This window comes from Leucopleurus acutus (assembly GCF_964270905.1).
Source record: "Leucopleurus acutus genome assembly, chromosome: 8".
NCBI lineage: Eukaryota > Metazoa > Chordata > Mammalia > Artiodactyla > Delphinidae > Leucopleurus > Leucopleurus acutus.
Genome location: NC_139151.1, coordinates 78,777,625 through 78,921,803, shown reverse-complemented (window position 1 = coordinate 78,921,803; position 144,179 = coordinate 78,777,625). Strand labels below are relative to the sequence as shown.

The 144,179-nt window shown below is 38.3% G+C and overlaps 1 protein-coding gene across 1 annotated transcript; it reads right to left on the bottom strand.

Annotated features, from left to right (window-relative positions):
• Nucleotides 1-33,970: 33,970 nt before the first annotated feature.
• On the bottom strand, nucleotides 33,971-111,417 carry BBOX1 (gamma-butyrobetaine hydroxylase 1). Its single transcript, XM_082845274.1, has 8 exons — nucleotides 111,010-111,417; nucleotides 104,568-104,824; nucleotides 103,238-103,352; nucleotides 85,013-85,211; nucleotides 58,963-59,068; nucleotides 53,771-53,967; nucleotides 36,218-36,384; nucleotides 33,971-34,492 (listed from the first exon to the last, which is right to left on the bottom strand). The coding sequence occupies exons 2-8, from the start codon at nucleotides 104,784-104,786 to the stop codon at nucleotides 34,332-34,334; spliced, it is 1,164 nt and encodes a 387-aa protein (XP_082701400.1). The 5' UTR covers nucleotides 104,787-104,824; nucleotides 111,010-111,417; the 3' UTR covers nucleotides 33,971-34,331.
• Between the last annotated feature and the right edge of the window lie 32,762 nt (nucleotides 111,418-144,179).

Genomic DNA, 144,179 nt, shown 5'->3' with positions numbered 1-144,179 from the left:
GAAAACTGCACCAGTGCTAAGAATTGTCATGGGCGTATTATTTACAGAAGAGTGAACCTAGATATCTGGGATGGTTTGGGGGGCATCCTGAAACCATCAAAATTGTGTACCAAATTTTATACACACACACACACACACACACACACACACACACATAGAAGAAGAGGGTCCATAGCACTTGGAACCTGATAGAATGTCAGAAGCTCAGTCAGAGAAGGACGTGATCACAGTCACATGCAGGTAGGAGGGGGGCGGCTCTGGAAACCTGAGGTCACTTGTTCAGGGCTTTGAATCACATACATCCAATACGGTCGCATTTTGGCCACACTCTGCTTCGCAGTCCTGTGAGGCACCATGCTGTCCCTACCCTGAGTGTTTGTGTATCTACTTGTATCTCATTGCCCATTCATTCATTCTCATTCATTCCTTCTCCTGTCTTCCTTACTGATCTGTATCCTACATCCCCACCTTTAGCAATTGCCATAGCCCACTCTGTTCCGCAACTGAACTTGTCCTCGGCACACCCCAACCCAACACACACACACACACACACACACACACACTACATACTACAAACACAATACACACTCTCACAGCTTTGCTCCTCTAGGTCGTTAGAAATCACTTTTCTTCTATGTGCAAAGAGGTAAACTGGATGACATCGCCATGCATGGACAGGGTATGACAAAATCGAGAGGTTAAGAAATCTTCATTTCTTGGGGATGGAGGGACAGCGTCCAGTGGGTTCAAGGGGAACCCTTCCAGGCAACAAGAGAGAAATCTATTTTTCTATTTTCAACAAGTTTGTGCAAGGAAATTGTGTGTGTGTGTGTGTGTGTGTGTGTGTTTGGGTGTGTGTGAGATCAAGGCTGTGGGACAATTTCCAGGGCAAACCACTAGATGGAGGTCCTGCCTAAAGAACACACTCGAAGGCCCAGGCACTGCAATCTGCAAGCTTCCTCCTCTAGATGGAAACGTGAGTTGGGGGCACCGGGTGAAACCCTAGTCTACCCAAAGGGCCCTGTGATCTTGTTTCATCATGGAACACACTTCCTCTCAATCTGCTTCAGCAAGTCTCCATTTTCTTACTCAGAAATTGCTCCAAATATGGGTCATTTGGTGCCGCATGGTTCATTACACTTAGACAACCATCAGGATGTTTACTTTCTCCATGCTTTATTCCTCTGAATGTCAGAAAGGCCAGTTTTGTCTTTTATTCTCCATTTTATGAGCTTTAAGTGCCGCCTGTGTAGCGTTCTTTGTTCCCTGAAAGGAAACCTTGCAAACAGAGGTAATTCTCTCAATATGAGAATTTTGAGTGCAAGCAAGGCAGTAAATGAACTCAGATAAATCTGAAGGTAGCTAACCTCTCTTTCTGGGGTTGAGTTGAGTTTTCATGACTGACGCCAATTACCCCATAGCTAAGGAACTCGGGACAGACTTTATTTTTATTGCGAGGATTACTAGAAGCAAGTGCACATTTATTCTGCAAATAAAAACTCCATGAATTTAAACATACTATAGATCGATTTAATGAGCTATAAATTCAGAAATATTTGACACTTTTTCCAACAAAAAGCTTCACACTTGAGATTTATGAGTGAACTGACAATTCACAGGGTCTGCCTGTTTCCCTTTTGTGTGTCAGGAGGTGACAACTTTGCACTTGACAAAGAGTGATTTGTTTTCTTGCTTAGCCTGATGGAGAACTAGGCTACATTAATGTTAGCCTGGGGAAATATTAGACCAAATGGCCTCTGAATCCCTCCTTGCTGGGCTGACCAAGGTCAAGGTGGCTGAAAGACAACTGCGGGCTGAAGATGTTTCTTTCCAATGTCCTCGGTGCTCAGGTAGGGTCCCTGCCACTGTTTTGTCTCTCTTTATCTCGTTACTTCCTGCAGGTCAGCAGCAGGGGACCTGGTTGTCAGTTGCATGCTCACCCCATTCCCTGTCCGAGACTGGGAAGAGGGCAGAAGTATCCTACCATCCCAGCCAACTAGACCAGGGCAATACCACCAGGATCTACCAGGATAACTTAAGCTACTCGGAGTTCATATTTAAGACATAGGAAACAATGCACGTAATTGGTTACACAAGTGATGAAAGAGCTATGATGCCTAAGAGGGCAATAAGGCAACCCAGAGATCAACAATAACAAGAAGTCATTACTATCCCCAGGCTGGAAGGGACAAAGAGAGAAGGTGGTACCCGAGCCCAAGGGCTAGGATCACCATTCAGAACCTGGAGCCAGAGATGGCTGACAACAGGAGCCTGAGCCGTGGGGAAGAGGCGTACCCCATCTGAGATGATACCCAAGGCAGAGCAGGATGGAGAAATACCCTGGCTTTTTCCTTCATTGGCTCTTCAGTCTCCCAGTAATGCCTCCCATGGGCTGAACTCACCATACACCAGAAGTTGGCAAACATTTTCTGTAAAGGTCTGATAGTAAACATATTTGGCTTTGTGGGTCTTCTATCTGTACAGAGGTCTTCTACCCCTGTAAGCTCGTAGACAATTTTATGAAAAAATTCATACTAAGATTATGCAAAACGAAGTGTTCAGTAGCCTATTGTGTGACACAGGATTAGACACAGGTGCATATTCTTAGAATAGTCTGTTCATTTTTTTTTTAAGTTTCACATTATCAGTTTAAAGATTTAACAATTGTTGCATGTACACGTAGGGTTAATTTATTTACTTCTTTAGATATTTTCTCTCCTCCTCTCACCCCCCGCCCCCGCAAAAAAGATTTGCATCACGTGTGATAAGGAAATGTGTGTCTGCTCTGCTACATAGTTGTAGGCTCTCGGAGGACATGGCACCTGTGACAGGGCTCGTTTTCTGGTCCCTCCATCTGTCCACTGACTCTGCCTCTGGACCTAGTCTCACTGAGGATTTGATATGCTATAAACACTTCTGGCTCCTTGCATGACCCTAAATATTAGTGTTTCCTTGAGTTCTCTACTAGCTCACCTTCTTTTTCTCTTCCCCATCTCCTGACACAGGGTCAGTGTTCAGTAATACTTGTAGAATAAAGAGGGGACAATAGAATCCTCTTGTTTTTAGAACCTGAAATTCTTGTTGCCTTCCTAAAGGTGAGCAGCTATGGGGTCATGGAAATAGTCTTGGACCTGGAGTCTGGAGATCCAAGTTTTTATTCCCATTCTACTGCTTATCAGCTGCGTGATCTAGGCAAGTAGTTATATCATTTTGGATCTCAAGTTCCTCATCTGTTGTAGGGTGTTGATAACTGGAGCTGTTGTGAGGACTAGTTGAGGGACTGCTCCTAGCATAGTGGCAGCTGACCTTGAAAAGACTCTTCTCTTTTCAAGAGTACTGCTCTTCTGTTAAAAAAGCCTCGGTGTTACTTGAACAGGCCTCGTGCTCTCATGGGGCCTCTAGAAGTCTCAGTGCTCAGACCCATATACCTAAGCTGTAATAGGATATACTCCTCCAGTACTGTGTGCTTTCCTGTCTCACCACCTGTGCTTAAGCACTTCCCTTGTCTTCAATCTCGCTGATCAGAAATGCATGCCTTTATCCCAGATCTAAGTCCATTTCTTTTAGGCTGTGTTGGGTTTGCTTACAACAGACCAACTCCCTACAGAAAAATACTAGAAAGGGTGGAAGATGTTTTAAAAATCTGTTTTAAGGGGGCTTCCCTGGTGGCACAGTGGTTGAGAGTCCGCCTGCCGATGCAGGGGACACAGGTTCATGACCCGGTCCAGGAAGATCCCACATGCAGCGGAGCGACTGGGCCCGTGAGCCATGGCTGCTGAGCCTGCGCGTCCGGAGCCTGTGCTCCGCAACGGGAGAGGCCACAGCAGTGAGAGGCCTGTGTACCGCCAAAAAATAAAAAATAAATAAATAAAAATAAAAATCTGTTTTAAGGGATCAGATTGTTACTAAAGCAGTCAGGACTCAAACAGCCAAGATCCCAGAGAGAAGGGAAGCCCATGGAGGTGGTGAAGCATTCTAAATTGCCTTTCCCCTGGAGGTCTTCACTGATTTCTAAGTGGCCAGATAGAGAGGCAGAGAAGGCAAGAGAAACATGCATCTAAGGGGATGAGGGGAGAAGCAACAGCTGTTGGCAATCTTACAGTGCTGGTGCTGGGGAGATAAAAATTAGAAACAGAGTTTGCCATGGACTAAATGCTCCAAATAAAAGACAAAATCATAGGAGAAACTGAATGGTGCTTGGTAATATCTTGACTTTGGGAAGAATATTTTTGAAGGAGATTCTAAATTTTAATGGGGTATGTTTGTATTCTGTTCCAGAATAGAGTAAAAACAAGAAGGCCTATAAGTTTGTAGAATCTAAATTTGGTGACACATTCAAAAGAATCAGAGACAAGCTTTTTGATAACGGTTGCCTTATAATAAAATATTTATCAAATAAAGATGATTTAAATAGAGGCAAAAATAAAGTGCCTTTTGTCACATTTGGGCTGAACTTTTATACATTTAATAAAAAATAAAATGTTGACGTTCTCTGTTTAGTAGATTTTGCCCTGAGTTTGCTAAGAACCTTAGCACCTGTAGAAAAAAAGTATTTTCAAATTAAATATATAACGACCTCCTGAGAAGAGTCAGTTAAAGCTGTTATCAATTTAATAACCATAAAATGCTACTTTGAAGTTTTCGGACAATTTTATGAAAAAATTCAAACTAAGATTATGCAAAACAAAGTGTTCAGTAGCATATTGTGTGACACAGGATTAGACCCAGGTGCATATTCTTAGAATATTCTGTTCGTTTTTTTTTAAGTTTCACATTATCAGTTTAAAGATTTAACAATTGTTGCATGCACACAGACGAATGTCATGTTAACTTTTTAAAATGAATTTAAATATAGTTTTAAAATTAATCTATTTTATAGATCCAGTCATGCAATAAAACCAATTTGTTGATCAATCAATAAGTATTAAAAAATAATCAGACTCACTTTTCCCAAGAAGGCCTTTGTGGCAGTCAGGCTGAGAAGTGCGCTTTGTTGACTCTGAGCTCCTGACAGCACCGGCAGGGGAAGGTCATAGTCTCTCATCTCATTGTCCCCTTAATTCTAACCACTTATGGACAGTTAATCTCCACAGGAAGGGGATTCAAGCTCCTGGTTCTCAGAGAGAGACTCTGTATTGCACTTTATTTTAGTTTTCCACACTGAGAGCAGACAGCTAGTAATTCTTACTAACATCTCAGAAATTACCCACAGAACAAATTGGCAGGTCCCTGGAGGAGAAAATAGATTCCACTTTTCTTGCTTGGACTATGGGTTATTCCTGCAGATGTTAGTCTTATGCTTTCCAATTATGTAACTTAGAAAACCAGAAAGGATAAAACACAAAATAAATTGACTAGAAAACCAAAAAGAATACATTAAAATTACGATGAAAACAGACAGGAGAAAAGAATAAAATAACATTGAATCATGATAAGGTCTTAAAAAGAATGAAGATAAGGAAGCAGTATAAATAATAATAAAAACACAAAGTAGACCAAGGACAATGGAAACACAGTAAAGAGTTAAAATGAAAGGAATAAAAGAGTCAAAGACTAAAGCAAGCTAAGCAGAGATAAAAGCAAGGACAGGTTTAGGTTTATAAAAAAGAAATCAGTTTAAGATTAGATGTGGACTTGGCACCATAGGAGTTCTTTTTCTAGCCCTGCCATGTGAAAACAACCTTGGCCTTACTGGCTAAGCCAGACCTGTAAACTCGAGAGGCCTTGAAGGACTCCTTGGAAAGAACTGTAGGGCAGAGGGCCCTCAGGGCTGTGAGGTGGATACTGGAATGCAGCTTCAGTCTACTAAGGAAACCCTTCTCTTCAAACCTAATTGACTGTGTAGGTCACAGATCGTGGTGTGGTAGATGGTTCCTAAGAAAACACATCTAGTCCAATCACCTGTCTATAGAGCTGTGCACTAAGGCCTATATTGAAGAAAGAGGTGTAATTCCAGGGATGGGGCTGACTAGGTGGAGGTGTAGGGAACATTTCTTGGCCACACCATTTGGTTACAAGTCCTGTCCAACTAAAGATCGTACTCTCAGCACCTTCCTAAATGACCCTTTTCCTTGTACCTGAAATTTAGGAATTGACACAGCTTGTTTGATGTTCCTGGTGGATTGGTTGTAGCGAGTGGAGCTGCACAGCTGAGATGGGTCCAGGAACAGGATTTTCTCATCAAGGACACAGGAAGCCCTGCTGGCCTGGTGATGGGGAGGTGAGGAGTGGGAAGGATAGTCCTGCAGAAGCCTTGGCTGGGCTGGGTTTGCTGGAGCAGATGGAGAACGTTCCCAAAGGGGAAGAAAGGTGCAGAGCACAGCACGATCCTGGGCTGGCCCCCGCTTCGCCCAGCCTCTCTGGTGGTGCCTGGGCATCTCTGCATAGCTGCCTCCGGAGCAGGGGCCACAAGCACAGAGCTGGCGTGGTGGGTCCGGTCATCTACGGTAAGACCCAAAGGACCTGCAGGCGTCTTCAGAGTTGTGCCAGCTCTGGCGTGAGGGACCGTATTCATTTCCTATTACTGCTATAACACATTGCCACAGGCTTAAAACAACACAGATTTATTATTTCACAGGTCTGAAGGTCAGAAGTCTGAAATGAATCTTATGGGGCTAAGATCAAGGTGTAGGGAGGGTGAGTTTCCTCTGGAGGTTCTGCGGGAGAATAACTTCCTTGTCTTTTCTAGCTTCTAGGGACTATCTATGCTCCTTGGCTCCTGGCCCCTTACTCCATCTTCAAGGCCAACAACATAACATCTTCAAATCTCCCTCCTGACCTTTCACCCCCTCCCCTTTTCTCTCTCCTACCTCTGCTCCCTACTTTGACCCTCTGGAACCCCTCTTAGAAGGGCCCTTATGATTAGATTGGGCCCACTTGGATCATCCAGGATAATCTCCCCATCTCAAAATCCTTCATTTAATCACATCTGCAAAGTTCACAGGTTCAGGGGATTAAGACCTGGATAAATTTGGGGGTCTTTATCCAGCTTACCATAAAAACATTTATCCCTTGTCATTTCAGCAGGTGGCACAGTGTTCTGGAGAATCACCCACACTGAGGATGGCTGTCCTCCAGCCCCCGATCCTCACGACTCTCTTGGTGGGGGCTGAAGGCAGGTACTGCCTTGTGGCTTCATTAAATGATGAGTGATTGAGCCAGCTGCTTTAGGGCCAGCTTGGGGATCCACTTCCTGTTAGAATTCTCAGCAGCTTAGGCCCCTGGCTGCTTAGGGATGGGGGCACTGAGGGTCGAGTGTAAACTTCCTAGTACCAAACGTGTTCATTGCATAAAAGTATTCTCAGTCCTTATGGGTGCTGAATGCTAGGCCAGGAAGCTGAACCTCACTGGTCAACAAGACTGATTGCTCTCAGATTTTATTGATTTTTGCTTATTTACTCTCTCCCCATGTGTTAGAATCTAGGCTGCATTAGAGCACAGATTTTATCTTATTCACTACGAAACCCCGATGCTCAGCTTTTCAGGGATATTGATGGTAAATTCTCAATAAATTTTTGCTGAATTAGAAAAAGATACCATCTTTGACTTCAGTGAACTAATAGTTTAATATGCTGAACTGGGCGGGGCGGGGCGGGGGGTGGGGAGGTTGGAAAAATCGCCCTGGGCCAAACCTGGCTCACCACTTTTTGTCGTAAGTAAAGTTCTGTTGGAACAGGGTTACACCCATTATTTATTTATATTGTCTTTGGCTGTTTCATGCAACGTTAGTAGAATTGAGTGGCTGCAACAGACTGCATAGATTGTGATTTGGGGCTAAAATATTTACTATTCGGCGCTTTACAAAGAAAGGTTGCCATCCACTGGCTGACAAATAAATAGTAACTGCATTGAGAGTAAAAACAGTGAAAGGAAATATACTGTAGGATGCCTTAGGAGGGCGTAAGAGAGGCAACACTTTAGATATTCTTGAAGCATCCCATGTTTGCAGGGTCATGCCATTAGTGAGGCCTCTTAGGGTGTCGGTCATCTGTCCACAGTGGTTGTCATGGAGAACCCATTGCTTCAGCCTTCATCGTTCCTGCGCGTATGCTGCTTTCCCGTCACCCAGGAGAATCTTTGTTGAGGTGGGAACTCTAGTGTCTAGGATCCGGACTCCCAGATTAAGCCGTTCTACTTTCCTTCCACTTTCTTGCTTTACTGTTGAGGTGTAGGGCTTGGATCCCTACGGTTCATAAACTTCTCTCCTTCCCCCCCAGTGTCCTACAATTGTTTCCTGTGACTTTATCACTTCTCTCTTCCCCTAACCTTCCAGGCAGTCTAACATAATCTAATTTCTTTAAAAGGTTTAGACATTTACAAAACACTTCAGCTTCTAATTTTCTTCCTTGGGAATTCCCAAAGCAAGAAATTACAAAGCTTGGTTACCTGTTTGGAACAAGCATTAGGTGGAAATGGCAATGACAAACAACAAATTGATATTTTAGGAAATTATCTTGCCTTATTTGTATTGCTGAGCAGTTTGGACTATATCCTGAAGGCAATAAATCTTAGATAAGAGAATGGTTTTAAGGCAGAGAGTGATAGGATTATCAATCAGGCTGATAGTCAGTATTTAACAACCGGTGAAATGCAATGACCACTCAGTCTTAAAGAACTGTTATGACAATACGGCTACATAATAGCTAAGGATGAGCTGGATTTGTGTGTTGTAAGTTGACCTAGCTGTTAAGGGCAGAATAGTTGGGAGGCATCCCTACAAGATTCAAGGGAGGCTGGGGAGGAGAGTATTAGACTAGGAAAGAGATGATGGAACCTCTACTTGGGAAGTGACAAGGGGAATGTAGGAGAGTGTGCAGAGTTTAACTCCATTTTAAATGTAGAATCAAAGGGGTTTAGGTGAGTGATTGGATGCTGAGACTGAGGGAGAGCGAGAGCCATGGATTGATTGCTCCCAGGGCTTGGGCAATGGGATGGATGATGGAGTTCTTCACTGAGTTAGGAGACAGGGTAAAGAAGCAGGTATGAAGTATGCAGGGAAGATGTAGAATTAACTTGGCTGGGGTATTAGACCTTCTGGCAACCTCTGGGGGTCTTTCCTTTAATGGCTTAGTGAATAACTTAGGTACTCAAGGAAAGGGAAAAACCCTTATGCAGGAATGGAAAAGATCTCTGCATCAAGGGTACCATTTTGTGCAAGCCCAGCTTAGGGGGCTTGTAATTGTGCCTACTGTGATGGGGACATAACTGTTGACTAAGTCCCTTTTTGCTAGCCTGTCAGCACTTCTGTATGTAGGTTTTGTTTTATTAAATTTGGAGCCCTCTAGTCTAATCTCTTTCTCCTTTGTATTAGGTCCAGATAGTTCTTAGATCACTTTTAAAAAAACTTTTCCATTATGATTCTATTAAGAGTTACATTTTCTTTATTTTTTTCCTTCAAAATAAGTTTTTATAAACCCTATTAAATACAACATATGCTGGTTTCATTTGCTGTGATTCTACAGAGAGATTTCGTGACAGTACAACACAGATAAGGCACCTGGCAAAATTGGAATTTGACCTATATTTTTTCTAAACCCAAATATTATGAAAAAGCCCTTTTCCATAAGGACAGGATCTGACAATAGTAAAATGGTTATTTTTAGGCTATCAAATTATAATCTGTTGTAGAAGCCAAGGGCAAAGTTATAAATAGAGAGTACTTTTTTTTTTTTTTTCCAGTACGCGGGCCTCTCCTGTTGCGGAGCACAGGCTCCGGACACGCAGACTCAGCGGCCATGGCCCCACGGGCCCACGGGCTCAGCCGCTCCGCGGCATGTGGGATCCTCCCAGACCGGGACACGAACCCGCGTCCCTGAATCGGCAGGCGGACTCTCAACCACTGCGCCACCTGGGAAGCCCTAAAAAAAAGAGAGTACTTAAAACTACATTTTCCTTCTTTCTCTCCTTCCCTCCCTTCCCCACCCCGTCCTTCTCTTCCTCCCCGTCTTCTTTCTTCCTATATCAGTAGGCACTGATGACCATACAGTAGCCTAAACACCTTCTCTACCTAGAATTCCCCAAATAGAAAATCAGGGAGTGGTTAAGGGATGCATTTATAAAGAGTCAAATGATGGAAACTGTTCAAAACTTTTCCAAATAAAATTTAGTTTCTGATTCAGTCCAGATTCTTCTTCATTTAAGTGGTTGGTTCAAAGTTAGGACCTCTTTAAATAAAATATTAAAAAGCAAAATCTTGGGAATTTAACAATACTAGAGCCTGCTGTTTTTGTATTTCCATTAGACCCATAGCTAGAGGAGGACAGATGTATTGAACATGTAAATGTGCTTTTAGAGTTTATGTTTATTTATTATTTTTTAAATTAGTAAACAATTTTTAAGAGTTCTAAGCTCACAGCACAATGGAGTGGGAAGGACAGATCATTCCTCCTCACCCACAGCCTCCTGCACCGCAGAGTGCATTTGTAATAATTGATGAACTAACATGGACTTGTCATTGTCACCCAAAGCCCATAGTTTACATTAGGGTTCACTCTTGGTGTTTTACATTCTATGGGTTTTGACAAACATATAATGACATGTATCCACCCCTATAGTATCATACAGAAAACTTCCACTGTCCTAAAAATTCCAGAAACACCTTCACAGACTCACTCAGAGATATTGTCTTACCAGTTACCTGACATCTCATAGCCCAGTCAAGTTGACACAAAAAATTAAGTATCACAAGAATATTTGCCTTAAGTATTTATATGTATTTGGAGGACATTAAGAAAGAAAACTTGGATTTTAATTTACTCAGTTTTTACGATTTTGGATGCTTTTTGCTCATTCTTAAAGAACTGTGTTTTCCTATGCCATCAAATCTGTTTAGTCTGAAGAAGTTATTGTAGTACCTCTTTCACTGTAGATTTGCGAGCAATCAATTCTCTTAGTTAATGTTATAAAAAAGTGGCTTTTTTTCACTTTCATTCTTGAAAAATGTGTTCATTGGCTATAGAATTCTAGATTGACAGTTTTATTTCAGCAATTTAAAGATGTTGTTCTACTAGTTTCTGGTCCCCATAATTTTTGATAAGAAGTTCATGATTATTTGCATCCTTGTTTCCCTTTATGAAATATATTTTTCTCTGGTTGCTTTTGATTTTTTTCTCTTTATCTTTGGCTTCAGGTGTTTGACTATTATATGCCTAGATGTGATTTTATTCATACTTATCCTGTTTAGTGTTTGCTGAGGTTCTTGAAACTGTGGATCAGTACATATATCCTCAACTATGTTTGGGAATTTTTCAGTATTCTTTCTTCAAATAGGTTTTTCTTCTCTATTCTCTCTTTTCTTCATTTGGATTAAAATTATCCACATGCTAGGACATTTTGAGTTTTTCCTACAAGTTCCTAAAGCTCTGTGCATTTTTTTTTTTTTTTTTTTTTTGCGGTACGTGGGCCTCTCACTGTTGTGGCCTCTCCCGTTGCGGAGCACAGACTCTGGACACGCAGGCTCAGCGGCCATGGCTCACGGGCCCAGCCGCTCTGCGGCATGTGGGATCTTCCCGGACCGGGGCACGAACCCGCGTCCCCTGCATCGGCAGGCGGACTCTCAACAACTGCGCCACCAGGGAAGCCCTCTGTGAATTTTTTGCCAATCTTTTTTTTCTCTCTTCTTCAGCTGGCATAATTTCTATTAATTTATCTTTAAGTTTAATGAGTATTTTCTTTGTTATTACCATTATGATCATAAGCACATTCAGCTAACTTTATTTCAGATGTTGTATATTTTGGTTCTAAAATTTCAGTCTATACCACTTAAAATTTTTCTATTTCTCTGATGAGATTTCCTCCTTTTCTTTTTTTTTGCAAGAATAAAGATTTTTTTTTACTGAAGTACAGAAGTTTTTTTTTTTTTACTGAAGTACAGAAGTATAGTTGCTGTACACTATTATATGTTATACAATATAGTGATTCAAAAATTTTATAGGTTATACTTCATTTATAGTTATTATAAAATATTGGCTCTATTCCCCATGTTGTACAATATATCCTTGTAGCTTATTTTATACCTAGTAGTTTGTACCTCTTACTCCCCTACCCCTATATTTCCCCTCCCCGCTTCCATCTCTCCCCGGTAACCATTAGTTTGTTCTCTATATCTGTGACTCTTTGTTTTTTCTTATATTCAGTAGTTTGTTGTAGTTTTTAGATTCCACATATAAGTGACATGATACAGTATTTGTCTTTCTCTGTCTGACTTATTTCACTCAGTGTAATGACCTCCAAGTCCATCCATGTTGCTGCAAATGGCATTTTTTCTTTTTTATGGTTGAGTAGTATTCCATTGCATGTATATACCACGTCTTCTTTATCCATTCATCTATTGATGGACACAGGTTGTGTCCATATCTTGAGATTTCCTCATTTTTGATTTATTAAGGCATATTTTCTTTTATCTCTTGAGCATAGTCATAATCGCTTTTTGAAAATCATTGTTTGATAATCCCTGAATCTAGGTCATTTTGGGGTTGAGTTTTTTTTCTTACAATTTTATTGAGATATAGTTGACAAACAGCACTGTATAAGTTTTAGATGTACAGCATAATGATCTGACTTATATTCATCATGAAATGATTACCACAATAAGGTTAATAAACATCCATCATCTCATATAGACATAAAGTAAAAGAAAAAAAATTTCCTTGTGATGAGAACTCTTAGGATTTACTCTCTTAACAACTTTCATATATAACACACAGTAATGTTAATTATATTTATCATGTTGTACATTACATCCCTAGTACTTACGAAAGTATTTACTAAATCATGTAGCAAGTTCTGGGAACACCAAGAGGTACAAGGCCAAGGAGTTGAAATCTGGACTTTAGAGTAGAAAGACTGGGTTTCTCTAGCAACTCTCCACCTGAGTCACCCAACGACCATGGGCAAGCTACTTAGCATCTGTTTCCTTACCTGTTAAGGATAATTTAAAAACATAATGTGGAATGCTAAGCAGTGTTTTTCACATTAGATGTACTCAGTATATGCTCGTTTCTCTCACTTTGTATGGCTCCACCAATAAGGGGGATTACATATATCAGGTAAAATGAAATAGATTTTAACAAAGGGTTATACAGAGGAGCCATGAAGAAGGACTATCTTCCACAGTATGGAAAGAAATGGGAGCACTTCTTGGAGAAGATATGTCCAAGCTGAGGCTTAGAGGATGAGAAAGAAGGACAGACTCAAAAGCACAGAGGTTCCAAAGCATATGACATATCTGGGAGATTGGAAATTGTTATACGTAGAGTATAGGGGTCATAGGTGGTAGGGGAAGCAATAGAAAATGTGGCTTGGATGTTTATTCAGGATTTTAGACTTCATCTTGAATGTAATGAAAAATCAGAAAATTTTAAAATAGGGAGTTGACGTAACTGTTATTTTGGAAAGGAAATTTTGTCATAGTGAGACTAGATGGTGGTGAGATTAGAGGTAGGGAGGTCAGTTAGGAATTTCTTATAGTAAAAATAGCTACCATATACTGAGCATTAAGTATGGTATATTAATATAAGTATTAAGTATTTGTACTATCATAAGTATTCAGTGTTAAACATTTATATTAAGCATAAGGATTGAGACACTGGGCTAATTTTCAAACATAATGTCATTTGTTTCTTGCATAATATCTAATCTGCACAATAATATCTAGAGGTAAATATAACAATATTAACCTCCGTTTACAAGTGAGGAAATTTAGGCTCAGAAAAGCTAAGTAACTTGCCCAATATCACACAACCAATAAGAAACCAGGGTAAAGAACTGAGTCAAGTTCCGACTGATTCCAACAGTTCAGGTGAGAAATGATGAGGGCATGAGTTAGGATGGAATCTTTCCTTCTTTGTTATTTGAATAAGATATGGTTTTGTTAGCCTCAGAATCATTCTTCCTTCTTTCTTTCAATTCATTATATGCCACAGAATTAAACTGCTGCTCTTTAGTAACAATTGCTTAAGAACCACTGTTGAAAGAGATGTACCATTTATGAGAATTCCCACCTTCCCACTTCCTTCTCCAGAGGAAACCTCTGGCAACAATTTAGTTGTATCTTTTTAGTATATGTATATATTCATACACATATAATACATATATTGTTTATACATATGTATACAATGGTTACTAAGCATAACTCGTAGATAATCATAGAGCAATTTTATTTGTATTCCCACTGGTCCTTATCTGGGGAGCTAGTTCTTCCCCTGCCCTGGATGAGAGCACATTTAGGTCTTGTGCCTTCTCTAGTCAATTCAAGTCACAAAATACCATCTCAGTGCACTAATTACCATGCTAAATTCCAAGTCATAATACAAAAATCTGGCTTTGATTTAAAGTTGAGGCTTCATCCCTATTTCATCTTGGCCTTGCTTCAGGAAAGGAGGCGTGGTTGTTTTTATTCATCTTTCCTCATCTAGAACTTCTGCTTGTCCTCCCACATCTCACCAGCCTTGTCTTTCTGACTCCTTTGGATAAGAGTATCCTTTTCCTCACTTCTGACTCATTATTTAATGTTAGTCTTTTAAAAATATTCTGCCAATCTGATAGATACAAATATCTCACTGTTGTTTAATTTATAATTTCCCAATTACTAGTGAGATAGAGTATCGTTTATATATTTATTGGCCAATCACATTTCTTCTTCTGTGAGCTGCTTGTTCATGTCTTTTTTACCATTTCCTTATTAGTAACTTTTAAGAAATGATTTGCAATTTTTTATATTTTTCCTATAATGTCATTTGTTAAATATTTTGCAAATATTTGCTTTCAGTCCGTCATCTGATTTTTGTCTTTTTGTATGATGATGTTTCTTGTATAGAAGTTTTACATTTTGGGGAGGTCCAATCTTTTCCTTTATTTTCCAGGTTGTCTTGTCAAGGAAGGTCTTTCCTCCTCCATGGTTATAAAATATTCTCCTATAGTTCTTATTATATGTTCATATTTTGTGCATTTATCTTAACCCCATAATGTATCTGGAGTTTAGTTTTGTATATAGAGTGAGGTGGGGGGGGTGTCTAAATTTAATGCTTTCAAAGTGGATGGCCAATAGTTTTTGATGCTACTTATTGAAAAGAGCATATTTTCCCCATTGATATGAAATGTCACCTTTATCACAAATAAAATTATAGATATGTTTCTGGAATCTATCTTATACCATGAAAGAGCCTTCTTTTCTTGTGTCAATACCATTGTTTTTGTCAATACAACACAGTTTGCTTTGATATCTGGTAGGGAAGAATCCCCTTTCCTCCCCTTATACTATTTTTAATGTTCTTGGCTATACTTACACATTTTATCTTTACATAAATTTTAGAATTAACTTGTCACAGTTTATAGATGATCCAGTTGGAATTATGGTTCTAATTGCATTTTATTATGAATTTATTAACTGGAACAGAACTGACATTTTTATAATATTGAACTTTTATATCCAGGACCATGGTATCTCTACAGTGTTCAGGTCTTTAAAGCACTTTAGTGAAGTTAACATTGCTTTTTATCTAAATCTTTCATGTTTGTTGCTAGATTTATTTATTCCTATATAGTCTAGTTTCCTTTTAAATTGTCTTCTCTAAATGGTACTGCCAGTCTTGTTTCAGCAAGATTTGACTCACCTCAGAGGAATTAATTTGTTTGAGTTATATAATATTCTGTCATGCTGAACAATATGGTAACATTAATTCTAAGTAGAAGAAAACATGCTAGATTTAGAGTCATGAAACATGAGATTGCACCCACCATTTATTATATGTAAATCATTTACATATAATATGTAATCATAAGGGTTTTTTTGGTTAGATTCTTATCTGTAAAATGGGAGCAATAATTTTAACTACACACAGGGTCATTATGAATATCCAGTGAGATGGTATTTGGGAATATGCATTATATAAATGTAAAGGACTGTCAGTAGAAATCTTTTCACTAAAACATTTGGGAAAATGGTGAGTGAGTACACATTTTTATGGACTTAATAAGCTCTGGAAGATTCCTATAACTCAAATATCCCTGTATGTTACAATATCCTTTTAAGTTAAAGAGAAGTAAACTTGTCAGAAACCTTTTTCAAAAGTCCATTAGAACCACTGCATAGGTATATTATGAGAGCTTCAGGCTGTAAAATAGCTGTCATTTATTGAGCATCTTCTAGATTCTAGTCACAGCACAAAACACTTTACACATATTACTTAAATCTACAAGGTAGATATTATTATCTTCATTTCAAAGATTCCTTCCTTCTTTCCTTTCTCCTTTCAAATTTACTGAAAAGTTGCAAGAACAGTAAAAAGGAAATCTGTATGAAGTTTATAGCAATACAATCTTAGCTCAAGGAACAATAAAAATCTCAAATAAACAATCTAACACTACACCTAAAGGAGCTAGAGAAAGAAGAACAAACGAAACCCAACTTTAGTAGAAGTAAAGAAATCATTAAGATCAGAGCAGAGATAAATGAAATAGAAACAAAGAAAACAACAGCAAAGATCAATAAAACTAAAAGCTGGTTCCTTGAGAAGATAAACAAAATTGAGAAACCTTTAGCCAGACTCATTAAGAAAAAGAGGGAGAGGACTCAAATCAATAAAATTAGAAATGAAAAAGGAGAAGTTATAACGGACACCACAGAAATACAAAGCATCATTAAGAGACTACTACAAGCAACTCTATGCCAATAAAATGGACTACCTAGAAGAATGGACAAATTCTTAGAAAAGTATGACCTTCCAAGACTGAACCAGGAAGAAATAGAAAATAGGATCAGACCATCACAAGTAATGAAATTGAAAATGTGATTAAAAATCTTCCAACATGGGGCTTTCCTGGTGGCGCAGTGGTTGAGAGTCTGCCTGCTGATGCAGGGGACACGGGTTCATGCCCCAGTCCAGGAAGATCCCACATGCCACGGAGCAGCTGGGCCCATGAGCCATGGCCACTGAGCCTGCGTGTCCAGAGCCTGTGCTCGGCAATGGGAGAGGCCACAACAGTGAGAGGCCTGCATACCGCAAAAAAAAAGAAAAAAAAATCTTCCAACATGGTGAAGGGTAAGATGGGATGAAGTGAGAGAGTGGCTCTCACTTATGGACTTATATATACTACTAAATGTACGGACTTTAGTATGGGATGAAGTGAGAGAGTGGCTCATTTATGGATTTATATATGGATGTATATATGGACTTATATATACTACTAAATGTAAAATAGATAGCTAGTGGGAAGGAGCCGCATAGCACAGGGAGATCAGCTTGGTGCTTTGTGACCACCTAGAGTGGTGGGATAGGGAGGGTGGGAGGGAGATGCAAGAGGGTGGAGATATGGGGATATATGTATATGTATAGCTGATTCACTTTGTTATAAAGCAGAAACTAACACACCATTGTAAAGCAATTATACTACAATAAAGATGTTAAAAAATAAAAAATCCAACAAACAAAACCCTGGACCAGATGGCTTCACAAGTGAATTCTATCAAACATTTAGAGAAGAGCTAACCCCCATGCTTCTCAAACTCTTCCAAAAAATTGCAGAGGAAGGAACACTCCCAAATTCATTCTATGAGGCCACCATCACCCTGATACCAAAGCCAGGCAAAGATACTACAAAGAAAGAAAATTACAGACCAACATCACTCATAAATATACATGCAAAAATCCTCAGCAAAATACTAGCAAACAAAGTCCAACAACACATTAAAAGAATCATACACCATGACCAAGTGGGATTTATCCCAGGGATGAAAGGATTCTTCAATATACACAAATCAATCAATGTGATACACCATATTAACAACTTGAAGAATGAAAACCATATGATCATCTCAATAGATGCAGAAAAAGCTTTTGACAAAATTCAACATCCATTTATGTTAAAAACTCTCCAGAAAGTGTCCATAGAGGGAACCTGCCTCAACATAATAAAGGCCATATATGACAAATCCACAGCAAACATCTTTCTCAATGGTGAAAAACTGAAAGCATTTCCTCTAAGATCAGGAACAAGACAAGGATGTCCACTCTTGTCACTTTATTCAACATAGTTTTGGAAGTCCAAGCCATAGCAATCAGAGAAGAAAAAGAAATAAAAGGAATACAAACTGGAAAAGAAGAAGTAAAAGTGTCACTATTTGCAGGTGACATGATACTATACATAGATAATCCTAAAGATGCCAGCAGAAAACTATTAGAGCTAATCAATGAAACTGGTAAAGTTGCAGGATACAAACTTAATGCACAGAAATCTCTTGCATTCCTATACACTAACAATGAAAGATCAGAAAGAGAAATTAAGGAAACAATAAATTACCTAGTAATAAACCTACCTATGAAGGTAATAAAAGACCTGTACTCAGAAAACTGTAAGACACTGATGAAAGAAATCAAAGATGACACAAATTGATGGAGAGATATACCATGTTCTTGGATTGGAAAAATCAATATTGTGAAATGATTATACTACCCAAAGCAATCTACAGACTCAATGCAATCCCTATCAAATTACCAATGGCATTTTTTACAGAACTAGAACAAAAAATCTTAAAATTTGTATATAGACACAAAAGACCCCAAAAGGCCAAAGAAGTCTTTAGGGAAATAAACGGAGCTGGAGGAATCAGACTCCTTGACTTCAGACTACACTACAAAGCTACAGTAATCAAGACAATATGGTACTGGCACAAAAAGAGAAATATTGATCAATGGAACAAGATAGAAAGCTCAGAGATAAACCTACTCACCTATGGTCAACTAATCTATGACAAAGGAGGCAAGGATATACAATGGAGAAAAGACAGTCTCTTCAATAGGTGGTGCTGGGAAAAATGGACAGATACATGTAAAAGAATGAAATTGGAACACTCCCTAACACCATACACAGAAATAAACTCAAAATGGATTAGAAACCTAAATGTAAGACTGGACACTACAAAACTCTTAGAGAGAAACATAGGGAGAACACACTTTTACATAAATCACAGCAAGATCTTTTTTGACCCACCCACTAGAGTAATGGAATTTAAAAAACCAAACAAATGGGACCTAATGAAACTGAAAAGATTTTGAATAGCAAAGGAAACTGTAAACACGATGAAAAGACAATGCTCAGAATGGGAAAAATATTTGCAAATGAATCAATGGACAAAGGATTAATTTCCTAAATATGTAAACAGCTCATACAGCTCAATATTAAAAAAACAAACAAGCCAATCAAAAAATGGGCAGAAGACCTAAATACACACTTCTTCAAAGAACACATACAGATGGCCAAGAGGCACTTGAAAAGCTGCTCAACATCACTAATTATTAGAGAAATGCAAATCAAAAGTACAGTGAGGTAGTACCTCACACCAGTTAGAATGGGCATCATCAGAAAATCTACAAACAACAAATGCTGTAGAGGGTGTGCAGAAAAGGGAACCCTGTTGCACTGTTTGTGGGAAAGTAAATTGGTACAGCCACTATGGAGAGAAGAATGGAGGTTCTTTAAAAAACTAAAAATAGAATTACCATATGACCCAGAAATCTCACTACTGGGCATATACCCTGAGAAAACCATAATTCAAAGAGATACATGCACCCCAATGTTCACTGCAGCACTATTTACAATAGCCAGCTCATGAAAGCAATCTAAATGTCCATCGACAAATGAATGGATAAAGAAGTTGTGGTACATATACACAATGGAATATTACTCAGCCATAAAAGAACAAAATTCGGTCATTTGTAGGGATGTGGATGGACCTAGAGACTGTCATACAGAGTGAAGCAAGTCAGAAAGAGAAAATCAAATATTGTATATTAACACATATATGTGGAAGGCAGAAATGAAACACAGATGCAGAGAACAAACGTATAGAAACCAAGAGGGGAAAGTGGGGTGGTGGGGTGGTTGTGGTGGGATGAATTGGGAGAGTGGGATTGACATGTATACATGTATACACTAATGTATACATGTATACACTAATATGTATAAAATAGGTAACTAACAAGAACCTGCTTTACAAAATAATAATATAAAATTCAAAAATTTAAATAAATTCCCACTTGATAGTCCCTTTCTTTTAATTTGTGAGCTTAATCCATTTTTTGTTTATTCTAATTGCAGTTAAATTGGGACTGATTTTTGTCATTCTATTTCATTTAAAAATTTTACTATATTGTCTTTTTATTTCTATTTAATTGAATTGTCCTAATGATGAATTCCCTAGTTATTTTTGACTGAATTCATCCTGCTGTTTGTCTCATATATTATGCTCTCAATTTTAAGTACTGTGTTTATTCATATCTGTTATTTTTCTTAATATCTTTTTATGAATATTATTATTACTCATATTACTACTATCTTTCCTTATCTCCCTAAATATATATTTTCATGTTTATTTTAAATTATTAGCCATTTGTTCTGGCTGTTTCTTTAGTGCTCCCTTTCTTTTATAATGGCCATATCTTCATGTGACTTATTATTTTATCTTGTGAGATCAATTGACCTAGGGGTAACAATTACACTGGAAATGAATATTAATGAAGGGCCACCAGTCAGGCCCTAGTCTGTGTCCACCTCAGTGAGTTTGAGGAGAGGGGAAGAAAGAGGGCTTACAACATAGCACCATAAGATCGTTCTTGTTTAGTGCCACTCTACCAGGTAATTTCTCTTTTAACTCTTAGGAAAAAATAGCATGGTGAGGTTGTCAACACTGTAGGTGGTAATATTGCCAATCCTGGGGTTTTTAGAGTGGAAGGATAGAATCTGGCAACTGTACCCATTTTCAATAACTCTTCATCTCATTACGGCTACTGAGCTGCCATAAAATCAAGATTTTACCTAGCTGACCCCTGTGGTTGTGCTATTGCTGTAGATTTGGGTGTTGAAGGGACAGGCCATGATTTTTTCAAAGTAACAGCCTGAGAACAAGAAGAGAACTTTAAAGATTTTCTCCAATTTGTCTTCTCACTGCTTTTCAGACCACCTTTGGTCCCAGGCTGCATTGATCTGTTTCTTATACAATCGGGTCAAGACAGTCATCATGCTCGCCAGGGTTTCTCACGTTTTCTTGATGATTCTGGGAATCCATATTTCCTTCTTATGTCTATGGTTCTATCAAGTTTGACATTTGGCAAGAAGCCAGCAACAACACCTGCTGGTTTTCTATTCAGACAAAAAACTTGTAAAAATTTTTCTACATAGTCAAATGGCTATAATTTCTATTTTATAACTTCTGGGTTTTCAATGCAGATTGTGCATGCAGTTTCCTAGGTTTATTTTCAAGATTTTATTCTTTTTAAAAAGTTAAAGTCATTTATCCATCTATAATTTATTTTTGTGGATGATGTAAGATTAGAATAAGGATGACTCTATTTTATTTTTCCAGAAAGACAGTCAGTTGTTTTATCATCACTTAATAAGGTACTGATCCTTTTATTTCTGTTTGGCTATTTCAGTAGTAATACCATAATAAATAAAGTGGCTTTGTTATTAAGCTCTTGAATCAGTAGTAAATTAGCTGCAGTTACTCTCAGGACAGTCCTATCACCAAGGATGGGACTCATATCCAGCATCACTAATGCTGGCTATGGCTCCCGATTTTAATTGGATATACTTACTGAATCATTTTTTATATGCCAAAATATTTAAAATAAAATTTGCCAAAAATTAGCTTTTGATGTAAGGGTCATCTAGTTTGGTTGGCTTATTGATAAGCAAATCATACCTTTTTCTGTTTTTTTTTTTAAATATCACATTGTTTTTTAAAGTTAATTTAAAAAGCTACATTATTAGTGGTTGCTGCTAAGGGAAAGCAAATGGTATCTTTGATTGTCTTATTTAAGAGGCTTTCCAGTTGGATCCTGGTTCTTCAGGAGATAATCCCAGTGGGGAACACCTTGGTGATGGCTTCAGATGTGGACTTCTGTAAACTTGATATCAGGTGTTCCTTTGGTTCCTGGGAAAGAAGGTACATTATTTATCACCACCAATAGTTTCAGTGGTATCCAAGAAAGAGTGCAGGACTTTCCAGAAATCATTAAATGATAGCTTTCACAAGGGTTTCATTTTAATGCTGGTTGAATCCCACATTTCAAAGACACTGCCTAAAATTTGAAAGCAAATTGTATGGGGGAAAAGCAAACCACTAAATACGGTTTCTTTTCATGTGCATATTTATATTCATTGCATCCTGTTTCCATCTGACCCTGACCCACCACTGGTCCAAGAATTAAATCTCTCTATGTATGTCTTAACTCAAAACAACTAGGACTGCAATTTTGCCCAAGCGTATTAAAAAGGAAATGCTTGATTTATGTCTTAAAATGAAAACATATCTATATGAATTGCATCTTCTGTACCCTGCTTCCTCACTACCTAGCTCCTTACGATGATTTAGGTTTCTCTGAATATGACTTAACCTAGAAAATCTCAGATGGTAAGATCTTTAATTTTGCATAAATGTATTAAAAGGGAAACCTTGTGATTTGTATTTTTAAATACATAATGAACACCAAGCAGCTGGGTCAGCACACTGCTATTTCCTGGAGAGAAACCATAGCAATATTTGGGCTCATCAAGCATCATAAACAGTGATATTTTCCATATGGTCTCCAGGGAATGTAAAGCTTAGCTCAGTGCCGCTGCTTATATCATACATAAACAAGCCAAAACACCATTTTTGCATGCATGGTAAATGTTTTTTCATTATATTGATTTCAACAATTTGAGAATGTTTATAACCAGTATCTTCCAGGCCATATCACAGTATGACATTTGGAAATGTCACTTTCTCCAAAAATAAAAGGAAGGGAAAATTTTCCTCTCTTCTACCTACAAAGTGTGAAATTTGGATCATTTTCAAAAGTTTGTATCCCAAAGTGATACTCTGCTTGTTTATTCAGCAACCCTTCATTGAGTGTCTCCTGGGTGCCATGTATACTGTGTATTATGAGTATAACAATGTCCAGGGAGAAAAATAAACCCAAATAATTAGTTATTCAGAAAACCGTTGTATTGCAGCTATGGTAAATGCTTCCAAGGAAATGTTCAGTTTATAAAGAAAATGTGTGGTAGACAAGAGGCTGAGGAAGAAATATGACTTCTTGGGGCTGACAGACAGATGTAGTTGCTGACCTCTACTAACATAGAATAGGGTAAGGAGACTCTCTGTGACACTTCTTTTGCTACTGGTATACCAAAGGAAAATAAGAGAAATCTTTGAGAGAGGACAGTGAAACAAGTGCAGACGATGTGTGGCTATTCAAAGTCCCAGAGGCCTTTTCAGTCAGGGTTGCAATACTTCCTTTGGGCCATGTGTTCAGAACAGTGTTTCTTAAAGTGTGATCCATGGACCACCTACAGCCAGTTCCCTGGTATGCTTGTTAAATATCAAGACTCCAAGACCTAGGTCCACTGAATTCAAATGGGGATGTATCGGGAGTCAGCATTTTACACAAGCTTCCCAGTGATTTTTATGTACTCCATAATTTGAGAATTTTGCACTGATTTAGATTCTCATGTTTATTAGACCCTCAAATGACCTTTGTGCCCTTTCACTTTTGTCTGTGAATCAATTCTGGGATTACTTCACAGGGAAAGTAAAGTGAAGCCATTGGTCAGAAATCTGGAAGCAGCAAGGAGCCAGCCTAATTCCACGTGAAACTGAAATCCTCACAATGTGAGAAAGAAAGAAACCTGAACGGGAAACCAAAATATGTGTTTGAATTCTGGCTCTGTCACTCACTATGTATAACCATGGAAAGTAATTTCTCCTCTCTCTTTCTGTTTGTTTGTTCATAAGATGATCCACATTTTCCCAACTTCAGTCAGTGGAGTATCACCTTGAAAATAGATCACCTGTGCTATTAGAAATATTTTTCTTGGGCTTTCCTGGTGGCGCAGTGGTTAAAAATCCACCTGCAAATGCAGGAGCCATGGGTTCGAGCCCTGGTCTGGGAAGATCCCACATGCCGCAGAGCAACTAAGCCCGTGAGCCACAACTACTGAGCCTGCGTGCCACAACTACTGAAGCCCGCGAGCCTAGAGCCTGTGCTCTGCAACAAGAGAAGCCACTGCAATGAGAAGCCTGTGCACCACAATGAAGAGTAGCTCCTGCTTGCTGCAACCAGAGAAAAGCCTGCATGCAGGAACGAAGACGCAATGCAGCCAAAAATAACCTAAGTAAAATTTATAAAAAGAAAACACAAAAAAACGAAATCCCAATCCCAGTAACTTAAAAAAAAAGAAAAGAATTATTTTTCTTTTAATTGTTACTTAAGTTTAATTTGAAAAAGGAACTTCATATCATTACCATAAATGGAAAACCAATCATCACAATAATTAGAAAGTCATAAGTATAAAATATATAACAACTAAAAATTTAAAAAGTCTATCCCTGAAGTGCTAAAATAATCAAATCTACTTTTAATATTATTATTACCATACTTGGGGAAACAGCTAATTAATTTAAGACCATTTTCTGTTTTATAAATCTAAGGACTTATTGGAGTGTCATGCCAATTATTTCATTATTTCTGGGAGAAAAAAAAGTTTAAACTTGAGAAACAGTTTCTGAAAAATCAACGTTGGGTGATTATCAGGAAAAAGTATCATAAAAAAAGCTATGAAAAAAATGACTTTTTTTCCTCAAAATAAATGGCATTTAATGTTACTCTAATATTTAATTAAATGCTTATATTAAGTATACAGTATTTAAGCAAGAAATATTTTTCTTAATAACATCTTTTAACTGCATCTGTTTCTTTTTTCAAATGATTAAAACTAGAACAGAATTAGAAAAAAAATTACAGTTTTAACATAAATGAAATTTGAAATCTGTTCACAGTATAATTATTGTGCATCATTTTTTCAGCTTTATTGAGATATAATGGACATATTGTGTAAGTTTGAGGTGTACAACATATTGATTTGATACACTTATATATTGCAATATGATTACACCATAGTGTTATCTAATGCTTCCATCACATCACATAATTAACATTTCTTTTTGTAATGAGAACATCTATGATCTAATCTTTTAACAACTTTCAAGTAAATATTAATAATACAGTATTGTTATCTATAATCACAATGCTGTGCATTAGATGTGGTCTCTCTCTATATATAGACCACATCTTTTTTATCCATTCATCTGTTGATGGACACTTAGGATGCTTCCATATCTTGGCTATTATAAATAATGTTGCTATGAACTTTGGGGTGCATGTATCTTTTCAAATTAGTGTTTTCATTTTCTTCAGATATATACCCAGGAGTGGAATTGCTGGGTCATATGGTAGTTCTACTTTTAGTTTTTTGAGGAACCTTCATAACGTTTTCCACAGTAGATGCACCAATTTACAACCCACCAATAGGGTATGAGGGTTACCTTTTCTCCACATCTTCCCCAACATCTGTTATTTGTGGTCTTTTTGATGATAGCCATTCTGAGAGGCATGAGGTGATATCTTATTGTTGTTTTGATTTGCATTTCTCTAATAATTAGCAATATTGAATATCTTTTCATGTGCCTATTAGCCATTTGTATGTCTTCTTTGGAAAAATGCCCATTTTTTGATTGGGTTGTTTATTTTTTTGATATTGAGGTGTATGAGCTGTTTATATATTTTGGATATTAACATCTTATTTGTTAGATCATTTGCAAATGCTTTCTCCCATTCAATAGCTTGCTTTTTCGTTTTGTCGATGGTTTTCTTTGCTGTGCAAAAGTTTTGAAGTTTAGTTAGGTGTTTATTCTTGCTTTTGTTTCCTTTGCCTTAGGAGACAGATCCCAAAAAATTGCTACAATTTATGTCAAAGAGTTCTGCCTATGTTTTTTTCTAGGAGTTTTATGGTTTCAGGTTTTACATTTAGGTATTTAATCCATTTTGATTTTATTTTTGTATATGGTATGAGAAAATTTTTTCTTTTACATGTAGCTGTCCAGTTTGAAGAAACTATCTTTTCTCCATTGTATATTCTTGCCTCTTTTGTCATAGACTAATTGAGCATAAGTGTGTGGGTTTATTTCTGGGCTCTGTACTGTTCCATTGATCTATGTGTCTGTTTTTGTGCCAGTACCATAATGTTTTGATTACTATAGATTTGTAGTACAGTCTGAAGTCAGGAAGCATGATTCCTCCAGCTTCATTCTTCTTTCTCAAGATTGTTTTGGCTACTCAGAGTCTTTTGTGTTTCCATACAGATTTTAAAATTATTTGTTCTAGTTCTGTGAAAAATGCCATTGGTATTGTGATAGGGATTGCACTGACTCTGTAGATTGCTTTGGGTAATATGGTCATTTTAACAATATTAATTCTTTCAGTCCAAGAACATGGTATATCATTCCATCTGTTTGTGTTGTGTTCAGTTTCTTTCATCAGAGTCTTATAGTTTTCCGAGTATAGGTCTTTTATATCCTTCATCAAAGGAATTCATTTTGGTTTTGTAATAATAAAACAATAACATAATAATTGGTTTCTTTAGTAAAAATAAAAAAGATAGTCAAAACTGCCTATGGTAAAGACTAACAACTCTCTATGGGACTGATTTTTTTTTTCTGTTAACTGGTAGTATTGAAAAAGTAAAGATGAACACAAACTCATCTCATTTGGATGTAGTGTTATACTAAATAAGATGAGAAGGCTGTATTATCTACTGGGAAAAAGGTAGAACAGTTTCTGCTTTTTTCAGAGAGCTGTTGGGGGGATAAGATAATAGATTGAAAGTGTTTTCAAAAGTTGTAAAAGACTAATAGCCTAAGAGATTATATATTTTTTTCTTATAAGGACATAATGAGAATTTATAAGAATAGTTTCTTAATTTTTACAAGGGATCTAAGTGATCTATGAAAATCTGATAAAATTATGATCCTTTGACTCAGAAAAATGTGCACACATACTACACACATAAATACACCCAGACTTTTACATATACTTTCAGGGTATTCATGTAATTCTCAAAGTCAAATCACTGGACCTAGAAGTCCATGAAAGAGATCGTAAGATTCTTTGGTTTTACAATATAATGACTAGAGTCTGATATCAACAGGCTAATACTTTAGCCCTGTATCAACATTATCAATATGGAAAGCACTCAGTACTATCTACTTATATTAGATTCAAGAAAAATGTTTTGTGAGAAGATGATTGGATCAAATTGTTTCAGGTCCTGACTAAAAGAATCTAGTAAAAAGTGGACTCTCATCAGAGACAGAGGCTGAGGGATTAATTTAACCAAATACTTGAGGACCTACCTGTTGCTTCAGGTGCTGGAATATTTTATTTGACCTTCACTTATCCATTCTCCAATGCTCTTCCTTTATTTCTGTAAAGCTGAGTGTCTGACATCATTCTCCTTCTCTCTGGAGAACTTCTTAACATTCCTTGCAAGGCAGACTACTTGCAGCAAATCCCCTCAAATTTTGTTTGTCTGAGAAAGTCTTTATTTCTCCTTAATTTTTGAAAGAAAATTTTGCATTCTGTAGAATTATAGTGTTTTTTTTTCTTTTCAACCCCTTAAATATTTCACCCTAATCTCTTGCTTTCATGGGTTCTGAGGAGTAGTTACATGTAATTCTTATCCTTACTGTTCTATACGTAAGTTGTTTCCTTCCTCTGGCTTCTTTCAAGATTTTTTCTTTTTCTGTGATTTTTCTGAAGTTTGAATATGATATGACTGTGTGTAGTTTTTTGATATTTATCCTGCTTGGTGTTCTTTGAGCTTCCTGGATTTGTGGTTTGATGTCCGACATTAATTTGGGAAAAATTTTTAGTCATTATTGCTTTAAATATTGTTTCTATTCCTTTCTCTCTTTCTTCTCCTATTTCCATTACATATATGTTATATCTTTTGTAGTTGTATCACAGTTTTGGGATATTCTGTTCTCTTTTTATTCATTCCTTTTATTCTTTGATTAATACTCTTGGAAATTTCTATTTTCATATCCTCAAGCTCAGATTCTTTCCTCAGCTGTGGCCCCTCTACTAATGGGCCCATCAAAGATATTATTCATTTCCATTATAGTGTTTTTTTATCTCTAGTATTTATTTTTGATTGTTTCTTAGAATTTCCATCTCTGTGCTTATATTATCCATCTGTTCTTGCAAGTTTTCTCCTTTTTTCATTAAAGGCCTTAGCATATTAATCATAACTTTAAAAAATTCCTGGTCTGATAATTCCAACTGCCGTATCTGACTCTGGTTCTGATACTTGATCAGTCCCTTAAAACTGTGTTTTTGTCTTTTAGTATACCTTGTAACTTTCTGTTGAAATGTGGTCATGATACACTAGGTAAAAGAAACTAGTAACTAGGCCTTTAATAATGTAGTGGTAAGATGGTGAGTGAGGAAAGGGTTCCTTAGTCTTATGATTAGGTCTCAGTCTTTTGGTGAACTTATGCCCCTGGACTGTGAACTTCACCAGTACATCTCAGTTTCACTCTCTTAGGTGAGACAGGGTGACTGGAGGGGTCTGGAGCTCTGTGTTTCCCTTCCCTCAGGTAGGTTAGGCTCTGATATAGCACCAACAGATTAGGCTCTGGTAACATAGTTTCCCCTGAGGGAAGGCCTTGTTAAGAACAGAATGATCTGGCACATTTTAAAATGGTTCCTTTTCCCTCCCCCTGCTGGAAGAGCAGGGGATTTTTCTCTGATATTCACTATGAGAACTTGTAGAGCTCCTGAAGATAAAACTCACAAAAATGTGAAGGCCTCCCTATGACTGGGGTCCCCTAGAGATTTTCCTTCTTAGATATGTCTTCTCTGAGCCTCCAGCAATTTGTCAATTATAAATTAGGGTTTCCTACCCTGGTACTGGTCCTGTGGAAGTTTCTGCTCTGATAAGTTGTGATTTTCTGTATTTGCTTTTTTGTCTGTAGAGTTTGTCACAGCAGTTTACCCTGTGACCTCACTTGTTTGATGGATCTAGGAAGTGTTGTTGATTTTTCAGTTTGTTTTACTTTTTACTTGTTGTAAAGAGAGCAAGGGCTTTGAAGTTCCTTGCATACTGGTCTGAAAACTGAAAGTTCCCTGCTGGGTTGTTTTAAATTGGTGAATGGACTGATCCTTGTAGAGAATGAAAAACTTCTGAGGCTAAAATTGGGTATATGCATAGATAAAATGTGTTATACAAGTGGAAGAGGGAAAAGAAATGAGGTCCCACCTGACACAAAAACTGAGGTTTTTCTAGATGACTGAGGTTCTGGGGTTGTGACCTAGGATGTAAAATGGAGAGTACTAGTATGCCCTAGCTTCAATCATTTATTCCACATACTTAGGCACTGGGGATATACTAATGAAAATATCTCTGTTTAAAGAGTGTATAATCTATTGGACACTGTTGGTTGGCTACTCAGCTTCTAGACTCATGGCGTTCATCTATTTCTTCAGAGGTACCATATTGCCTTCCATATCAGAGCACTTACTCTTTTTGGTCTGCCTGCTATGCTCTCCTTGCCTGCTTTTCTCCTTCACCTAGACAAGTCTCTCCTATCTAGAGCAGACACTGGTGGTTGCCTACACATCATCTAACCTTAATCTTCATCCTGATGTTTTAATTATTTGCTCTTCTCCACACAACCACCTGCACCAGTGATAGAGACTACCTCCCCTGTCCAAGGGCAGATCCTGATTCATCTAAGTTAAACATGGAAATCTCATTTTCTTTTTCAGTCACTAGCTTAGGAGAGTGTATTTGACACAATTGTGGTTGAGAAGGCATGAGAGGAAGCCTGTAGGAGGGGTTCTAGGAAAAGTTTCTCTGCTTCCAAGAAAGAGAGCTTTCTAGGAATGTTTCTCTGCTTCCAAGAAAAATATCAGACTTTTTATTCCTTTTCACACAGCCGTGTCTTGATGTGATGCCTGGAACTTCTGTAGCCATTTTACCAACTTGAGGATGAAGCACACATATGAAGTAAGGCAGAAGCAAGAGAGATACAGAGGAGTGGGACTGACGAAATGTGATGTGGGGAGATTGCCTCATTCCTGGACTTCAAGTTTTGTGAGATAAAAATTTTCTTTATTGTTAGATTAAGAGTTTCTGTTGATGTCAAAAGTACCATTATATATATCATTCTTCATCAAACAACTCAAAAGTCAATTCCTCAAGGAAGGCTGAGCCCCACTCCCTTCAAATTAGTCCTATTCTCTTATTTTATGCTTTTGTAACTTCTTAGACTTTTCATCTATAGCATTTACTACAATTTGTAATTAATTACTTCTGTGATTACTTGATCAATGCCTGATATTACCACTAGACCATTAGCTCTACGAGGGCCCTTATGTTTGTCTTGCTCACCACTGTGTTACCAATGCCTTGAATAGTGTCTGGCACATAGTAGGTGCTAATGAATATTGATAGAATAAATAGATGAATATACAAACATTTATTTAAAGCTCACTAGGAGCCAGAGGAAAGGGTGCTTAAGCCTGACTTGGAGAATCAGGGAAGGATTCACAAGAGAGGTGGAAGGAGGAAGACGAGTTTTCCTGGCATAAAAGGTGGTAGGGAAGAATAGTCCAGACAGTTGGAAAAGTATGTGCAGCGACACAGAGGTATGTTCTAAGCCATTTAGTCTGAACAGATCACATTTTCATTGCAAGAACTTTTGGTTCAAATCTATCCTCAAAATGATATTTAACATAAAAGGGTATTTTTGTTCATAAATTGTCTCCTGTTTCTTAGCTTAAATTCTGAACAGAGAAATTACCCTCAGTGTCACTCAGCTTTTCCATGGATTTCCTTCTTTTGCATAAATTCCCTCTAATGAAACTCATTTATTTACCTTTTAATGGTCCATTAGGGGGAGAAATAGAGAACAACAAAGATACCTTGTGACATGTCATTCTGGTGACCTGTGAAGTTATTCTGATTAACCAGCCAAGAAGCTAATATTCTGCAATTCAAATTGGAGAAATAGAACAGACAGTAAGAGTCCGCGCTGCCAAATAGGGGTAAATTCTAATCCAAGTTGCATCAGATCTATTATGAGTTTGGAGGAAAGTCAAATCTTTAGACTATTATATCCAGGAAACCTAATCATCTTCAGTCAGCACCAGCTGTCGTAGCCCATAATATGTCATGTCCTATATAATACTTCAGAAATTGTTGCAATGGCATCCAATCCTTTTGTCCCTTCTTTCCAGGGCAGAAATAATTTTTCAACAGAGAAGGAAGCAGCCAGTCCATGGGGCGCTGGTTTGGAATGTTGTCATCTAGTGACTAAATATGATATGTAAGAGGTCTAGCTGATTTTGAATGTAAGCCACCGCTGATATGTTCAGGGTGTAACTGATTCCACAAACTAGGCCAATATCATTAGTTTATCATCATATCATGAGGCTTGTAATCTTGATCATGATCACTAAATGTCTCCAGGAAAACAAGTAATGATTTCATCCATCATTTATATACTTTCCACATGCAGATCTCCAATCCAGGTCTCTGTCCTGAGCTGTAGGTATATACAGAGCCAACTGCCAAATGGACTAGTCCAAGGACAATTCAAGTTCAGTCTGTTCAAAACTGGATTCGTTGTCTTGCCCACAAGCTTTCTTCTGCTCTTGTGGCTTCTCTTCCTAAGCATGGAATCACTGTTAATCCATTTTTCTTAACTAGAAATACAGCAGGCATCCTGGACATCTCATTCATTCTCTACATGCCGAGAGGCACCAAGTTTTCTAGATTCAGCCTTCTAATTATCTCTCTGTTCCCTCTCCCAGCATTCTGATTCAATCTTTCTTAATCTCTCATCTGGCTTCCTACAGTAAGTAGATTTATAACCTCATAAGTGGATGTACAGCTTCTAGCCTTGCTCATTTACAATTTCCTCCACAATGTAGCCAGGCGGATCTTTAAAAAAATGAATATCTGACCAAGGCACTTTATTGTTTAAAAACCTTTAAATGGCTCCTCATTGCTTTCAAGATAACATGTCAGCTCTTTAGTGCAACATACATTTTGACGTTTCATGACTTGGTCCCTATCTCCGTCTCCGGCATCATATATCTCTTTCCATCCTTATCTACCCTCTCCCACTACAACCTCTGTTATTATAACTAATTATAGTTAACATCTACTGAGTGCTTACCCTCAGCTAAGAGCCATGCTAAATGCTTTACATTAATATTTTCCAAACTTCTCTGTTGATGCCTATCACCTGGGATCTTTGCTCAAAATACAGTTCCTAGTTCTTAGCCCAGATCTACTGAGTCCTAGTCTTCAGGGACTGAGTCTGGGAAGTTGTATTAAACACACACACACACACATACACACACACATGACTCATCATCTGAGAAGTTTGGGAAAACACTGCTGTACATGAACTTTTACTTAATCCACATAAAAATATAATGAGATAAGAACTATTATTAGTCTCATTTATAGACAGAAATCTGAGGCTTAAGGGAAGAAGTCATTTGTCCAAAGGCACATAGTTAACTGATTATTATTATTACAATTTGAACCTAGGCATCCAGTCCCAGGATTTACAGCCCTGCTATGCTCTACTCTCTCAGTGCCTGCATTGTGATCACTTTCAATTCTCTGTGCTTCTTCTGCCCTTTGACTTGGAAAGTCATTTTCCCATCTTTGCCAGGAAAACTACTGTTAACACTCATTCAATTTACACTGAAGCTTTCATTAACCTCCCCAGTATTGGTTGTCTTCCTATGAACCGTTCTGTTAACATAACACATCGTCATCTACATCCTTATCTGTTCCTCTACCAGACTATAAGCAGGCACATCCCAAGTCCTTCTATGTCCTTAGTCTAGCACTGTGCCTGATATATACCAGGTATGTGATTAAATATCTGTCAAATGAATAAAAGTCTAACAAGTCACTTTAGTGTTGCAAGTGCTTGTGGTTTAGATGCTGTAAATGGATGGAGCTAGGGTTAGTCCAGAAACTTATTTGTTTTCAGGTATTGAATGCAGCCTCTTCAAATCAAGCCATGCCCCCATTGAACTTACCTGTTTTCATTCTAGGAGTCTCTTAGAAGAGGTGAGACTGAGAACCCAACCCATTTCATTTGAAGTATAGCGGAATCAAACATGTGTGGTGTACTATAGTAGCCCCAGGCAAGACCAGATGATGGGAAAGGACAAAGAAGGCCCCAGAAAGGGGCAGTGTTCCAAGAGAAAGAGGAGCCTGGACAGGCAACGTGGACTTACTACCAGAGCTCAGAAAATAGAGGGGTGTGCTGACATAGGCCTAAGACACTTTTGATCCAGACTCCCAGTGCCTGGGGCACACTATGAGTGTGAAACAAAAGTTAAAGCATGGATGGAAGTAGTGTTTTCACTCGGTCTTAAGGTGACAGGTAGAGCTCTACAGTGGTGGCAGTGATTAAGACTTTTGAAATAGGAGGTTTGGTTAGGTCCCAAAATGTATGGACTAAAAATCTATGTACTACCAGGATTTCAGCAAATGGAAATGCTGAGACTCCCCTTTTTGGCAGAGGTAGGGAAGGGACTGGGCACAACCGGAGTGGAACTTTCATGGCTGGTGGTGACACCTGTTTTCCATCACTGTAAGCAAGGCACTGGCCATATAAGAAGCCAAGACCAGCAAGTCAAGCTGTCCAGAGGTTAACAAACATCATGTCCACTTATGAGTGTTGCATGCATCTTGGTTCTACCTTTTCTAGTTATTAGTTAAAGGCAAGGAGTGAGGAGAACTGATCCACGGACAGGGGTAAGCTATGCTGGCAGTCCTTGGGAGTATTTCTTTGGGGCAAGAGCAACTTGGTGGGGGGTGGAACTAGATTTTCTTTTCATTTGGCATATTCTTGGGTTTGGTATCATAATTTAGGTATTAAAAGAAATGCTGAGATCACCAAGTTGGTGAGGTCTGGAAATTGGGGCCACGTAATTCTGTAATAAGAGTAAACAAAAGAGATCTTTGAAAATATGAAGCCTCTTTCCAAGCATGCTAAAGACAGTCATATGTAGTCATGAAAAATGAGACCCTCCAGGCAACAGAGTAGAAACATGTTTTGAGACAAGTTTTATTTGAAACACAACCTTTATTTGAAACAAAAGCTTTATTTAGAAGAAGCCTTACTTGAAGAAAGACTTTGATACAAAACTATTTGAAGGTATTCTGGAGACTCTCACAGATGTGCAAAAGAAATTAGATCATACATGCAATTGGACAGAAGAGATGCTTTATTATTTGAAAAAGAGAGAGCATGGCTACAACATCTAAAAAGTTGGCAGTGTATATGACTACAAAGAAAAGAGAACTCTTGTGTTAAAGAAATTAATGTGTTACTGACATGGCTCATGGCCTGTGAAGACAAATAACCTTGCCATATCTTATAAAATACACTCACTGGAATCTTATCGACAGGAGATTCAGTTTCTATTCCGGACACTCTGCCTTAAGATACGAAGCCTTGACATGACCACATCCCAGTCGGCATAAGCTCCTTCTAGGTGGCGGGATATCTCAGTTCCTGCTTCATAGCTCCGTCGGCCATGAAGTAAGCGCCAGTTATCAAAGGTAATCACATCACCTAGACAAAAGATTTTGTTCAATATGAATATAATTCTATGTGTAAATGATTTTCTGAGCTAGAAAATGTAAACTGCAAAACAGTATTGCTACTTGGTTCACATCAAGACACAATATGTTTATTTCTTTACATGAAACTGCGCATTTGCTTTTTCATACAAATCAGGCCCACTGAATGGAGACTGCTTTAGACCTTTTGACATTTGAACTACATAGCTTGGGGGGCCCTTGTAGACACTTTTATAATTCTTACTTAAAGTATTATCTCTGTATAAAACCTTTGAATTGTTCTTCCTAATGGTTACTTATCTCTTACTCAGAAGTGTTTTTTTTAAATTGAAGTATAGTTGATTTATAATATTGTGTTAATTTCTGCTGTATAGCAAAGTGATTCAGTTATATATACATTCTTTTTTATATTCTTTTCCATTATGGTTTATTACAGGATATTGAATATAATTCCCCGTGATATATAGTAGGACGTTGTTGTTCATCCATTCTATATATAATAGCTTTCATCTGCTAACCCCAAATGTCCAATCCATCCCTTTCCCCAACCTTCTCCCCATTGACAACCACAAGTCTGTTCTCTATGTCTGTGAGTCTGTTTCATTTGTGTCATAATTTAGATTCCACATATAAGTGGTATCATATGGTATTTGTTTTCTCCTCCTGACTTAAGAAGTATTTATTTCTACTTTAACAGCTTCAAACAATTATAAGGGTAGTGACATTCTTGGTTTGTCTTTCATGTTCCTAGTATTTTATGTACATAATTTCTATGCCTCATAAAAATCTTGAGAGTATTATCTCCTATTTTCATACATGAGAAAACTGAAGCTCTGAGCAGTTGAGGCACTTGCCAGGAGATACACTGCCATTGAATGGTGAAGGTTGAATTCCAATTCCTATTTTGGGGGTACTTTTCTCCCACGGTATTTCCATTTTACATGTTGCTGCTCTTAAACTCAACTTGGTGTTGACTTCATAGCAGCGGACTTATGGAGATTTCTAGTATTACCTTATTATACCAAAGATCAATTCAAAAAATAATCACACATGTAAAGTATCTTCCACTTGGCCCAATCAGTAGGAGGGAGAAATTATGCTTTTTATTTTAAATATCAAAAGCCTCAAGTTTGATGTCACTTTATTGAATAGAGATGGTCCAGACAAACCATAGTGCTTTCTGCTCCTTTATCCAAGTGGCTGGAATACTTCAAGTACTACTTTATTTCAGGTAGCACCATGTTTGCCAGATCAGATAAGCATAACGAGTAAACCCTACTCATGTACTTTAGAGTGAGACTCATGGAGATAATTTTATTTATTTACCAAGATAGGAAAATTAAGTACAGGTTTCAGTTTGTTTTGATTGGCTATCAAAATAGAAAATATAAGTCATCAGCCTTCATATCAGACATGAGATTTTATTTGGTCTGTAGCTTGTCTTTCAATATTTATTCTTTAGGTTAGAGGTTATTAAATTTTGGTGTGCTTAAGGATTACCTAGGGACTTATGAGTATTTTAAAGTCTGGAGAGTCAATTTAGAGGAAGGGTAGGGGCCAGGAGTCTGCTATTTAAGCAAGCTGGCTGCTCACCAAGACTCTGTTGTTAGTGTTCCACATGCCATGTTTGAGAAACACTGCTCTAGATATTGTGCTAAATGGTTAAGGTTGAAGAAAATCCATTCTTTCAGTTGTCTGAGAAAATGTGTTCACTGACCTGGATTCATCTTGAAAGTAAACTTGAATTCTTTACAATTCATGAGGTCAACAAACTCCTTCAGAGCAGCATAAAAAGGCTGAACTCTTTCAACAGGTACGTCAAATATTGTGTCTCTAGTTGCATTATTGAAGTTGATGCGAACCACCTGGCCTTTATCGTCTAATCTATTTTTCAAAGAGAAAAAGTTAAAATATAGAAGTCATGAAGTATCTATTTACATTTGTAAGGGTCATTTCATCTTGGAAGATATTTCTGAAATACAATATTAAAGAATCCAAACACATGTACAGAAGATATTAAGGTTATCTGTGGTACAATGTACTCATTTGTTTTTTTCACATATTCATTTAGCAAGAATTTTTTGAAATCTTACTATGTAAGTTCCAGAATTGATTCAAATTAATTTAAAATAAATGTTTCTGAGAAATTCCAGTTAAAATTTGTTTAGGAAAATAAATTCATTCTTTATTCTTTAAAACAGTAGCTTTTACATATTAAAATATTTTTATGTTACAGTTCATAGGTCAATCACTTTATATGTTTCATCTATGGAAGTTTTAAATATGATTTTACTGGAACAATATTGGGAAGAAAAAATTGTTTTTTAAAAATTGGAAATACTCTGTTCTATTTCAATCCCTAGTTTATAGATGGGGAAACTGAGGCACAGAGAAAGAAGAGTCTAGCCTGAGGCACATTCTTTGGATCTTTCCATCTATACTATGTATCTTAGTGTATAGGCTTCTAGAAGACTGATACTGAATGTCATTTAACGTTGTATTCCCAGCAATTAACATAGATCCTGGATATAACAGACAGTTATTAAATATCTGTTGCATATGTAACTTTGTATATATTTTTTCAGTACCTTTAGAGAGTACCAAGGTCTTTTTAGTACCTTGGGAAAGCCTAATATTGTGATCTCTATATTCTTTCTTAGAATATTGATCATGACAATGTAACATAATACTGTTTTCAATGTAACAAATGATAACATTATTTCTAAATTTAAGTTTGCTGGTTATAATTAGCAAGGCATGACCATTTAGACACAGAGACAAAAGGAAGAGACAAATTTTTTTTTAAGCTTATTCGGAAGGTGAACTTTTCTCCAGTTCTAAAACATCAACCAACTTTACCTTTTCTTTAGGTACAGGAGTGATGGATAAAAACTGAAGGTGGGCAAGGATGGTGAAAAAGTGCCAAGAATTACTCCTGGGCCAGCTTAGGAGGTGGTAATGTGAACCAACAGCTGACTGATGGGTCAAACCGAACAGACTGTCACATGTTCCAGGGGTTGGTGACACTGATTTGGGGTCTAGATTACACTTAGCTGGCTGCTCACACAGAGTGAACCATTATCAACAAGCTAGGTTATGGGAGGAAGGATACAATGGCCTGTGGTATACAAAGTATGGCTATCTGGGCCCCTGTGCTTTGTACCTCAGATTAATAGTCAATCCTCTGAGCCAACGGCAAATGTAATGATAAACTCTAAGAAATAGTGACTAGCAGCAACTCTTTGCTTATTGAACAGTGACTGAAAACTACCTATTGAACCATATAGGGAAAGAATGTAAGAAAGGAACAGGTTTTCAAAAAAGGCTCTTAGAAATTGAATTTATATATATTGATAAAATACAAATATGACTGAATAGGCAGTGAAGGGCCCTCCCCTGTTGCCCCATCTTCTCCACATAGATAAAGGATGCTCTGTGGCCTGCAGGTTGTGGCTTTATGAACAAAGAATCAAAGAAGAGGACAGTCAGCAGAAGAGACTGTGGACCTCTGGGTTTGAGGGGTACAAAGGACAGTGCTTGGCTTTTCAATTGCCCCATTAGTGTTCATACTGCTGGTTTCAGACCCTTTCACAGTTTCTGAGGGCATTTTGCCTTTTCATCTTATCTTTAAAATTCTAGCCTGACTGCTCCTGACCCACATTCCCTCCTCTCCCCCTGCATTATTTTCCGTATATATACCAATGACACCCTTTGTGTCATCCTCCATGATACTGACAAGTATGTCACATCTTTGAAACTTCTTGGGGTCTTCCATCCCAGCCACTCTGGTGATGTTTTTTTTTTTTTTTCCACTAACACCGTAATTCTTGCATGGGAATGGTTATGCTAGTTATGAGCTCTCTCTTTTGGAGTCCATGTATGTATCCTCACATATCTTTGAAAAGAACTTCGTGATTCACTAATCTCATGAAATCAGAATTGTGTGTCCCATGGTACATTGTATTAAGTTTTCATTTCCCAGAGTTCACACATGTGGGCAAAAAGAAGCAATTTCTCTGTGTGTGTATGTGTGTGTAACACAGCCTCTGTTTCTTTTCACCTGGTATCTACTTTCTATATGAGAAAATAAGAAACAAATTTGTTATTTAGCATTCTCAGTAATGACCTGAGGAGAAATAGAAAGTAAATTTAGTTATGAGGTCTAGAGAAGATGTTATCCTGAGGATTGAAGAATGTTAGAGGAGATGAGTGGCTGGCATTTTGAAGATCAACCTAAAATGCAAAATTGAATCTTAGTAAGCAGGATATTCTGTGTGCAAAAACAGAATGAAAGGAAGGTCTTGATGCAGGATTATATGCTGAGGAAGGGTAAAAAGCCCCCAAAGATGAGGAATAACCAGCTATGTATTAGCTATGCATAAAGGACAAGCATTTAAACAGAAACAAGCAACATGGTGACTGCAAATTAGTAAAAGCAAAACATCATCAGTGATGCCAATAAAAGAACCCAAGGGAAAAACTGTAGAATCATCTCCTACAATCCAGGTGGATGCTGTGGATACGTCTCGTTAGTTAAAATATTATTTCTCATTGAGAGATATGATGTGAATTTGTTGTGAGAATATCACTATGGTCTTGCCCACCACATCACATTTTATGCAAGAAAAATTTATTTCAGACTTTAAAAGCATCTCAAATCTTGCAAATGGATTATGTTCCCTCCTTGCTTTGGTCTTTAGAAACTCAGAGCTGAAATTAAAATCTATCACCAGTAAATGTGTTGGATTATGAAAATTATGGCTAGCTAAAATTTATTCTGCCCTTTCTGATCCAGACACTTTGACAGGGCTGTCTGTATATTATCTCTATAATTCCCACTACAATTGTTATGTGGTAAGTATTAATATCACTTTTTTTTTTTTACTGAGAATTACTCCTTTTCGTGGCTTAGCAAGAATAAGTCACTTGACCAACAACTCACAGATAACAAGAGTTGTGTTCATGTGACTGAATTTGTAACCAGTAGGATGCAACACTATAGCTTAATCTCACTATTATTTTCATCCTAGTTACTTTGTTTTTTATTGTATTGCATGATACTTAACTTTCTCAGCAGCCTCCAAGATCTTTTTGTATTAGATAGGACATAAGCATCTCAAAAGACTTAAAAGATTTAACCACCAGGAAAATTAACCCAAACACTCAGGGGACCAAGGCCCTTGATTAACTGAAAACTCTCTTTGTTTCATCTCCTGTTGTTAAAAATACATTTTAAGTGAATTAATGTTAACCACTTGATATTCTCTATGGATATCCCTGAGACCTTGATAACGGCCAAATTCTAGAATGTTATTGCAAAAAATAACAAAAGCAAATTATGATGATAGATATTGTTAATCTCACTCAAGGAGACCTTCAAGATGGCGGAAGAGTAAGATGCGGAGATCACCTTCCTCCACACAGATACATCAGAAATACATCTACATGTGGAACAACTCCTACAGAACACCTACTGAACCCTGGCAGAAGACCTCAGACCTCCCAAAAGGCAAGAAACTCCCCACGTACCTGGGTAGGGCAAAAGAAAAAAGGAAGAACAGAGACAAAAGAATAGGGACGTGCACCAGTGGGAGGGAGCTGTGAAGGAGGAAAGGTTTCCATACACTAGGAAGCCCCTTCGCGGGCAGAGACTGCGGGTGGCGGAGGGGGAAAGCTTTGGAGCCACGGAGGAGAGCATAGCAACAGGGGTGCGGAGGGCAAAGCCGAGAGATTCCCGCACAGAGGATCAGGGCCGACCAGCACTCACCACCCGGAGAGGCTTGTCTGCTCACCCGCCAGGGCGGGTGGGGTTGGGAGCTGAGGCTCGGGCTTCTGTCGGAGCGCAGGGAGAGGACTGGGGTTGGCGGCGTGAACACAGCCTGCAGGGGGTTAGTGCACCACAGCTAGCCGGGATGGAGTCCGGGGAAAAGTCTGGACCTGCCTAAGAGGGAAGAGACTTTTTCTTTCCTCTTTGTTTCCTGGTGCGCGAGGAGACGGGATTCAGGGCGCTGCTTAAAGGAGCTCCAGAGACGGGCGCGAACCGTGGCTAAAAGCACGGACCTCAGAGACAGGCATGAGACGCTAAGGCTGCCACCACCAAGAAGCCTGTGTGCAAGCACAGGTCACTATCCACACTGCCCATCCCGGGAGCCTATGCAGCTCACCACTGTCAGGGTCCCGTGATCCAGGGACAGCTTCCCCGGGAGAACACATGGCGCGCCTCAGGCTGGTGCAACGTCACTCTGGCCTCTGCCACCGCAGACTCGCCCAGCACTCCGTGCCCCTCCCTCCCTCCGGCCTGAGTGAGCCAGAGCCCCTGAATCAGCAGCTCCTTTAACCCCGTCCTATCTGAGCAAAGAACAGGCACCCTCAGGCGACCTACACGCAGAGGCGGGTCCAAATCCAAAGCTGAACCCCGGGAGCTGTGCGAACAAAGAAGAGAAAGGGAAATCTCTCCCATCAGCCTCAGGAGCAGCGGATTAAATATCTACAATCAAATTGATGTACCCTGCATCTGTGGAATACCTGAATACACAACGAATCATCCCAAATTGAGGCAATGGACTTTGGGAGCAACAATATATATATATATTTTTTCCTTTTTCTCTTTTTGTGTGTGTGTATGTGTATGCTTCTGTGTGTGATTTTGTCTTATAGCTTTGATTTGACCATTTGTCCTAGGCTTCTGTCTGTCCATTTTTTTTTTTAGTATAGTTTTTAGCACTTGTTATCATTGGTATATTTGTTTTTTCATTTGGTTGCTCTCTTCTTTCCTTCGTTTTTTCTTTTTTATTACTTTTTAATTATTTTATTTTAAATAACTATTTCTTAATTATTTTATTTTATTTATTTTATTCCTATCTTTCTTTCTTTTTTTCTTCCTTTTCTTCTGAGCCAAGAAGGTGGGAGAGCTGAGGTCAGGACATTGGTCCACTAGAGACCTCCTGGCTCCACATAATATCAAATGGTGAAAGCTCTCCCAGAGATCTCCATCTCAACACTAAGACCAAGCTCCACTCAACAAACAGCAAGCTACAGTGCTGAATATCCTATGCCAAAAAAATAGAAAGACAGGAACACAACCTCACCCATTAGCAGTGAGGCTGCCTAAAATCATAATAAGGTCACAGACACCCCAAAACACACCACTGGATGTGGACTTGCCCACCAGAAAGACAAATCCAGCCTCAACCACCAGAACACAGGCACTAGTCCCTTCCACCAGGAAGCCTACAGAACCCACTGAACCAACCTTAGCCACTGGGGGCAGACACCACAAACAACAGGAGCTAAGAACCTGCAGCCTGCAAAAAGGAGACCACAAACACAGTAAGTTAAGCAAAATGAGAAGACAAAGAAACACACAACAGATGAAGGAGCAAGGTAAAAAGCCACCAGACCAAACAAATGAAGAGGAAATAGGCAGTCTACCTGAAAAAGAATTCAGAGTATTGATAATAAAGATGATCCAAAATCTTGGAAATAGAATGGAGGAAATACAAGAAACGTTTAACAAGGACCTAGAAGAACTAAAGAGCAAACAAACAATGATGAACAACACAATAAATGAAATTAAAAATTCTCTAGAAGGAAAGAGTAGCAGAATAACTGAGGCAGAAAAACGGATAACTGACCTGGAAGATAAAATAAGGGAAATAACTACTGCAGAGCAGAATAAAGACAAAAGAATAAAAAAATTGAGAACAGTCTCGGAGACCTCTGGGACAACATTAAACTCACCAACATTCGAATTATAGGGGTCCCAGAAGAAGAAGAGAAAAAGAAAAGGATTGAGAAAATATTTGAAGAGATTATAGTTGAAAACTACCCTAATATGGGAAAGGAAATAATTAAGTCCGGAAATCACAGAGAGTCAAATAAAGGATAAATCCAAGCAGAAACACACCAAGACACATATTAATCAAACTATCAAAAATTAAATACAAAGAAAAAATACTAAAAGCAGCAAGGGTAAAACAACAAATAATCTACAAGGGAATCCCCATCAGGTTAACAGCTGATCCTTCAGCAGAAACTCTGCAAGCCTGAAGGGAGTGGCAGGACATATTTAAAGTGATGAAAGGGAAAACCTACAACCAAAGTTACTCCACCTGGCAAGGATCTCATTCAGATTTGACAGAGAAATTAATACATTTACAGACAAGCAAAAGCTAAGAGAATTCAGCACCACCAAACCAGCTTTACAACAAATGCTAAAGGAACTTCTCTAGGAAGGAAACACAAGAGAAGGAAAAGACCTACAATAACAAACCCAAAACAATTAAGAAAATGGTACTAGGAACATACATATTGATAATTACCTTAAATGTAAATGGATTAAATGCTGCAACCAAAAGACATAGACTGCCTGAATGGATACAAAAACAAGGCCTCTATATATGCTGTCTACAGGAAACCCACTTCAGACCTACGGACACATACAGACTGAAAGTGAGGGGATGAAAAAAGATATTCCATGCAAATGGAAACCAAAAGAAAGCTGGAGTAGCAATTCTCATATCAGACAAAATAGACTTTAAAATAAAGACTATTGCAAGAGACAAAGAAGGACACTACATAATGATCAAGGGATCAATCCAAGAAGAAGATATAACAATTGTAAATATTTATGCACCCAATATAGGAGCACCTCAATATATAAGGCAAATGCTAATAGCCACAAAAGGGGAAATTGACAGTAACAGAATCATAGTAGGGGACTTTTACACCCCACATTTACAAATGGACAGATCATCTAAAATGAAAATAAATAAGGAAACCAGCTTTAAATGATACATTAAACAAGATGCACTTAATTGACATTTATAAGACATTCCATCCCAAAATAACAGCATACACTTTCTTTTCAAGTGCTCAAGGACCATTCTCCAGAATAGATCATAACTTGGGTCACAAATCAAGCCTTGGTAAATTTAAGAAAATTGAAATCATATCAAGTATCATTTCCGACCACAACGCTATGAGACTAGATATCAATTACAGGAAAAAAATCTGTAAAATATACAAACACATGGAGACTAAACAATACACTACTAAATAACCAAGAGATCATGGAAGAAATCAAAGAGGAAATCAAAAACTACCTAGAAACAAATGACAATGAAAACATGACGACCCAAAACCCATGGGATGCAGCAAAAGCAGTTCTAAGAGGGAAGTTTATAGCAATACAATCCTACCACAAGAAACAAGAAACATCTCAAATTAACAACCTAACCTAACATCTAACGCAATTAGAGAAAGAAGAACAAAAGAAAACCCCAATGTTAGCAGAAGGAAAGAAATCATAAAAATCAGATTGGAAAGAAATGAAAAAGAAATGAAGAAAACAGTAGCAAAGTTCAATAAAACTAAAAGCTGGTTCTTTGAGAAGATAAACAAAATTGATAAACCATTAGGCAGACTTGTCAAGAAAAAAAGGGAGAAGACTCAAATCAATAGAATTAGAAATGAAAAAGGAGAAGTAATAACTGACACTGCAGAAATACAAAGGATCATGAGAGATTAGTACAAGCAATTGTATACCAGTAAAATGGACAGCCTGGAAGAAATGGACAAATTCTTAGAAAAGCACAACTTTCAGGGACTGAACCAGGAAGAAATAGAAAATATAAACAAACCAATCACAAGCAGTGAAATTGAGACTGTGATTAAAAATCTTCCAACACACAACTCCAAGGACCAGATGGCTTCACAGACGAACACTATCAAACATTTAGAGACGAGCTAACACCTATTCTTCTCAAACTCTTCCAAAATATAGCAGAGGGAGGAACACTCCCACACTCATTCTATGAGGCCACCATCACCCTGATACCAACACCAGACAAGGATGTCACAAAGAAAGAAAACTACAGGCCAATATCACTGATGAACATAGATGCAAATATCCTCAACAAAATACTCACAAACAGAATCCAACAGCACATTAAAAGGATCATACACCATGATCAAGTGGGGTTTATCCCAGGAATGCAAGGATTCTTCAATATATGCAAATCAATCAATGTGATAAACCATATTAACAAACTGAAGGAAAAAACCATATGATCATCTCTATAGAGGGAGAAAAATCTTTCGACAAAATTCAATACCCATTTATGATAAAACCCCTCCAGCAAGTAGGCATAGAGGAACTTACCTCAACATAATAAGGCCATATATGACAAACTCACAGCCAACATCATTCTCAATGGTGAAAAACTGAAACCATTTCCACTAAGATCAGGAACAAGACAAGGTTGCCCACTCTCACCGTTATTATTCAACATAGGTTTGGAAGTTTTAGTGACAGCAATCAGAGAAGAAAAAGAAATAAAAGGAATCTAAACTGGAAAAGAAGAAGTAAAGTTGTCACTGTTTGTTTGCAGATGACATGATACCATACATAGAAAATCCTAAAGATGGTACCAGAAAACTAGTAGAGGTAATCAATGAATTTGGTAAAATAGCAGGATACAAAATTAATGCACAGAAATCTCTTGCATTCCTATACACTAATGATGAAAAATCTGAAAGAGAAATTAAGGAAACACTCCCATTTACCATTGCAACCAAAAGAATAAAATAACTGGAATAAACCTACCTAAGGAGACAAAAGACCTGTATGCAGAAAACTATAAGACACTGATGAAAGAAATTAAAGATGGTACAAACAGATGGAGAGATATACCATATTCTTGGATTGGAAGAATCAAAGTTGTGAAAGTGACTATACTACCCAAAGCAATCTACAGATTCAATGCAATCCCTATCAAACTACCAATGGCATTTTTCACAGAACTAGAACAAAAAATTTCACAATTTGTATGGAAACACAAAAGACCCTGAATAGACAAAGCAATATTGAAAAAGAAAAGCGGAGCTGGAGGAATCAGGCTCCCTGACTTCAGACTATAGTACAAAGCTACAGTCATCATGACAGTATGGTACTGGCACAAAAACAGAAATATAGATCAATGGAACAGGATAGAAAGCCCAGAGATAAACCCATGTACATATGGTCACCTTATTTTTGATAAATCAGGCAAGAATATACAATGGAGAAAAGACAGCCTCTTTAATAAGTGGTGCTGGGAAAACTGGACAGCCACATGTAAAAGAATGAAATTAGAACATTCCCTACACTGTACAGAAAAATACACTCAAAATGGATGAAAGACCTAAATTTAAGGCTAGACACTGTAAAACTGTTAGAGGAAAACATAGGCAGAACACTCTATGACATAAATCACAGCAAGATCCTTTTGGAACCACCTCCTAGAGAAATGGAAATAAAAACAAAAATAAACAAATGGGACCTAATGAAACTTCAAAGCTTTTGCACAGCAAAGGAAACCATAAACAAGATGAAAAGACAGTGTCAGAATGGGAGAAAATATTTGCAAATGAAGCAACTGACAAAGGATTAATCTCCAAGATATACAAGAAGCTCAGGCAGCTCAATATTGAAAAAACAAACAACCCAATCCACAAATGGGTGGAAGACCTAAATAGACTTTTCTCCAAAGGAGATATACGGATTGCCCTCAAACATATGAGAGGATGCTCAACATCACAAATCAATAGAGAAATGCAAATCAAAACTACAATGAGGTATCACCTCACAGTCAGAATGGCCATCATCAAAAAATCTACAAACAATAAATGCTGGAGCAGGTGTGGAGAAAAGGGAACCCTCTTGCGCTATTGGTGGGAATGTAAATTGATACAGCCACTATGGAGAACAGTATGGAGGTTCCTTAGAAAACTAAAACTAGAACTACCATACAACCCAGCAATCCCACTACTGGGCATATACCCTGAGAAAACCATAATTCAAAAAGAGTCATGTACCACAATGTTCATTGCAGTTCTATTTACAATAGCCAGGACATGGAAGCAACCTAAGTGTCCACTGACAGATGAATAGATAAAGAAGATGTGGCCATATATACAATGGAATATTAGTCAGCCATAAAAAGAAACAAAATTGAGTTATTTGTAGTGAGGTGGATGGATCTAGAGTCTGTCATACAGAGTGAAGTAAGTCAGAAAGAGAAAAACAAATACTGTATGCTAACACATATATATGGAATCTAAAAAAAAAAAAGTTTCTGAGAAACCTAGGGTCAGGACAGGAATAAAGATGCAGACATAGACAATGGACTTGAGGACAGGAGAAGGGGGAAGGGTAAGCTGGGATGAAGTGAGAGAGTGGCACGGACTTGTATATACTACCAAATGTAAAATAGATAGCTAGTGGAAAGCAGCTGCATAGTACAGGTAGATAAGCTTGGTGCTTTGTGACCATATAGAGGGGTGGGATAGGGAGGGAGGGAGGGAGACACAAGTGGGAGGAGATACGGGGATATATGTATATGTATAGCTGATTCACTTTGTAATAAAGCAGAAACTAATACACCATTGTAATGCAATTATACTCCAGTAAAGCTGTTGAAAAAAAAATCACTCAATAGCTAAGTGTTGTTTTCTTTTCGTTTTTGTTTTTTTGCCTCTGTTCTCTAGCCCTGAAGAGTCTGCACCCATATTGTGTCACAACAAAATGGTAATTTGTCATAGGGTTTTAAGGTAACTTTTTTTTTAATTGTTGTATTTAGCCCATTTATATTTAATGTCATTATTGATAAGGTCATGATTAAATCTACAATCTTACCATTCATTTTCTCTTTTTTCTTGAATTTTATTATATTTTATTTTTTTATAAAGCAGGTTCTTATTAGTTATCCATCTTATACATATTAGTGTATGTATTTCAATCCCAAACCCCAATTCATCCCACCACCACCACCCAGCCCCCTGCTTTTCCCTCTTTTTGTCCATACGTTTGTTCTCTACATCTGTGTCTCATTTCTGCATTTCAAACTGGTTCAGCTGTACCATTTATTTAGATTCCACATATATGCTTTAATATATGATATTTGTTTTTCTCTTTCTCACTTACTTCACTCTGTGCAAAAGCTTTTAAGTTTCATTTGTTCCCATTTGTTTATTTTTGTTTTTATTTCCATTACTCCAGTGGGTGGGTCAGAAAAGAACTTGCTGTGATTTATGTCAAAGAGTGTTCTTCCTATGTTTTCCTCTAAGAGTTTTATAGTGTCCAGTCTTACATTTTGGTCTTTAATCCATTTTGAGCTTATTTTTGTGTATGGTGTTACTGAGTGTTCCAATTTCATTCTTTTACATGTAGCTGTCCAGTTTTCCCAGCACCACTTATTGAAGAAACTCTCTTTTCTCCATTATATTTCCTTGCCTCCTTTGTCATAGTTTAGTTGAGCATAGGTGCGTGGGTTTATCTCTTGGGTCACTATCCTGTTCCATGGATCCATGTTTCTGTTTTTGTGCCAGTACCATACTGTCTTGATTATTGCAGCTTTGTAGTAAAGTCTGAAGTCAGGGAGTCTGATTCCTCCAGCTCCGTTTATTTCCCTAAAAACTGCTTTGGCTATTCCGGTCATTTGTGTCTCCATACAAATTTTAAGATTTTTTGTTTGAATTCTGTAAAAAAATGCCATTGGTAATTTGATAGGGATTGCATTGGATCTGTAGATTGCTTTGGGTAGTACAATCATTTTCAAAATATTGTTTTTTCCAATCCAAGAACATGGTATATCTCTCCATTGGTTTGTATCATCTTTGATTTCTTTCATCAGTGTCTTATAGTTTTCTGAGTACAGGTCTTTTACCTTAATAGGTAAGTTTATTCCTAGGTATTTTATTCTTTTTTTGCAATGGTGAATGGGATTGTTTCCTTAATTTCTCCCTCTGATCTTTCATTGTTAGTGTATAGGATTGCAAGAGATTTCTGTGCATTAATTTTGTATCCTGCAAATTTACCAAATTCATTGATTAGCTGTAGTGGTTTTCTGGTGGCACCTTTAGGATTATCGATGTGTAGTATCATGTCACCTGCAACAGTGACAGTTTTACGTCTTCTTTTCCAATTTGTATCCTTTTATTTCTTTTTTTTCTCTGATTGCCATGGCTAGGACTTCCAAAACTCTGTTGAATAATAGTGACAAGAGTGAACATCCTTGTCTTGTTCCTGATCTAGAGAAATGCTTTCAGTTTTTCACAATTGAGAACGATGTTTGCTGTGGGTTTGTCAAATATGGCCTTTATTATGTTGAGGCAGGTTCCCACGGTTTGCCCACTTTCTGGAGAGTTTTTATCATAAATGGGTGTTGAATTTTGTCAAAACCTTTTATTGCACCTATTGAGATGATCATATGGTCTTTATTCTTCAAGTTGTTAATATGGTGTATCACATTGATTGATTTGCGTATATTGAAGAATCCTTGCATCCATGGGATAAATTCCACTTGGTCATGGTGTATGATTCTTTTAATGTGTTGTTGGATTCTGTTTGTTAGTATTTTGTTGAGGATTTTTGTATGTATATTTATGAGTGATATTGGTCTGTAATTTTCTTTTTTTGTAGTATCTTTGCCTGGTTTTGGTATCAGGGTGATGGTGGCCTCATAGAATGAGTTTGGGAGTGTTCCTTCCTCGGCAATTTTTTGGAAGAGTTTGAGAAGGATTGGTGTTAACTCTTTTCTAAATGTGTGATAGAATTCTCCTGTGAAGCTATCTGGTCTGGGGCTTTTGTTTGTTGGAAGATTTTTAATCACAGTTTCAATTTCATTACTTGTGATTTGTGTGTTCCTATTTTCTCTTTCTTCCTGTTTCAGTCTTGTAAGGTTATACCTTTCTCAGAATTTGTCCAGTTCTTCCAGGTTGTCCATTTTATTGGCATAGAGTTGATTGTAGTAGTCTCTTAGGATGCTTTGTATTTCTGTGGTGTCCGTTGTAACTTCTCCTTTTTCATTCCTAATTTTATTGATTTGAGTCCTCTCCCTCTTTTTTTTTTTTTTGTGGTACATGGGCCTCTCACTGCTGTGGCCTCTCCCGTTGTGGAGCACAGGCTCCGGATGTGCAGCCTCAGCGGCCATGGCTCATGGTCCCAGCCGCTCCATGGCATGTGGGATCTTCCCGCACAGGGGCACGAACCTGTGTCCCCTGCATTGGCAGGCGGACTCTCAACCACTGCACCACCAGGGAAGCCCAGTCCTCACCCTCCTTTTCTTGATGAGTCTGGCTAATGTTTTATCAATTTTGTTTATCTTCTCAAAGAACCAGCTTTTAGTTTTATTGATCTTTTCCATTGTTTTCTTTGTTTCTATTTCATTGATTTCTGCTCTGATCTTTATGATTTCTTTCCTTCTACTAACTTTGGGTTTTGTTTGTTCTTCTTTCTCTGGTTCCTTTAGGTGTATGGCTAGATTGTTTATTTGAAATTTTTCTTGTTTCTTGAGGTAGGATTGTATTGCTATAAACTTCCCTGTTGAACTGCTTTTGATGCATCCCAGAGGTTTTGAATCGTCGTATTTTCATTTTCATTTGTCTCTAGGTATTTTTTGATTTTCTCTTTGATTTTTTCACTGATCTCTTTGTTATTTAGTAACGTGTTGTTTAGCCTCCATGTGTTTGTGTTTTTAAAGTTTTTTCCCTGTAATTGATTTCTAATCTCTTAATGTCATTGTCAGAAAATATGCTTGATATGATGTCAATTTTCTTAAATTTACCGAGGTTTGATTTGTGATCCAAGAAGTGACCCATACTGGAGAATGTGCCATGTGCAATTGCGAAGAAAGTGTAATCTGCTGTTTTTGGATGGAATGTCCCATAAATATCAATTAAATATATCTGTTCTATTGTGTCATTTAAAGCTTGTGTTTCCTTATTAATTTTCTGTCTGGATCATCTGGCCATTGGTGTAAGTGAGGTGTTAAAAGTCCCCCACTATTATTGTGTTACTGTTGATTTCCTCTTTTATAGCTGTTAACATTTGCCTTATGTAGTGAGGTGCTCCTATGTTGGGTGCATATATACTTAGAATTGTTATGTCTTCTTGGATTGATCCGTTGACATTATGTAATGTCCTTCCTTGTCTCATGTAACATTCTTTATTTTAAAGTCTATTTTAACTGATATGAGTATTGCTATTCCAGCTTTCTTTTGATTTCCATTTGCATTGAATATCTTTTTCCACCCCCTCACTTTCAGTGTGTATGTGTCCCTAGGTCTGAAGTGGGTCTCTTGTAGACAGCATATATATGTGTCTTGTTTTGGTATCCATTCAGCTAGCCTGTGTCTTTTGGTTGGAGCATTTAATGCATTCACATTTAAGGTAATTATTGATATCTCTGTTCCTATTACCATTTTCTTAATTGTTTTGTTTTTGTTTTTGTAGGTCCTTTTCTTGTCTTGTGTTTCCCACTTCGAAAAGTTCCTTTAGCATTTGTTGTAGAGCTGTTTGGTGGTGCTGAATTCTCTTAGCTTTTGCTTGTCTGTAAAGCTTTTGATTTCTCCATCGAATCTGAATGAGTTCCTTGATGGATAGAGTAATGTTTATTGTACGTTCTTTCCTTTCATCACTTTAAATATATCGTGCCACTCCCTTCTGGCTTGTAGAGTTTCTGCTGAAAAATTAGCTGTTAACCTTATGGGAGTTCCCTTGTATGTTATTTGTCGTTTTTCCCTTTTTGCATTTAATAATTTTTCTTTGTCTTTAATTTTTGTCAATTTGTTTACTATGTATCTCAGCGTGTTTCTCCTTGGGTTTTCCTGCCTGGGACTCTGTTCTTCCTGGAGTTGGGTGGCTATTTCCTTTCCCATGTTAGGGAAGTTATTGACTACAATCTCTTCAAATATTTTCTCAGGTCCTTTCTCTCTCTGTTCTCCTTCTGAAACCCCTATAATGTGAATGTTGGTGTGTTTAATGTTGTCCCAGAGGTCCCTTATGGTGTCTTCATTTCTTTTCATTCATTTTTTTTCTGTTTTGCAACAGTGGATTCCATAATTCTGTCTTCCAGTTCACTTATCTGTTGTTCTGCCTCAGTTATTCTGCTATTGATTCCTTCTGGTGTATTTTTCATTGCAGTTATTTTATTGTTCATCTCTGTTTGTTCTTTAATTTTTCTAGGTCTTTGTTCTTTAATTCTTGTAGGTCTTTGTTAAACATTTCTTGCATCTTCTCGATCTTTGCCTCCATTCTTTTTCCGAGGTCCTGGATCATCTTCACTATCATTATTCTGAATTCTTCTTCTGGAAGTTCGCCTATCTCCACTTACTTTAGTTGTTTTTCTGGGGTTTTACCTTGTTCCTTCGTCTGGTACATAATTGTCTGCCTTTTCATTTGGTCTATCTTTTTGTGAATGTGGTTTTTGTTTCACAAGCTGCAGGATTGTAGTTCTTCTTGCTTCTGCTGTTTACCCTCTAAGTTAACTTTTAAACAGTGAAAGCTGTCCTGTTAAAACTGGGAATCTCAGGAGCTATTTTATCTTTTTCCCACCTCAATGACCTACCTCTCAGGGTATGTTATTATGAACTAGGATTTATTTTTGACATGTGTCTTTCTCTCACACCATTATTCAATTTGTCATGAAAATATGCTGTTTCGATATGCAAAATATATTCCCAAGCAGACCCTTCTCCATACTGCTGCTATCGCCACCTGGACCACTCATGTTCAAGTTACCCTCATCTCTGACTTCTGGTCATGTAGGAGCTTCCAAGCTGGTCTTCCTGCTGCTGCCCTTGCTCTTGTACACTATATTCAGCACAGCAGCCATGGTGATCCACTTAAAATGTAAATGACTTTATATAAATATAGATGCCTCTCTTTTGGTCAAAATCTTTCAGCAAGCCCTTTTTTCACTAAGAATTAAAGCTAATGTTATTACAATGACTAGTAAGGCTCTATATAAACTTACCCCCACCTGACCTCCTTTTGTAATACTATCTCCCCATTGGCCTCATTGCTGTCCCTTGAACACACCCAGCATCTTCTTAGGGTTATCCTAGGAACTTTTCTCTAGCTGCTCATCTTCTGGAAAAACTCCCTCACTCCTTTAAATTTTTGCTGAAATATCGCCTACTCAGTAAATCTTATCCTTGACACACTATTTAATGATACAAATTTTATCCTCCCTAAGTCTTTGGCTCTACAGATTCCCCTATCCTGCCTTACTTTTCCTTTTTTCTTAAGCAATTAAAATATTTTAATATTCATTGCAATTTACTCATATATTTTAAAATTCCTGATTCTCCCCTCCCCTATTAGAAAGTAAGATACATGAAGGCAGGAATCTTTGTTTTGTCCACTGATGTATCCCAAGCACCAAGAAGAGTGACTGGCTTCAGTAAATATTTGTTGAATGAATAAATGAAGATCATATGTGTATATAAGAAAGCTGAGTTAGTATACTGGGGATTTGATTATTTATTAAATGAGTTTATTTTCGTATTATTTGGTTATTTCTCCTAAAAGAAGAATACAAACTCAGTTATAAAATTGGAAAACACCCCAGCATTCATTAACTGAGGTTAGATTAAATAAAACATGTCCTAGAAACACAATGTAGGATAATTCTCATATAAGAGGATAAATGTGTGGTCCTTGTAGATACTTGAAAAATTATTGTGAAATAATGTTAAATGAAAAAAGCACACAAAACATCCTGTGTAGGGAACATATGAGTTTTTGGCATCAGTCTGGGGAGACGTCACTGTTTCATTCTCAGCCCTTGTAGTTCAGGTGAGCCTGACCTTACTCCAGAGGTGAACATGTGATCCAGGGACAGCCAGTCAAAATTCTCTGACTTCCTAGCCATGGTGATTGCTTCCAGTATAGACTTGAACACATGTTGAGCAGCGAATCTACATCTTTGTGTTAGCTATTGGGAAGTAAGTGTTTTCTGTGTGCTGTGATTACCAGCTCTAATAACAATGAAAACTTGGAGCTTCTATTGATTATCTTTGAAAATGAAGCCAACACAGAGGATATGTTGGCTAAGAGGTGAAGGAAAAAAAGAGAGCAATATCAGATGATATTTTAAAACTCCTGGACCTACCTAATTTGAGTTATATTTTTTTCACTTCTGAAAGGGTCCTGATTAGCATACAATCACACTGATTATAACTCTGTAGAACTTATATTTTTAAAATGAAGTATACATGAAGTCTTAGTTACTCTTCTTATATTGATTAAGAACAGGGAATTTGATAAAGAATTTTTTTAATGGTGATAGTGTTCTTTTTTCCTCTTTCATTCAAGAACTGGAGTAAACAGTTAATAAAAACTAAAGTTTGTGAGTTAACTGAATTTTTCTGTTGTTTAAGCTTTAGGTTAATGAAGCCTTTGCTGTCAACAGTTTTACTCTCTGACAAATTTAGAAACAGTACTTACTCTATAATTTTGTGTTTGGATTGTACGGAGAAATCGCAGTAATCCACTCCAATGTCTGTAAAGTCCACAAAGGTGGAGGACAGAATCTGGAATGCCCAAGGATTTTTTTCCTTGAGCTTTTGGCATACGTTAAATCCATCTACAATTTCTGAATCACCCCCAGTGACTGTTTGCTTTATGCAGTGCAGAAGCTGAACCTATGAAAAGAAACAGAGAACTATGTTTTAAAATGGTATGCGCTTAACATTTTTGACAGTTTTAAGAAAAGATTCATAAGAGTTACTGAATTAAAATCAGCAAACCTTTTATATCTGTCTCTTTGGTGACAACAGAGAAAGAGGTTAGGGAGAAAAAGTTGCTTGTAATCAATAATTTATAGTTCAAACATTGTTATAGTTGAAGACAAGGGCACAGGCATATAATGTTCATTAGTAAACAAAAGGCACAGATCATAAGAGCAGTGATCTTTTGAGTGGGCACTTTGTGTTGACTTTACAGAGGAGGTGGGATTTAACATGGGCAAAGGAGGATGGATAAAATTTTGGATACATAGAATGGAATGGCAAGAGCTAATCAGGTGGCAGTGTTGATGGGTATGCAAAAATGCATACTCCACTGGGTCTCAAAAAGTTTGGCTGCGGTAGAGGGTCACAACTGGGAATAGTAGATCCAGCTGGAAAGGTAATCTAGGATTTCATCAGGAGAGTCTGGAATGTCAGATGAAAGATATTGGACTTTCTTGTGCACAGAGGGGAATTGTTAAAGTCTTTTGAATATGGAAGCAACGTAGTCAAGACTGAGTTGGAAATTATTAGTCTAGTGGTGTTGACAAGAGATACATTTTTTAAGGGGGGGAACTAGTGAGAGAGTAACTACTTGAGAATCTAATGCAGTAGTTCAAGCATAATGATAAGGGAATGAGGAAGGATGTGGCTATGAGGATGAATAAGCCCAAGGTACACTGGGAATGAGAAACCAAAAGGAATGTTAGTTACTTTTACTAAGAGTTAGGGAAAAATGTTTAACATTATTTCATTTTGAAAAACTAAATGCAGTAATATTTTAACAATATTCTTCTGAATGGAGTTGATTTGTTTTCCTCAGTTATATGATTCTTTTTGGTAAGTCAGCATGGGTGGGTGATTTTGAATACCTTTTTTTTTTTTTTTTTTTTTTTGCGGTACGCGGGCCTCTCACTGTTGTGGCCTCTCCCGTTGCGGAGCACAGGCTCCGGACGCGCAGGCTCAGCGGCCATGGCTCACGGGCCCAGCCGCTCCGCGGCATGTGGGATCTTCCCGGACCGGGGCACGAACACGTGTCCCCTGCATTGGCAGGCGGACTCTCACCACTGCGCCACCAGGTAAGCCCTGAATACCTAAATTTTTAATACCTAAATTTAGACAGTAATTTTTCTGCTTAAAGAAATTAACACTATTCAGCTTAAAGAAACTAATACTATAAACTAAAACTTCCTCTTTACTGAATAAAGTAAAAATAAAAGCCAGTGTCTGACAGTTCTTGTAGAAAGGAAGAGGCAAATATGATCAAATACTCAGACTAGGGGGATATCAGTATAAGGGGGAAAAATATCTATTTGGCTTGGTTATCTCCGTAGATGGCTAGGGCAGTGCTGTCCATTAGAACCTTCTGTGTTGATGGAAATGTTCTTCTGTGCTGCCCAATATAGTAGTCCCTAGTCCTATACAACTACTGTGCACTTGAAATGTGGTTAGTGTGACTTAATTAGCTTAAATTACAATGTAAACAATCATAGATGACTAGTGAGTACTATATTGGATAGTGCAGATCTAGAACACAAATTCTGCCTCCTCCTAAGTCCACACAAAATTTCTCAATATTTAAAATTTTATACATACTTGATCTTAAATTATGATGTTATAATGCATATTTATTAATTCCTCACAACAGTCCTTAGAATTCGATAATTTCATCTCCATTATATAGATGAAGAAACTGAGAGTCAGGTGTAAACACTTGCCAGCTAGTAAGAACTCTGCTAATACATGGCAAAGCTAATGTTCAAACCTCAGCCTATTTGCTTCAAAGTCCTCATACAGCAAGTTCCTTTCCTGTAATAGAAGAAGTCCCTTTATAGTACTCTTACTAATTTGGTATTATGTGGTGTGTGTGTTTATGTGTTTTGTAAACTTAAACTTCCATTACAGGTTGATAATACCTTATTTTCTGCTATTAGGAGATAACTGATCTAAGTGAATAATGGTTCAGTCCTTAAACTTATGCCATTTTTTTTAAGCTTGAAAAAATATGTGCATAAGCTGACCAAGTCATTGTAGAGAATTATCTCATCGCCAGGGTAATGAGGGGTGAAACAGCATGATTAAAAAGAAGATGAAATGGAAATATCAAACTCAAGTCTTCCAAACTCCAAGAAGGCAAAGCAATAGCATAACTTTGTCTTTGGGAGGATCTGAGTGTTCTTTAAATCCTTTTATACTCTGCCATAATGAAGTCACAGAATATTGCAAATACAAATCTTAAAAAAAAAGGTCAGCTGATGTCTTTTACATGTGGCAAGGCCAACTAATAATCTTCTTTTGTACATTTACATTTTAATGCCATCTTATGAAAGAAAAAAGACGATGGAGCCAGACAATACTTTCATCATGAATTCAAGAGGTAAATATACGCCTGATGTGTATAAAACCAAATTTGATGTCATGTAAGTCATTCAGAACCAAAAATATTTTCTTTTTAAATGTTACTTTATGGCAGCATGTGACTTTTGGCCCAGACAAAGACAGTGAAGGAAGCAACATCTGTGTTTCATTAAAGATGTCTCCTTATCCTCCCCCATGTGATTGAAATTGATCAAACTGAACTCTCAACAGGTAACTCATTATCCAGATCATTTCATCTGTACTGAAAAGAGCATTGATTTATTTTATTTGTTATAAAAGAGCTCAAACTTTGGTTTAATCCCTGAATAATTCAAAATGGAAATTTAAACAATAGCACAAGCAGGTGGCTACATTTTATTCATTATTTTTACCAGAATCTAGACATTTCAGGAATCATTTTTTATTTAAAAATCTCCTATCAGATCACTTAGATTTGGATATTGCACTTGCTGGTAGAGATTGGTACAATTTTGTGGCATTTTTAAACCTCTTTTTGGCATATTTATTAAGTCTCTATTACATGCAAGGTGCTGGGTTAAGTCTTGAAATTTATGGAAGTATGATTCAATTCCTGTATTTCGAGAGTTTGTAATATATGACAATGTCTATAAATAACATTTTATAGAAATTATGGTAATTAGAAAGTCCAACTCAAGATCCCTATGGTGTGGTGAAAAAACTTGATGGAGGCCTGGTTTCAAGTTCAAGTTCCCTATTAATCAGATGTCACCCTGTGAAAGTATTTAACCATGCTGGGTACCATTTCATCATTTAACATAAAAAGACATGATGTCTCCTATCTACCTTAAAGGAATTCTAAGAGGCATCAAATAAAGCAATATAAGTAAAAATGCTTTGAAAGAATATAAAATGCAGAAAAAAATATAAAATGCTATGAAAATGTCAAGCCTTATACTTCAGGGACATTTATGAAGTCATTTAATCACTTTTCCATAGGCTTTCAATTTTAACCCAGAAACAAACATAAACTCATAAAAAGCAGACAATTTAAAAATTCAAATAGAATCTAGTTTTCTAGTCTAATTTTTAAAACTTTATTCCATTTAACTTCTCCAACCTGTCTTTGGCAGATGAACTGAGCTGATTAGTTTGGCTTTTAACCCTCAGGGTTTTAGAAAATTTCTGGACCACGTTTAAAAGAAATCACATTGTGTGCCTTCCCCTCAATCCCTACCCAAAAAGGTGACTATTGTGGGTCATTTCACTGTCGTCATTTAGTTCAGAGAAATCATGTGGTGTTTTACAATCAACAAAATAAAATATGTGAAGTCAAATACTAGACTAGCTTAGTTAATACTGATGAGGACAATGGGTAACAAAGGCACAGGGAAAATGTGTCCAGTCAATATGATGAAAAACACAGAAATTTTGATTTTCCCCCATTTCACCTTCATTAGCTAGGGAACTGCCCCAAATTTCCATTTACTGTTGAAGATACAAATTTCTGTGTGGCTATTTCATTTAGTCTCATTTAGCTCTAAAAATAGGAACAAAATATCTTTTCAAAGGTGGTTTCCTGACCATTTATTTCTTGGTTTAACAAAATGATGCTTTTGTAAAAATGTAGCTGGTTTAGTAAAATGGTAATTTTGTAACAATGTAGTGGAAGAGGAGGCTTCCAGAAAATCTGGAGGATTTGTGGTTCCATGGTGAACATCTCCCTGCTCAATGAAGTATCTGATAGCTGGGAGAGTAGATGATTTCCACAACCAGACAGGGTTATTCTGCTTCTTGTATTCATACTCCTTTGTAGTACATCTTTGCAGCTTCTCCCATAAAAGGTGGCCTCTATTTCCTCCCCCCTTGAATCTGGGCTAAACTTATGACCTGCTTTGACCAATAAAACATGGCAGAGATGACATTCTGCTGATTGAGGGGAGAGGATGACAGATCAAATGGAGCAGGGGCAAGTCATCTCAGCTACCACCTAGGTCAACCAGTCCCTAGCAGACTTAGCAACCGCAGAACTACCCAGCTGAACATAGCCCAAATTGTAAAGACATGAGCTAAGTAAATGGCTGTTCTTTGAAGCTGTGAAGTTATGGAGTGGGGTTTTTTTTTTTTGTTTTTTTGGGTTTTTTTGCAGCAATAGCTAACTGATATGAATGGTGGCCATGTGACTTTGTGGGAAAAACTCTACATTGTGTTCCCTGGTTTTATTTTCTCTTTTAACTCTCTTGGGAATGGTAAATGTTCAAAAAGACCTCAAGATGAACCACTGTGGTAAAATGTCTTGGCAAAGCAACAAATGCCAATAGTTATTTCCAGGGAGAAATGAAGAAATGTTAAAACAAAACAAAACAAAACAAAAACATGAAAATCTTCTATTCCTTGGGAATATGAGGCTATTCAGGATTTAAGTACAGAGATTTTCTGAGTTTGGATTGTGTTTGGAGAAAGATCTACATAAGACAAATTAGCTAGTGAAACATATAATCTTCTAGGCTCAAAATGTAGGAGGATATTAGTCCTTGGCCTGCCTTGTGGAAAATATGTTGAAGCTCACCTTACCCCAGGTGGATGATGGAGGGCTGGATAATCAGTGTGGAAGCTTAGCTTCCCAGTTGTGTAAGCCACATTGTTTGCGTCGATTTTGTCTTGCACTTGCCAAGTGTGTCTGTAAAATACAAGAAACGTGTTTAAACAGGCTGTCACTAAGTCAGAGGAAATGTGTTAGAATGAACTTGAGACATGGGGCAAATGGAAACTTCATTTTATGAAATAATTACCATAATGACTATGAGTCAGGAAAAGAGTCTGACCTTTCTTTGTCCAAAGTAACCGTTTCAGAATCAGCATCTCCTCATTTCTCTTCTCCTCTCCAAAAAAGAGTTCAGAATTTATAAAGAGGTGTATATGGGTGTAGGTTATGTTTTTTAGTAGCTTAATGCAGTTGAAAAACTGATTCATTGAGGCAAAATTTACAGAACATAAAAGGAACCACTTTAAAGTGAACACTTCAGAAGCATTTAGAACATTTACAATGTTGGTAACCAACACCTCTTTCTATCTAGTTTCAAAACACTTCCATCACTCCAAACTAAAACCTCTTACCCATTAAGCAGTTTCTTCCCATTCTGTCCTCTTTCCAGTCTCTGGCAAATGACAATCTGCTTTCTATCTCTATGGATTTACCTCTTTTGGCTATTTAATGTAAATAGAATCATACAATATGTGACTTCTTGTGTCTGGCTTCTTTGACTTAACATAATATTTTTGAGATTCATCCATGTTGTAGCATGTATCAGTACTTCATTCTCTTTTATGGTTGAATAATGTCCTATTGTATGGATATACTACAATGTTTCTAACCATTCATCATTTGATGGACATTTGCGCTGTTGTTACTCTTTGGTTATTGTGAATATTGCTGGTTTGAACATGTGAACATGTTCAAGAACATGCATTTATTTGAATAACTGTTCTCAAATTTTTTTGGGGGGTAATACTTAGGAGTGGAATTATGGGATTATGTCATAATTATATCTTTAACTTTTTGAGGAAACACCAAATTGTTTGCCACAACAGCTGAACCATTTTACATTCTCACCAGCAATGTGTGAGGGTTCCAATTTCTCCACATCCTCACTACACTTGTTGTCTGTTGTTTGTTTTTTTAAAATTATTTTTAGCCATCTTAGTCGGTGTGAAGTGGTAGCTTGTGGGTTTGATTTGTGATATCCTAATGACTAAAGATGTTGAGCATTTGTGCTTGTTGGGCATTTGTATATCTACTTTAAAGAAACGTATTCAAGTATTTTTCCCATTTTAAAATTGTCTCTCTTTTTTTTTAAGTTGTAAGAGTTCTTTATATATCTGAGATACTAGATCCTTAGATACATGATTTGCAAATATTTTTGCCTCTTCTGTAGGTTGTCTTTTCGTTTTCTTGGAATGTCCTTTGATGTTCAAAGTTTTTAATTTTGATGAAGTCCTATTAATTTATATTTGTTGCTGTTTTTGGTGTTATATGTATGAATCCACTGCCTAATTCAAAGTCATGAATATTTACCCCTATGTTTTCTCTTAAGAATTTAATGATTTTAGCTCTATAATTGATCCACTTGGAATTACTTTTTTATAAGTGGTATGAGTAAGAGGTCCCAGTTCATTCTTTTGCATGTGGGTATACAGTTGTCCTAGTACCATTTGTTGAAGAGAGTATTCTTTCCCCATTGAATGGTTTCAGCACCCTTGTTAAAAATCAATCAGCTATAGATGTACGGGTTTATTTCTGCACTTTCACTTATATTCCATTAGTCTATATGTCTATCCTTACCCCGGAACCACAATATTTTGATTACTGTTGATTTGTAGTAAGTTTTAAAATCAGGAAGGGTAAGCCCTCCAACTTTATTCTTTTCAATATTGTTTTGGCTATTCTGAACCCCTTGCAATTTCCTATCAATTTGAGGATTGGGTTTTCCATTTATGCCAAAAGGCCATTGGAATTTTGGCAAGGACTGCATTGACTCTGTAGCCCACTTTGGTTAGTATTGATATCTTTAACTATATTATGTCTTATAATTCATGAATATAGGATGTCCTTCCATTTATTAGATCTTTAATTTCATTCAGCAACATTTTGTAGTTTTCATTTTACAAGTCTTTCACCTCCTTGGTTAAATTTATTCATAGGTATTTTATTCTTCTAGATGCTATTGTAAATGGAATTGTTTTCTTAATTTCCTTTTCAGACTGTTCATTGCTGATATACATAAAACAACTGACTTTTCTGCATGGATCTTGTATCCTCCAACTTTGTTGCATTCATTTATTAGCTCCAGTAACTTTTTTGTGCATTCTTTTGGGTTTTTTACATACAGGATCATGCCATCTGAGAAGAGAGATAGATTTACTTCTTCCTTTATCATTTGGATGCCTTTATTTCTATTTTTTGCCTAATTGCCCTTGTCAAAACTTCTAGTACAATGTTGAATATAAGTGGTAAAAAACAGCATTCTGTCTTATTCCTGATCTTAGGGAGAACTTAATGAAGTTTTAATTACACTCTTGTAACTTCACTCAGATCAAGAAACAGAACTTTAAGCTCAAACATATGCCCTGTCCCAGTCACCATCCTTTCTTCTCTAGAATAACCATGACTGTGACTTCTATATTTATCATTTCTTTGCATTTCTTTACATCTTTATTCCCTGAACATGTATCCTAAGACACTATGTTTAATCTTGCCCATTAAAAACAATTGTTATGTCTTTTAAGTCTCTTAATCTATATGTTTCTCTTCCAGCCTATACTTCTTACAATTTATTATTTGAAGAAGTTAGTGAATTTGCCCTATAGAGTTCCTCACAGCCTGGACTTTGCAGATTGTATACTCATGGTGTACTTCAACATGTTCCCTGTCCTCTGTGTTTCTGGAAAATTGGCAGCTAAATGCAGAGGCTTGGGCAGACTCTCTCTTCTCTCTTGGACAAAACTGTAGATGTGATTGTGTTCTTTTATTACAAGGCACAGAATATCTAGATGTCTTTCTTTTTGTGATATTTGTTGCTCGTGCTCAATAGCTAGACCCACTAATTCACTGGGGATTCCAAATAGTGAAATACCAAATTAATAATTTCTTTTTTATTTATCAGTTGGAATACTTTTAAAAAGATTCATTTTCCCTCATCTACTATTTGTTTACCCCATATAATAGCTTAAATAGGGATGATGAGATAAATGCTTGATTCTTTCCTTTATTTACCATTTTGCTATGTAATGGGTTAGTTTTCTACCACTCCAAGATGAATAATAAGTTTTCTAAAAAGTAACATCATTGATGAAAATGGATTAAAATTAAATAGAGGTAATGGTTTCACAACATTGCCAATGTACTAAATGACAGAGAAATGCACATGTTAAAATGGTTAATTTTATGTTATGTCAATTTTACCTCTATTACCAAAGAATAGCTTGACTTAAACGTTATAAAAAGTTAATTAAAAAAATAACTAGCGATTACTTGCAACTCTGTGGCAAGAGAAGCAACCGTTATTCAGATTTTGTAAGGCTTTTCCTTGGAAGATTGAAACAATGGGTAATTGGAAGGAAGCTGTGTCTCAAAATAAACCAAAGCTGATTTGAAAAGATGTCACTATACATGCATGCCATTTTATTGCTGTTATAATGTCTATTTGTTAATTTATGTTCATATTAAGTCATTTTCAATAAATATATATTGAAAAAACCTATTCTATTCCAGGTATTGTTTTAGCATTAGTAATATAGTAGGGAACAAAAAGGACAAACAAGTAATCACCAAATCTAATATCAGATAGAGGTAAGTGCTATAAAGAAAATAAAGCAAGGCAAGGAGATAAGGTTTGGGGTCAGGAGAACATCACGGTGGAAATGATGCTTTGGGAAGTATCTAGAAAGAGCTGAAATTTTTCATAGAAACCTGAATTAAATAAGGGAAGGAGAAATGTGAATGTCTGAGAGATGTATTTGAGGCAGAGGACTCTGAAATGAAAAGGTTGGGCTTTTTCCCCATTCTCTGGGACTGAGAATGAAACTAGCTATTTTGCTCTGTTTTCTTTTTTTTTCTCATTTAAATTTGGGGTGGAAAGCCTGGTATAACTTTCATTAAAATTAAAGAGCCATCCATATGTGGGCATAAACTGGAAAGAGACATAGTGAAAGGAGAAAAGGGTATGTATAGCCTGCTGCAACTCAAGTATGAGTCAGGCAATCCATTATATTGTTGTGACTATAGCCAAGAAATACATGTTCTCTATGAAGTTCGTGTCACTCCATGGTCCATATATAATACAGATTCAGATTATTGTCAACATCAGCATTCCAAGAATAATCTACATATAGGAAGGGATTTAGGTACAAAAAGAGTAATTTCATCAAATTATAGAATATATAATGTCTTCTAAGAAGATGATGCTGTCGACACTGTCAGGAGGAAATGACTTTATTTAGATTTTCTGTCCAAGAGTGATGATTGTTTTGCTTTGATCCATCTACATTCTCTTTCCTGGTTCCTCCTACGATCAAGGGTAAATGAACTGAGTTTTGCTGTGGCCAAGAGCTGGCTGAGATTCAAGGTGCAAGCTTTAGGCAGGGAACAGATCTTTTCTTTGACACTAACTGGCTTCTACAGGGATGGGGCTTGTGACTTGACTTCTTCAAAGCAGTTCTCCAGCCCTCTGAGCTAACTGGCAGGGGATGGTAAACATTTTATAGCCCTAAAGTGTCTTAGGCACGGTATGGGATGTATAGCCTGAAAGTCTATGCTCACACATAATGATAAATCCCAGGAAAGTAGTTTGCCAGTTCCAATCATAAAACCTTCTCTTAATAGTTATAGCATAAGTCTGGAAAAATCTTAGAAATGTCATTTGATTTACCTTTCTACCTCCTTATAGAAATGAGTCATGCCAGGAAGGCTTCTATGACTCTAAGCTTTCACTTATCCTTCTCAAATCCAAATCTCCAATGAAACATAGCAGAAATAAATGCAAGCATGATCCATTGGCCTGTGTAGAAAGCATTTTTAAAAAGTCCGCTTGTGGAGCCTTAGTGAGATTAGGGTGTACTTACATGCACCTCTTATTAGTGACATATTCTTAGGTTGTTCTAAGAAAGGAAACAACTCAAGCAGATTATCAGGAGCTGTCATGCAATAGAGGTGCAGGACCAGATTGTTCTAAAGAGGAAGAAGCAGGCTCAGTGTAGCATCTAAATCTGATGGTGTAGACTTGCTTGTAATTGTACTTGGGGCAGGTAATTGTCACTGTACAAATAATACTGCTTTTGCCAAAGATGTTATTAAACAAGCCTAAGTATTTTCACTGAGCTATTCATGTCATTCTCAACATTTAATTAGAACTTTCCCTATTTTTCCTCATCTATTCAAGAATTTTGTCAAAATTTTCTGTACATTAAAATCATGATGTTAAGGTAGCACTGTATTTCATGGAATTGGTTTGAATGCTAATTTACTAGATTCACCCTAATCTAGATGGCCAGTCATAGATACCATGGCATTTCATGATATTAATAGTGTTTTGTGACAAATTTGAATCCTTCAGTATTTATGGAATGCTGAAATTTTGTTTTCACTAGATTTTTTCTTTATAACCTGGGTGATAGATTTTATACTCTTTTGGTTAGTGGCTCACACTTGGAAAATCATGCTGAATTTATTTGTAATCTTTTTCTTTTTTGAAGTACTATTTATATGAAAAGATGTTCTAAACCTGCAACCTGGATTTATTGTCCCCAGCAGCTACAACCTCCAATGTTGACCTGCTGCAAACTCTTATTGTCAGATATAAGAAAGAATGCCTTTTTTGAACATCATTACTTATCCCATTGTATCAAAAACATAATGTTCATATCTTATTTTTATTTTTTAAGTTTTAACATGGAAAACACTCTCCTAGCTAAAATAAACCAAAAAAATTTATAGTTAACCATCTAAAGGAATACATATTGCTTATTATTTCTAACTATAGTTGTGATGCTTCCACATGTGACTTGCTAGATGCAGTCACTCATCAGACATCCAGATATTTATTTTTCCATTATCATTTATTAGACACATACAATGGGCCAGGAACTGAGGATGCAGAAGTGAATAGAATAGTCATGGTACTTGCACTTCATGGAACTTACAGTCTATGCAGAAGACGTATTAGTGTGATTTATCTTCCAAAGCTAACGTACAAGGTGTTATGAGAGTAAAGAAGTGACAGTCAGGTGGAGACCTGAAGATTGAGTAGGATTTACTTAGAAGGCTAAAGGGCATTGCGGGCAGAAAAAAATAGCTTGTGAGAAGGCCTAGTGGAGGGAAAGAATATGATCTATCAGAGGATGTGAGAGATGAGCAAGGAAGATTTGCTCAATGGCTATTCTTGGCTTCTTTTCAAATTTCTGCTTCCCTATAGTCCTGTAAAGTCTTACAAAAAAAAAAAATCTCATTACAGCAGGGAACTGAACAGCTCCATAAAACATAAAGATATGAAGTAAACAAGGAGGATTCTGGAATGTTGGTGGTGACAAAGTTTTTAATCTCTCTGAATTCTCTCTGCAAGACATCTAGAGTACAAACCCCAAAACTCAGTGACAATATATAATTAAAATTAGGTGACAAGTTATTTCCATGAACCCCCAAAATGAGTGAGTATAGAGATGGGCCTTCCAAAGCAACTGTGTAGGAGGAAGCAGAGGGAAGCAAATAGATATCTGATGGACCTGAAAAATTCCCAAATTACTGACAGATATTCACTGGAAAGTGCAGTAGGGCAACTTGAGAATGGTAATTAAATCTGGGAGGGGATTTTGACATTCCACTATAGCTGAATACAAGAGGTCTATAGTAAGGAGTTGGAATAGTCTGAGTACCATGAACTCTAAAATCTTACTAAATTCCCTTCCATGATAAAGCTTCCTTCTGAGAAAAAGATCCTATGTTGAGCATTACAGGGACAAAGGAAAAACGTCTAGATGAAAGTAAAGGAGAAGGACTGGGAGGTCTTAGAACGTTATTGCCCATAATTTTGAAATATAGCTTAAAACCATAACTTATAAAAGGTTTCTGGATCACATCTCCCTTTAAGAGTTAAGAAAACACATTTTATATAAAGATAAGCAACATACAAATGATTAAGTTTTAGTCTCATAGTTAATTTATAAAAAAGAAAGAAAAAATAGTGAAATAGAACACCTACAGAAAATACATCATTGATAGAAGGATATGCCCCTAAAAGATGAAAAATATATTTTTTTCTGTTTCTAACTTCTATTTTCTACTTATAGCTACTTCTAATGAATCCAGAAGACTTTGGTACGATATATGAAAGAATAACTTACATAAGAAGCAGAAACTCAAAAATGGGATGACATACTCAGAAAAGAAAAAAAAATTAAAAATAATTAGAAAATGAAAACTAAATTAGAAGAAATACAAGATCAAATAAGCATAACAAATAATACCTTTGGATGACTACAGGATGAAAGGGAGGAAAATTTAAATGTCAAAAAAAAAAAAAAGAAAGAGATAGGGGACCTTCAAGGTGGCCTGAGGAGTAGGATGTGATCACCTTCCCCTCCAAAAATACATCAAAAATACATCTACACGTGGAACAGCTCCTACAGAATACCTACTGAATGCTGGCAGAAGACCTCAGACTTCCCCAAAGGCAAGAAACTCCCCACGTACCTGGGTGGGGCAAAAGAAAAAAAGAAAAAACAGACACAAAAGAATAGGGACGGGACCTGCACATCTGGGAGGGAGCTATGAAGGAAGAAAAGTTTCTACACACTAGGAAGCCCCTTCACTAGCAGAGACAGGGAGTGGGTGGGAGGGAAGCTTCAGAGCCATGGAGGAGAGCACAGCAATGGGGGTGCAGAGGGCAAAGCGGAGAGATTCCTGCACAGAGGATCGGTGCTGACCAGCACTCACCAGCCCGAGAGGCTTGTCTGCTCACCCGCCGGGGTGGGCAGGGGCTGGGAGCTGAGGTTCGGGCTTTGGAGGTCAGATCCCAGGGAGAGGACTGGGGTTGGCTGCGTGAACACAGCCTGAAGGGGGCTCGTGCGCCACAGCTAGCTGGGAGGGAGTCCGAGAAAACGTCTGGAACCGCCTAAGGGTCAAGAGACCATTGTTTTGGGGTGTGTGAGGTGAGGGCATTCCTTCCCCGAGTGCCCACAGAAGGCAGAGCACTGCCTAAACGAGCTCCAGGGATGGGTGCGAGATGCTGCTATCAGCACGGACACCAGAGACGGGCATGAAACGCGAAGGTTGCTGCTGCAGCCACCAAGAATCCTGTGTGCAAGCACAGGTCACTATGCACACCTCCCCACCTGGGAACCTGTGCAGCCCACCCCTGCCAGGGTCCCGTGATTCAGGGACAACTTCCCTGGGAGAACACACAGTGCGCCTCACGCTGTTGCAATATCATGTTGGCCTCTGCTGCCGCAGGCTCGCCCCGCATTCTGTACCCTTCCCTCCCCACTGGCCTGAGTAAGCCAGAGCCCCCAAATCAGGTGCTTCTTTAACCTCCTCCTGTCTGGGCGAAGAAGAGATGCCAGAGGGCGACCTACATGCAGAGGCAGGGCCAAATCCAAAGCTGAACTTCCAGAGCTGTGTGAACAAAGAAGAGAGAGGGAAATCTCTCCCAGCAGCCTCAGAAGCAGGGGATTAAATCTCTACAATCAACTTGAGGTACCCTGCATCTGTGGAATACCTGAACAGACAACAAATCATCCCAAAATTGAGGTGGTGGACTTTGGGAGCAACTGTAGACTTGGGGTTTGCTTTTTGCATCTAATTTGTTTCTGGTTTTATGTTTATCTTAGTTTAGTATTTAGAGCTTATTATCATGGGTAGATTTATTTATTGATTTGGTTGCTCTCTTCCTTTTATATATATATATATATATATATATATATGTATATATTTTTCCTTTTTCTCTTTTTGTGAATGTGTATCTGTATGCTTCTTTGTGTGATTTTGTCTGTGTAGGTTTGCTTTTACCATTTGTCCTAAGGTTATGTCTGTCTGTTTCTTTTAGTATAGTTTCTAGCACTTGTTATCATTGGTGGATTTGTTTATTGGTTTGGTTGCTCTCTTTTTAAACTTACTTTTTCATTTTTACAATTTTAATTATATAATTTTTAATTTTGATAACTTTATTTTATTATTTTTTCTTTCTTTTTTTCCCTCACTTTTGTTCTGAGCCCTGTGGCAGAGAGGGTCTTGGTGCTCCAGCCAGGTGTCAGGTCTGAACCTCTGAGGTGGGAGAGCAGACTCCAGGACATTAACTATCAGAGACCTCCCAGCCCCATGTAATATCAATCAGCAAGAGATCTCCCAGAGATCTCTGTCTCAATGCTAAGACCCAGCTCCAATCAACTATCAGCAAGATACAGTGCTGGACACCCCATGCCAAACAACTAGCAAGACAGGAACACAACCAGACCCATTAGCAGAGAGGCTGCCTAAAATCATACTAAGTTCACAGACACCACAAAACACACCACCGGGCGCAGTCCTGCCCACCAGAAAGACAAGATCCAGCCTCATTCACCAGAACACAGGCACTAACTAGTCCCCTCCACCAGGAAGCCTATACAACCCACTGAACCAACCTTACCTACTGAGGGCAGACACCAAAAACAATGGGAACTACAAACCTGCAACCTGCCAAAAGTAGACCCCAAACACAGTAAGTTAAGCAAAATGAGAAGACAGAGAAACAAATAGCAGATGAAGGAGCAAGGTAAAAACCCACCAGACCAAACAAATGAAGAGGAAATAGGCAGTCTACCTGAAAAGAAAGAGTATTACAAGAGACAAAGAAGGACACTACATAATGATCAAGGGATCAATCCAAGAAGAATATATAACAATTGTAAATATTTATGCACCCAACATAGGAGCACCTCACTACATAAGGCAAATGTTAACAGCCATAAAAGGGGAAATCTACAGTAACACAATAAGAGTAGGGGACTTTAACACCCCATGTTCACCAATGGACAGATCATTCAAAATGAAAATAAATAAGGAAACACAGGCTTTAAATGACACATTAAACAAGATGCACTTAATTGATATTTATAAGACATTCCATCCCAAAACAACAGAATAAACGTTCTTCTCAAGTGCTCATGGAACATTCTCCAGGATAGATCATATCTTGGGTCACAAATCAAGCCTTGGTAAACTTAAGAAAATTGAAATCATATCAAGTGTCTTTTCTGACCACAACACTATAAGATTAGATATCAATTAGAGGAAAAAATACACACACAGAAGCTAAAAAATACATTACTAAATAACCAAGAGATCACTGAAGAAATCAAAGAGGAAATCAAAAAATACCTAGAAACAAATGACAATGAAAACATGATGACACAAAACCCATGGGATGCTGCAAAAGCAGTCTAAGAGGGAAGTTTATAGCAATAAAATCTTACCTAAAGAAAGAAGAAACACCTCAAATAAACAACCTAAACTTACACCTAAAGCAAATAGAGAGGGAAGAACAGAAAAAATCCAAAGTAGCAGAAGGAAAGAAATCATAAAGATCAGATCGAAATAAATGAAAAAGAAATGAAGGAAACCATACTAAAGATCAATAAAACTAAAAGCTAGTTCTTTAAGAAGATAAATGAAATTGATAAACCATTAGCCAGACTTATCAACAAAAAAAGGGAGAAGACTCAAATCAATAGAATTAGATATGAAAAAGGTGAAATAACAACTGACACTGCAGAAATACAAAGAATCATGAGATTACTACAAGCAATGATATGCCAATAAAATGGACAGCCTGGAAGAAATGGACAAATTCTCAGAAAAACACAACCTTCTGAGACTGAACCCAGAAGAAATAGAAAATATAAACAGATGAATCACAAGCACTGAAATTGAAACTGTGATTAAAAATCTTCCAACAAACAAAAGCCCAGGACCAGAGGCTGCACAGGCGAATTCTATCAAACATTTAGAGAAGAGCTAACACCTATCCTTCTCAAACTCTTCCAAAATATAGCAGAGGGAGGAACACTCCCAAACTCATTCTATGAGGCCACCATCACCCTGATACCAAAACCAGACAAAGATGTCACAAAAAAAGAAAACTACAGACCAATATCACTGATGAATACAGATGCTAAAATCCTCCACAAAATACTAGCAAAGAGAATCCAACAGCCCATTAAAAGGATCATACAGCATAATCAAGTGGGGTATATCCCAGGAATGCAAGAATTCTTCAATATACACAAATCAATCAATGTGATAAACCATATTAACAAATTGAAGGGTAAAAACCATATGATCTTCTCAATAGATGTAGAAAAAGCTTTTGACAAAGTTCAACACGCATTTATGATAAAAACCCTCCAGAAAGTAGGCATAGGGGGAACTTACCTCAACGTAATAAAGACCATATATGACAAACCCATAGCCAACATCGTTCTTAATGGTAAAAAACTGAAAACATTTCCACTAAGACCAGGAGCAAGACAAGGTTGCTCACTCTCACCATTATTATTCAACATAGGTTTGGAAGTTTTAGAGACAGCAACCAGAGAAGAAAAAGAAATAAAAGGAATCCAAATTGGAAAAGAAGAAGCAAAACTGTCACTCTTTGCAGATGACATAATACTATACATAGAGAATCCTAAAAATGCTACCAGAGAACTACTAGAGCTACTCAATGAATTTGGTAAAGTAGCAGGATACAAAATTAATGCACAGAACTCTCTTCCATTTCTAAACACTAATGATGAAAATTCTGAAAGAGAAATTAAGGAAACACTACCATTTACCATTGCAACAAAAAGAACAAAATACCTAGGAATAAACCTACCTAAGGAGGTAAAAGACCTGTACTCTGAAAACTGTAAGACACTGATGAAAGAAATCAAAGATAACACAAACAGATGGAGAGATATACCATGTTCTTGGATTGGAAAAATCAACAATGTGAAAATGACTATACTACTCAAAGCAATCTACCGAGTCAATGCAATCTCTATCAAACTACCAATGGCATTTTTTCACAGAGCTAGAACAAAAAATTTTACAGTTTGTATGGAAACACAAAAGACCCTGAATAGCTAAAGCAACTTTGAGAAAGAAAAATGGAGCTGGAGGAATCAGGCTCCCAGACTTTAGACTATACTACAAAGCTACAGTAATCAATACAGTACAGTACTGACACAAAAACAGAAGTATAGATCAATGGAACAGGATAGAAAGCCCAGAGATAAACCCACCCACATATGGTCACCATCTTAGATAAGGGAGGCAAGAGTATACAATGGAGAAAAGACAGCCTCTTCAATAAGTGGTGCTGGAAAAATTGGACAGCTACATGTAAAAGAATGAAATTAGAACACTCTTTAACACCATACACAAAAATAAACTCAAAATTTATTAAAGACCTAAAGGTAAGGCCAGACACTATCAAACTCTTAGAGGAAAACATAGGCAGAACACTCTATGACATAAATCACAACAAGATCCTTTTTGACCCACCTCCTAGAGTAATGGAAATAAAAGCAAAAATAAAGAAATGGGACCTAATGAAACGTAAAAGCTTTTGCACAGTAAAGGATACCATAAACAAGATGAAAAGACAACCCTCAGAATGGGAGAAAATATTTGCAAACGAAGGAACTGACAAAGGATTAGTCACCAAAATATATAGGCAGATCATGCAGCTCAATATCAAACAAACCAGCAACGCAATCCTAAATGGGCAGAAGACCTAAATAAACATTTCTGTCAAGAAGATACACAGATTGCCAACAAACACATGAAAAGATGCTCAACACCACCAATCATTAGAGAAATGCAAATTAAAACTACAATGAGGTATCACCTCATACCAGTCAGGATGGCCATCCTCAAAATGTCTATAAACAATAAATGCTGGAGAGGGTGTGGAGAAAAGGGAACCCTGCTGCACTGTTGGTGGGAATGTAAACTGATACAGCCACTATGCAGAACAGTATGGAGGTTCCTTAAAAAACTAAAAATAGAACTACCATACAACCCAGCAATCCCATTACTGGGTATATACCGTGAGAAAACCATAATTCAAAAAGAGTCATGTATCACAATGTTCATTGTAGCACTATTTACAGTAACCAGGACATGGAAACAACCTTTGTGTCCATCGACAGATGAATGGATAAAGAAGATGCACATATATACAATGGAATATTACTCAGCCATAAATAGAAACAAAGCTGAGTTATTTGTAGTGAGGTGGATGGACATAGAGTCTGTCATACAGAGTGAAGTAAGTCAGAAAGAGAAAAATAAATACTGTATGCTAACACATATATATGGATTATAAAAATAAATGGTTCTGAAGAACCTAGAGGCAGGACACAAATAAAGACACAGATGTAGAGAATGGCCTTGAGGACACGGGGAGGGGGAAGGGTAAGCTAGGATGAAGTGAGAGTGACATGGACATATGTACACTGGAAAATGTAAAATAGATAGTTAGTGGGGAGCAGCAGCATAACAGTGGGAGATTAGCTTGGTGCTTTGTGACCACCTAGAGGGTGGGATAGGGAGGGTAGCATGGAGATGCAAGTGGGAGGGGATATGGGGGTATATGTATATATATATAGCTGATTCACTTTGTTATACAGCAGAAACTAACACACCATTTTAAAGTAATTATACTCCAATAGAGATGTTAAAAAAAAAGATCTGTATCAAATTACCCATTATATTTTTCACAGAACTAGAATAAATTATCCTAAAATTTATATGGAACTATAAAAGACCCAGAATTGCCAAAGCAATCCTAAGGAAAAATAACAAAGCAGGAGGCAAAACTCTCCTACACTCAGACAATATTACAAAGCTACAGTAATCAAAACAATGTGGTATTGTCACAGAAACATACATATGGATAAATTTTACAGAACAGAGAGCCCCGAAATAAACCCACACTCCTACGGTCAATTAATCTTCAACAAAGGAGGGAAGAATATAAAATGGGAGAAAGACAGTCTCTTCAGCAAGTGGTGCTAGGGGAGTTGAACAGGAGTATGTAAATCAATGAAGTTACAATACATCCTCACACCATACACAAAAATAAACTCAAAATGGCATAAGATATGATACCATAAAACTCCTAGAAGAGATCATAGGAAAAACATTCTCTGACATAAATCATATCAATGTTTTCTTAGGTCAGTCTTCCAAGGCAATAGAAATAAAAACAAAAATAAAGAAATGGGACCTAATCAAACTTACAAGCTTTTGCACAGCAAAGGAAACCATAAACGAAACAAAAAGGCAACCTACAGAATGGGAAATAATATTTTCAAATCATGACCCACAAGGGCTTAATTTCCAAATTATACAAATGACTCATACAATTCAACAACAAAAAAGCAAACAACCCAATCAGAAAATGGGCAGAGGCCTAAATAGACATTTCTCCAAAGAAGATGTACAGATGGCCAAGAGGCACATGAAAAGCTGCTGAACACCCTTAATTATTAGAGAAATGCAAATCAAAACTACAATGAGGTATCACCTCATGCCAGTCAGAATGGGTATCATCAGAAAATCTACAAACAACAAATTCTGGAGAGGGTGTGGAGAAAAGGGAGCCCTCCTACACTGTTGGTGGGAATGTACACTGGTGCAGCCACTATGGAAAACAGTATGGAGGTTTCTTAGAAAACTAAAAATAGAATTACCATATGATCCAGCAATCCCACTCCTGGGCATATATCCGGACCAAACTATAATTCAAAAAGTTAACATGCCCCCCTATGTTCATGTTGGCACTGTATGGAAACAACCTTAATGTCCACTGACAGATGAATGGATAAAGAAGATGTGGTACATATATACAATGGAATACTACTCAGCCATAAAAAAAGAACAAAATAATGCCATTTGCAGCAACATGGATGCAACTAGAGATTATCATACTAAGTAAAGTAAGTCAGAAAGAGAAAGACAAATACCGTACGATATCACTTATATGTGGATTCTGAAATATGGCAGAAATGAATTTATATATGAAACAGAAACAGAGTCACAGACATAGAGAACAGACTTGTATAATTACCTGGCAGGGAAGATACCATGATCACGAGAACAGACTTGTGGCTGCCAAGGGGGAGGGGGTTGGAGGAAGGATGGATTGGAAGTTTGGGGTAAGGAGATGCAAACTATTACATATAGAATGGGTTAACAATGAGGTCCTACTCTATAGGACAGGGAACTATATTCAATATCTGGGATAAACCATAATGGAAAAGAATATAAAAAAGTATATATGTGTATTACTGAGTCACTTTGCTGTATAGCAGAAATTAACAGAACATTCGAAATCAGTTATACTTAAATTTAAAAAATTTTAAAAAAAAGTAAGAACATTTGAGAGAAAGTAACAAATTAAGAGGATAGGCAAAGATGATTTAATATATACATAATAGGTGTCCTCAAGAGAAGAAACTCAAAGTAAAGAACAGAACAAATACTAAAATATACAACTCAAAAAAATTCTTGAAATTAAAAAAATGAGATTCGAAACTGCACACTGAAAGATCAACCCATATACTCCCTGAAAAAGTTACCCCAGAGCAACCAACATGAAGAAATAGTCTATAAAATTACTGGTCTTTAAAGAAAATAAAATCTTTTGAGAATCTAGGTAAAAATATCAAATTATTTATAAGGAAAAGAGAATTAGATTACCAATAAAACCATACTGACATCTTAGAGATGCTGTGAGACAAGAATTTGATATTTAGCCAAGCTGATTTTCAAGTATAAAGGTCTTAAGTTGCTTTCAATATGCAAGAATTCAGAGGGTATTGTTCCCATGAGTTCTTCCTGAGGAATTTATGAGAGAATTGGCTTCAGGCAAGCAAAGTGAATAGAAATACATTGACATAGCACTGGTGCTGATTAATAAATTTATGTTTACAAATAGAACTGATTGTAGGTAAGGAAAAAAGATATCAGAAAACTAAAAAGTTGGGAAACCAAACTGTAGTGCTAAGGAAGTCACACTTGGGTGCTAATACTTTAAACTAGAAAACCATGTAAGTGAATATGATAGTGAATACCTTAAAGTTCAGGGGCGCTATTACATGTGGGGAGAAAAGAGAGGTTTGTGATTGGTTAGGACTTGTGGATGGGCTGTAGAGGGGCTGGCAATGTTCCATTTCTTGACTTGGATGGTATTTAAGGGTATTTGCCTTAGTAATTCATTAAGCTATACATTTGTTTTATGTGATTTTTCTGTATCTATATTCTACCATGAGAAGTATTTTTTGAAAATTTATTTTTAAAGGTTAATAATACCCCCAACAATAAAAATGAAGACAGGTAATGATAGAAAGATGGCAGCTGCCTCTTAAAACATAAAGAAAAATGTTACAGCAATTTGCTCCAAAGTTCCAAAGGCCTTCATTAGGAAAAACTTAGAATGTAGTACATTGCAAAAAAAAAAAAAAACTATAAGATTTCCACATTTACCATATTTAATAGTTTTTCGGGGTGTGAAAGGAAAACTGTGCTTAATTTATTTCATCAGAACAAGAATTGGATGCTAGTTTAGATTATTAATGTGAAACATTAAAATATAAACTTTAGAAGCAAGAAAAACTACAATCCTGCAGCCTGTGGAATCAAAACTACAATGAGGTATCACCTCACACCAGTTAGAATGGGCATCATCAGAAAATCTACAAACAACAAATGCTGGAGAGGGTGTGGAGAAGAGGAAACCCTCTTGCACTGTTGGTAGGAATGTAAATTGATAGAGCCACTATGGAGAACAGTATGGAGTTTCCTTAAAAAACTAAAAAGAGAATTACCATATGATCCAGCAATCCCACTACTGTGCATATACCCAGAGAAAACCATAATTCAAAAAGAGACATGCACCCCAATGTTCATTGCAGCACTATTTACAATAGCCAGGTCATGGAAGCAACCTAAATGCCCATCGACAGACGAATGGATAAAGAAGATGTGGTACATATATACAATGGAATATTAGTCAGCCATAAAAAGGAACGAAATTGGGTCATTTGTTGAGACATGGATGGATCTAGAGACTGTCATACAGAGTGAAGCATGTCAGAAAGAGAAAAACAAATATTTTAACGCCTATATGTGGAACCTAGAAAAATGGTACAGATGAACCGGTTTGCAGGGCAGAAATTGAGACACAGATCTAGAGAACAAACATATGGACACTGAGGGGAGAAAGTGGCGGGGTGGTTGTGGTGGTGGTGTGATATATTGGGTGATTGGGATTGACATGTATACACTGATGTATATAAAATTGATGACTAAAATTAATAAGAACGTGCTGTATAAAAAAATAAATAAAATAAAATTTAAAAAATTTTAAAAAAAGAAAAATAAATACAAACTTTATCTTCTCTTGTGACAAGTTATCTGTTTGTCAACTGTCATTTTCCCTTTGCATAAACAGTTGGCTATAATTTGAATTTAATAGAGGGGAAGGGAATGAATAGTCTGGTACTGTCATTATGGTTTAGTTTGAGAACTTTCCACATAATCCTGTCAAATTATACCCTTGCATCTGGACTAGCAGTATGAGTTGAAGACACATTTGATAGTCAACAATTATTATGGCATTAGGGATTATGGGAAAATGTTAATATCAACAAACCACCACAGTGGTGTGTTGTAAAGGAAAGATTACAGACTGTTGAGTCAAGTAAACCACAGTTTGCAGCTGATTCTTCTGCCTCAGTTTCTTTACTTTTAAAATGGGGATAATGATTCTTATCAAAATCGTCAAGATTCAAGATCATGATGGTAAAGCATGGAGCTCAATACTTAGCACATAAAAAGTGCTTAATAGAAAATTATTTTCTCCCATCTCAATAACAGCAGCTGCCTGTCTTGGCTGCACAGAGTATAACCAAAGAGGTAATGGGGATCAGAGGGCTTGTGGAAAAGCAACTGCCTTAGTAGGGTAGCCTGTAAATTTCCTCAAGTGATTTCTAGAGGAGCATGAGATACAGAAATTATTTTTCCTTTCATTCATGAGATGACCTCATACTCAAGTGGTTTTGTTGGCAGCTACTTTACCGTGAAACCCAAGATAACAAACGGAACTCCAGAGACTGGCTCTTGGCTGATAACGTAAACTGGGATTCACAATGGCCGAAAGAACACAGCTTGTTACTCTGCTTGGGAAACCCTAATACTCAGGAGAATACACATTTTAAAGCTTCCCCAACCCAATCCTCAAATACTGTGATCAGTACTAAATCTAAAACAGCTCATTAAGAAATTTCAGGGTAGATTTTTCACAAAGTAGGATGAAATTACAACTCAATTCAGAACTCAGACAAGTTTTCTTCCCAAGTCTGAATTGCTTCTAGGTTAGTTTTTATTTTATAGCCATTTTTATTCAAGAAGGGCTGTGTGGTTTTCTCAAGCAATTGCTTGGCTAGAAACTTCAGCAAAATGGGTAAACTTGTTTTTTCTTCCCCTCTTCAGTCCCCACACTTCACAAATGTTTTCTAGTAACATGTATATCAAGCAAGTAGCTGTTTCAAAGTCAGATTTGGAGGAAGTATTAATGGTAGGAGCAATTTCTAAGGCGCCAGATGCCAAAGAATAATCATATTTTTCACTCATACGTCCTCAATCTCTAATACAAGCTAATGTGTGAAGTGCTGCTGGGCTGGCTTACAGAAATGCTAGCAGAAATCCAGTGAATGCTGGAAAGGAGATATGTTTGTTCTCCCCAGAGGCTATTTCAATAATGTTAATTTTTAACTGGCTTGGCTGGTGCATTTGACAAACAGCCCAATAGAAACATTTGCTGTTTGACATTATTTTATTCATCTCATGAAGCCTGCATGCAAGGTACTCATGCAGATGCAAAACTCAGCAGTAATAGTAGCATTTTTAGATTTTTTCCAGCAAATTTTCATCCAAAGGCCTCAAAGGGCATGATAGGTATTAAAACACTCCTTTAGAAAGAGAAACAAGGCCTCAGTAGAGGAGAATCATAGAACTCTGGGAAACTAAAAGTTTAGACCAACTTCTCACCTACAAATAGCTGGTGGTGAAGCCATGATTAAGCTCTGCTTCCCTACTGGTCCCATGGGCAGCTCTCTGGGTAGTAAGGCAATACAGATGCTCTGGGGCATTGGGTCCTCAATTCTTCCCTAAACTTTATGAAAGGAAGTGTTTCAAAGTATTTATTTATTTTCCACTACAATTTGTGGCCTTATAAGTTTTATTTAGCATTTACATATCTTTCATGCTGTCTCCACAAGATAAAATTTGACTACCACCAAGATTCATAAATTTCTTTGCTTTTACACCTATTCCTCATTGTCTCTCATCATCTTTATTTTATTCCTGATGTTAGTGTTTCAGAAAAATATATTTTTTAATTTTCACCTGATTATTCTTCTTAGTCTAATCCTTGTTACATGTGTTACTGCATCTTGCTTGTGCTAGAAAATAAAATATTCCTAGAAAGAAGAAAGAAGAAGAAAGAACTTAACTTCTGGGCTCTGATCTGGAAAAGAGGAGTTTTGCTAGCTAAGGTTGAAATTTGTATTTTTCTTCCTCTTGACTTTCTGATGAGTTGTTCATGAGGTTAATTTTCTAAGGACTGATAAATGTCGACAATGCTAAGAAAGAATTTTTGATGTCTTGATCAAATGGAATTTCTCAATATCATAGCATACATTCCCTTTCATTAACGTTTCCTGAGAGATAAGTGTGTGTGAGACACCAAGCTAGTATTGAGCAGGCCACTGTTTCCGCCTGCAAAGAGCTCAATATGACGGTGGCAATGGCAATGAGATACACATGCCTTATTTTCAAAGGTTATCCTGGCTAGTAGTCACAAGAAAGGTAACTAGTTAATACACAATATTAATGGTAAACACTAAAAAATACGATGTCGAACCCTCCTCTCCCACCCCATCTCTGTGTCACACACACACACACACACACACACACACACACACACACCACACACAAGTATATATAAATAGTAATACCCTGACCACACCAGTTAATTTAGTTGTCCAACTAATTAGAGAAGAAATTCTCAGGTTATGCTTTTGCCTTTTTAGGGAAGAGCATGTGAACTTCTCATTGTTGTCTTAATTACAGTCTCAAAATATGATGACTAGCAAATATTACTACAACCCAGCAAACTAACAGTAGTGATATCTTACAACACAGTAGTTTATTTTCTTTCACACTGCATGCATTATCCCTAAAAGTGGAATCTCCCACAAGAAACAGAAATTGCCTAACTAGATATTAGGAATATATGGGAGAGAAGGGAATTTCCACCCCTCTTTCTGGATGGACGGTTCAGAATGCAAAACTGGCTCCTAGGATGAGTAGTAAAGTACTTATTTTGTTTTCTTGTAATGCCTGGGCATGGGGATGTGGCGCTGGTAGTGATCTCACAGAGCTGAGGCTGGGAGAGGGGTTCTCTCCCTTAAAACTGCAGAGGCTACCAGATCAAGGGAGGATGTAGCAGGGATGGTGGTTGGAACACAGGAGGAGAAAGATTAATAGGTCAAGCAACTAGGGCACGAAAGGCCAAAAAGCAGCCAAAATCAGAGGAGGACTTGGAACATGTTGTTTGTAGACAGGATAAAGGAGATGGAAAAGCGAGGGAGATGCATGCAAGAAAGAAGGTGTTAAGTTGGAAGGGAGGAAAGCAACCTGAGCAACGTGAGAAAGGAGATATGGCTGTAGTTGTTCCCCACCAACTCTCTTTGGTGGATAAAATGGTTTGCATCTAGGGCTTCCCTGGTGGCGCAGTGGTTGAGAGTCTGCCTGCCACTGCAGGGGACATGGGTTCGTGCCCCGGTCCGGGAAGATCACACATGCCGCGGAATGGCTGGGCTCGTGAGCCATGGCCGCTGAGCCTGCGCGTCCGGAGCCTGTGCTCCACAACGGGAGAGGCCACAACGGTGAGAGGCCTGCGTACCGCAAAAAAAAAAAAAAAAAAAAAAAAAAAATGGTTTGCATCTAAGTTGGGCTAGCTTGAGATGTGGAGGAGAAGTATAGAATTATATAGTCATAATTAAATATGTATGTAGTAATGTCACACCTATTTATACAGTGGTAGCCTGTGTAAGTTTGAGGAGTCTGGCTTCATTCTCTCTAGCTGCCATATTGATAGCTGAATATCACCCCATCTTCACCTTGCTTTCACCAGGCTGGGAGAGTATCACCCTTGAGCTATGTGCTACCTTTTAATTACTGTTGGCATGTATTGACTATCTTGTTCCCTCATTTGTAATGCCAAAAGTCCAGGGGTACTTTACAGTTTGTTTCTTGGTTTTATGGAATGTTTATTGTTCCAGATTATCTAGATGAAGTCAACTCAACTCTTTATATTCACCCATATACAGCAATCACCAAAGATAGTTTTGCATAAAGTAGAAACCCAGATCTAGTTCAGAACAAAATGCCTGGCATGGCGCCTTGCATGTGGTAAAGTATTCAAGGAATGGTTGTTGCATGGATGAGTAAGACGACAATACCACCGACCAGGACATTCTCTTTCATTGACAGTGACTGTACTTTCTTTAAGATTTACTCTGTGGGATGCATTGTCGAATGCATTATTCTAACTTGCGTTCAGTCATTGAAGATGGCAGTGGAGTGTAGTTTACAATGACTATTTCCCATTGGGTTAAATTATGTCATAAAATTCAGATATTTTGTTCAATAAAGAAAGAAATGATCCAGAAAGCTATTTTCATTCCTTTTGTGAGGGTGGGGTGTGGTCAGGGACATGGGATGAGGCTTTTGGCCTCATTCTGTAAAAACTACATTGTTCCAAGTCAAAGGTTTAAATCCTCCTGAAAAGGTCATCTTTTTACATACTGCTCCACATGTATATGTATTTGACAAAATTGACAATGGGGGTTTCTTTACCAACTCTTATTCTTTTCTCCCAGGAAAGATTTCATCATTAAGGCAGTAAGGTTACTGAGCATTTCATATGGCTGCATGAAAAAATATTGCCTAGATGATGCACTGTCAAAAAATGTCAAGTATCTGAGAAAATACAGCTGTGGAAAATGATGTAAACATATATCCTCAAAGCTATTGCCATTTTGATAGGTGAACATAATTTTATAACATGAAATGCTCTAATAATTATTGCATTCGTCAGCTGCTTTATAGTCTTTTAAAAACTCGGTGTGAATTTATTCATTATATATTATTCCTTGCCTACCATATGCTAAAAATACAGAAAGTTCTGGAATCTACTGTTTTTGTTTATCCAACCAACAATCTAACAATGTAGATGGCAGCCAAAATCCCCAAAATAGACATTATAATTCTCACTTTAGACCCACACAGTTTAAATTCTCTAAACTAGTAACCCTATTTGAATGGAAAAGTACTAGGTTAGTTTCCCAAGGCAAGCATGTGTGAAGTAACATCAAGTTATTATTGTTTTTGGCAGCTAAGCAAGAGCGGAAACCAGGCTCCTTGAAAAATCTACCCGGAAAGCAAAGTTTACCTTTAACATTCCCCACTTTGCTTTCTCTGTCTCTCTCCTATTTCTGGCATTATTATTATTGCCTTCATTATTTATTGCCTTCATTTATTCTTTCTGTTCACTCAATCACCAACCAGTTATTTTTCAAACAAGAGTAAGGCCAGGGCTTCCCTGGTGGCGCAGTGGTTGAGAATCTGCCTGCCATTGCAGGGGACACGGATTAGATCCCTGGTCTGGGAAGATCCCACATGCCGTGGAGCAACTGGGCCCGTGGGCCACAACTACTTAGCCTGCGCTTCTGGAGCCTGTGCTCCACAACAAGAGAGGCCACGACAGTGAGAGACCCGCGTACCGCGATGAAGAGTGGCCCCCACTTGCCGCAACTAGACAAAGCCCTCGCACAGAAACGAAGACCCAACACAGCCAAAAATAAATAAATAAATAAAAAGAGTAAGGCCAGTGGAGAAACAAAGATATGAAAGGGAGAGACCCTGTCTAAGGCAGCTACCGATTCTGTTCTAAAGTCACGTCCAGGCATTACCACAGTACAAAGAAGAACATGACAAGTGCCATTTAGTCTACATAATTGTGAGAGTTCAGAGGATGTAAAGAAACCAAGCTCCACACCTCCTGTGACCTGCCTTCTCTTGAACTACCCTTCCTCTCAACCAGAGGCTTATGACCTTTGCTGCAAATGAGCATCTCCTGAAGTGTTTCTAAAATTCCTGATACCCAGGCCAAATCCAAGTCCTGTTAAAAAAAAATATTTCTGGAGATGGGACCCAGATGTCAGTATTTTTTAAATTGGTTATTCCACTGTGCAGCCTAGGTTGAGAAACATTGTCCTAAATATCTCCCTTTCTTTAAAATCTCATGTTACCCTGACTTCAGTATAGAAAAGGCAAGTAACTTCGGGGAAAATATTCACTTTTCTCATTCTGTTGACAAAATCCCCCCAAACAAGTAAGCAAACAAACAAAATCAAAGCTACTACTACAACAACAACAACAAAACTGTTCTCTTCGTTAAGTTCTTGAGGTAGGGAATTCGAAATTACCCAAAAAAAAAAAAATTAAAAATTAAAAAAAGAGATCTTGGCAATTATTGATGGAAGAAGCAGTAAGGTGGAAAGAAAGGCATTTTCTGGAGTGTGGTATAGTTTGAGAGATTTAGGGAAGAAATGTGATCAACTGCTGAAGGTGAAATTGTGTAGGTAAACTCTGTGGTCAGATGCAAAGATCTGGGACAAAGGGAATGGAAGAGTAGTAGGAAGTCTGATTTGTTTTGACAACAAACCTTTAGTATTCATTCCAACAAATTTCACAATATTAGACCAGTGGCCAAATTATTAAGCCTTTTTTAGGATTTGTAACAACAAAACAAAATAAAACACAAGTTATAAATCAGGACTAAGAATCTGACCCTTAATGTGATGGATGGGGGTGGAAATTAGGGAGCCATAACAAAGAGCCCCAAATTTGGCCAGTGTAATGAAACTGTGAAATGTGTTGGCCTCAGTGCAAAAAGTCTGTTGTCAGCAAATAAAAATGAAGTAAAAAGAACTTAGAAGATATTTGAAGTGTTCTGTTTACCTCCAGTGCCCTAAGGCATCTTTTCAATGCGCTTCCTTCATACTATGATTGATAGTGAGGTAGATTAGAAAGCCCAGGGATGGGACAGACACAGATTCCAACTCTGGTTCCTTGTTTACTATCTGTGGAAACTTGGGTTTATACTTTAATTCTCTGGGCTTCAGCTTCCTCATTAGTGAACTCAGGGATAATATCTATTCCAGAAAGTTGTGAAAAATAGAGAGAAAATAATACAGTTGGGGCTCTTAATAATTTCAAGGCTCTTCCTCTTTCCTTTGTCTGTTGTTGCTGCTGTAATCTGTTAAAGCAGCTTAAATTCTTACAGATGTAGGGGAGATAAAAATTTTGTATGCCACAAACTCGCTAATGGTAAAAGTTTGTTCTTGGGATGGGGGTGGGGACTGGGTCATCCAAGCCTAAACATGATAGAGTCTTCTACCATGAATAAACATGCTCAAATCATTGAAGGCAAGTGACTGAATATTTTTGACCTTCTGTTTACCTGCAGACGAGGTCTTGCTCTAGATTAGCAAACCTAAGGGCAAAGTCAAAGGCTAGCAGGGCTCTTGCAGGTCTGAGGTGGGTGTTGGGGGCAGAATTCGTGAAATTGGAGAGTGAGAATATGCTCTCTTCAGGGCTCAGCCTTTTCTTACCTCCAGCAGGTTGCTGGCAAGCAGGGGTTTAAGCTCAGTTGTTGCTACATTTGATTTTTCAAGAAAAGTCAGCTCCATATTTAATGTAAAATCTTCCAGTTTTTAAGTGTTGATCCCATTTTTTTTCAACATCGTGTGAGCCAAACAAAACACATCTGAATACTGCCCGTGTGCTACCAGTTTGCAAACTTTGCATTTTGCAGGTCCTTTTCACTTTTAGTGCCCTCTACTCTGAGCCCAAGAATAAGTGTCTCCATCGCAAATGACAGGCTCACCCTAAAGATTAGAAATACAGTCATACCCCCACTTCCAGGTAGTGTTTCCTGTTGCTAGTGTTTCTTTATCCGTAATTAATGTTACCTCCCAGGCAATTCTTATGCAAACAGCCTCTTGTTCCAAAGTTAAAATCAATTGTATTTCCTGTTACTTGTTAAAGTGCGTAGACTTAATTTTCTGCATGTTAGCTTTATTTAAAACATCTGGTGGTTGGTTTCATTTCCCCAGGGCCCAACCTAATTTCGTGCCAACTCTTGGGAGGTAAAACTTTAATGAACGTTCACATTTGTAAAGCTGAATATTTTTAAAAAGGCTTAGAGAAACAGTCTTCTATCCCACTTGGTATGGACTGAATTGTGTCCTCCCCAAATACATATGATGAAACACTAACCTTCAATGTGACTACATTCGGAGAAAGGGTCTTTAAGGAGGTGATTAGGGTTAAATGAAATCTTTTTTTTTTTTTTTTTTTTGACCAGGGATTGAACCCAGACCCTCTCCAGTGAGAGCGTGGAGTCCTAACCACTGGACTGCCAGGGAGTTCCCGATTACATGAAATCTTAAGGGCAGGGCCCTAATCCAGTAGGACTGGTGTCCTTATAAGAAGAGGAAGAGATACCAGGAGTGCTGGTACCCTGAGGAAAGGCCATGTGAAGATACAGTGAGAAAGTGGCCAACTGCAAGTCAGGAAGAGAGCGCTCACCAAGAACCAACCCTGCCAGCACCTTGATCTTGGACTTCTGGCCTTCAGAACTGTGAGGAAATAAACTTGTATTGTTTAAGCCACCCAGTCTACGGTATTCTGTTGTGCGGCCCTAGCAAACTAATCCTCAACCTTTAACTATCCTGTCTTTGGCGTCTGACGTCATTCCAGTCATTCTCAGAGAAATTCCACTTTTAGATTCTCATCTGACTTCCTGTCAAGACATTGTGGAAATTTCTATATCATCAATCAAAAGAGTCCCTGTCTGGAAAGTATATCAAACCCTATATATGATGGCAGAACACCAACTATTGGGTGACTTACCCATAAAATGTGAGATAAAGGAAACCAATCCTTTTCCCAAGTTTTAAAACTTCTCCTCGTTTGTCAGATGCTCCTGTGAGTCGCACTATGCCGACTTTCTTGAGCCTGGAGAGCCACCTGTATGCATGCTCATCATCTTTTAAAACATCTTCAAAATCCAGAGTAGGTAGCTGGAACTCTGAGCCCCAGTACTGACATTCTGTGAATTAAGAAAAAGAAGAAACCAGATGGGATTGCACTGTTTTTAACATACAATGAGAACCTCAGAGAAGGGACTAGTTCATGGAAGCTGACCTTTGTTCTATCATGGAATTGATTAAATTTCAGTCATATTAGAAATGCCTAAGTTACCAGCTCTTCTTCCCTGGACCCAAGCCAGTCTACTCTATGCTTTCTGCCTACAGCTGTGGAAGACCCATGACAGGTATTCACTATAGCACATTTGTCAAGAGTATGTTGTTTAGCTTGTGATGGCTCTTGATACATAGGTCCTTAGGGCTTCTTTGCCTGGACATTGCTTAGAAATCGCCTTGAAATAGTGTGTATTTTAACAGCTAAGTTATATTGTTCAATTCCAAATAGAGATAAAATCAGAATCATGTGCTACAACAGCGTATGCCTATCCCTGGGGGTTGGGGTGAGAAGTGTTTGCCATGGTAGGAATTGCTCCTTCTTCCTCTTGTTTTACCTGATAAGAAGCTTTCTCTAGGGTCAACTTGTTCACAGGAGTCAGCAAAAGCTGTCCATGGGGAGGAAAAGATGAAAGTTGTGCTCATGGCACGCACAAACACTTTGGTGACAATGCCACATGAGATAAAGTCAAATGCCTTTCTTTGTTTTCTGATTCCTCATGATTTATGGCTCATAAAAATGTTTACTTGAAAAAACAGAAAGGAAAACAAATGTAGAAAATAATTTGCTTACAAACCAGGCTCTCTCAAAGGAAGCAGAACATAGAGGAAACATAATTTTGCCAAGGAAAATAACTCAGATATTAACAATTGCATTCAGCAAAGACCACTCTAGCTAATCCACTTGATTTCTTCATTTTGGGGGAAAGAATTTACCTTAGGAAGGCAAGCCTTCCTAACAAGTGACAGAATGAGGTCTTATGATCTCAAAATCATCCTGTGCAATGCCTCCCTTTTCTAACTGGGAAATAGATGTCATGTTACAGAAAACAACCCCAGAGCCTCCAGTTTAAGACAAAAGATTGGGTCAGTGTTCCGTTGTAGTAGTTGTAGATTGGGAATCATTTCTTCTTTGATGTCAGCATGGCTGTATCTGCAGAACCAAGGATTTCTCAGGAGTCAGATGTTGGTTTAGTAGTAGCAAAGATACTTACAGGTGCAGGAAGCCACTTCCTGATCTCCCATCAGCGAGTTGCATGAGGACATTCAGAGATGAGCAGGTGTGTGTCGGGCGGGGAGAGGGGGGGAGAACTAATCAGATTATAAACACATATATTGCCAAAGTTTGCATAATATTGCATAATGCATAATGAGGCAGAATTTTCAGGGCCTAAGTTGCAAACTCTAAATGAGTCCTCCCTAGTGGTTGCATTCATTATTTTGGACAATGTTAATATTCTTCAGTATTGAATACATTCCAGGTGACTTACTGTATCTTCTCAGGAAGTCAAGTTTATATTCAGCCACTGGTTCCTAATTTTTGTTTTATCTCTTCTCTTTGTGGGACTAACCGTAACTGAAAGAACTATAGCCGTTCCTGTTCCTTTTTTTTTCAGTGTTTCTTATCAAGTGCTTTTAGAGAAAAACCTTAGAATTTACTATTAAACCAAGTCAGCTTGGCAAAGAGAAGCAGCTCAGCACATGGGCCAGAGCAAGTTGGCTAAAGTGATAACAATGGGGTGTGAAGGGTTTGGGATATAATCATAATTTTTTTGGAGGGTCGATGGTGTAAAATACATATTTTACCATGTCGTGAGACACAGTGATAGGCAGTAGGTTTTCAGGAACTCATAGTCTATGGGAGACTTGGACACGGAAACTGACAATTAAAACATAATATGGTAGATGCTATAGTTGAAGTACGTTCAGGATACCATGGAGATATCAGATCTTCTGATCCCTTACCTAATGCTCCTTCTACGATGCCAGCTGCTCTTTTATATGCATGAAGTTCCTCAGGTCTGTCCCTCATGCCTCAACTATTTCTTCTGAAGTCAAAGTTGGTTTTATGGGCCCAGCGCGGTTCTGCTGCACCACTCTGCTCTCTAACAAGAGTTGGCTTTATATGAAAGAGCTTTTGTTCAAAGAGGCAATCTATTTGACTTTGTTTTGAATATTGGATTATATGGTTGTTTGCTTTGCCACTCCCATTTGCCCTTCGCATTTACAGTCTCCAGATTGTAATATCTGGTACTAATCAAAAAGGTCTGTGAAAAGAAGGTGATAAATATCATCAATATTACTTATTGGCTACCAAGCTAGAAAAGTCATTTGGCTTCCAGTGAAGAGAAAAATTTCCTGGGCAGAATATCATTGTTAATGACATAATAAATCACTATCTCCTCTTTCCAAAGCTTACACCTAAGTAGACTACACCCAGAAACTTAAAAAATATTGAAAACAGCTTTAAGCTTGTTGAGCCCCAAATGAAAGTTATAGGTCCATAGAGTATTAGAGGTAGATGAGAGGTGGAGACTCATCTTGCATTTTCACATTGGCTTTAGGATTTCCCATCACCATGGGTTCTTATTATTGAATAAAAAGATCATCTAGACTACAGCGGAGGATTCTCCTAGTTCTTGGGCACTGTGATGATCTGGCCAAGGGCAAATTTTTCATTCCTGTGTAGACTGTTAGATGGATTAGCTACGATCTACATGGCCATCTATAGCAATGTGTTGTCTTTATTACAAAGGGTTAAGTCATTAATTGATGAGCCTTTGTTATAATATTTAAAAGAAAAAATTTGTTGTCCTATTGAGAGCAAACCAGCCTGGAGAGATAGTATGGTCTAGACTGCAATATTGTCAAATAGAACAGATGAAGGAAATATTCTCTATCTGTACCATCCAGTATCATAGCTACTAATAACATGTGCCTATAGAGACTTGGCATGGCTAGTGGAATGAAGGAACTAAATTTTTTCCTTCATTTAATTCAAACTGATTTAAATTTAAACTTAAGTAGCTGCATATCACTGGTACTGTATGAAACAGGACATGAACAGAATAAAGAACATGGAGCTAAAGAGGCCTGGGTTTGAGTCATTGTCTTGCTTCTTACCAGTTTGTTTCCTTATCTTTTCTCTGATCCTCCAGATAAGTACGGTTATAAAATAACCGTACTTATATTTACCTTGCAGGTCATATGTTGACCATGCAATGAGATTATGCAAGGAGCTTGGTACAGTGCCTGGCACATAGTAGACTAATAATAATAATATAATAGTTAAAATTTGCTGAATACTTTCTAGGTGTCTGGTACAGTGCTAGGTACTCTCCATACCTTATTTCTTTTAATGTCCATAATAAATATATGTGATAGATGCTTTCAGTATTCCCATGTTACAGAGAAGGGAACAGAGATCCAAGTCTTTCAGCTAATGATTTGCAGAGCTAGTTAGGCAAATTCAGGTGACTAATTCCAAAGTCTGTAATTTCAACAACTACACAGAAAATAAACATTTAATGCCTTGAAATACTGTTGTTACATGTATTCTTAAGTCCTATGTCTGAATGTCCATAGCTTATTCTATCCCTTACAAAGGAAATCTACTTTCTAGATGAAAAAGAAAGCAGGGCAAGTTACAATTAGGAACACTCTGTCTGGACATGTTCAAGCATGAGTGTTTAAAGATAAACCTTGGCTCCCAGTCAGGATTTTAAATGCAGAAAAGGCTTTATGACTAGGCACAACTCTTTGACAGCATTGCTATTCATTGCTTTTGTGAAATGAACCAAGGCTTAAAAATCAGCTAGCTTCGTTTTTTAAATTTATGCCAGTATATGTCAGTGATCCATGCCAGTCTGGTTTTACTTAAGGCCTTTATCACTTTCCAGAGAGTTTTGGTGACTGTGTAGCAGGGAGATGTAATAAATAGAGATGGAAAAAACACTTTCACAAGATGTAAATGTTTTCAAAACTTTTGTATTTTGAGCATTTTGTGGATTCAAGAAGGCTCTGCTAAGGGCACACACTATATACATCTATATATAATTATAGCATATTTTAATGAATTTTTATTTCTACATGAGTCATTTTCCCATTAGAGAATAACACACACGCACACACAAACACATGCTCTCAAACACACACGCACATACACACAAGATATTCTTTGTTTTAAAATTACAAAATGAGTTAGATTCTTTGAATAAATTTGTTACTCTTTACATGTGTAAAATTAACCATATTCACACAAAGACTCAGTATGAAACTCAGTATGAGGCTGTTCATATCATACATAGCATAGTCTGTACTATACATAATTTCAAGTTCATAGGATTTTACAATCAGGGGTTGGTCACAATCCCTTTTACGTTCTACAGAGTTTACAGTTTTCCAACTATAGCTCCTATTTTGGTGTGCCTTGGCAGGTGCTTTGAAAAAGTCAGTGACCAAGGGCCACAACCCATCACAGGATCTGTTTCCTAATACGAGCCACTCACAGACTCAGTTATGCCAGTTGTGACTTTCAGAGACAGCACTATGACTAGCCAGTTTCCAAATTCATCAAAACATCCCCGATATAAAATACTCCAATCTTCCGGGAGAAATAAACTACATCTTCTTAATAAATCCACCAGTAAGATCATTCTATGATTTCTGTACAGAAACTTTGACATTGAAAAAGTTATTTAGAAGCATTTTCCCTGTCTCCCCCCAACTGCAAAACACCACTACTGGGGACCATAAGAAAACATGCTGGCCTAGAGTAAATCATTTGTTAGGTGAATACATTAAAAGAAAATTTAAATTTCACACTTGGGTCTGGAAACATAAACAGTGTGGAAAATGACGGAATATTTAAGGCATGAACCACCCTTTCTAATTTAACTTATGGACTTACTAATAAATGCTTCCTTGAACATGTGCTTCACACATCATAAAATTTATGAACAGGCTACATGCTGGCTTTCAAGACACCATTTGTACAAGGCTTCCTTTTCAGGATTAAGCCTCACATTCCTGGATCCTGAGTTGTATTTCAAAAAAGGAAAAGACACAAAGAAGCTCTTCAGTTAAAGATTCATGAGTACAGCGTGCAGGGTTGCAATGTGTTATTTCAAGAGTTTAGGACCTTCTGTCTACATGCACGGAACTGTGCTGTTGGCTCTGAAACAGCTCATCTCATGTGCTGATGAGCAGCTGATTGCTTACTGTCTTTTCCTATAAATATCTTGCAGGGGCCCAGCCATAATCAAAATCTGACCCCCAGATTTTGGGACTTTGATTCTCTTCTCTGCACTAAGGAAATCCTGCCCTCTTTGGAAATTCTTTTAAATCTTGCCTAGTGAACTCGACATGCCTTTCAAGATTCTGGTCACTTGTCCTTTTTTAGATTGAGATCTTCCAGAAGCTGACCTTGAGATGAGGATTTGAATGCAAGCAATTTACTAAGGAGGTCTCCCTGGAGGCACCAATAGGAGGTGGGGAAGTGAGAAAGGGAAGGGGGCCTCTGGAAGGTGTTTTAATGAACGGGTTACTTCTTTTGCAGCTGGGGCTCAGCACTGCTGGACCTCACGGCAACACTGTAGACTATACTCAGAATACAGAGTTGTGCCACCCAGGGGCAAGGAAGCTGAGATGCAGAGGCCACCCACACCTACCCCTTATTGGTTGAGAGCTGCTTCTGGGCGTTCACTCCTTGGTCTTTCTGGCCTTCCCTGTGTGTTGGTCAAGCATGCTCCCTCAGGCAGAGAGAACCCTCCAGGAGCTTGGCAATCTCGCAATAGCAAGCTGTTGGCAAGTATGGGAAGAGTGCTGAGGAGGTCTGATGGGGCAGTGACAGCCTCTGCAATGCCCACCTTCAGGATCTCCAAGACTGGGTTAGATGCCTATCTTCTGTGATTCCCCAGCACCAATACACACCTCAGCCCCTGTGCTCACCACCTTAGGCCGAAAGGATTTTTCACTTACTCCACACATATTTGCTGAAAGTCTGGCTATGCGAAAGAGGTTGCATTGGTGAATAAAAATAGATGTGGGGCTTCCCTGGTGGCGCAGTGGTTGAGAGTCCGCCTGCCGATGCAGGGGACACGGGTTCGTGCCCCGGTCCAGGAGGATCCCACATGCCGCGGAGCGGCTGGGCCTGTGAGCCATGGCCGCTGAGTCTGCGCGTCCAGAGCCTGTGCTCCTCAGCGGGAGAGGCCACGACAGTGAGAGGCCCGCGTACCGCAAAAAAAAAAAAAAAAAAAAAAAAAGATAGATGTGATTGTTGCCTTTGGGATGGAAAAAGTGAATAAACACCCAAGCAAGCAAATAAATACATAAAAATAAACGTTGTAGTAAGTGCTGTGGGCGTAACGAATGGGGTATATTGACAAATAATCATTGGGAGTGGGATGGAGAACTTATTTGCTTAGACATGGCGGATAAGAAAGGTGTAACTGAAAAGAAGCTTTTTAAGCCACATCCTGAGAGGTGAGAGAAGCCAGTCTCGCGAAGGGCAGGGAAAGTGTCTAAAAAGGAAAGACAGTAGGAAGAGGGGTGATCTCTTAGCTTGTTGGAGGACCTCAAAGTCACTGAAGCTAGGACCCATGAGACAAAGAGGTGGATGTTGCAGATGAAGGGAAAAAGTAAGCAAGTGTGGGTCAGCAGGTCCTTCTCTTTTTCCCTCTGCCACTGGACTGTACGGTCCTTGCAAACTATAGAGATCCTGTTGCTTATCTTTATTTCCTCACCACTGTTGCCCCCTTACTCTTCCTCCCCCTGGTATATAGCCCAGGGCTTGCACCCAGTAGATTTTCAGAAAACTGCTATGTTCTGTATCCTAAACAAATCTTTGTTTATTTCCTAATGATGACTGGAAACAAGAAGCAACCCCTGAAAAAGTAGTGTTTGAGCACACTTTAGTATTTTAAAAGATGGAGAAATCCATAAAACCTCTCCTCTAGGTGATAATCCCACCAAATTTGAAAAGTCTCCCTGAGAATGTACAAAAGATGCTTCTAAACAAGTTTACATTGCTTGAAAGAAGAGAAACACATTTTTGTTTTGAACTATTAAGTACCCGGTAATATATATATGCTCAGCCCCATATATATAATATATATATGACAAGAGTGACGATTTAGTTGGAAAAAACAAGAACTCATGAAATAATGAAGCAGCACTAAAGGGGAGTGTGTGAAAAACACTTGAAAAAATGAGAGTGAACACTTATTGGGCATTTATAATTCCAGGCACCCTTCTAAGCAATTTACATGGAGTGATGCGTGTAATCCTGACAACCCCATAATAGAGGTTCTATATTATTCCCCCTATATAGATTAGACAGGCATCAGGGTCATACCTAAGTTAGGCAACGTCACAAAGCTAATATATGTCAGGGCTGGGATACCCACACGAAGAGCTAGACTCTGGATATTCTGAAAAAAATTCGTCAAAGGATAACAAGCACCAAAGGATGTTGATAAGGGAGATTATTATCTCAGACTCCATTGGAATCGGCAGGACTAACAGAAAATTCAGTTTTACCCTCTGTCCTTGTTGTGACTATCCCCTCTGACATCTCTCAAAAGGTTATAGAACACCCTCTTGATGGCTTTTAATTCCAGAGCACACATCTCTCTATGGCACAGCCTATCCTGGTTCCAGATGGCTCCAATCAACACTATCTTCTTCCTTATGCAGAGGCACATCTACGTCTGTCACCTTCTTTTAGGCACTAATTCTGTGCTCCAGAATCACGCAGAATATGGCAGTCTTGGAGATGTGTATAAAGACAGGCCCTGAGCTGAGTTTTTCTTTCCAAGGCTAAATAGTCTCTTTCTCTCCCATATTTTTCATGTTTTATGGCTCCCAAGCCCTGCACTACCCTCTCTGCTCTCCTCTGGTTGACGCTTTCAAGTTTGCTGATGTCCCACAGCAGCCTGGGCATCTCAGATCAGACATAACACTACAGGCGTGCCGGCACGGTGGGCTCGCTACTACATTTTTATTCAGGCCGCCTAAATCTAATTAACTTTGTTTTGGCAGTCTCAAGTCTGTTGACGCATACTAACTTTTCGGTCAACCAGAATGTGTACGAATTCCTCCTCACAGTGAAGCTCAGTGAAGCTAGTTCCTCTCAGTGAAGCTAGTTCACTGAGAACATATTAAGCACATATAGAGTTGAGGATGCGGGTCCAATGTGATAGGGACTTTGTGTCAAAATTCATCACTCAAGGTTTGAAGGTGACAGATGTGGATTCAAATCTGAATTCTGATACTTCGTCTACGTGACCTTCAGAAAGTGATGCATTCTCTCAGTTCAATTTCTTCATCTGGAAAATACAGAGTTAAACAACCCACAGGGTTGTTGGGAAATTTAAATGAGATGATACCTAGAAAGAACTTGACATTGTATACTTAATTAAATCTGCACTTGACCCAGAGCAGCTGAACATGGCTGGAGGAAAACATACCATGATGAGTGATGTTATTGCACATCCAGTAATCTATAGTTAACTCTATCTCGTGCTCCCCTAGCTGACTGTTTCTCACGTTCCCTGTCCTCAAACTTCCCACACTTCCTCCTCCCATTCATGCTTAGCTGATAACTTTGCTTCCTATTTCAGTAAAAAATTAGAAGGACTCAGAAGAGACTTCCATACACCCCATCGCCACATCGACCAACCTGCCTGTGTCCAAGTCCTTATGGCCACTTGATATAATGTAGATAAATTTGTAAATTTCACGATCTCTTTCTCTACCAAAATGTAAACTCCTTACAGATAAAGTCTACCTCTGTTTTGTTCATCGATGCATTCCCAGTACCTAGAACAGCGGCTGGTACATAGCTGACACTCATTAAGTACTTGCTGAATAAATATAATGCATGGAAGATGTTCAATAAATGGTACCTGTTATTAATATTAGCTATTTCGCTGGATTCCAATTGTCTAGTGGGGATGACAGTCAAATACACCGACATTGACCCTTCAGTGCAATAATTGCAGCGACACAAAAAGAGTAGCCGGCACCAATTGCTGCAAGCACAGGGAAGAGGTGGATGACAGAAAGGCATTCAGTAAAGCAGATGTTCTTCAGTCAAATCTTGGCTCTGTTACTTCTTTGCCTCTTTGATTTTGGACTAGTTACTTACTTTTATCGCCTTATGTTCCTCATGTGTAAACTGGTTACAGTGATGTTGCCTTTGTAAAGTTGTTGCTAGGATTAAATAGAGTAACACATATCAAGCATTGAGCTCTGTGCCTGGCAGATAGCAATGCTTTAAAAATATGAAGAAGGAAGACTGGCAAAGGATAGGGGAAGAGGAAGGGGAGGAAGAGGGCGTACGCTGTTGGTAGTTCAGATGGAGGGTTGGTGGTGGAGGTAGTGAGATGTGGATGGATTCTGGATTGTTTTGGTAATAGGGCTAGTAGATTTTCTTGACACATTGGGTGTGTAGTATAAGGGATAATGAGGAGTCTAGGGTGGTCCTGCTGCCTGAGAGATGGAGTTGCCATCAACTGAGATGGGAAAGACTGTGTGTGAAACAGGACCATCTGCTCCCATCAGAGGATTCACCTTTTCTCTGGTTTTCTTCATTTTTTCTTATTGCTCCAAGTAAATCACTTTATAAATCTCCTTTTTGGTTGTCCATCATATACTGTGCTTGACCAATTTATTCTGGGCTAGAAACTTCCATCACGTCTCAGTGAAGTTAGAGTTGAGAGACTCTGCTTCCTCCTTGCATGAGCAATTGTTCTCTTTAGATACTTTTCCTCTATCTTCCTTATTCATATTGTCTGTTTTCTATATGGTGATGAGACTGTATCTAGATGGGTCTGGAATTTTTTTCATCCAAGTATCTAGGTTTGTACATGAAATATATCTACTGAGTGCTGGTATTTTCATCTGTAGTGATCCTTGACTAACTAGTAGATAACTCACCACTTTTCCCCAAGTTTGCTGATCATCCCAGCTTCAGTAAACATTTTTACAACACTGATTGGAATTAGGGTCATAGTTGACCAGTCTTTTCATTGCCTTCCTTAGTATTATTTAAAGGAAACTATCTGTCAGGTAGGCAAAAATTTGGCCCAGACTTCAAACCAATGTCTGAATAACTAAAATCCTTTTCGTGGCAATAATTCACCTCTGAGTCACTCTCAAGTGTTTAATCGGATTATAACATGATTATTCGTCAAGTAAGGGGAACTCACGCATAAGAGGTGATCATGCCACTGTTGTTTCTCTCTCCTGCCCTTACCTGAATGCTCTTTACTATGCCTCTGCTATGTTCATGGCTCTCTAAGTAGAAGGAGAAGGGGAGGGAAAGGACCTAACAGGGTTTGAGCATCCACAGTGTGGCAGGCAAAGTACTTACATTTTTCCATTTATTCTTCACATCCTGGAGCTGAGAGGCATTGCCTCTTTTACATATGGAAAAAGTGAGAGTCAGATCATTTATGACACTAGGTCAGGTTCACAGAGCAGAAAGTCAAAGCCCCTTTGCTGACTCCAAAGCTGTTCTCCTTTCAAAACACTGTGTTGTTTCACGGGGGAAAGCGCTTTCCTAGCAGACCACATTCTTTCACTTCTTCTCCTAACAAATTCTAACAAAATTCTTTTAGAAAAATATATATGCTTCCATTGTTACATTATAGCTTTGCATTTTAGTGTTACCAGTGAAATTATGTCCATTTCCTGGGCTTGCTTTCTTTCTGGTCTCTATTTTGTAGTTTGACTTGGGGATAAATATAAATATAAATATAGGGTAGGTTGGTAAAGGGCTTCTTTGGGATGTGAGTTACACCTTGCAGGATGGAAAGGTGAAGTTTGGCCAGACAGAAAGAATAGAATAAGTGATCTGAGAAACTAGGAGTTTGGACAAAAGTAAGAATCCACATGCTTGCTGAGGGGGCACTACATTGTGGGATGATTAGAAAGTCCCAGGGAAGACTTTGGACTTCATTGTGCTGCAGTGAAACACCAGAGCCAGGGGGGAAGAAAGATGATGGTGGGCATCGGGAAGATTACCCTGCAGAGTTGTGCAAGCTGGGAGTGAACACAGAGGACTCAAGTGTGAGATAATAAAAGGCTTCAACTAAGTTGTTGGCAAGAAGGACAACCTATACAACCTTTTCCCCCTAAAACCTTTTGAATGTCAGTCTTCTCTGGGCAAACAGGCGATGTGCATGGAAGCTTGACAGCTAATGGAAAAAAGGAGAAAGAATTTTACTAATAGGATTCTACATTTTTTAGTTTCATATGTTTCATTGAACAGTAAACATATACTGTTCAAGAAGCCTCTCAAGGCTGTTCTCTGTAGTTATTTACAACTGCTTTCAAGGGAAACTTCTGAAGATGAAGTGAGTTAATATGTAAAGTGAGACATTGTTTTTCTCTCAACATGGCGCTACTCAAGGTGATAAGTAGGTACCATCATGCAGTTAAAGATTTAGGGGCATAGACAGGTTAAGTACATTGCTCAAGATCACAGACCTAGAAAGACCTAAGTTCAAGAGCACTTTTAATTTCAGTGCTACACTGCTCTTTTGATTAAGAGCAAAGTTACAGATTGAGAAATATACGGAATTTTGAGGAAAAGAATAAAGTTAGAGAATTCATTCAATGGAGCAGTGATTAAAAATTATTTACCTAATTTGCTCAGCTAGATATTAGGCAAATACACAGAATGGGTAAATAGCAACATCAAGATTCTTTTTAAAAATCAAATTTTTCCTACAGGGATAGAAAACTTTAAAAAGAAATTAAAAATCAATTTTTTCCATGGGCATATTTGAAAGTTTGGGACTGGAATCTTAAGGAAGAAATTTAAGTAAGATGAAGATATCTACTATCCCAAAACTATAGTTGTTCTGCTGTGTTCTGTCATCTTGAAGAACAAAGTAGAACCAGAAGTGAGAATAATTGTTTATAACTTATGTGTAAGTTTGGTAAAAGTGAAGCTAGCATATAAAGCAATCCAACTTTACTTCTTGAAATTGCCACACTTTGGAATTTTCTAAATTTATAAATTCTAAATTTGCAGTCCAATTGCCAATGTTATAAAACTTATTCTTGGGCTGCAAGAAGAAGTAAGTCTTGTTTGTGAGAAATGGAAGTTCTTCACTCACTGAAAAAAGCCCACTCTACCCTGTTTGAGAAGAAAAAGGAAGGAAAAGAAATAAATTTACTTTAGTGTAACTCTAGAAAATTACTTTTCCAAGAATAAAAAAGTTAGCATATTTTTCTTAATTTTTGATGTGGTAAGTATACTGAAAAAATATGAAAAGGGAATACAACGTAATAATTCTTCCTTAAAGTGGATTTGTTTTAGATTCTCAAACATATCCTCAAACTTTTTCAAGTCTTTTAAAGATATCAGCTTTTGAAGACACCAGCTTTTCAAAATACTATTTTGCACTAACATTGGATGATGACACGATTCTTTGTTTTATGAAGTTGTTGAGTAATAAAAAATGATTTTTTAAAAAGAATATAATGTTTATTACCTAAAAATTAAAAAAAGTAATAGATGTAGTACACAGGCCTTTTCCCCCCAGTATTTCTGTAATGTATCTAGTTGTAAAATAGACGTCTTTAATATTTGGTTGGACAAAAATTTCATTCGGGTTTTCCATAACATCTTACGAAAACCCGAACAAACTTTTTGGTCAACCCAATACTTATCTCTGAGTATGTGGTTATGTATTTTCTAATTGGAGGTATGGATGGAGATGAGAAAAGGCAAAAGAAAAAGGATCTGACCTAGAGTTTACAAGTGGGATCAAAAACTAGGCAGATGGCTGTGGGAACAACCCGCAGATTCGGGGCCTCTGCTGGGTACACAGCACTGCAGGGTACTTCCCAGTCTTGGAATCTCCCATCTTGAACTCACTGACTCACAGCCCATGGAGGGATATTAGACCCTTTACATATTACGCCCACGCTTACCAAGTACAATGCAGAAACTGAGTGGGATAAATGATATGTAATTCAGAAAAGAACAAGACACGTTAGAAGACATCACTATGGCACAGAGAAAAAGTGAAGCAAAATATGCATTTGTAAACTCACAAGCATTTAAGATACCTGTATTCGTTTCATCAAAACCCCAAAGACATTTCTCTGAAAGTCAATAGGTTCATTTCACATATGGCAGGCAAAGTAGAATAGAGACTAGCTTCTTAAACTTACGAAGACTTTGAACCATTCTCCCACCTGTGCATCAGACAATGTGAGCCTGGATGACCTCAGGGAAGGAATTTTTATAAGGTCTTTCTTGGGAAGGGAATGTATTTTGGTACATAACATGGTGAATTGATTGCTCTAATGCAACTGATTTAACAGAGCTCTTCTGAAGCCATTCTGACCTGGCAGTTCTGATACAGTTGGAACGTTCTAAGGCAGCTTGAAACAAACAAACTCCCAGTCCTTTTTATAATTACCAAGTAATATGTGAAAAAAATGCCCTCACTCATCCCCGACATGCACTGCAGATTCCCACCTCTAGGGGTTTAAGAAAGGGAGAAGGATGGGGCAAAGCTTAGGGACATGGGTGAAATATTACATGGGAGTTAGGCATGTTTATTGTGTACATTACTTGTTAATTTTTTTTAAAAGATAGTGATTTTTTCTCTTTTGGAAAGTTTCTGTAAAAGTAGTCTGGGTACCAAACCAATTCTGTTCTTTGCACTATAATAGAAAGCTTCATCTTCAAGGAAACACACGCCCTCTGTAAGAAAGGGGGAGCTCTGTTTTTGGGGTTGTTTTTGTCACCATGTGCAAGGCACAGAGATCTTAGAGGGACCTTATATCTCCTTGAGATTTTTCACTCCTCTTGTGGCATATTCCTTTTGAAACAAAGGAGGGAGTCATAGCTATGTACCGAAGGGTTGTAGTCTGATAAAGTACACAGGTGAAGGCTTGCTCTGCTAAAGTGGAGCGTATTGAAACAAGGGGAAATATCCTTTTCTGACCGTGCAATGTACTCACTCCCTGCACTGCTGAGAAAACTGAGCAGACTGCTTCCATAGAACAAACAATTTTCTTCAAATTACCACATTTTAAATCTCAATTTGCAATGACAAATACTACTGATGTCAGAGAATAATATACAAACGTTTTAGTACCAGTTCAAGGAGATAGATAGGAAAACAAGCATTCATTCTGCCTCTGAGTATTAATAAGAAGAACAGATATTTAGGTTCATATATATATACGATCATGCTATGTATTGATTTTTTTCCCCATTTTAGTCTTATCAATTTTATTTTGGGAATTTTGCATCATGAAGTTAGTCACAAAAAATGAGTGTATAATTATGTCAATTTCACATGGAGGTTAAAAAACAATTACGTTAAAAAATCTTCATATTTCCAATGTTTTATTAAAGGCTTCCATTTCATCCACCTATCTGGAAACACTCACGTGCAAGGCTTCAACAGTCTGGTTTTAAATTGGTAGAGATTAGAGGGCCAGCAACCTCCTGTCCTCCAGGTCAATGATATGTTTCTCTTGAGTACAAATTCTACCCCCATTCTCTCTGCTACTTCCCTACTTTAAGTTCTTAATGGCTCTTACAGGACAATTTCTAGGCCATGCTATGGTTACCTTGCTCCCAGGCACTACCCACGCCAATCCATCCAGCACAGATGACCATGCCCAAGACCTTTCTACAACACAGAACTGATCACTTCACCGTCTTTAGTAAGATAAGTACAAACCAAGCACCAAAGGGGTACACTGGAGGGGGAGAGAATGCATCAAGAGAAAAAGGAAGCTAAGAAGACATTCACAACCTTGTAGGCATTTACGAAATTATATGTATTTGGTAAAAATCAGAAAGATACAACTCTGAAAATATAAAATGCATCCTAAAGAAAATAAGTAAAGCAATCTTCTTAAACTTATAAAGACCTTAAACTCATTTCTCTGGAATTTTAGGAAGAGAATCAGCCTGGGAAACTAATGGAAGGAAACATACTTGACCTCTGTGCTGGGCAAACTTCCTTGCCTAAGGGTTTAGGGCTGAGCTTCTTAGTAGGGTACTTAAGCCACTTCCTTCCTTGTTGCCTAACAATTTTAACTTCACCCATATTTTAAACTAATTGCAGTTTCCCGCACCTACCCTGCCCTTTTATGCTCCTCTGATTTTCTACATGCCCTTTTCTCTGTTGAGAATTTCCTTTCCTTCTATCTTTGTCTGACAGATCCTTCAAAACCCAGCTCAAGTATTAGCTCTTATTTGAGTTCCATTTCCTTGTTTCTTCAGAGTCCTTCTACATTCTAATTAACCTTCTATGCACACTTTCATGTACTTAAAATGATGTACCATACTTATTTGTTTCCATGCCTAGTGTCCCCTCCTAGACTGGATAAATCCTCTAGGGCAGAATCCATGTCTTTTTAAAACCTGGTATTTCCTTACAGCTTCCCACATGAGATAGGTGCGCGATATACGTGCAGTTGAATAGAAATTTATGACGGAATGATCGTTACCCATGCCTTCTTTCCAGCTGTGTCTGTCCCATGACAAGAGTTTTTTCTGGCTGATGTTTTTTTCATTTTTGAGTTCAACATCTAGTGCCAAGCAAAGATCAAGGAAAAGTGATCTTCATCTTGACGCCAGATTTTAAAAGTGTTTCCTCACTCTAAGGAAAGAGCAGTAGAGGAAACATTGCCACTGAGGACTAAAAACAAAATTCTTTGACAAATGTAACTGAGTTTGTTTACTTGTTCTGAGTATGAATGTTTGAAAATATGCAATGGCAGGGAAATAAGGTGTCAAATTCTACAGGCAAAAAGCCATAGAAGCAATATTTCAAAAATGGTCCATTAATTTCTTCTTTCACCTACCAATTGCACAGCTTGAGAATATATTTTCAAAATCTGATCTTGTTTTAAACCATTAAAATAGTTTCCGTTGTCTAACTAGCAGCCAGTCCTCCTTATATTATTCATGATTGCAGCCTGTCAGTGTGACTAGTTTTTTCCACTGTTTAACTGAATGTAGTATCATTTCCATCCTGCTACTGCCTGATAGTACTGAGAAATGTAAGCTATAAAACTGAACCCGTCAAGAAATATTAATGGAGGGGGTGGCCATATACTTTTACAATGCTTAAAAGCATAAGCTGTAATAATAAAAAGTTGGCTTTTATTCCCTGAAAATAATCAAAAGAAGAACTCGAAGGAAATTAGAGTAAAATCCAACGGGATTACAAAATTAGGGCACAGTTAAGGAAAAATATTTTGAGTACCAGAAGAAATCTAAAATAAATAAAAAATAATAATATACTTGTGATATTGCTATTTGACCCAGACAGTTGCCACTCAGTTTTGTAACTGAAGACTCTTTGAAGAATCTAGCAAAGCACTCACTGGGGGGAAGGCAGGAAAAACATCTTTCCCTTGATATCCATCTGGATTCCACCAGCTAGCTGGACTAGATAAAGAGGAAAATGGATTCCTGGTGGTTTAGACAGAAAGCACTAGAGCAAAACATTGTCAGGTGTCAGAATGTTGAGATTAAGAGAATGGAGGAAGCTAGCTCTTGATAAGACTGGACTATGCTCGAACAGGAAGGGGACCACGTCATACCCTATTGATAACCATGGGACAAGGTGAAGCTGTGGGGTTCAAGTTGGCTATTTAGTAACATCTCCACACCCAGTAAACTGTTGTAAGTCTAACATTGAAAACCATGCAGTTACCACACATGTTTGAGAATTTCAGATTCGAAAGGAGTAAGGTAAAATTGCTATCTTGGTGTATGACCCAGAAATCCCAGAAGAGGTGTGTATAAAATCCAACAAGGCTGGTCAGTTGCCCAAAGGGACAGTGGTCCAATATATCTGGTAAACAGCAGAAAAGAATGTTCAGGGAAAGTTGGCTTGTTAGTGTGTTTGTAGAAGTCAAGGTTCTAGTAAATACATATGAATCAGCATGTTTTCAGAATTTGAAAACATGAATTTGTGGGCCTTTGACCCACATCATCTTATGACACAAATCTTCAAAATACACAGAGAGTAAAGTATTAATACTTCCCATTTCTCCCCAGCACCTCTGTTTGAGCTGTATTACTGTGTATCTCCAAAGATCGTATTTAAAAAATAACTTTTTATCTATATTAAGTATTTACTTTGTCTCTCAGATCAAAAATTAAGTCTTCTTCATAGAGAACAGACTCATAGTTGCCAAAGGGGAAGTGGAGGAAGGATGGAGTGAGTTTGGGGTTAGCAGATGCAAACTATTATATATAGGATGGATAAGCAGCAAGGCCCTTCTGTATAGCACAGGGAACTATATTCAATATCCTGTGATAAACCATAATGGAAAAGAATATAAAAAAGAATGTGTATATATATATATATGTATAACTGAATCACTTTGCTGTACAGCAGAAATTAACACAACATTGTAAATCAACTATACTTCAATAAAAAAAGAAAAAAGACTGAAAGCAAATTTTAAAAAAACCAACAAAGAATAAAGTCTTCCTTTTCGACCGAATCTTTTTACTGGAGACTTTCTGAACGTTTCTGTGTTCACAGATTCCCTTGGGATTCATATAAACTCTCCCCAAGCAATTTGCTGTGCACAAGCCTGACACACATACACACACACACACACACACACACACGCTTACATGCACACTCAGTGTTGTCAATGTTGTGTATATCATTTCATGAGGTTCATAGATCACATAGCTTTATCTGATGCCAGGTTAGGAATTTCTGCCTTATTGATTCTGTGTGGTTCTGGCCTTAGATAAAATTCTTAAGGGCAAGTCTGCCTCTGGTTCATCCTGCTGCTTTGCAGGGAACACTTACGGAGTATCTATGGTGTGCCAGTTTTTGTGTTAGATGACAAGGATAAATATTTGCTGCATTTCTTTTCTTTCTGTCTCTTTAGAATGTCTAGAACTGCTCTATGTTTCTTTCCATCTCTACCTACATGATCTGTGTTGGTAAATCATTAAACGTTCCACATAAATTACAATAATATTTTAACCAAAGCACAAGGGTTTTAATTTGCTTCTGAGCAAATTTCTTACCAGACAAGTTTTAAAGGACATTGAAGACCATAGCAAGGTTACCTGGCAAAAACAATTCTCTCTGGAGCTTTTCTCTGGCCTGCTGTGAAAAGCATCTTTTCTTCAGCCAATCAGCTTCATATTCACTGTAGTGGTCGTTTGGCCACGTGATATGAACCTTATAATACAGAAAGCAAATATCACTTAAACGTTTATTATGCTTCTATGTACTTTGGTTCTCCACTCTTGCTGTTTCTGAATGTTATTTAAGGTTATCAGGGAATCGAATGAGCCCTTGCTCTTTTTTCTTTCTGTTTTTTAACTTATATACTCACAGGCATAGAATAAGCTTTTGGAAAACAAGGAAACTGAAAGCCAAGGGGATACAGCTGAGATCTGAGGCCCTTTAAATATCACAAAGAAATAAAACCTGGCTAGATCTGAGTTCTTGTTCTATATTCTGAAAACCTGTGGTCCCTAAACTTTCTGTGATGGTTAGAGATCAATTAATATTCCTGCCAAGAGTGTCAGAAATAGTAATGATGATGATGAGGCAGATAATAATAGTAAGAATAACACCATTTTGAGTGTATACTATACAATGAGCGCTATAAATATAACCCACTTAGTCCTCATACAACTTGAGGGAGAAGCAATAACTAATACTCACATTTTTCAGGGGAGCAAAGTAAGAGGAAATAACATGTCTAAGGTCCCACAGCTAGCAAGCACTGAACCCTGGGGGTAAAGTCCTTAATTCGAGATGGAGACAAGAGTGGGAGAGGATGACCTTGCTGGTCACACTTGCTCTTCTGATAACTACCTTAGCAAATTTGGAAGAGAGAAACACAGGGTGAGGCCACATCTAGTTTGTGGTTTTGAGAGCTATGCTCTCAGGAATCCCATACAAAGCCTTACACATTTACTCACGAATTTGACTAAAAATATTCATCAATGCAAGTTTTTGAGCGCTCACCATATGCCAGCCACATGCTAAGAGTTTTACTCATATTAGCTCATTGAATCTTCACATCATCTCTAGGAACAAATTTTGTTAGTATCCCTCATTTCTAGATGAGTAAACTGAAGCCCAGGGGCATTCCTTTTATTAGAGACATAGTTTGATTGTGTCTTCAAGGCTGCCACTCACTGAAGGAATAATGAGCAACACTGTACATTTTATTAAAATAATAGCAGTAGTAATAAAAATAGTAATACTAATAGCAGAAGCTTCCATTTAGTAAGCATGTGGACTTCGCACCAAGGACTATGCAATCACGGCTTTATTTATAAAATATGATCTAATAAAATATGATTCATTATGTAAATTATTGGAGACTAGTTCCTTTATTTAAGTTGAGAGAGAAGGCAGAGATAATTTAGAGATAGTTACCTTTTTCCTGTCAAACGTCAAGCCTTTGATACCGATGTTCACATCAAGAGCTTCGATGAGAAGTTTCCGTGCTTTTGCAGAATCCAGGTAGCAGTCGGGACACTGACAGTTGTCCCTCAGCCACACAGCGGGGTAGACAGACTCTACACCATCCTGCCAGAGGATTCGCATCAAATGAGCCCCATCCAGCGCTTCTGCCTTTTGGATGGCACAGTGCATGTTTCTGGTCCTCGAGGGTAAATCTTGTCAGCTACCTGCTATGACAAATCAGTGTTAAAAGGACTCTCAGGAAGATCGGCTCTGAACTTGACTTCAATTCAAATGGACTCTGGCTTCTGCTATTTGCTTGAGTTTGTGGTTTCACTTATCAACGCTAGGACCTTTGTTCTGATGAGAGTATTTCATGAGCTGTAAACAGAAACACAGTGACTGAAAGTAAACAAGATAAACGTGCTGAGTCAGGATCCAGATGAAAAGAATTCCTTGTTTTTCTCACAGTAATTTTAGATAATAAGTTCAGAACCAAGACAGGCACTTTTATGTTTGCATAAAAGCTCTGGAAATGTTTTAAGGGAGAAAAATACTCCACAAATTGAAAGTGTAATAATCATACCTGTGCTATTTTAACTGATGTCCAAGTACACTGGCTCCAGCCAAACTAAATATTTTCTATCGTTCAACCTCCATACTTTCAAATCTCAGTTCCTCAGCTCATTCTGCCCCCATTGCTTGGGATGACCTTTCACAAACTTTTCTTTTCATGAGCCAACCTATCTGTATCCAGATGATCTGACAAATAGAGGCTTAAATAAGCAAGGAGTTTATTTTTCTTGTGTGAAAAGAAGTCCTAACATGACTGTCCAGTGATGGTAATGTGATTTCACAGAACCATGGGAAGCCCAGGCTACTGGTAGATTTTCTCCTTCTACTTCTTGCCTCATGTTTGCAAAATGACTGCTGCATCACCGATATCACATCTACATTCCAGAGAGGAGGAAGGGAAAAGGAAAAACATCATGTGGCAGCTAAGTCTACCTCATTTTAAAACATTTCCCCATCTAGCAACTTCCAAATATATTTCATTGACCAGAATTATATCACAATCTAACCTTAGCTACAAGGGAAGCTGGGAAACATAGCTGTTTACTAGTCACATGCTTGCTCTGCAGAAATCAATGTTTTATTAGTGAGGAAGGAGAATAAGATAGAGTTAATATGCATTCAGCAGCATTGATCACACCCTTTAAAACTTACTCATATAGACATCTTTAAGGAGGCATTTTGGAGCCTTTCAGACAACTATCAATGCCATTTGTGCCCAGTCTTCCTTATTTTTTGTTTACTTTCATAATTATCTCACTTTTTTTTTGAGGTCTGAAACTTCATGGTGATCTTTGTATCCTCTAGTGCAGCAGACACATAGAAGATATTTAATATATATTTGAATGATAGCTCTAGCTTTACATATGAGGAGGAAAAATAGAACTCTATTCTGTATTTAAGTACGATTGTATCTACTGAAGTAAAAGCATGACTTATATAACTTGATCAAGGACAGGCAAAGTACTGCCTGTGGGCCAGAAGTTTTTGTACAGCTCATGAGGTAAGAATAGTTTTTACATTCTTATAAGGTTTGAAAAAATAAAACAAGAACATGTGACAGGGAATGTATACAGCCTGCAGAGCCAAAAAATATAATATTTGCCCTTTTACAGAAAATATTTGCCAACCTCTGAGCTAAAGAAGAGTTTACTATGTTTATTCTTTTTGTTCTTATGTGTTGCATGCTATTTAAGGGTCTGGTTATACTATCCCAAATTAACTGGAAACATCCCTGCCCAGTGAAAAATCTATGGCAATTACCCAAGTAAACAGCAGGAGAAAGAGGTTGGGGAATACCAGAATACAGATGATACCATCTTAAGTTCTCCCAAGAGTAAGACAATTAAGGAAAAAAACCTTCTTATTTTTATCGTTAAACTTTCATGTGTATCAGTGTATATTCTAAGCTTAACTCATTGTCAATAAAGTGTTTATTAATGAGCTTGAAAATGTCTTGGTAGAAAGGATTTTTATAAATTTTACACATTGAATTTTTTTTAAACATTTTTATTGGGGTATAATTGCTTTACAATGGTGTGTTAGTTTCTGCTTTATAACAAAGCGAATCAGCTATACATATACATATATCCCCATACCCCCTCCCTCTTGCATCTCCCTCCCACCCTCCCTATCCCACCCCTCTAGGTGGTCAGAAAGCACCGAGCTGATCTCCCTGTGCTATGCGGCTGCTTCCCACTAGCTATCTATTTTATATTTGTTAGTGTATATATGTCCATGCCACTCTCTCACTTCATCCTAGCTTACCCTTCCCCCTCCCCTTGTCCTCAAGTCCATTCTCTACGTCTGTTTTTTCATTCCTGTCCTGGCCCTAGGTGCTTCAGAACCATTTTTATTTTTTTTTAATTCCATATATATGTGTTAGCATATGGTATTTCTTTTTCTCTTTCTGACTTACTTCACTCTGTATGACAGACTCTAGGTCCATCCACCTCACTACAAATAACTCAATTTCGTTTCTTTTTATGGCTGAGTAATATTCCATTGTATATATGTGCCACATCTCCTTTATCCATTCATCTGTCGATGGACACTTAGGTTGCTTCCATGTCCTGGCCATTGTAAATAGAGCTGCAGTGAACATTGTGGTACATGACTCTTTTTGAATTATGGTTTTCTCAGGGTATATGCCCAGTAGTGGGATTGCTGGGTCATAACACATTGAATTCTTAATGGATACATTGTTTGAAGGGTGCATCTCCTACCACAATAAATACTGTTCTGTACTTAACTTGGCACTGTGCCAAGTCTCACTAACTGTTGAACTGATCACACCGATAGATGTATCTGCACTAACAGACACTAGTTACAATCCAACCTTCCTTTTTAGGCTTTCTCTCTCTTTTTTCTTTATTTTTCTTCTTCTGCTTAGCAAATTTGAACTGGAGAGGGAAAGTGCATTCCCAGGTATTAGGGGAACCTGAGACTCTTCCCCCCAGCCCTCCTGAAATGGATGTTCTGAGGAGGGTATTTCGAGAGCAGTGGCCACATCAGGAGGGTGGTTGATGGAGGCTGCCTGAGGCACCTGGGAGAGGGTGGAAGAACTGGAAAGACCTGGGTGTTGCTGAAGTTAAATTGTTTGGGTATCTATGAAGGAACTTGGTGGGTTACTTCTACACTTCACAATTCCTTTCTCAACTTCATGACAAATGTGAATGGTCATCCAAACAAAAGCAGGGAGCAATGGGAAAACAGTTTCCCTCTTCAACTTTTCTTGATTTATTTAAAGCTGTATTGGGGCAAATGGGCTGAAAATTTAAACAGGAAGAAACCATCAAGGATCATCAGAACTTGAAAACAGATTCTTCATGAAAATGAATAGGCTTGTACGTGTGTGTGATTTGTTGAAATCTGTTTTTCAATCTGACTTGTTAAAATTGAGCCCTGTTACCGAGATCAGCTCAGAGCTTTGTGACCACCTAGAGGGGTGGGGTAGGGAGGCTGAGAGGGAGATGCAAGAGGGAGGGGATATGGGGATATAGGTATAAATATAGCTGATTCACTTTGTTATACAGCAGAAACTAACACAACATTGTAAAGCAATTATACTCCAATAAAGATGTTAAAAAAAGCCTGAGCCCTGTTGAAGCATAATGACCATTTAGTTATTTGATAAACTATTGTGTTTCTCTGAAGAAAAGAGAAAAAAAGAAAAAGTTTGATGCTCCTAGATATGTATGTATATATATCCATATCTGCATCTCTCTCTCTTTATATCTATCTCAGTGTGACCTTTTCGCTGAATTAAAGAGGTCCTATAAAATGAAAATGTTTATTTATTTTATACTTAACTATTCTGCTTATTATTCACAAGTATAATTTAGTTTATGAAATATCAGCTTGACTTTTGTGGGAGGAAGTAGTTTTACCTGTCCTGGAAAATAGACCTTGGATTCAGGTCAGGGGGGATTACTATCTGATGGGACAGATTTCTTTTAACTTCATCCCATCACTTGATGTGTATGTGTTGTTGTTTTCCTTCCTAACTCACTTACCATATTTTTCCCCTTCAGAGTTATGGAAGTGTGTTTGGCACTCCTGTTTTGCACAACTAAATTGTTTCAGAGATTATCTTACTTAAGCCATGGGTGTGATTTTTGTCATCTTTAAAATTTTATAAACTCAAATTTTGTCAGCTGGTTTGGAAAATCAAGAAAGTAGCTCTGAAAGTTATCTTATGTATTGATCTTGGAAATAAAAGAAACTTAGAACTAGAAATCTCAGAGCTGGAAAGAAACAATCTTCAATATCACTGGGTTAAGTGCCCTCTAATTTTATGCAAGGAAAGTGGAAGCTCAGAGATGTTGGGTATGATTTGTCCAAGCACATACTGCTGGCTAGAGGGAGAGGATGCCCCAAACCTGGATTTGCCAGTCCAGTACACACATAGAAAGTGAACAACTTCTGGTTCTATACAAGAGAGTGCAAAAATTCCTCAAATGCGAATTACAACTAATTTGAATTAGAGGTTTTAGTTAGGATTCTCAGGAAGTTGATGTAGAAACTACATAGTTACTATATTTAAAATTAAAATTGCTGGAGATTAATAATATGCACCTGAAAAGGCTGATTCATCTGCTAGATTACTCACCCTCCAAAATAAAAGGCCGTCATTTTTGGACTGATTTTTATAATGGAAGACCAGATAGAGTGGACTCATGTTATCAAATGTCAGGATCTGTTAATATCTATTTTCTCTTCCTCTGGTAAGTCATCAGACTTGCTGTCATAGAACAGGATTCTCTGTGTTTGACCTCCTGCTTTTAGGTATTAGGATCAAAAAAATGATCAAAATGCAAGAAACATGCAAATCATATGGGTAGGTGTGCGAGGTGTATCACAAAACCATGTATTTAGCACTTTTTATGTTCTAGCTGCTCTAATGATGCTTTCGACTGCACAAACCTTATTTAATCCTCCAGAAAACACTGTGAGATCCGTTCCATCACTTCCCTTTTACAGATGATCTTAAGCTTCAAGAGGTAAAGAAACTGATTTGAAGGCAGAGGAAATAGAAATTGTGACCACTACACAGGACTACCTCATGGAGAATCTGTGGCTGAATAATTTTCCAGGCAATAACTTCAATTTACCAAAAAGGTACTGTTAAAATAGTAGCTAACTCTCATGATTATTGGTTGTTCATTGACCTCACCATCCGACATTTCATCATTGAAAGGAGAGGACAGGAAGAAGTTTTCAGACATTACACCATAAAGGCTTAAAATATTATTATTCCTTTATACACAACCTTTAAATCATAAAACTCAGTTTCCACTTGGTAAGGTAGAAGTTGACCAAACTGCATTTGTAATGTGTGAACTTTAATATGGTTTGAATAAATACATACTCTACTCATTACGTTTGCTACCTAAGTCCTTTTAACTTTTAGAAGTTATTGCTTTTTTTTTCTCTACCTTGATTTAATAAGTGGCTGAGTTACTTAATAATTCATGAATATACTCTCAGGGGAATAATGAATTCTTTGAAGCCACTAGTAAAACTGGACCATTCTCTTGAGTAGGTTTACCCTTCTGACTGCTCCCTTATTTAAAGTACCACATTTTTTTAAGGTATCACATTTTATGCAAACACTTCCTTCCTAAATTATAAAAAGGAAAATTTTAGCTTCAGTCTGGTGGCATTACTACATTCAGATTGAAACTCAAATTATCAATTCATTTGTTTACCAAGGTAAAGCAGAGTACTGGGTCTAGATTTTAAGAAGGTTTCTAAATCTTTGCAACAGAACATATATTCATTATGAGAAATTCTATGTTTTCAAATAAAATCAATTCAAAATACCTGTCCTATGTCTTCTTGAGCTATATTCAGGAAGCAAAATAGCCTTAATTGACCAATATTCTAAAAAAGCATGTTACATTCAGTTTGGGGGCTTAACAAAGGGCCAAGGTGTAATATACAGTCACTTTCTCTGGGCTGGGTGGTGGATTAGTTAGTGAACATTTCCAGTTTCCAGCCAGAACCCCCTCCCCCTTCACCCAGTCTACTTTTTAGACAGTATCCTCTCTGTGCCCGCTGTATGCTTCCTGGATCAGCTTAGGGACTGCAAAGTAATTTGACTACGAGACTAAGCCAAACATAATTGGGAAAAGGAAGCTGCCAAGAAGCAATCAGATCCACTGCATTCCAAAATCAAGCCTATTCCTAATGCCGGATGGACCATCCCCATCTCAGCCCACATGGCCGTGAGATGCATGTGACTGGATTTCCAATCGGATACTCCCCCCACCCCACCCCCAATCCGTAGACCCGAATCCACAAGCCCTTCAAAATAAGGGAAAGTTGAGCTCAGTTATACCTGTTCTCAGATGTGCGTTGTGTGCCAAGTCATGCAAAATTTACCAAGGAAAGAAAACATCAGCTTTGATCTTCAATGTCCTTTGGGCAGGTAGCCTCCTGATGCCCGTCACCTTCCAGATGTATCTGCCCCCAGTTTCCCTACGTCTGATGTACTGCTCTGACTTGGAAGCCTTTCTTCCTGTTCCTGGCAGCACCACTGCTGCCCTGCCCCCAGACACAGCTGAGGTTTGCAAATGAGGAAGGATGTCCCAATCTGAAGGTGTAGCAACTCCTGACGGGAGCTTGGAGATTAAAAAAAAAAAAAAAAGTGAAGAGCTTTTATGGCCTAGAGGAGAAGGAGTTAGAAAGAGAAAATACTTTAACTTCTACTAGTGTCTAAAACCACAAAACCCCAGGACTCACTGCAATGCATTGCCATAGTTAGAATCTTTCCTGGTAAAAGGAGAACAGTTCTCACCTGTCTTATCTCCTGCCCCTGAGCCAGCAGCAGCAAGTGAAGGAACTCCGTTACTCCTGTCCCACCTGTTCAGGGCAGCAGGTTTATTGTTGAAAAACTCACTTGGAGAAAAGACATTGAGATGCACATTTAACAGGGAGGAGCTACTAGCTCCCACCTGAGCAGAGATGAGCTGGTACCTCCGTGCCCATAGAATATTCCATATGAGTCTCTTTGGAGGGAGCTTGACTAGTTCTCAGGGGCTAGTAGGAAGGCTGGGATGGTCCCTCCTGAGCCCGATGCCCTCCTTTCTCTGCCTCTTTGGCTGGAGTGAACAGTAGCGGCCAGAGAGCATGGGGCTTTTCTGAAGGCACCTGGTTGCCAAGTGACTTGACTCCCAACACACAGCCCTTAGGGCAACAAAAGGGAAAGACCAGGGTGGGCAGCCTGCCAGGGACCCAGAGCCTGGCTGCCGGGCCTTCAGTAGGTGCGTGCCCCGTGCAGGGGGAGGGCTGGTGGGCAAGTCTCAGGTCCTAGTTCTTAACGGGGGTCCAGATTCCATTAGAAGAAAGTCTGCAGGTGGCAACTGAAGTCCAGGAAAGTGACCTATGAGTCCTCTGCCCTCCTCTCACCAAACACCACCCTTCCCAGGAAGACACCTAAACAGCCTTAGCCCACAACTTGTTGATTCTTGCCTGAAGGACTCCACAGCTGTGAGACTCAGACAGGCAGCCACAAAAGAGCTAATGAGAGAGAGGGGGGGGGGAGGGAGGGAGGGAGAGAGAGGGAGGGAGGGAGGGAAGGAGAGAGAGGGAGGGAGAGAGAGAGGGAGGGAGGGAGGGAGAGAGGGAGGGAGGGAGGGAGAGAGAGAGGGAGGGAGGGAGGGAGGGAGGAGAGAGGGAGGGAGGAGAGAGGGAGGGAGGGAGGGAGGGAGGGAGGGAGAGAGGGAGGGAGGGAGGGAGAGAGAGAGAGAGAGAGAAAATGCAGATCCACTCTCCGTGGCCTCTTCTAAGGTCTCCTGCCCAGGATAACTCCCCCCTTCCAGAACTGCAGCGTCCCCTCCATTAATGATGCCCTGTCAGCTCTTTCACAGTAAAATTTAAACTGTGTCCTTTCATCAGTGGTCTCCTCCTCCATCTTCCTTCTTCCCTCCCCCAAGTCTCCAGGTCAAAAGACTGACACGCAGGAATCCAGTGAAAATCAGGCAGGTTTTGTTTCCCACATATGGGAGGAGAAGGTGTGTGGACATGGGGGTCCTCCATCAGTGTTGCCAGCACTTTAAACCCACAGTAACTGAGGTGATAGGTATGCCAGAAGCAATCAGTTAATTATATTTTAAACATTAAGATGACATAATATTGTAGAAATACACTCCACTGACTTTTTAAAATTTAACTTAATTTAATTTACTTTTTTATACAGCAGGTTCTTATTAGTGATCCATTGGATACACATCAGTTTATACATGTCAATCCTAATCTCCCAATTTATCACACCACCGCCGCCGCCCCCTGCCGCTTTCCCCCCTTGGTGTCCATACACTCCACTGACTTTTATTTCACACTTTGTGCTTTAGTAACAATTACTGGAATAAATTAGGTAAATTCTGTTCCAGCTTTCAGAACATTGTTGAAAAACTGGGTTGCATGAACACGGTTTCTAACAGAAGAGTGAAAGAAAACAAAACGACAACAATAAACAAACCTGTTAAGGTTAAAGTTTAAACACCTGCACATAAAGAATTAATTCCCACATTGAAAGCAAACAGACAAATCCTACTCTTGACTGTGAGAAGCCTCTTTAAGATTGAAAAAAAAAATAAGCGTTTCCCTGAGGCCTCTCTTCTATCTGTATTAACCCTTTACAGTTTTCAGCTTGCTTTCATATATGGTCTCTCAGTGTACTATCCTGGCAGTGGCAAACAATGTTAAAATTCTGGGTTTCAGATAGAGAAAATGAGACTGTAGAGGTTCATGGACTACAGAATGTCACAAAACGCACAAGAGGTGACATCCGTACCAGAGCCAGAAATGTTGATATTTTGCCCATGTGTTTCTTTTAGGTTTAGGCTGAAGAAAAATTTATTTTCAAAGTTAATTCCATGTTAAGTACAGCTAATTGAACTTAAGTACAGCCAATGAGTTAGACGTTAGAAACACATTGTAACTCCGTTTTTATTTTAAACAGAAATAGAATGAATGATGCCCTCATTTCAGTGAGCATGCACAAATGAAAGATGGTCTTGATGACTTGAAAGGCTTCTTTGGTGTTGTCCACGTGGCAGAATTTGATGAGACTGAGCAAGATCTCACTTGCAGATTTGAAGGTGGCTGGTGTTTCCAGAGGAGGAAAGCCACTGGAGCCTGGAGACTCCAGAGGCAACATACCTGTATCATATGTAGCATCTGGTGTTGCTAAAGAGGGTGACTTGGGCTTAAGAAAACATTGCTAACTGGCAGGACTCTTTAGTTTCAGTGAAATCTAGTGCCTATGGAAAGATTCTGCTGTTTACACCATGTCCACTTTTGAAGGAGGAAAAACTAACAGGATTTGCACATGATACTTCCTATACAGTCAATAGATAGTAGCATTCTTTCTGTTTAAATTTTAGTCATTTCATAAAGGTTGAAAACACACACACAAAAATTAATGATATTAAAAAGACTATAATTTATACATACTTCTCTATAAAGAAGAAAACCAAAATGACCCATAATCCCACTGACCTCATATTATTATTCAGAAAAATATGGAAATACAATCAATGAAAAGCCTTCCTTCTCTTTCTTTTGAATTACTTTTCCCAAAAGTAATAGCTGTTAAAAATTTTTTTAGTCTACACTGAAGTATTTACCATACATATGTGTAACCCAGTGGTATGCTGGTAAGCACTGAAAAACCAGCTCTCTGTGCCCACAAGTTTCTAATTTTCAGGTAAATAACAAAAATACTTTCATTATCTAGGGTGATGGGACCCATGAGCACGGAGCAAGCCCAGCCCAGAACCTGCAGAAGGACTCATTCAGGAAGGTAGGAGGAACACTTATATTGAGTGGGAAGCTGTCCTGAGTCCTTCCTCAGACAGCATAACAAATACTGTGATGAAAAGTAAATATTGGTAATCATTTTGTGAACCAAAATCAATAGCCAAGCTCTGAATTTTTAGTCAGTCTCCAAGAACTTAGTAATTTCTGAAAAAATAATCTGTCCATAAATAGTCACTATTAATCTTACGATTAATAGTCACTACTAATCTTAAAGAGGGGTGGTAATATAACCAATTTGATCTTGAAAATAATTTTTTAAAAAATATTTAAATATTTGATATTTAAACCATTATATGTCCTCTTAGTGAAATATGAGCTCCATGAGGACTTTGAGACTTCTGTATTTAGTATCATTCTTAGGACAAACAATAGAGGACTCTACGCTGTGCCCTGTGTTTTAGGGGGCTCTACTCTGGCCCCTCTCCATCCATACCACTCCCCATAGGTGACTTCACATGGGACCGGGGGACCCACCTGGAGCCTGTACCATCCCTGCATTCTAGATGATGCTCTGTGAACCCAGACCCTGACATTTCAGACCTGCAAAGACTTGTGTCTGCTACCAGGGTCTGTAACCATTCTCTTCTCTTCCGCTAGGCCACTGAGGTTGTACAGCACCCCTGATATGAAAAACCCTAGGCCCAAGGGGTGGTCCAGGGGCAGCTCTGCATGTGTGTGTGGTGTACAGATAGATGAGCTTACATGTGTTTTCTGGAGTGTCCACATGATCTTCCTCCCAGTGAAGGGTGAAACTTGAGATTGATGAGAAGTGGACAGAGCTGTGGCCTCAGGTTGCCGGCTGAGGGCTAGAGTCTACGGGCTGGCTCTCCCTTCCCTGTCAAAATCTGGTGCAGAACAACAGGAATCTGGGAATTATAAATTCAAACTTGGCCTCCTAGATTATTTTGAAGGTATATTTTTCAAGGTTGGGGGATAGAACATATTTTATTCAACAGTTAGGTTGTCACAAGCAGTGGTATGCTGGTAAATGTTTAACAAGAGGCTCTCTGAAAACAACAGCAGCAACAACAACAATGAACCAATTTGTAGTGTTTTCCATTTGCCATGGTGTAAATTCTCCCACCACGGCCAAATTCAAACTGCCAATGCAACATTACTGAATGTGAATTTGGGAGGAGATGCATACAGCTGGCTGTATGCAAGAACCACCCATTCTTCTTGCATGGCCCTGCAATAAATCTTTCTCTGCTCCAAACTCTGAGGTTTCCGTTTGTTTGGCCTCACTGTGCATAGGTAACATTTATATTTTAAATATTTAGCTTTGTAGTGTAGGAGCCTCAATTTGTACTCCCATTCTTGGAACCCACCCCCCCCCCCCACAGCTGAATGTTAATGATCACCCTAGTGCATAGAAAAGTGCTGGAATATAGTAAACCTTAATAACTATCTCTTGGATAAGAGGCTTTATAGGTGCATGACTTTACGTAAGCCATTCAGCTATAAATTCATCTGTACTTTATAGAGCTCTTGACCAAATGATACAGTTCATGTGAAAACATCTAGCACAGTTCTTGGCACCTTATATACAATCAATAAATGTTGTTGAAAGAATGAATAATAGACTTTCAATAAATTTTCATATGTTTTTTATTATCATATTTGGGAAAAATTCAAGTTTTTTAGTTTAAACTGTTCTTAGGTTTTTGTAATTTTCTGCAGTTGTCTATAGGTCAAGACAAATGCCCATTTCTTTGAGGGCTTTTCTTGGAGAATCCTTTGTGATAGACATCTCATTTTCATACAGTTCCCAAGGGAACAGTGCTCACACAATGTTACTCATTTTAGAAAGTTTGGTAAAATTCCATTTGGCTACAAGTCTGTTATTCGAGCTTAGGGGAGGAAAGGCTGTGTTTTATGCTCTAACTTTGTTCTCAGCTGTATTTTGTATCCTGGGATAGTGAAGAGAAAAAGGGCTTTGAATTAGTAGTTGAGATTTAGTCATTCTATATACTATCCTCAGTGAGGAATTCAAGATGAACATGTGAGAAATAAGGAAGATTCAGCAGAGGCATTCTCCCTCTCATTTGCTTGGCTAACTGAATAAATCTTAATGATGAGTAATCACTTCTGCTGAGAGAGTTGTTACCTGTGAAACATAGTCCATTGACTGGTTATTGATACACTTAGTTTAAGCGTTGCTTTTTCTCAATCATTCCTAATAGCAGATATTTTACTTTTCATGAGGGTGTTTTCTTCCTCCCAAAGTATTTCAGTATTTCTCCCATGTGCTCAATGAACAATTTTTTCCCTCCTCAATATTTTTTAGCCGATAGCCATGTTTTCTTTGGTTTTTTTTTAGGTGTAATTTTTCTTCCTTTCCTTTTTTTTTTTTAAACCATGTTTTCTTTTCATAGTGTCACCAATAGCTTTTTGTTTTACCTCCCAATTTCCATGAAAAAAGTTGAGTGAGCTCTGTTTCTATTATCTCAAAACTCTGGGAAAGAAATCTCTTGTAAATAGCAAAAATATGTCTGGGAATCTTCCTTTACACTATCAAAAAAACAACACAGTTCTTTCTCCAAAAGATCTCCAAAAAAGAATATCCTAGCATCAGACCACAAAAGTGTTGCAAACTCATCTGAACAGGCTGCTGAATGGAAACACAAATGGATCCCTATGCACATGAACCTAATGGTAGCACTCAGGAAAATCATCAGTAAATGGAGAAGTACAATTGAAGTTGGGAAGAACCTTAGACATCTTCTGATCTAAAATCTTAATTTATAGATGGTGAATCTGGACTACTTCTACAGGAAAGAAAAACCAGATAACATCAAGAGTGATATCATCTAGGTGTCCACTCTAGAGATTTTCATTTCTATGTTAGTGAAGATAGCTTGGGTTATGGTGCATAAATAAATAACTGCAAAAGCTGAATGCTTAAAGCAACTGTGAGGTATTTCTCACACACATGACATGCCCATCATGTGTGGGCAGTGGGATCTTCTCCATGAACTTGGGAATCAAGACTGATGAAGTCTCTACTACCTGGCATATCACCAGATGCTGTAGCAGAGGGACAGTAAGCATGGCTAATTATGCCTGGAATTTAAAGACTCCCATCTGTAAGTGTCACATACCACTTTCACTCATTTTATTAGTTAAGCAAGTCAATCAACACACATCTCTTCGAGGAGGTAAAGAACTGCAATCCAACCGTGTTATTGGGAGGACGAAAATGGAATATTTTTGAACTGTCCCAATGTCTGCAAATCCTTATTACTCCTACAGTCACTGACAATTTTCAAATGTGTGAACTCACAGACATAGATTGTAAACATAATATATACTAAGGCATAATAAGACCCTAACAATAAGATGTTTTGAGAATACAATTATAGAAAATTAATTCTAGGAAATTAGCATAGAACTGAGTGGCTGAAACATTTCTTCCAACTCTCACCTGTCTGAATTAGTAAGACCCAAGCAGTTGCAAGATAAGTGATATTAAGATTATCTAAGGAAAGTGACAATTGAAGGTGAGGAAACATTAAAAACCAGGAGTTAGAAGAAGAAAGCTGATAGCACCCCTCCAGCATCACCAAAGGTTTTGGCAATGCAGATGGTTGCATTAGTGTCTGACAGCATATATCCAGTAACGTTTGAGACCCACAAATAGTTCTCCTTGCCCACCAAAATATTTTTATATCAAAATTTGGCTTTCACAGATTTTTTTTTCATAGAGGGGGAAAATGGACAGCTTAGGCTAATAGGAATATTTTCCATCTCAAAGTTAAGAGTTCTTGTTCTAATTCAACAAATTGGTCTCTAGTTTATATGCTTCAGTGTGGACATTGCTAGGCAGTCTCACTTAGTGTTATCAACTCCGAGAAACTGACATTTTTTGGGTCTGCAAGGCCAATACTTGATTAAGATAAAGTCACCCAGGAAACGCTGCTGGATAAGACCTTCTCCTCACCAATATCTGACCTCCCGTCTCACCCTCTAAAAGACAGTTCTTCCTTCTCCATTGGAAACACTGTCTTCAAACTATGATGTGCAGGGTGCTAGTTAACTTCCTTTCTTAACATGATCTCTTTTCTGCCAAAAGAAACTACACTAGTAATAGGCATCCCATTGATTGAAAGGCAAGCATCTTCTCATTAAGATTTAGTCTCTTCTTGAGATCTTTTCAAATGCAAATATCCTTTGAGAGAAGCACTACTTTGTTACTAATGTTTACTGAGCATTTCTTGTGGAGCAGACACTTTAATCAGTGTTTGATGCTCTATTTTGTTCAATCTTCACAAAACCCAATGAGGTAGACACTATTATTCTTACTTTACAGGTGAGTAAACTGGAGTTCAGAGAAGGTTGTTAACTTGCAAAAGTTTATTCAGCTGGTAATTATCAAGGCTGGAATTCAAATACAGTTCTGACTTCAAAACCAGAGCTCCCCATCACTATGTAGCAATGAAGAGACTAAAAGTAATTGCAATATTCATTTACTCACTTCTTCAACAAGCATGTTTAAGAGCCCACCATAAACACTTCGAGATGCTCCTCAGGGAGCTATTATTCCACTGAGGAACATAGACAATAAGGAGGAAAAAAATTAATGAGATAATTTCATAATGAGATAATTTCACCACTTACCACCAGTTCGTGGTAAGTGCTGTAAAAAATACTAAACAGGGAAATGAGGTGGAGAGAAATTTGAGTGAAAATATATTAGTGTGGTGGTCAGGGAAAGCTTTTTTTTAAATGCAGAAAATGCTCAAGCTGAGAAGCGAATGATGAGAGAGCCAGCCTTTGGGAGAGGATGAAAAACATTGTAGGCAGAGAGAACAGAGGACAGGAGAGTATAAGAACATTCCAGGCAGGGAGAAGAGCAATGGAAAATGGTTTGAGAGAAGGGTCAGTCTGGTGCCCTTGAGGAAAAGACGGGCCACTGCAGATGCACATGGTGATAAGGGGAAGAACTGGAGGAGATGAGGTTAGACAGATGAGCAGGAATCATTTAGGGCAGAAGATGGGAGGCAGGGAGCAGCATCTGCTCTTGGATGAGAGTAAAAGAAACAAGAGGGAAAAATTGAGGAGTCTTGGAAGACAGAGGTTTAAAAAAATATTTCTTTCAAGGGACCAATTTTACTCCCAGAGATTCTTACTTTGTACCCACGCTGCCAAGACCTAGTGACATGTACTACAGATTTGGATTTAGCTATGCAAACCATTGCATTCCTTCAAGCACCTGTTGAACACAAGACACAAGATTGTCTATAACATTGAGCACAGTTAGGTCAAGCATGCATTATTACAAACAGCTGTTTGTAATTAAGACTTTTACATTTAGAAAGATGTGTAACACACTGATGGTGGTTGAGGTTAACACAAATAGCTGGAAATGGGACTAAATAAATGATACCCATGGATTTGAGGACATAAACTGATGAACATGCCTTCCTAAGATTATCAAATGGTTCCCAAATCAACACTGTAACATGGGTCTGAATCCTATAGGTTCACCTTGAAATTAGGGGGTTTCTAAGGCAAAGGTTCAAGTGATCTCAAAGATGGAACATGTTTCTTATTCTGTAGCTAAATTCTAGGAGAGCCAGGGGGATCCGAGGGAACTTTGCTTGTTGTTTTCTTGTGAGTGTATCTCCTGCATAAACCTTTTTCTGCAAGCCAGCAATCAAATTCAACAAAGTAACAGATAGTTCTGTTTTCTGATTTGTTGTTTAACAAATGAAGTGCTCTCCAGCCTGTTTGGATACCTCAACAAAAGACTTAAACATATGTGTGGGTAAATGGATTTAGGGTTTGATAATATACTGTGGAAGATGAATTTAGAATGTGACTGGAAGAAAATATATACTACACTGAAATGTCTTAAAGAACCTCGTCCAGTGTGTGCAATCTGTGGGCAGACTTGCACTTGAGAAAGTATATTAAGTGTCTTTTGTTCCCTTAACACTAGATCCTAAATCTCACATTCCTTTCTTATCCAGATGTATTTACAATTCTTTAAATTTTTTCTTAGCTTTGTAGGGTTCTATAACATTCTTTGTTTTTCTTTCATGATCATTTTTCCAATTAGCTCACAAGGCTCTGATGGCATTTTTGGCAGAAAGAGGGTAACTCCTCACTCACTACATGATTTGAACAGTGGGAAACGAGAGTTAACACACCATTTATATAAAACATTTGGGAAACAATGATTTGTGGGTTCATTATTTGTCTAGCCAAATTTCAATTTCTCAAAATACTCTATTTTTTTCCTACTTCAGAGAATGTCATCTTGAGTATAAAAAGCCACTAAAAAATGCTTCATCCAGACATGTGTCCTTGATTTGCAAACGTAGGAGTGAGTTTTAACTTTGAGATGTTTTTAGACAGATAGACTAGAGCTATAAAAACATCTCAATGGAAAGGCTTTACTCTTCTAATAAATTACTTAAAAGGGTTGGGCTGGCCCATTAATGGCTTTAAAAAAATTAATAAACACAGAGCTCTGAGACTGAAATACAAATGGAAATCTGGAATTCATTTGTTTTATAGTACACTAACATTCCAAATATTTTTATTATAACTTACCATATTTGATATATTACTAAGTTAAAAAACATTAATGATAAATACCAGGCACAAAAGAATTGTGACATGTCACATGAGTATACTAATTTATTGATTTCTTAGTGAGTTTGGAAATAAAAGAAATCATTAATGGAGATTATGGCTGTATAATTCTGGATAATGAAGATCTTTGTTTTATATTTAAGGAAATATTTTTATCTGTTTCACTTTCTTTTCTTATAAAATCTTACATGATCATAAAATTTTAAACAACATGGAACTATATAAAGTACATGACTGAAGTTCTCTCCTGACTCTCTTGTCCCCAAATTAATTTGCCAGAGAGAATCATGGTAACAGTTTGGAGAATACCTTTCCAGATTTTTAATGTTTATATAGATTTACATAAAGGTATGCCTACACACACAGTTACATACATACATACATTTATACGAGAGACATGTATAAGTTCATACATGTATATAAGAAATGAGATTATACTATATACATAGTTCTACAACTTGCTTTTTCACTTGGATTGTGGAAAACTTTCCCTATGAGCACATGGAGTAATGCCTTACTATCTTCAACCATTGATATTGAAAAAATGAGACTTTGTTTTTTCCTCTCGGCTTGGTAAAATCGGAAAAGATTGTTAAGGCCTGTCTTTAGGAGGGCATGGAGAAACAGGCCCTCCTAGGTCCAGTGGGTGGGAATGTAAATAGTGATGATATGAAGAGCTCTAACAGCTTTCCAGGGAATTTAAGCAGTATATAACAAAGTTTTAGTGTGCAATGTCTTTGGCTCAGAAATTCCTCTTTAGTTTTCTAGCATATAGAAATCATTTTCATATGTAAAATGATATATTCAAAGAGATATTTATTGCAGCACTCACTGAATTTAAAAAATTTGAGAAGGTAAACAACCTAATGCCTATAAATATGGTGGAATGGCTACATTAATTCATATCCATCCTTTTTTTTTTCTTTTTTTTGCAGTGGGTGGGCCTCTCACTGTTGTGGCCTCTCACTGTTGTGGCCTCTTCCATTGCGGAGCACAGGCTCCGGACGTGCAGGCTCAGCGGCCATGGCTCATGGGCCCAGCCCCTCCATGGCATGTGGGATCTTCCCGGACTGGGGTACAAACCCGTGTCCCCTGCATCGGCAGGCAGACTCTCAACCACTGCGCCACCAGGGAAGCCCATATCCATCCTTTTATTTCTTACATTGTGCCAGTTGGTTGGGCTACAGCAGTTCTAGACTGGGCTTGGCTGTAGTTCATGAGTTGGGTTCATGTCCTCTCCATGGGTCTCCCATCCTCTTTGGACCAGTGACCACCTGAGACATGTTCTTCTCATGGAAAAAAGCAGAAGTGCAAAAGGGCCAGCCAATCCATATAGTGCTATTTGAGTTCTTGCCAACAATCCATATGCCAAAGCAGGTGCCATAGCTGAGCCCAACATGAATGCAGGATTCATGCCATTATCTTCCAGTCTATGGAGGAGGTCAAGGGGGAGGGAGTGACCATTTGCAAACAATCTAATGAAATTGAATAATCTAAACAATTTTAAACAGATCCCACAGGTTTCCAATAAATTTTAGGTACAAAGAAGTCCAATCCAGTCTAGTTGAATTTAAAGCTTCAATATCATATTCAGTTTACTGCTTATGTTCTACTCTTCTACATCCAACTTCAGCTTGATTTAGGGCTGGGGCACCTGTTAGATCTCTCTCTTCTTTATCTTCCTTTTCTTGTTCTCTCTAGTATGGAAAAAGACGGAATAGTACAAGCATCGCTAACTGAGCAGGTCTCAGCAATTCTCCATGTCTTTGGGCAATCTCTGAGTCGCTGGCTAAGATGGACTGGCTGCTGATGCCCCCGTAAGGCAAACATGCCGACTCTATTGTGGGGTACAAGAGGCCCCTTTGAGCTTTCCTTACTGCCTAGTTTTTTATTATGAGATTCTTTCTAGCTTAACTGTTTTGAACCCATGCAGTGTGTGCTCCTGGCCGTTTATCCCACAGCTTCTTGATGCTCTTGATATCTCACTGGGTGCCCAGCCCTCTTGGGTGTGTTACCAGCAAGATATTTCCTGTTCAACCACCTTTTGACATGCCCACTTAACCTTGAAAATTTCACACACCTTTGCCAAATCTCACCGTTGAAGTCCCTCTCTCCATGCTGCCATCTCTCTCCAGTCCCTTTGCCTTGCTCAAATAGGCAGATTAGCATGATTATTGCCTAAGCAAAGGTCCAACCAGGGAATGAGATAACAATTTCATGTTGCTGTGGACACCTTCAGGCTCTCAGATTGTCTTCTATGTGCCCTCCTCATTAGCTTTGGGGTAGGGTAAAGTTAGGAGGCACCTTTTCTTTCTCCAAAAGAAGCTGGAGTTGGGGAGTCAATGACTCTCTACTCCCACACACCGCTAGCTCTCTGTCTTTTTATTTAGGCTGGTTGTTGTGGCAGGGAAGAGAGGAAGATGACTCAGGTAGCTGAGATATGGTTGGGTTTGGAAGAGCCAGATCTACTGCTTCTAAATAAGCCTTGGAGAGAATTTGACTCACCTTTGTTTTTTGCTCTTTTTAAAATGTGGGGTACTTGTCACTTCTTTGTCATCAGCAGAGGCTCCCAAGAGTCAATTCTAAGGAAATGGGAAAAGTTCATTCAATTTCATATTACTTAGTATATGTGAAACTGGGATTTCCAGTCAAGAGCAGCCATGCTACTAGGGAAAGTATTATACCTTCAGGATATAATTTCAGTGCCCTGGAAATATCCTGTTTTGGATAAAAATGCTCCATCTTAAAATTCTTAGTTGATGGGATCCTAGGGATAAGCATTGCTTCCAAAATGACTAAACCAAGAGAACATCTTAATCTCTTCTATCCTCAGTTCAGCTGTCTGGCACCCTATGTCTGAGTGGGTCAGAATTGGGTGGCTAATTGGAACCATCCTGAGAGGCAAGATGCAAGGATATCACTTAAACTTACCATATATAGTACCAGCTGTAGCCTTCCCAGTAGAAACACTCTAATCAGAATAAGGAAATCATCATTCTTTTTGACACCTTGTGAATAACATTATTGACTCTGAGCTGGTCTTCTGGCTACTGATCATGATGGGGTAGAAGAAGGGTGTTGGAATCAGAGAGATCTACATTCTAATTCTGATCTACTCCTTCCTAGCTGGGTGACCTTAAGCAGTTAAACCAAGTTCAGTGTCTTCATCTGAAAACTGGGAATCCTAACAACGACCTGATAGCATTATTGTAGTTAAACGATCTAATGTATATAAAGCTATTAGCACACAGTATGTGCTTAATAAATGGCTACTCTTATTTAGAAAAACATGAAAGCAGATAACTGATTGAGTTAGTATGACATATACATGCTTACTTAGAGAATATCTGCTACTGCCCTCTAATAACTTAGGCACACTCTATAGAAATTTTTAATTTTGTTTGAAAAACTCTCTCTTTTTTACAAGTCCTAATTCTGAAGAAGCTATAAATAATATTGGTAATTCTTTAATATATCAGTCTCTAATGGACTATCCAAAATTAAAAACAAATTTAAAATATGTTATATTTTATGAAGTAAATCCCCCAAAAATGGTCTTGGATGACAACCAACATATACTGATTTTCAACATTATGATTGTTTACATTTTTCATTACTTCCTTGTATTCATGCCAATGCACACATACCCACTGCATTAGTCAGTGCAGTTTCTCTCCTATAGTTACCAACTGAAGGATGGCCAACTCTATGTATAATGCAGTTGTTTAATATGCATCCATGGATTTAAGCATAAAGAGGAAGCACCTCACACAGCTTCGCCTGGGATATGTTTCTTTTATACTCTAGTAAAATGAATACATTTGTTCAGGGAGCACATGTGCCCTAGCATCACAGAACTTGTGGCGCATGGCCTGCCATTGTCTTCGAGGGAAGCAACCTGTTACATTGGAAAGATTGGAAAGAGCATGAGATCTGGAGCCTGTGGTGGAAGTTGCCATCTGTCCACCCAAATTCACTCTTCCCACATTTCCCAGCCCCCCTCACAGTTAAGTGTGCTCATGTGACTTCATTTTTGCTAACACAGTTTGAATAGGAATAATGAGTATCCTTCTAAAGCTGGCCTATACGACTTCCCCAATCTGTTCTTTCATGTTCTTTCCTGTACACGATGATGAAGATTTAAAGGGTTATAGAGCCACAAGACAGAGAGGTTTAGTCCATTGATGACCACATAAAGGAGAGCTGCCCCACTGACTCAACTGATGCTCCTGGGACACTTATGTGAATGGGAGGCTTCTACTGTGTTAAGCCACTGAAAGTTTGGGGGCTAGTATCACTGCAGCTTAATCAAACTAATACATAATCAGGTAGACTTAAGTCCAAATCTGATACTTACCTTTTATTAGATATTTGGTGTTGGACTCTTCACTTATCCTCTCTGATCCTCTCACTTTGTATGAAATATGGATACAAAAATAGCTATATTACAAATTCTTATTAAGATTTTAGAGAAAGTAGGTAAACCATCTAAGTTAAAGCTTTAAAACCATTTTTTCCTTCTATTTTAGACCCAGGAGCACAGGATTGGATTAATCATAGTCTTTAGCTATGAAGCACTCTCATCACTGACTCATGAATGGTTGCATTTGTTTTGTTGTTTGTTTATAATTATTCATTTATTTTCAATAATACAATAAACACTTGAGGACTCACCATTCAATATAAGAACAAGAATACTGCTTGAAACTACCCTTTGCTCACCCATTATGGGATAGATTACAGTTATTTGGCATAACCAGATGTTGGACTATAGAAGACCCTGGTTCTTGGGTTGTGGGGCTTTTAATCTCTATGGTTAAGGGTGCTCCAGCTCCTCTGCCAATGTTATCAGATTCCAGAATAAAATAGCAAAGTAATATAGCAAAACTTTTAGTCCAGCCCTATCTTGCTAGTTGAGTCTTCTCAGTAGAGGGTACCATTAGCCTTTCCCTTGCAGTGATCAGGAGGTCATGGTCCCAATCTATCAGTTACAGCTGTATGATGATGTGAGTGAATGGAAGAATTTGTCACCTGGCAAGAGTATTCATGTTCACAGAAGCACCAGTCCATCATGGGGCATCATCAGTGTGCTGGGGTCTAAGCCTTGAGGTTAACTGGGATTGACGTCACCTTAAGTATTTGACCAATGCTGGTTTCTATGAAGTTTTGCAGGAAGTCATCTCTTTTTCTGGGAGATCAGCCTGCAGTGGATTGGTCTCAGAGAGTTAATATGTACCTCTCAAACTTATTATCTAAATTCTTTTCAACACTTGGCACTTGTCAAAAATTATTACTACGATTATTATTTTGCCAATCAAAAGGGTCTAAAATGGCATCTTATGTTGTGATTTCCAGATATCTGATGATACTAGATCTTTCTCTGTGTGTATATTGGCAACACACATTTCCTTAACCTCGAGGTGTGTGCTCATGTCTTTGACTATTTGTTAGTGTGTTACTTGTCCTTTCCTTATGATTTCCAAAAGTTTTTTATATGTTGTTATCAATTTTTTATTGGTTATACATGTTGAAAATATCTTTTTCCAGTTCATAACATGTATTTTCACTTTCTTTAATGTGTCTTCTGATTAGCAAGTGGCCTTAATTTTAATATAGTTAAATTCATCCATTTTTTCACTTACATCAGCACATTTTGTATTTTAAGAAATCCTTTCTACATTGAGGTCAGAAAGAAATTCAATTATATTTCCCACCAAAATCTTTACTTTTGACATTTAGTTCTCTAATCCATCTGGAATTGATTTTTATGGGGCAGGCAGAAATCCAATTTTATTTTTCGCTGTATGGATAACCAATTTGCGATGGTCTTTCTATTACATCATTTGTACTTCAGGGATTTGAGTTTGACATTCTACCTGGGTTAACATCATGCATGATATAGAATGGGCCTCATTATTTCTTCCCTTAGATAAATTCTCCCGATCATAACTGAGTGGGAAAATGTTCTGTCCTCACCAAGGCTAATTTTTTATTTTTTAGTGAAGTTGATTAAACTGTTTTTTATATTTTTCTTAGTGGCAAAATTATTTGATTTGATTTGCTCTAAACCAGTTCTCTTAAGTTCTTCCAACTGGGCCATATTATTGCCTCCAAATCCTCCCTCCCTGATCACAATCAGTGATGAAAGATGAAGCATGTGTCCCTTGAGTGTCTGGTCTCCTTCGGTAGAGGTTTCATCTAGGGTATTCAAGGATCACTTTGAAGAAAGTATAGGTTTGAGTGTTCTGAAAAGCTGGGGAAAGACACACTGGTTCAAAAGTGAAAAACTGTTGAGATGGTATGTTCTGCATGGCATATATGCACCCAGTATAAGTGTGTGGTGGTGTTTAGTGAGTTCCGTGGCCTCATTGATGAAATCCAGATCTCTGTGGTCAGCAAGATCTGGTGGTTTCCAATGATGGTTCTCTCCAGGGAGAGAGGTTCATTTTCAGGAAAAAATAAAAATACTGGTTGACAAAGTTAGCATATAGTCTTGTTTTGGTAAACTTTTGAGCCACATAAATATGGACCACTTTTTTAAAAAAATCAAAGTCTATTCTTATTATTTTAAAAAGTGTCTTATTGAATAGGTTGCTTAAGAAGAAGTGTTCCCCATGAGCATAACTTTGATCTCTCATTTTTCTTTAACAATCTTTTGCACAATTGCCAAATAGCATTGATCTAATGCTGGATAAGGGACATACTATAGAAACCCAGTAACACAGAGAGAAAACAATAGAAACCCAGTAACAGAGAGAGAAAACATTTTTTTTTCTGATCTTCAGGAGGAAAAAACCCAATCCATGTGCTGTTATCTGCAATTCCTATTCAGCATACATTATTCCATCTGATTCTGCAAACCAGTGTTGCCATTGAGTCAGAGTCTGTGGTTAAACCAGAGCCCCAAACTACACTGCAGTCTGTTATGGTCACTTCACGATGACACACCACCTACAAACACAGGTAGTTGCTTTGGAAAAACATTTTACTTGGAAATCCTTGCCAGAAATCCTAGTAATGTAGTGCGACACGTAATTTGTCTGAGAAGTGTTTAAATAAGGGGTTCCTGAAATCTTATCTGTCAAGATTCCTGTGAGCACAATTTTCTGAATGGTGGTCAAATAATCTAGTTTTATAGTTACTGTGGGTCTGAGAAAAAGCCTGTCCATTCATTTCAATTTGATTCAATTCAGGGCAATTCAATTCAATTCAACTATAGTTGCTGAATAACACATAATAGTTCAATTATGTGGACTTTATTGAGAACCTATTATATACAAGGTAGTGTGCTGGGGGAGGTGAAGAGAAACCATTTTGCTGTATTCATTTTACACGAGGAGACTAAAAGCTCCTTGGTAGCAAGCAATACAAATCCCTCTGTCTACTTTAAACAAAAGGATTTAATGGAAGTGTTCAAGGGTCATAGAAAACAGAATTATTATATCTGGCCATTTACAGCACTCATATAAGCAAATAGCCATATAAGCAAAATTCATACGACCACAGATGACTTAAATGAACACTTATCATTGTACATTTGTCCTTATCTCCAGATATTCATTTTTGTGAGATATACAACAAAATAAACATCAAAAGTTTATAAAAATGGCTCTGACTATACAGATCCTTGTTTATGCCTTTTAGAATTTAAATTAAAATTTTTGAGAAAACATGGGTAGTGATGCATAAATGTTATTATCCTTGAAACATTTTTTTTTTGCGGTACACGGGCCTCTCACTGTTGTGGCCTCTCCCGTTGCAGAGCACAGGCTCCGGACGCGCAGGCTCAGCGGCCATGGCTCACGGGCCCAGCCGCTCTGCAGCATGTGGGACCTTCCTGGACCGGGGCACGAACGTGCGTCCCCTGCATCGGCAGGTGGACTCTCAACCACTGAGCCACCAGGGAAGCCCCTTGAAACAATTTAAATACTATTACTGAAGGACTAAATAATAGAGGGCATGTAGAAAGTTAGTCTTTTATTGTTTTCTTCTATGTATTAAGAATTTCATTGGTTTGTCTTGTAGCTAATGAGATAGTTCAATATGAAAAACTGAGTACAATATTGAAATAGTCAATGTGCTTGAGCTTGTGGTTTTGATTAATCCCATAGCCGGCCATGGTGTTATGTCAGAGAAACCTGACTTCTCATGCAAAGGGATTACCTAGCCAAGACCTCAAACTCAAGATTTTTATTGAAAATGTCCTTAAATGCAATAAAATGGTAGTAAGTAGACTAGGCTCAGGAACAATAGGAACCAATGTATAATATACTATAATATATAAATGTATTATGTAATAATAATGTTATATATTATATACTGTATACATTATATAAAAATATGTGTATAATATATTTATCAATCCAGAGGCCGAAAAAATGCAGGAAGATTGGACCATTTAACAAATATCTCCAGCAAGACCAAGAATCTTGCATGCTGGTGATGTTGTAGTCATTGCCACTTCATCCTCCCCGTGATAAGAATAATTGCCCCTCAAAGTTCCCAAATCATCTGATTAGTTGAGATTTGGTCACAGATCTATCATGGCTGAACCAGAGTCTGGTCCAGAATTGGAGGTGTGCATTTGCAAGCCAGGAATTACCCTTCTATCAACTTCAAAAACAATGGAGGAAGCTAATTCCTCCCAAAGAAGCTGGGTACTATTGAGAAAAGGGATGATGCTGGGAAATTCCTAGTGCAGGCAAGGTGGACTTTGTCACATTGCTTAGAGAGGAAGGAGAAGGAGGACGGAGAAGGAGGACCAAAAAGGGACCATTTAGTTTGAAGGTGTATTAGAAGGTCATTATTGTTGGTGATAAATGGGGCAACAATGAAGTGCCCTCTAAAAACACACACAAAATGAAATAAGATGGCCACGTGAGAATTAAACCATAACATGAACACTTAAGTTTGATCCATCAGAGATGGTTAAAGCTACGTAAAGAAGAAAGAGTGCCTTTCAGGCCAGTAAGACAGGACTGAAACTTGATTGAAGGAGTTACCTTATCTAAGGAAAGAATGTGTCATTTCAGAAGGGATTTTGACCAGCAAAGAGAAGCAAAGAGACACAAGCCAGAGGGGAGAGTGCTCTGATTAGATGGTATAAACATCCATTTCTCACAGGCAGATGCATCCTTATCCTGGAAGCAGACATGCTGGTGTCATTAAACATTCCAGTCACCAGAGTTGACTGCAAGACAGCCAGTTCTTGGCTGATCAAGGTACCTCCTGATAAACTGGCTTCACATGGCTTTTCTACAGGGAGAGAATGTACAATAGAAAGAGAGTGTCCAACTGTTCTCTTTCTTTTTTAACACATACCCTGGTTTAGATATCCAAATCAGTACAAGTTGTCATCCCAAATATAATTAACTCTGAAAGACTGCTAAAGCCAACTTTATGGGTAATTTTTGAGAAATGAATCTCAATAAAGAGATGGTTAGATGAAGCCAGACTGCAGGGGATTAGAGCATGAAAGTGTCTTAATAATAACACTCCTCTATATTTGTGTAGTGTCTTGTAGTTTTCAGAGCACTTTCCCTTATATTATCTCATTTCACTATTTTGTGAGGGAAGCAAAGATTTCAAAACCTACTTGAAAGTAAGGATGCTAGTATTTAGAGATGAAATGATTCACAGGTGAGAACTGGCAGAGAGAGAACTATTTCTCCTACCAGTCCAGTGTTTTCCCATTGGTCTACGCTTTCTATCATTTCTTTCTTTTTTTTTTTGTGGCACACAGGCCTCTCACTGTTGTGGCCTCTCCCATTGTGGAGCACAGGCTCCAGACGCGCAGGCTCAGCGGCCATGGCTCACGGGCCCAGCCACTCCGCGGCATGTGGGATCCTCCCGCACCAGGGCACGAACCCGTGTCCCCCGCATCGGCAGGCGGACTCTCAACCAGTGCGCCACCAGGGAAGCCCCTATCATTTCTTCAGCATTGTGCTACTCACCATGGACTTGGAAAAGGTAAGTGAGACACTGTCTGGCTTTCAAAGAACAGGCAGTGCTTCAAAGCTACACACTTACATAATGTATTTTGTATTTAAGCTTTAAGAGGTATCAATTCAGTCATTCATTAATCCAATCTAAGCATTAGAACTATGGTGAACAATAGGCAACTATGATCTTTGCTCCCATCAACCTTTCAAATCTGGAAGATATTGGTTGTCTACTTTCTGTTTGCTTCAAGGCCCAGGGACTTGGAACTCCAAATTATTGAATGTCTATGATGTGACAAGCACGATCCTGGAAACCTTATAAGTATTATTTTACAAAATCCTCTCAACTACATTATAAGGGAACTTTTCTTAAAGATTTTTGAGGAGATTCCCAGATCATTTATAATTTACTTTCCAGATGCCTCTTTCTTTGGTTAAAATCTAAACTCCATGAGGGCAACAGCTAGCTCTCTTGCTTCCTGCTGTAGTGTCAGAACCTAGCATAGAAGGTTCTTCAAGCATAGAATATTTCTTGAACTGAATAGAAAGAACTTGTCCTTTATTTATTTATTTTTTCCTGACATTAAAATTTTATATTATAGACATTTCAAACATATACTCAAGTAAGGAGAATAGAACAAAAAAGTCATCTATATCCAGTTTCAAAGACTGCTAACTCATGGCCAACTTTATTTCACCTCTACCCACATCCCCTCCCACCTCATGACCTTTCCTATTAGATTATTTTAAACCCAGTCTCAGATATCATATTATTTCATGCATAAATACCTCAAAACATTGAAAGAACCTGTCCTTTAGAGATAAAAGGTTAAGTAGTGCTCTCAGTTTCTAGAGATTGTAAGTGATGGATCAAAGATTCAGACAATGGCCCAAATAAAGCCAGAGTCTCTGTTTACCTGGATCTGGATCTCGTTGTCTTTCTGTGTACTGAATTGATAGTATTTTTCTTTTCAAACTCATCTCAGAGTCTTATAACCATGAATTTCTCTTCCTTTCATGCTGTTTATCTTTTTCCATTAAAACAACCCAAACCAAGCTTTAAACAAAGATCAAAACAGTAATTAAAAAAATTTAAAAACAGATAGAAACTCAAGATACATGTATATATTTATAGATATGCATGCATGTATATGTGTGTGTGTATAAAACTAACATTTATAAAATACATACAACTATAAGGAAGAAAATAGGTTTAATTCTACCACACACTCCATATATATTTTACACACATAGCAAACTTGCTATCAGCTCCATCATTTCCTAACTGTTTTCATTTTTATCCTTTTCTCTTTCTGATCTTTTCTTATCTTCATCTTTTGGCTTTGAAGGAAGGGTCTCAGCTGCTTACTGACCAACTCACTCACAGCCCTGGAACTATGTGTCTACAGCATTCTGGTTTTTGGTTCATGCAACTCCAGAGTTCTTCTGATTTCCTGTTTCCCAGCAAGGAAACATTTTCCAGGAAGAAGGAGAAAAAAGATCTTTCCATGTTTCTCTCTCACTGACTCTCTTCTTTAAGAACTCTTTCTTTCTTCCTGTAAAGTTTCTCAAATGGACTCTACACTTAGGAAACACAAAATATACCTCAAAATTTCCTCATGTTTAGAAAGAGGTACTTTCTCAAATTGAGGAAGAAGAATTTTCCCTTTCATTCAGATTTCTAGCAGAGGACTAGAGCAGATTCCACATCTTTTCTTGAGCAGTTTTTGTAAAATTAAATTTTTTATAAAATTCAGGAGATTACTTACCTACTTAATATCTGGATCCTCAGAAGCTTGCTCTAAAAATATTTTGAAAAAATTTCTATGCTCTGCCACCATGGGAAGTTTAAAGTGATAATGTCACTTATAAGAGAATGATTAATTGAACAGTAACTAGAAAGAAAATAGCTCCTCTCCCACTCTCCTCCTGAACAAATCATGTGAAGGTTTTATCAGAACAAATCTCATCCTTGACTTCCCTGTCCAGGTCTAATTCCCTTATTACAAACTGTTTTAGCAACATCTACTTCTCAGTTATCTCATCTATCATAGTTGCAACTGTCCATCTATTCATTTAATCTACAACGCTTACTGAACATTCTGCTCTGTGTCAGGCATTGTTTTAGGCACAGAAGTTATCACAGGAAACAGTATAGACAAGGTCCCTGCTTTCACAGTTTTCTCTTGCTGGGGGAGACAGACAACAGAAACCTAATTGGAATAATTTTAGGCAGTGATAAGAGCTATAAAGAAAACAGGGTAATGTGATAGAAAAAGAATGTGGTGGAAGTCTATCTCAGATATGATGTGTTTTAGCTAGCTATTGCTGCATAACAAATGACCTCCATGTTTCTTGGCTTAAAATGATGACAATTTAAATTTTGTGCAATTCTTTTGGTTGACTGTGTTCAGCTGGGTGGTTTTTCTATTCCATATTCTGTGATGAGGTCATTCATGTGGCTGCATTCAGTTGGGGGCTCAGTTGGCCCTGTCATGCCCATCATGGCCTCTCACCTTCCCTGGTCTCTCTCCATGTGGGCTCCTTCATGCAGTAGTCTAGCCCAATGTTCTTCACACCTTTGTGGCTAGATTCCAGGGGGAAAGAGTGGAAGCTGCTCTTGGCCTTTTAAAGTTTGGGCCCAAAACTGGCACAGTGTCACTTACACCACATTCTAGTAGTCAAAGCAAGTCACATTGCCATCCAGATTCAAGGGGAGGAACGTAACATGCCACCTCCTGATGAAGGAAGCAGCAAAGAATTGGGACTGTCTCTAATTCATCAGAAGGTAAATGATTATTTGATTAGTGATTCTTTCCACTAGACTTTAAGCTCTGAGAATGCAGGGATAATATCTACTGTTGCTCACTATTGTTATATTAATGTCTATAATGGGTACCAGAATGAATGATAATGTCAGTAAATGTCAGGAAAGGATGAGGAAAGAAAATACTTAATTTACATATTACCTCCTCCCCATCTTGTAATTTTAAAAGGTGCTGTTAATAGATCATAGAATTCTTTCTCCTTATATTGATAAACCTTTAATATCCTACCTGACACAGTGATCCAGGTAGTCTTTATTAATCACAGTTGTTATGCATTATATCACCATCGACAGGAACCCTAGAGAAGGCTTTAGGGAGATAGTATGAGCTGGGCTTGGAAAGATATGTTAGAACTGGAAAAGCAGGAAAAAGTGACCACATTCTTCACTGGTTTATATTGTTCCTTTAGATGAATTAGAACAAGGTGTCACCTCTTGGTAGGTGAATAAAAAAGAAACTAAAAAGCAAACAAAAATACAATGTTCCCTTTCTGGGTGGATGCATTCCCTTGAGTTTGTGAGCAGACAGTAACTTGTGCATGAAGAAAAAGGAGCCCTGTTCTCCAGGCAGATATATTCCTTGTCCAGGGAACATGGCTTGATCTAATGCTTTGGTGGATTACACAAACTTCCCAGGAGTACATAGACAGTGTATTTGGATATGAACAATCACAGGGCGACATAAATGAAGGTTATGCTTGAGATCTTCCTTTTCAACTCTAGAGCTCCTCTTTCTTATAAGCAATGGTCTTTCAGGTTGAAGATTCATACCTACAATTCTTTATTTTAGGACCAGTTGAGTACCCTGCCATCAGCTAGGTTTACAATGATGACTAGCCAACATCCAACAATGATTATGTTTCCTCCATATCAAAACCACCAAGTGCAAAATGAAAGTGCCAATCAACCAGATGTTTTGTCTACATCATGCCAAATTATTATTTAGAAAAATCAACATCCCTCATCCCTTTTAATTGTCTTGCCAGAGTGTAGAGGAAGCCCTAATCAATGGAAGGGCCAGAAATCCAGTTGTCTTTTGAAGCCAAGGAGATAAAATTAGCCTCTTGATAGATGCTTTCACTTTTCAGCCAGATGTTAGGACATTATAACCATGATACTATATAAAATATGTGAATTTGCATCAGGATGCCTGAAAGTCTCTAGTATCTCTGAGTGCTAATATGTTAGACAAACTTTTGTCATACAAATATTCCGAAATTTGTACTTCGTGCCTTGAATTCTATAATACACCCATTACGTCTGGGAAGAATTTTAACCTGATATTCAAGATCCTCAATCTAACTATCACATCCCTATTGTCTCCCTGCTGCCTTATGTCTTACATATTATAGACCAGGGTTTCTCGATCTTGGCACTACTGACACTGCAGGCCAGATAATTCTTTGTCGTGGGGGTTGTCCCGTGCACTGTAGGATGCAGATCAGCATCCCTGGCCTCTATCCCTTTCCTTTCATGTCACACTCTATCCCCCTAATGCATGTGGTTCTTCCTCCTTCAAAACGTTTTTGTTGGGAAATGGGGTGGATCATGTGTCAGTGTGGTTTTTTCCTTTTGCCAAGAGCCAGGAAGGAGATAGGAGGAGAGGAGGGGCCAAACAGGTAAGGGACAGGAAAAAGAGTGTGGACTCTACCTTTATTACACAGCAGAAACGGACACAACATTGTAAGGCAATTATACTCCAATAAAGATGTTAAAAAAAAAAGAGTGTGGACTCTAGGTGTTAATCATTTTGATCCCATCGTGTTCATGGGACGAAGACTGCTTGCTCTTTGTCCTTTTACACTTAATGAAATAGTGTAACATACATGCCAGACCATATACCAAGCTGGAGTCTCTCATTTGGTTCTCTTCAAAATACTAGGAGATAAGGACCATAATATCCATTTATAGAGAAGAAAACAGGCCCAGGGGGTGTAGTCATTCGCCACAGATAACCCAGATGACAAAGGAAGAGCCATGATTCAATGCAAGGCAGTCTGTGCCCAAGAGCCCCTTCTTAACACTCTGTTGAAGTTTATATGCTTTAAAAGATATTATCCTTGGGCTTCCCTGGTGGCGCAGTGGTTGAGAGTCCGCCTGCCGATGCAGGGGACACGGGTTCGTGCCCCGGTCCAGGAAGATCCCACATGCCGCGGAGCGGCTGGGCTCGTGAGCCATGGCCACTGAGCCTGCGCGTCCGGAGCCTGTGCTCCGCAACGGGAGAGGCCACAACAGTGAGAGGCCCGCATACCGCAAAAAAAAAAAAAAAAAAATGGTATTATCCTTGAGACAGTTTGCTTTGGTTTCATCTTCCTGTTACTGAGAGATGGATCACCTGGGAGAAAAAGCCAACTGAATTCCCATCTTCCTTGTGTATTTCTATTCCAGGGCTTTCATTTGCCTTTAATGACTTTCTCAGGTCTTTCTCTTGAGAGTGAGACCTTCCAGGGCTGAGCTCAGCCCAAACATGAAAGTTTTGGGAAAGAGTTAGGAAAGTCTGTTCAGCTGTTTTTGTAGCTGGTGAGGGGGTGGGGAGGGATAAGATAGAAAGTACCTTTTCTCCCATTCCCAAAATAACTTAGTGTTTGGACTTTCAAATTAGCATGTGGTCAGACGTTTATGAGGAAGTCCAGAATTAGTTGAAAAAGATTTGAATTCAAGACTCCTCTTGTCCCCTTACTGAGCACAGCCATGAGCATGAACTACACGGCTTATCACGTGGTTGGTGAACTTGTGACAGAAGGGCTGAGGATGTCCTGCACGGAAAGCTCACCAGTCGTAAGCCGTGGCAGCTTTGGGGTAATCATTCGGGCCTCTCCCCTTCATTCCTCCTTTGGCCTTCTCCCCAACAGGGGATTCCCCAGATTTGCAATTCTTTCTATACAGCTCCCTTAACAATGCTGAATTTATACAAAGACCCAACCTGGGGTTTGTTCATTCGTCCATTCAGATCTTTTTGTTGAATTCTTACAAAGTGCTAGGTGTAGTGCTTGGAATTTTATTCATGTTATTTCATTTATTCACCCCAACAATCCTATGTTGTGGATATCATCATCACCAGTTCACGTAAAAGAACCCAGGTTATGGTCAGAATAAATAAACTGTCCTTGGATGTTTGTGTTGTAAATGTAAAACTGAGATTCAACCCAGAGGTTTGTCGGTTTGCAAAGCCCATGCTTTTAACCACTGTAAACCATTGCTTGCTGGTAATAAAGTAGAGCAAGGAGACCTTGGTTATTATGCTACAGAAGGAAAGGTTGGAGGCTATGGAGCCTGGCCAGAGGAGCTGCCGAGTCGTTGATTAAATTGATATGGAAAAGGGATAAATGAGGCTGTGGGTCCCTGAATGGTGGAAGCTCCATGAGGAGAGATTTAAGTTTAAACTACAGAAGAACTTTCTAAGAGTTGGAACTCTCTGACAATTGAATGCACTCCTCCAGAGACAAAGGAATGCACCACAATTTGAGGAGTGCAAGCATGTGGGCTGTATTATCACTTGGCAGGGCTGCCGTATTATAATATAAGAAATTCAGGCAGCTGACGACTGACCAGGTAAATGGGATGAACTTGGCCCCTCGGGTTGTGATTCTGTGACATCCTGGCCTTAATACCATGAGTTTATATGACTTGGAATAAATTTCTTCACTTGTTTGGATCTCAGATTCTCCATTTGTGAAGGTTATTTCTAGCTCTGATGTTCTCAGACTGTGTAGCTCTCAGGGCCAAAACTGTATCTAGGGATGTAATTACAAGTACGGTTCTATTTCTATTTTAGCCTGACAGAGGTTAACATAATGTTGAAATCTTGGGTTTCATGATCAGGTTGGCTGGCTCAATCCCGAAAACTTGAGCTTGGGGTCAAGGTCTTCTCCTGCTAACTTTCTTTCTCTAACATTTCTTTCTCAGATAATCTAAAGTTTGTTTTATTTAACTCCCTGGATCACTGAAGAAGAAGTTTCTCCAAATATTCCTGAACTCCTGATTTAAAGACTGCTCGATCCTCCCAGAATTAGCATTCCATTAGAAGGTAGGAGGGGTCAGATCAGGAGAGGCTGGTAGCCAGAGAGGGGACTCTGGCAAGGCTGGGGATCAGGGAAGAGGCAAGAAGAGGGGTTGGCATTGGCATTGGTGACATTCTAGAAAGGTCGTTGAGCAATTTACAAGCAAACCTTCTGAAGGGTTATTGCAAGGTTCACCTGTGTTAAATAAATGTGATATGCTCAAAATAGTGTGCTGGGCACATAGTAAGGAGTGTAAAAACATTGTCTATTGTTTTATTTTTATTATTATCATTATTATTACAAGTATTATGCTCTGAATCTAGTAAAGTAATTGCACATAGTAGGTATTCAATAAATATTTGTTGAATGAACAGAAAAATGAATGAATAGCCCCTCTGAAAAATAGTTGTTTAACAATGAATGAAAGGCAAAGTGGTGGCTTTGGTAATGGTCAAAGTTTTACAGAGTAAATGGGAGAACCCTGTAAACCCTGACATCCTGGTAATATTACATCATTATTGCGAACTGGCAGTCCAGATTTTTCACTGCAATTCTTTTTATGACAAAACTCTTGGAAATTAGAGGGGCTGTGGAAAATGTGATTATGGTATAAGTATTTATCATTAGTATGGTCTTTGCCAATTTCTGAGCCTGAATGAGTTTTTGTTTGAGCCAAACAGTTAAAAATTGTTCTATTTCTGAAGTTTCCCAAGTGAACAGAATGCTTCTAGAATTAGAAAAGAACTGTTGCCTATTTAGTCCTTAGATTTACTGCTAAATAAATGCACAGATTTATTTATTTATTTATTATTTATTTATTTATTATTTATTTATGCACAGATTAGTGTTCACTGGGCCACACTGTCTGCTTTTATACTGAAGAGGATGTAGCTCCAAGTCCTCTCTGAGTGTATTTGCAGGGATCACCATGCCCTATCCTGAGCCGTTGTTCAACGGACCCAGGGCCTCTTCCATTGCAGCGCAGGTAGAGAGTGCATGGAGGAGAAGCAGGCAAGCTAGAGAATTACTAACTTCAGAAATTCTCACTTCAGGAAGTCTGCAAGCTGCATGCAAATGTCCCTGGGTCCTCTTAGTGAAGACCGCATATGTCCGAGCTGAAACAGGGTTTAGATCAGTACAATCTACCAGCCCTGCCAAGCTCATGACCTGGAGACTATAGAGTAGGGGTCCCCAAGCCCTCTTAAGAACAGGGCCACACTGCAGGAGGTGAGAGGTGGGTGGGAGAGAGAGCGAAGCATCCCCTGGCGATCCCCTTCGCTCGCATTACGGCCTGAATCATCCCGCCTTCCCCCGCCCCACCAGTGGAAAAATTGTCTTCCACGAAACCGGGCCCTGGTGCCAAAGAGGTTGGGGACCGCTGCGATAGAGGACTACCAGGCAGTTAAGGCCAGCAAATCCCACAGCAAGAGTGTGGGTTTACATAAAGAAAATCATGCTCTCACCCTAATGCTTTCCATATTGAGATCACCACAAATGGGCTCTGGTTTTAGTCTGACAGGCCTGAAACTGGACTTGTCCAGGGTACCCAGGACCAAATATGTAGTTAGTGCTCAGTAAATATTAGGAATTAATATTCTTATTCTCTCTCACTTGGTAGCCCTGTTGCCAAGATTTGCGAGTTCTCTCACTGTAGCTGCCCAAGTACTGCAGTTCCCGAGTTTCTTTCATGTGCATCATCCCCGTGCTCAAGGCAAGAAGCAAAGGCACTGTTAACATTTGGAAAGGAAAGGTAAGCAAGTTTGCTAACTGTTATCTCCTGCAATAGCATTCATTCTCTTGGCCTAGATAGGGAGGAATGCTTGAGGTATACACACATACATGCAAAGGAGCTTCTCTTACATGAATGGGAACAAACACGTCTTTGGCTTCTGAGATGCCTGCCTAGAATGGGGAGGTTAATACAGGTTCATGACACATACATACAATGTCCAAGGCTTATTTGAAATACATCTTTTTCATTTTACCCTAAGAACACATAAGGTGTCCCTTCTTAAAGGAGGGTCTTCGATGAGTTACCCATGGCCAGACAGCATGGTTATAGTGGCACGCACCTGGGCTCAGTATTATAGTAAGTCCTCTTCGTACAATGGCATATCAAATCCTCACAAGAACCCTGCAAACTATGTGTCATGATTCCCACTGTACAGAGGAGGAAACGGAGGCTCTGAGAGGTTAAACGATTTGCTTAGTTTCTGCAGCTAATAAATTGCAGAGTCATCATGTGAATCCGAATTCTGCCTCTACTTCCCATGCTCCTAATAGCAAAAGGAGAGGGAGAGATGGAGAGCAAAGGAGGAAACAGGAGAGAAAGAGCTTTGCTAAGGCAAGGGGGAGGGGACACCAGGGCAGGAGAAAACAGACACTTGAAGGGTAGGCAAAAATGTACCTCAGAGCAGAGCGAACCCACTAGATTTTCTGCTCTTTATAATTTAATCTGTAGTCGAATCATGAGGAAAATGTTAGTGGTTGACTCAGTGGGACTGCCAGCAAAGCATACATTTTGAAAGTTGAGCGGAGTGCCTGCATTTAGAGTCGGGCAAAGATCAAAGCAAGAAAAGACATTCAGGAAACACATTTCCTTAACTCCTGCAGGAGGAAACTTTTCACAACTGGAAAATGCAAGCCATTACTGCCAATCCCAAAGCATGGAGGCTCTCCCTCATTAATCATAGCTGTCAGGTTCTGCTCTGTAAACAGCAAGCTATTGACACACAAAATGTCTTCTGTTTTTCGTGGAAAGGCAAAACTGAGACATGGTGAAATGTACAAGCCCTACGAGTAAACACTGTGAGAGTCAAAATAGGATGCTCTGTGCCCTTATCGAGTACGAGGCAATGACAAATTCTGAAGTCATTTGAAAGCCTCAAAAGAAAAGTTATGTATTTAGATATAGCTTATCCATCTTAAAACTCCTGTGAAGAAAAATGCAGAATAAATATAGATGCAGTGGTGATGCCTGAGATCATTAGTAAAGGGGAGATGTCTAAACTTTAGTGAGATCACAGTTATCTTTGTGTAATAGGCAATCGTGTGGTTTGAATGCAAATCTCCACCTTTACAGGTCTGTCCATTCCAGCCTAAAAAGTAGGGTAGACAGGGCTTGGGCTGGTGGGCCAGAGTTGGAGCTTTGAGTGGGAGGGGTCAGCTGGGGTCCATATATTGCCTGAGGTAGTCATTCATACATATCCAGCCACCTTTTGGTAGGGGAAGGTGGTCAAGAACCTAAGGGAGCCAATGCTAGAGTCACATCCAAAAGGGGAGGAAGAGAAGTGAAACCAAGAGTTGGGAGATTGGATCAATGCAGAAGAAGGTTGGGAATAATGACACACACTCTTCTGCGGCAAAAGCAATAATGAGACATATTGGTAGAGGATCAAGGCCAGTTCCTGCTGTCTTTCCCATTAGCACCTTAGCCCAAGCCTTCGTCATCTCTCATCAGCATGACCTTTTAGCCACCTATCCAAGTGGCTTTCCTGCTTCCACTCTTGCTGCCCCACATATAATCTCCTCCCAACGTGGTCTCTTTAGTGTAAATCAGATCATACTACTCCTCACCTTAGACCTCCAAGTGCATTGAAATTTGAATAATATCCAAAAGGAAATTAGATCATTGAAATTTGAATAATACCCAAATATTATCCAATATTACATATATTGTATTAATTAATATCTAAATAGATGCTCTCCTTAGACTTCAAGTGCATTGAAATTAGAATAATATCCAAATTTCTTATGATAACCATCTAGTTCCTATACTACCTAGTCTCAGTTCTCCTCTCTGACCCCAAGCTCTTTCTTTCTCTGATTTACTCTGCTATCATAAGATGTGTTATGATAGAAAGTGATAGTACATGTGAAAGTGATTGGAAAAATGTCATATTTAGCAAGAAACCAGTTGTTCTTAGGCAAAGAATCACAGAGTGACACAGGTATAAGGAGATACTTGGCCCAATGTAAAATCAAGCAGAGAAAAAAGTTCTTTGAGAGAAATTGGGTTTAACTTTTTTCGGTTAAGGTAATCATATAAAGAAAATGTTCATTTCACAGGCCACATGTCATAGATCCTGGAATAGGCAGAGAGTTAAGAAATCATGTGTCCAGTCTCCTGCTTCCAGAAAGGAAAAGCATCATTAGTGGTTATGAGGGCAATAGAGAAGTCAGATTGCCTGCTTTTGAATCTTGACTCCACTCGTGTTTAGCTGCGAGACCTTAACCTCTTTGTGTCTCAGTGTCATTATACAAAAAGTTCAGAAACTATAACATCTACCTGAAATATGACCCCGTGAGGATTTTATAAGGTAATGTATGGAAAACACTTTGAGCTGTGCCTGTTCAGTAAATATTAGCTATTATTGTCTTCATTTTACAAGCAAAGTGACTGAATTTCAGAACATTGAAGGGACTTCTTCAAAGTTGCATAGCTAACATGTGTGGGGCCAAGATCTGAATCCAGAACTTCCACCTCCTGAAGACTCTTGCTGGACCTTGTACATACCAATACACAGTGTGCCAAGCTCACATCAGTTTATAGGTGTCAGTTTCCTCACATGCCTGAACACAGTTGTCCCTCTGTATCTGAAGTTGATTGGTTCCAGGACCCCCGTGGATATCCAAATTCAGGGATGCTCAAGTCCCTTATAAAAAGTGGCTTAGTATTTGCATATAATATACTCACATCCTCCCATACACTTTAAATCATCTCTATATTACTAATACCTAATACAACATAAATGCTATGTAAATAGTTGCCAGTGCACTATTTTTGCTTTTTGTTTTGCTTCTTAGAACTTTCTGGAATATTTTTTCTTTCAAATATTTTCTATCCGAGGTTGGTTGAATCCAGGGATGCAGAACCCACAGATACAGAGAGCCGACTATACTATTTCTATCCTAGTTACCTCATATGGTGGCACTTAAAAAATGTCTGATAGGGCTTCCCTGGTGGCGCAGTGGTTGCGAGTCCGCCTGCCGATGCAGGGGACATGGGTTCGTGCCCCGGTCTGGGAAGATCCCACATGCCGCAGAACGGCTAGGCCCGTGAGTCATGGCCGCTGAGCCTGCGCGTCCGGAGCCTGTGCTCTGCAACAGGAGAGGCCACAACAGTGAGAGGCCCGCGTATCGCAAAAAAAAGAAAAAAAAGTCTGATAAATAACATATCCTTGGGGATTCAGATTCTGGAAATAGTATTCCTAAGGACCACCTTGATTCCAAAATTACTAAGATGATTTGCAGAATCTCATTCTCTATACTGGTGAATGATTGTTATGTATTTCTGTATTCTATTTCTAACCAAGATTTTTATGTCTCCAGTTGTTTTTCCTTTTATATTAAAACATGTATAAACCACATTTACCATTCATATTTCACACCCTAGTATTATTCTTTATTAAGAAGATTTTAATAATCATACTCTGAAAAATGTCCCAAGGAAATTTGACCATACCCTTTAGGGAGATTTCATATCTTTAGTAGTTTTCATGGATGCTTTTATTACTTGTTAAATAGTTTATAATTGAAGTTTCAAGGCTTCTCTAAGAAAGTTTTGTGTCTGTTTTCTTAGCAGAATTGTAAGTGAGAGTTTAAAAGACAATGAATGTATATAAACTGTGGAACAGCCTCTCCGTGCTGCCATGCATAACACACCCACACCTGCCAGCTTCTCCGGGTGTGGCTTTGGTTTTTGCAGAGGCTAACGTGGCCTGGTGTCTTTTATCGGCAGACTATAGATGGACAGATATCTATGGAATTCTTCAAAGTAGGTATATAGCAGTTTTCACATGGTCAGATTGAGAGTGTGAGGATACTGCACAATGCATTACATGGAGAAAGTATCAGTGAGGAATTCTGTTACCAGTGGGGCCACTCAGCTTCTGACTGACAGCTCTCAGGCATCTGAACTGCTGTAGGCTGTAGGCTGCCTGGCCTAGAAGGGACAATGTTTGGAGTGGACAGCTGGCAGCTCCACTGGACCCTTACCCTCCACATTCTTCTTTTATTTGATCATATATCCCACTAGATAATCATCAGCTTAAAAAGTGAGAGAAGAGTGAAGCAAATAAGACATCACTGTTTTAACCTTGGGAAAATTACCTAGGCTTTCTGGGTCTCAGTTATAAAAATAATGATAATAATAAATACAGTAAAGCAACAACTAACATTTATTGAGGATTCCCTCTGTGTCAGGTACTATTCTAAGCCCTTGGCATATGTTAATTCCTTTTATATAATCCTTTCCTCACACAGTTTGTTGTTAGAATTAAGGGAAATACCCTGGCAAAGTTCTTAGCACAGGCTC

What these genes read in the sequence shown, in the direction of transcription:
- BBOX1 (XM_082845274.1), bottom strand. Translation starts at nt 104,786, where the DNA reads ATGCACTGTGCCATCCAAAAGGCAGAAGCGCTGGATGGGGCTCATTTG. An exon ending in CCCTCCATCATCCACCTGGG is followed by an intron (nt 53,968 to 58,962) that starts GTAAGGTGAGCT and finishes TTCTTTTCATAG; the next exon opens with GTTCAGCTTCTGCACTGCAT. An exon ending in TACTTTCAAGATGAATCCAG is followed by an intron (nt 34,493 to 36,217) that starts GTCAGTGAACAC and finishes TCTTTTGTCTAG; the next exon opens with GTGATGTGATTACCTTTGAT.